Source organism: Polyodon spathula, chromosome 49 (genome assembly GCF_017654505.1).
Source record: "Polyodon spathula isolate WHYD16114869_AA chromosome 49, ASM1765450v1, whole genome shotgun sequence".
In the NCBI taxonomy this organism is placed as follows: Eukaryota; Metazoa; Chordata; class Actinopteri; order Acipenseriformes; family Polyodontidae; genus Polyodon; species Polyodon spathula.
In genome coordinates this window covers 935,712-1,059,018 of record NC_054582.1, presented here as the reverse complement: position 1 = coordinate 1,059,018, position 123,307 = coordinate 935,712, and the positions used below count along the sequence as shown (strand labels likewise).

At 39.5% G+C, this 123,307-nt stretch overlaps 1 protein-coding gene and 1 long non-coding RNA gene across 3 annotated transcripts; both read right to left on the bottom strand.

Annotated features, from left to right (window-relative positions):
- Window positions 1–23,084: 23,084 nt before the first annotated feature.
- On the bottom strand, window positions 23,085–64,931 carry mvb12bb (multivesicular body subunit 12Bb). 2 transcript variants are annotated; one of them, XM_041238630.1, is made up of 10 exons: window positions 64,369–64,931; window positions 60,522–60,644; window positions 56,151–56,258; window positions 53,775–53,871; window positions 52,605–52,734; window positions 52,355–52,483; window positions 46,073–46,170; window positions 33,068–33,123; window positions 32,072–32,131; window positions 23,085–26,028 (listed from the first exon to the last, which is right to left on the bottom strand). In XM_041238630.1, exons 1-10 carry the CDS (start codon window positions 64,417–64,419, stop codon window positions 25,942–25,944), a joined length of 939 nt encoding a protein of 312 aa, XP_041094564.1. In that variant the 5' UTR covers window positions 64,420–64,931; the 3' UTR covers window positions 23,085–25,941. The 2 variants fall into 2 exon arrangements, with proteins under 2 accessions (XP_041094564.1, XP_041094565.1); XM_041238631.1 differs by having other exon boundaries at window positions 64,587–64,621.
- Window positions 64,932–72,969: 8,038 nt separating this feature from the next.
- LOC121306661 lies at window positions 72,970–100,015 on the bottom strand. Its single transcript, XR_005948236.1, has 3 exons — window positions 99,849–100,015; window positions 73,943–74,118; window positions 72,970–73,331 (listed from the first exon to the last, which is right to left on the bottom strand). It is a non-coding gene; the product is annotated as an uncharacterized LOC121306661 (long non-coding RNA).
- Window positions 100,016–123,307: the final 23,292 nt, after the last annotated feature.

Genomic DNA, 123,307 nt, shown 5'->3' with positions numbered 1-123,307 from the left:
GTGCAACTTCCACGGTTTCTAGCAAGGGATAAGTGTATTACTCTCTCTCTCTCTCTCTCTCTCTCTCTCTCTCTCTCTCTCTCTCTCTCTCTCTTCTTGGAGTGAAGTGGATCATTACTGTAAGGTTAATGCCGCTTTAGAAGTGGGACTGGTCAGGCATAAAATCAGAGATAACAACATACTGGAATAAATGGCCTGTGTTGGAGTTAATTACTCAAATGGATCGCCTATTATTTATCGCTCTTTATATGTAGGTCTTCATATAGGGTATACGGTGCCGTGTACTTAAATCTATAGCCAGTCAGGCGATTCGTGTTTTAATAGGCACAATAGGTAAAAACGTATTTTTAAACTGAAAAATTACCACATCCACGCACCCTATCTCATGTTGTAAACTCGCTTTCCAATCACCCTGTAGCTTATCCGCTCAGATGCGCAATTCTCAGGACACGGGTCCCCTTTTTGTTTTTCACACGGGTATTTAATGGTACATAGGTACATAGTAAAACACATTCTAAGTTTTCAGATCTAATACATTTACGTCTGTTTCAGTATTTTACCTTTGAACAATAACTCACACTGCGGTGTTGCTGAAACAAAACAACACATTGAAATAAAGTTGTGTATTTTCATTTTGACAGTGGGGCGATAAGGTTCAAGTGTGCATATCAAAGTCCATCAGCATGGCTAGTGGGAATCGTGAAACGCGCCCCTCATCACGGTTTTATCCGATGGTTTTGTTTTTTTTTCTTTTCTTTGACATGTTTTCGCATTAAGAAAGCTTCCCAGTCAGACTGAGCAATTTAAGAAAAATTGAATGAAAGTAACTTTGAGGTTAGCATGACCGATTTTAATCAAACAATTAGGACCAGTTACTGTTTGAATAATAATAATAATAATAATAATAATAATAATAATAATAATAATAATAATAATAATAATAATAATAATAATAATTGCTATTTTTTTGTCGTTACACAAAACGCCGCTATTGAAATGTTTAATGAGACAAACATTTGTAAATAGCTAATTTTGAGATTACAATTCTTATAGGAATCATAATTACAAAGAAATGCACAGTTGTTTTTTTTAAGTAAAAGGTGCATTCAGACAACCACAGTGTGTAAGTTATCTCTGTAATGCGTCGTGCGAGTCGTTCTTTAAGATTTGAACAAATCAAGAATTGAGAACATATTTGCGATTAATGTTGAAACAGTCAGCCGGATTAAAATGCAATGTTACTATTTCCTATCATTAAATATCAGTCTGAATTTCACACAGGCCTATATTTAAAAGATAAGTAAACGGAGACCATACTTAAATAATATTAACTAACATGCATATTTTCTATAATGCCAAAAACATCTATACCAAACGCATATAATAATAAAGAAAATAGCAATACAAAAAGAAAATTCATTTTTTACTTTTCCGTTTCGTTTTAAACAATAGGCTGTCATAAATAATAACAGTTTTACATGCCATAGCCCACACCGGCAAAAAGCTTTTTTGGTTTTGTTTCTAAATTCTTGTTATAATTACATGGGAACTGAGGAGGCATACAAGAACTGTCCTTTCGTGTACACGTTTTTTAAAACATTCGGGTTAATTAAAGGAAGCGTATTTGTGAGAAAGGAGAGAGAGTGGGAGAGAATATTGGTAAACAGTCGAGAGATTAATTTCGCATTATCGTATCCGTCAGTTTCCAGCATTTTCTTTGTACTGTGGTCGCCTGCCGAGGCGATGCCTCTTGGTTTTGTGTAGACCGCCCTCTGCTGGACATAAATTGAATTAAACTCGGCTGTTTAATACAGCAACTCGCGTTACACACACACTGCTGCACAAAACATGCTAAATGGTATGATATTTTAAAAGCTGGCGCAGTTATTTTAAACTAGGATTAAAAAGGGGAACATATTTAAAAAAATATTCTATTGCTTGTGTTTTTTAATGATACATCAAATTACTTAAACCTTTTTTTTTTAAATTTCGTTAGATCTTCTTACAAATAAATACATTGTTTAATTGCATTTGCAACATTTGATTGTGTTCACACTGTGCACCTGAAGTTTTCTATTGAATTGATATTCAATACCATCAATTCAGTTAGCGTATACCTCGCACATTCCATTGATCATAAAGTTAACGATGCGGTCTGATACAGTTCCAGCTGCACGTTTCATGTACAGCCCTGAAAGAACAATACCGCGTAGCGTGCCCCTGGCGTGCCTTAATTTAAATTAACCACGTGGTAAATTACAGCACAGGAAAGCAATCTGTAAAAAGCATGCCCACGAAGCCCTGAATATTACCAACGAGACCATACAAAATGTATTGTTGTACAGGTTAACAAAAAAAAAACTGTTAATGGAAAGGTTGCATTGTTATCTTGAGCATCTAATAATCCCATAGGACCTGCAGAACCATGGCAAGGTCTTCAAGCACCTGTGTTCAAATGCTTCAGGTTTATTAGCAGGGGGCTGGAATGACAAATCAATCAATTTCTGCACTGTGGTGCAAGACAGACACCAGGGAAACATTTAATCAATGTAATATTAGCAGCACCAAGGGCGTGTTCTGCTGTATATAACCTGCTTCTATTGTAGCTCGTGTCTCAATCTGCGGGGCTTGATTATAGAGAGGAAAGGACGAGTGCACGTATTTCCAGATAGATTTTTAACAAGGTCGCAACACAACACTTTGGGAATCGCTTGTTCTGCGCATGGCACGTTAAGGGTTGTGATATTGCTGAGCTTGAAGTCCAAGGATGCGTTTGTTTCCCGTGGCAGTTCCGTTTCTAACCCCCCTGGAGCACAGTGGAGGTGTACTGTACACGTGAATGGTTTCTTAGCAGGCGTAACTCAGTCTTCAACCCTCTCGCCTCCGCGCTCACAAGGGTTTCCGAGAAGGTGTTTAATAAAAGAGCAGGGACCTTGTTAAAGAACCCTTCGGAATAACGGCACGCATCACCTGTTATTAATTGGAAAGCAGAATAAACCATCCTTTGCATTGACAGGAATGGGAGGGGCGCTCTCTTGCAAGTACAGGTGGAGGGGTAATTGGTCCCCAAACCGACTGTGGCGCTGCTTCATTTTGAAAGTTTTAAGCAGGCAAGTTTCAGAGAATTCGGGGTTAACTATCGAGGGTGCTTTATGCATTTTTTGCTTTTAGAAAAGGCAGACTTTGTACGTTTTGCAAAAAACAATGTATGTGTTTGCATGACATTATTCTATATTTATATGTTTTGGTTCCATACATTGTAATGCAACTTTGGAGAATACTGAATCATTTTTTAATTAAAAAAAAACAAGTTTAATTCCAGTTGCATATAGAGTTTTGGATTGGGGATTGTATTCATACCATTCATATAAATATATTAAGGAAATAGAAATAGATATATTAAGGAAAAAAAGGAAATCTCTCTCTCTCTCTCTCTCTCTCTCTCTCTCTCTCTCTCTCTCTCTCTCTCTCTCTCTCTCTCTCTCTCTCTCTCTCTCTCTCTCTATATATATATATATATATATATATATATATATATATATATATATATTCCGATCTCGTCATTAAAATAATACTCCAGTGTTTGTTTCCAGCACACTTTTCCTTATAGCTGCTTTTGGAATTCTGATTTTAAGAATTGGGGCACCTGTAAAAACACACAGGTGTGGAACATCTGTACAATCGACCCAATTGGGGGTCGTTATAAAAATCCGCTGGCACCCCATTACCCCGATTTAGATAAGGAGAGCAGGACCACTGAACAGCAGATCTTAATGACGGTGGTTTGTGTGAGCAGGGTCGCGGGAACATATACTCGAGGCTTTAACCTATTAGCCTGAACAAATACACCAACCGGAGCCTTCTGCACAGTCTGTGGTAAGAACATCCATTGTACTGGGCGCTTCAATAATTAAGGCATTGCAGTTTTAACTGCATCTTTAGTGTTACGAAATGACATGGTTACATTTGAGCAACTAAAACTGATATGCACCATTTTCATTCTTTTGTTAAAATTCTTAATAAGAAACACGATTTTCAATATGCACAACAAATTAATATGGTCTGAAAAAACTAGGATATAGATATATATATATATATAATATATATATATGCTCTAATAACACACAATCATACAGGGTTACACACCCATATATATATCATACCTTGGGTAGTATATATCGATATTATATATATATATATAATAAGATACTTTATATATATTATATATATATATATATATATATATATATATCAATATATTAAACCAAATTAATTTTGTAAGTTATAAGTTTGGTTAAGGAAATAAACTTTTCTACAATGCATTCGAATACCATTCTAAATTAATTGCTGGCCATGTATTATTTTCGTTAAGAATAGGTTAAACACTATGAAACTAGATCGTGTAGATTTATGTCCCATTGAATTGCCCTCTCATAATGTTTAACATTTGGAGTACTTTGCAGGCAGTTTGTCGGTCTGCATACGTTCATCGTAGATTATTGTTATTATCTACAGGACAGCGTTCCTAGTTTATTTATCGTCCCCATGCATTTATTAAAGTTTTACAGAACGGAACACGTTTCGTGAATTAGAAAGAGGCGGTTTTATTCAGCCAAGTGTCCAAAGAAATAGAGAAAAAAGCCAGTAACGTGGTTTATAAATTGTTTATTTGCTGAACTTATACAACTAATCTCTTGAAACCCAATTGATACATTTGAGAGTGCCGACTCGATTAATAATAGTTAGCAGCGGACTATTCCACTGTGAACAGTTTTCAAATATTATTTTCAAAAAGCTATAATATTGTTTTTGAGAAAAAAAAATGTTTTCACCAAAAAAAAAAAAAAAAAAAAAAAAAAAAAAAGCCTATGACACATATATAAAATGTAAACGTTTCTCTCATGCAGTCACCTTTAGTAACTAAACCCATCACTCCCAGGTGTGCGTGTTTCCAGCTGTCCATACAGGTGAAGGTGTTTTTGTTATGGTTTTTTCTGTCTTATTAAAAAAAAAGTTACTAGTCATATTTAAACGACTTCACATCGCAAGCTTTCAGATCTGCAACTAGTGTTAATAGCCTATACAAAAAAAAAAAAAAAAAACTTTGTGTGTGTGTGTGTGTGTGTGTGTGTGTGTGTGTGTGTGTGTGTGTGTGTGTGTGTGTGTGTGTGTGTGTGTGTGTGTGTGTGTGTGTGTGTGTGTGTGTGTGTGTGTGTGTGTGTGTGTGTGTGTGTGTGTGTGTGTGTGTGTGTGTGTGTGTGTGTGTGTGTGTGTGTGTGTGTGTGTGTGTGTGTGTGTGTGTGTGTGTGTGTGTGTGTGTGTGTGTGTGTGTGTGTGTGTGTGTGTGTGTGTGTGTGTGTGTGTGTGTGTGTGTGTGTGTGTGTGTGTGTGTGTGTGTGTGTTTTGCCTTTTGTTCTATAACAAGGATACCAAAACAATGAACTCGTTTATTCTTCAGACGAAAGACGAAAGTGAATTCGGTGCACCAGCGGCCCAACTGGTAATGTGTTTGATTAAGTTTTTTTGTGTTTGATTAAGTATAATATTTTCAAAGAGACGCTGAATTATTCTAGAACGGTTAAAAATACACGCGCGGGGTGTTTAGAGTTTGAGTGATTTTGTTCAGTTTGATTGATTGCTGTCAGTTTTAGTATTTTTTTTTTTTTTTTTTTTTTTTTTTTTACTTTTTAGAAGCAGGTGGCATAATTAAAATGTGATCCTAGCGCGAGTACATACTGGCATAATACATTGCAGCAAGAGATTGCCTTCTATTTCGAATTACACTCGCGATTACTTTTATAGCTTGTAGTGCTGTAACACGAGCTCGTTTTGTTTATATTACTAGTTCAAAAATAATCATAATAAAATCCAATAAAAATTAAAACAAAAAAACTCACCTATCATCGGTCCAATGAGGTTAGGAGCAGGTGATAAGCGTGGGGTTTCGGGTGTGAAATTCATACAGACTGAGCGGGGTGAGCAGGGTTGGACTAGACTGTGGGTGAGAAGAAACAAAACAAAACCAAAAAACACTTTGAATCGGTCCAAAAACTAAAAGATCAGCGGTTTTATCAGGGCCCGCGGTAGCATTCCTGAAGGGAAATGCCTTTCAGTGCAGAAAGCGTGGGTATAGACCTGTACGGAGCTGCATTACCTGATAAACCACGGGCTTTGGATGGCGCTGTACAGTGATGTAAAACAGGGCATGATTAGCATCCAATCACCACAGCAATTCCAGTACAAGGCTGTGATGGTATAAGATTTGCTTTCATTTAACTCTGATTTAATTCCACGTGTAACCCTATTTATAATACAATGGGTTTTTAAAACACTGCCTCCGCCCTGACAAATAGATGCATCATTTGCAAAACAACCCAGATCTACCTTATAACCATTCACTGTAGCAACTTTCTGATCAAATAGCATGCTACTGTTTGTGGGCTATAGCGGCGCTGTAATTTTGATTCGATTTAGGTCAAACCGGGATGACGTGGTATATATTTATCGCGCTATCACGCTGTGGCACATTAATATGACATTATTTTAGGATCCCAGGAACACATACGATACAGTGACCCGGGTGTTCATCTATAGCTTTAAAACACGAAGAAGTCGGATAACTTCACTCTGCCAGGCACGGTTCAGCTCATGCTTTGTTCTTGCAGTGAAACCCTGAATACGATCCCTGTGGTTCGCTGACAGATGAATCAAGAGCCTTCACCCTCACTGAAGTCTAGACGGCTCTAGAAAACAGAGCGCTGTGGCTTTCACTGTCTCGCTCCCCTTCCTGCGCTGTCCTTCAGTGTGAATACGTCCTGTTATCAGACCCCTTGTGGGGGAAAAGGAGGCGAGGCCAGCGACCTTCTCCTGGCAGGACAGGCTGTAATTAGATAGGGCTGAGATACGCGATAGCTGACACCCTGGCGTGTATTTAGATGCGTTGTAAAGGTGTTGCCAGATTCTTTTAATTCAATTGTCAATGCTGTTGTACTAAAGGTTTGTAGGCATACAGAATGAAATATGATATTGCTCTGCTATTAAATTATTTTTTGGTTGTGTATTTTTTTTAACGCTGTGTGTGTGTGGGGGAGGGGGTACATGACAGTTATTAAACATTATTATTATTATTATTTATTATTATTATTATTATTATTATTAATATTAATTATAATTAATAATAATAATAATAATAATAATAATAATTTGCTCTTTTGAGCAAAACTGATATTAGAGAATAAATATATATATATATATTGCGATATACTAAAAAAATAGTGTGATCTAAAATACGGCTTCATATTTTATAATATATTTACAGAGTAGGAAATAATCTATTGTATTTGTCAGTGTATAGCAAAAATATTAAAATATTAAAATATATTGATACATTCTGCTCCCATATATTTCACATGGGGATTATTTGTATAGTGTCAATTATAGTTCACTATAGATGTCTATCGATCTATCTATCGATCTATTTAGTTTAGTCATCGGACACACAGCTAGTGATGTCCACGAGTTAGTATTTGTTTTGAAACATAAACTTTTTAAAACAATTATGTGACATATTTCAGAGTTTACTAATATTGTGTGTGTGTGTGTGTGTGCTCTTCTAACAGCGAGATGGTCATTTTCAACATCAATAGGACGCTTGTTTGACGTTCTGTGTTAAAGTATTTAAATGCATGTCTATTCACGTTTCTATTAACACAGACCTCTCTCCCTTAATGAAAGGTGTAGGCGCACAGTTAGTTCGACTTGCTGTAATTATGCTGACTCTCTTGACAGCTAAACTCTTTGACTCGGGGTGAAAAATGTTTTTTTTTTCGCATTACACGCTGCTGCTTCAAAGCAGACACGCAGTCTAGAGGGCATCTGAGGAAACCGAGTCCTTTAAAAAATCTTAAAGGTCAAATATTTATTTTCTCTAATTAAAATCAATACAATGTATAGAATTGTTTATTAATGTGACGCATTATGACAACAATAACAATAACTTATTTAGATTTGAATTTAGAATAGGCCTTTATTTAGTTATTACCTACTGCACAACCCAACCTTATAATTAAACTTATAATTAAATTAGTTTTGTTTCAAAGTGTTCCAAAAGTACCTATTAAACCTCACACCGTCAATTTAATATTACGCTCCCGGCTTTCAGCTTGTGTTCTGAAGTCTATCAGACAGGAGTACAGGGCTCCACCTGCTGGTCAATACAGGTACTACATTAACAGTTAATGAACAGACAGCAAACTGAACCCTGCTTGAGCACCAGGCCTGCTGTAAGAGAATACAGCACAGGATATCTTCATATGATAAATAACGCATTAGAAAACTGCTACTATTCGAGAATATGTCAGGTAAAGTGACTTTAACTACGATAAACTGCAGCAAACCACCCATTGTGTGTGTGTGTGTGTCTGTGGGCGGTGTCTCTGCTGTCCAGAAGAGTAGTAACGTTGTATGTGCTATCAGCTATCCTCATAAAGGTTTACCACGCTACATTTGCAAGGTAATTTTACGGTGTTCACATGAATTTATATATATAACACATTGAAGAGGGATACGTTTCACAAGACGTGGGCTGTGCGATTTAATTGAGTGCAGGCCATCATCTGTTGCAAAGACTATGATTTAGCATTTACAGAACAGGTATGCACTGAATCTACAATACTTTCATAAAAATAAAAATAAAACATTTATACTGGTGTCCTTTTATAGGCCTAGACACTTGTTATTGGCATTTATAATAGGAGACCCCCCCCCCGCGACATTTATACTATAAACACGAGCTCTTAATGTCGTGGTCGTTGTTGATGTGTGAACACTATGAACTATATTCTGAACCCCTTTCGTTTGTAATCAATGCCGTTTATTCAATTTTCTTAATGTGTAATAGACAAATTGAAGATATTAGTCTCTAACAGTTTTTAACAAGGGTGCTAACCACGGGTTTCAGTGTGGGAGTTTTTTTTATTTTTTTTTATTTACAATTTATACGAGCAAAAACATGTGGATTCGAACTCGCTTCCCCAGTGAAAAGACTGCTTCATTTTCTAAAATAACACCACCTTCTTCACAGTATGCAGGTCCAAAAACTGTCTGCACATTGCCTATAGGCTCCAGGTAAGCGGAATGTTAACCTCCCCCTATCTCCACTGTGAAGTGCACAATATGCGAGTTGCCCAATGCTGAGTTGAAGACACCGAGAAATACTTTGAGGTGAGATGTTTGACAATGACGCTTGTCATTAATCGCTAATGGAAAGTGAAAGTTGCAAATTCATTTCCACGCATGATACAAGAAGAAAGCCTATCAACTCACCCGGAAAGAGATTTTGAGTAATTAAGGAGATGCAAACTAGAATGCATAATTAATATGCGATGTGTGTTATATACCTAATAGGCATTTCAATCGAGAGGCCCCGAGGTAATTAACGGGTCTAATTAGGCAACTGCGCCCTCCGCTTGCTTAATTTTATAAGATTTATTAGGCATCTAAACAAACTGCACCTTTTTACACGAAGTCAAGCACACAAGTCCCGTGGTCTGCAGCAAATTAAAAAGGTGTTCATTATCAGCATCTTTTTACCTTAATTGGGAAGAAGGGGCCGACTGCTGACAGGAACGCACACACAGATTAATCACGCCGTCGCTCTTCTAACACAGAACAGACACAGTGTTCGTCTTCGTGTCAATTGCTACGGGGATAAGAGGAAAGGTCTTTCATAAAGATGCGACAGGGCGAAGAGAATGCTCTCGCCCTGGCAGATGAACCTGCTGCTGGCGCTATAGGACAGCTGTGATCAAGAGCTGAAAAGAAATCACAGCAGAAACACATAGTAAAACAAAGTGGATTTTCTAGGGCTACGGCGCCTACTGCAGACAAACAAGGAATACAGCGCAAATATTGAAAGCAACAGCCGTATCCCTCCTTACATTATCGAGGGACTACCAGCTGAATTCCAGCCGGTGTGGCCAACACCACCCAAGCGATATCTACTTGCTTCAGAGCAAGTCTCTGTGAGCCGCAAGCTTGTGTGTGCTGTTGCTTGCTGATGATAATTATTTTCTTAGCGTGGCACCGCAATCTTGGGAGTTTTCCGAATTTCTTTCTGCACCTTCAATTTAAACGATCACACGAGTCGTTTTTTTTTATTTTTAGTCGTTATCATAATTGTACTGCGTACCAATACATTGCATCAGCAGCAAACGAGACCAAGCAAATGCTACAGTTAACTGACCACCTATAGGAAAGAGTGAGATTCAAGAGTTTGGAGATGGCTTGACTCTCCCAAGAGACCTATATCGCCTATAACAGCGGCACCTGTTCCTATCAGATTTCAGTAAGCAGGCTAGATTGGGGCTGATCAGGACAGTGTATGGATCTGATCTCGAGCTGTTGCTGATGGAAATGAAAGAGCCTCGTTTCAAAGCGCTTTTAAGAGAGTCCCTCTCCTGGCAGATGGAAACATAGGCGGCTGTCGGGCCCTGACCATTAATATTGTAATCGGACGGTTACATGGGGCATAGTCGAGCCAGAACCGGAATAGGCCAGCTAAGTCACATGACTCACATCTCCAGGACAGCTGTCCGATTCAGTCAATAGTGGCCCTCTTGATGTAACCAAGTACTTCTTTAAGAAGGCTAAAACATGCTGCCGAAGACGACTGTGAAATGAGATGAATGCACCACCCGTTATATGTGTTACTAGAAGTCCAGTATACAAATAAACAGTGAAATTCATGGTACAATACTTCTTGTTTAAGAAAGTCAATATTTTAGTGTCGTTCCGGTACCTTCCGGGCTTGTTTAAGAATGTGGTCATGTGCTCTATAGGGCTGATTACATCTGGACACAGTGGCGCTTTGGAAAGAATCTCAACCCACAGCAAGAGAAAAATAACCTCCCGAGTCTGTAATCCACCAGCTAGACTACTTGGCATATGAGATTACATGTTTGGGTCCTATGATCCCTTTTGCTTTGAACTTCAGGTCATTTCCAAAAGTCTTAAAAAGCTTGGCACGCAAATCAAAGATCTGTATAAAAGGGGAAAAAACGTGTTGTTTTTTTGTGGGTTTTTTTTTTTTTTTTTTTTTTTTTTTTTTTTTTTTTTTTAGTTTCGTCAAAGCTGCTTTACAACTGTAGTGAAAGCAACCCGGCATTTGAATCTGACACGATTTATGGCTCTTTTCGCTGTTCATTTCATTTGTCTCCAAACTGGACCAACTCCGCTGCCAAGCCAGAGAAAATACATCTGTAAGAAAATACATCTGTATTTCTGGATGTACTCTGATTCTAGGACATGTGCCATCCATAACAGACATGTGCTGTTTCTACAATGTGGGGAGAGTACAAAATCTATGTGTTTTTTAAATTACATGTATGCGTTCTGTGGTTCGACCCTAAAGACATTCGAAATACTTTCAGAAACTTTTAAGAGTATCATAATGTTATGCAGCTTTTCAAAACACTGTGCAATTATGTACAGATCGCGGTGGAGAATCAATTATCAAAACGCATCGTTTTGCATATCCAAAACTCCAGCGCTGTAGCAAGTCACTCTTGTCAACACAGAAGTGCCTGTTGCACTCTGTAAAGCACAAACAAATGAAATTCCTTCACGAACGGAGTGTCACCTTCAAGCTTCTGCGATGCCCAGAGGCGACAGTGATATTCTAAACACGCACGCATTCACAAGACATCCGCTAGCTCTCCACTCATTTACTGTATCATATACGGTTTCAATCGGTTGTCAAAGGCATTCTTCTTCAGTGTTAAAGCGCGTATATTTTTTTTGAACTCCTCGCTGATTTATCAGACAGTTGCCTCCTTGACAGCGCTCCCATTTTTTGGAGTGATTTGAAATGACCCACAGCCACCGCAGCTCGCGTGAGTCGCAGCCTCCGGCGCCAAGGATATGACTTGGGTGCCTTGGGTTCTCGTCTCTTTGAATATTTGGAAAGAGAGACGTTGTTTTGTTAACCCAGGAGTTACCTTCGCATGTAAATGGGAAGCCTGTTGGATTCCAAAGGCTTTAACTAACAAAACAATTTGACCCGGCTTACAAAAGCCTCACAATTCCGCGGCAGTGTTCCACATTGATAGACTTAAAATAAATAAGAGATTGTGTGTGCAATTGCAAAACTCCCTTGTCTGCGATGGATACAAAGTCGTGTGATCCACTTGACATAAATATGCCATGAGTGTTCCGTGCAACTATTCAGCAACAATCACGACATGACTTCACAGTGATAGAGGGTGTTTGGCGCAACTGGCTTATCCCTCGACGCAGTGAGACACATTTATTTATTCATCTTGTATTTTTATCCACTTTCAGTGACCGCATTTGTTAAAAAAAAAAAAAAAACAACAACAAAAAAACCCCACTAAAGTTATCTAATATGTTTCTGTGTTTGTACCTGTGATTATTGCTGTTATTAAGAACAAACATGTTAATGTGGGTAGTTGTTTATGTGACTTTTTTTTTAGTATAGTTCTAATTATATTTGTAATTACAGTACCGCAGCATAATTGTAACTTTTATTTCTTGGAGATTGGTACCATATCCATTTAAAATGGTATTTTAGGAAAAGCAGGAGCTGCCTTTTAAGTTTGGCCTCCTTTCCTTCTGTGCTGGAATGAAGTTTAAATATTGTTTTATGATAAGATAGCATTGTTCTTCTTGCAGAAGAAGACTGTCTCGGTGATGAAGTGTCAGGCAGTCATTCTGTGAATCTCTTATGAAAACAAGCAGAGAAGATTTCATGAGGTTTCTGTTAAAACTTGGTGCCCAAGTCGAGCACTATGGAGAGGAATATGACAAATATTTAGCCTCAAGAAGTGTTGGGCCATACTTCAGAAACCTGTCCTGGATCCTGCATCTGTTTCAAATGGACTCTGTATTTCATCTGTGTGCAGACAAGAGTAATACTCAGAAAAGCACGACATCCTCTTTTCTGGGGACAGTCAAGGGCTAAAGACAGTTCAATACATATTATAGGGCCGTATTATTATGGTGAGGTATTTAATTAGTTTGCTCTTACAAGTGTGAATCCAAAACAATTTCCACTTTGATTCAGGGGAACTCTTATCCCGTAACGGGACCAAAAGTTCCCTACTCACTTCCTGTGTTACAACTAACTTGTGCCTACTGTCTTGTCCATCCTGCCTGAAACTGACTTGCAGCAGGGAGATGCAGCCTTTATATACTGTACTGTATTACAAATGAAGCAGCGAGGGACAGCAATTTTTTTATTTTTGTATTTTTTTTAGCATCTGCACAATACATTAGGAGTCCCAGTTCAGAGTTCTCTGACAGGAGCAAGGCCCCTATCAGAGCTGCAGCCTGTACTAATTGCTATAAGGAGATTTCCCAGTCTGAAACCCCAGATGTTCCTCAGATGGGTGTAACTGGGAATGATCTACGGGGAGTGTGTCGACAGCTACCTTTACCGAGCTGCGATGAACACTGTCCAGAACACGGCCCCAATACCTAATGCGACAGAGATTACTACATCTGCTAGCCCGAGGTCTCAACAAGCACAGAAAGCTTTTTCACTTTGGATCTTGCATATGGGTGGGAACCGCCTCTGCAGTATGTACTTTTTCTTGGTTTATGCTTTCTTAAAAAAAAAAAAAAAAAAATCTTATTGCAACGCTCTTGAAAACGCTGTTGTTGAGCGTGATCCAGTTAACGTCAAACGTGAGTTTAGGGGGGCTTCTGTATTATATCACCGCTAAACAGGAACACCTGTTGTGCGAGGGAGAATGCATCTTTCCTGAAGTGACAGACGGGCGCTTGTGTTAAACAACACGCAAAGCGCTGTATGTGGCGCATCACAAGAGAAGAGAATTCGCAACGCAGAAAAAAAAAAACTAAGTACTTTTTTTTTTTTTTTTTTTGACTCCTCTGGAATTTATGTAATATGACCTGAAGATTGTGAAACGTTTGTCTACTTTCTCAGAATATATTTGCACACTATACTCTGTTTGCAGTGTTTTACCAAGGAGCACACCATGCAAATATCTGAAATGTAAGTGTTGCGTTTCTATGGAAGGACACCCAGGTCTAAAACGTGTTGTTTAGCACAAGTTTAAAATATTGAGTACCCGTTTTAATTTGACTTCAGTACGTGTTGTAATTCTAATTATTACGCCTCCTAATTTGCCCAATCAGATCACTGAAAATTAAATGAGAATCAATGAATTTATAGAAAATAGCACGTGTAATAAACGATCCAATTAAAAGTCGCCTTGCATCTGCATTCCCTCCCAGTTTGTGGCGGTGCATGGGTTTGGCATATGGCTCTAGTGAAAGATGGATAGATCAGGAACCAACGAGACGAGCATCAGCCGGCGGCTTCAAAGCCTTAGCGATCGCTTTAATTCAATGGTAACCCCACTGTAACTAGTACATAATTTTAAACAAGTGTTGAAAGACCTTTGTCTGTCTCAAGAAGTCGGCAGCCCTCAGCAAGTCAGTATTTGCACCATGGAAGAAAATCTCTCGCCGCCATGTTTTGCAATTTTCCATATTCTTGATTTTATTTTTAAATGTCTGAAATTTAAGATGTTATCCTGAAGGTGATTGGTTGACTCTTGCAATTACACTGCATGGCTGTAAATGCCAGTCCCTGTGTAGTTACTATTGTAAAATGATAATTAAAAAAAGGGGCATTTGAAGACTACGTGGCGAACTAATTCGAGCATTCAAAATTCTAAAAGGTATTATTATTTTTTTAAATGTCTGAAATTTAAGATGTTATCCTGAAGGTGATTGGTTGACTCTTGCAATTACACTGCATGGCTGTAAATGCCAGTCCCTGTGTAGTTACTATTGTAAAATGACCAGACCCTATTAAGTAAATGCTTAGTACATGTATTTTAATGTATTCTGATTGGTCCAAATCAATACGTGTACTAAATATTTGAACACATGCTAAATAAGGTGTTTTTGACCCGGGTGACCTTCCAAAGTTTCCTGCTTATCAGAATGAAGTCGTCAGTGGAACTGGTCCGCTTCACACTGAGTGGAGAGCCGCTCAGACTGGCCGGGCCGCTCCTCTGCAAGTGCATTCAGATCCCATCAGCAAGACAATTATCTTCAAACAAACTCCAAGTAAATAATATGCTGGCTGCAGGGGTGTTGGTTCTGTAAAAGGCCTTATTTTCCAATTGAGTCTGACAGCTTTAAAAGGGGAAATAATGTAAATTTGACGTCTACCGCCATTTAAAAAGCCATTTGAAAGCCAAATGTTTGCAAAAGATCAGTTTCCATCAGCAACCCTCGATTGTAAACAGCCGTTGGGACGTATCTGATCTCGTGAGATATTGCTACAGTGAGCAGCAGCGTTTTACAACGCATGCTCTGTGCTTGTGGACCCCACTAAATTATCCAAATGTTTATTTAACTTATTGAAAACCCTGCATCGAGAGGACCAGCGCTGAAACGGTTTGATGGGTAATTTGATAGTTTGATACGATCAGCATGCCTCCCATTAAAAGAAGGACGATACCATTTTACAGTGCATGAAATAAATTAAAAAAAACGATGACAAACATAATAGCTACTAATAAAGTGGCCACTCACTAAAAAAACAACCTTTCATTAGCCTCTGCGGCCGTCATCTTCCCCCTGTAAATTACCCAGCCCGATCAGCAGTTGATTGGTTTTCTAGTTGCAGTCTGAGACACAGATTATCCAAATGTACAGCACTCTCTACCTGTGTCGCAAGCACAAATCTAGCCCTATATATCCAATACATTGTACTCAATACTATATTATAGTTTAATGGGATGCAGGACTCGTTTTAACGGTACCCTTTCTGTACAGTTTCCAATAGTGCACAGACAGTGTAAAGCAATGCAATCTAATTACAGTTTGTAAAACTAATGGAAACTATTAAAGTGATGTAAGATATTATAAGCACTGCATTGTTAGAAGACAGAACCGGCGTTTAAGTTGAGATTCATGGCTTCATGTTTTGGGGGAGAATTTCTTCATCCAGCAAGCTCAGTGTTTTTTGATGTATGAGTGCCGTTTCTGGAGATTTATGTGTTGCTCAGGCACTCCCTCCCCTAGTCTTAAGTCAGTGAGTTTTTACAACCACCAAAGGAGCTCTCTAATGAACTGTAAGATGTGTGTTATCAAGCCAGCATGTCAGCATGCATCCTGCAGAGATAAAGCGCTCAATTTATAGGGCTGCTGGCCCAAGACTTTTTTTATGGTGCTTCTAGCTCTGTTCAGACTAGGGTAGGAGACTCAGATGTTGACGTACAGAAAGCCAGACTCCACTTATCTCACATTAATCTGAAACGTGTCATCTGTCTGCACCATATCTGGGAATACCTACATACAGTATTGGCACAAATACACTTGGAGGGGGGGCAATAAACAGCAATGTATTTTTCACAAGTCACTGAAATTTGCTAGCTGGAACATCAGATCGGTTCTGCATCCCTTCATAAGGTTAGACATAAATTCAGTTCTTGAAAAAAAAACTTTAAATTTGCACCTGTGATGTCTTTTCCTGTTTTGAGACCCCCGAGAGCTCACTCAGCCTGCCCTAAGCATGCTTTACTAAGTGTCCTTTTTGCACGGGGGAGGGGGGGGGGTTAATCACTGGTACAGCACAGTGCTCCATTGAGAACGTGGTTCAGAATAGTACCTATGATTGCAAAAGAACCTATCCTGAAAGAGAGATCCCCATCGCAGCCCCTGTGTCTCAGACTTGCGAGCACTTGGTGGGGGCGCTGCCAGAACACTCCTGACTCAGTGATGCTCCTCTCTGGAGGACTGGGAGAGAGGCATGGGCAGCTGTGGCACACTAACGAAGGGGCTGCTTGGGTCTGGCAAATATCAAAGAGAGAAAGACAGGCGCAAGCAGGGCCATAAACTCTAATGATTGCATTAATGGAGGCTTTGTGAAGCTCAAAGGGAAGAAACTCATTTCAAATGAAGCTGTTAGTCCACCTGCGCTTGACATTGGCTTTGAACGAGCTCCAAGGGCACTTCCCCAATTGTTTTGCATCCAGTAGATTAAGCTCAGTAACGGTTAAATCCCATATCATATATAATACAAAGTAAGCACATTGGCAGTCTTTTCTATCAAAGGCGTGTTAACTTGAGGTTTTAAACTGGTTTTCAGTTTAAATAAGTTTGGGACAGTCTGAAGCATCTGTTCTTTTTCAGTGCTCTCAATGTCCAGTAAAGACCCAAATGCTGTAAAACAGGACATTTCTACGACAACTTTGGGCCTGGATGGAGAACAGATATTTGTGTATAACAAGCATACACAAACTCTGTATAAAATCAGTGTAGTAATTACGCTCATTTTGGGGTTCGTGTGTACTTTGAGAATGAGTGAAAATGTCCTGCTCTGAATTGATCTAAGACTTGGTAAAACCTGCTCTTGAAATGACAGAAGATTCAATAATTAAACGATAATTGGTTATGTCTCCAATTCTCTCGAAGTAGAATCCATTTCTTGTTGACTAATTTGCATATTGCTTAGCACGAGTCAATTGATTTATTATTTGATTTTTATTTTTAACCAGGAAATCTATGAGTTAATCTGACAGGTTACCAGATTACCACTGTACCAGTCTAATTCAAAATCGTTTGTGCCAATCGAGAATGATAAGAAAGGCTTTCTTTTTTTAATTTTATTGCTCTACAACTTGTTAATGCATTCCCATCGGACCACTTTATCTGTAATAAACATCTTAACAAAGTACGCATCCCTCGGGAGGAGCTCTTAATTTCCTTCGAAAGCCCTCACACATATAACGCTTTTTTTATTGCATGCAGGTGTTCTGTTAAAAAGCGTTGGCTTGCAATAAATGTCCACTAAAGGGCTGGTAGCACCTAGGAGGGTATCCCAGGTCAGTGCACCTGTCTTCAGCTGAATCCTCCCCTTCATCCCCCGAGGAGTTAGCTTGCCGGGCTGTCCTCGTTCTGTATGAAACACCTCCGCGGCAGATGTGAGACTCTCTCTCTCTCTCTGCCTTTCTGTGAACTGCAGTCCACTCCACACTCTTCAAAGAGAATCCTGACAAAGTTCCATGAAGCATGAGTTCTCTCGCCCTAAGACGAAGCAGACCTACAGCGTTATTTAAATGATCTAAACAGGGGCCCATCCAAATACTGCCACCCTTTATAGCAAGGGTAGTAAGGTACCAAAAAGACACTTCGCTTGTAAAAGTTTACTATGGTAAAAGCATAGAGTAGTGAAAGTGTGTTAAAGAATCAAGAATAATGAGGTAAGGTAACGCTGCAAACACGCTGTGTAAAAAACACATTGCTAAATGTAATAAGGGTCATGTTGAATGCAGACAAATGTTAGACTTCTAGTTGAAGCATTTGTCATAAATGTGTTCTTGCAATAAAACAAGCTTTCTGGTATCTGCTAAAGTGGCTACATTATATTTGCCAAAACCAAAGCCCCACTGAATCCTGCATTACGGTTTGTAAAATACATTAAAACAATTCCTCAGTTCTACCAATACTCTTTTGGGGCGCTGCAGGAATGCGCCTGTATGTCCGATTCATCCCCACGGTACATTTCTGTTACATTGTTTGAATTATCCCTTTAAAATAATAATAAAACATATCCCTGTCTGTTGATAACTAATACTTTTACAAATCCATGGCACATGTTACAAGCTGAGCTTCTCTCTCCCAGACACACAAATAACGACCTGTTGGATCATTAGGAAACAGGTTCTATAAAACGTCTTGAAAGGAGCTTGAGACCTTTGATCTTGCTAGAAAGGAGTGCTTAACTACTCAGCCCAGCTATTTAAAGAGTCTAGTACACCTCCCGTAGATTGAGGAAGAGGTCGGTATCTTTCCTTTAAAAAAAAAAAAAAAAAAAAGTTAAACTCAAGTAACGCCTCGCCCCATCGTTCCCTAATGATCCAAATCAGTTTCACGTGCCTGGGGACATTTTCGTAGTCAGGATGGCCTGTTAAGAGGCTGACCGAACACTCTGCTAGAACTCACTCTGCAATTTGCCAGGCAAGATGTTTTTAATGTTCCCTCCTCCAGAGTGTATTCATGGCTCGTTAAAAAGAAAAGTGAGCGGAAGACCACTCGTTCAAACCCGAGCTCACTTCATACAGAGCATATTGCAAGCTTAGGCAAATTACTTCTAATATAATGCAGAAACCCTGCAAGGGAAATCAACCAATTACCGTCAAAATTCCACTACATCATATCCTGTGTACAGAAGTCACATGGCCTGTAAGTGAATGAAATAGCTTACAGGTTCTGTAGCCTGATTCCTGAATGACTTTACACAGCTCCTGTACAAACTGATTGCTATGAAATAATAATCATAATAATAATAATGCTAATAACAATACTTACATAGCACCTTTCAGCAGGTCCCTACACATCCATGTAAAGGATAAAAACAGGCTTTAAAAATGTAGTGATTATTATTTCTCCATTGTGACAGTGAGCTGTATAATTCAGCCATTTCCACTAATAGCTCGTTTTGCTTACTTGCTGATAACAGTGAACTAAAACACATCAAATAGAGAGAGAGAGATGCCAGATGGTTTTATTCACAACCAGTAGAATGAATGGCCCTCTGAACCCTTTGTAAATATTGGAAGCAGATGAGTTTATCACTGGCTCCCTCTAATAAAGAAACCTCGTCTGTGTCTGACGAGCTGTTGACCTCTTTCTCTTGCTAATTTCCAAATCACATAATTGGGCACAAATTTAAATCGAAAAGTAAACATCAAATATATTTCTCATCATAAAGTAAACACGCATATATAGCTTGATTTCCAATTCGCTTTTCTTCTTTTTACAATAAAATGGAATAAAACAAAACAAAAAGACTTTGAATTGGTTATAATGTGGCGTCTGTGAATTTTTACATCTTGCAACAAAGCATGTGGAAAAGTGAAACCACGTGAAGTGGCTTTGAAAAGAAAAGCAGGGGCATGGCTGGGATACTATCTGCGGTTGTTCTACTTGCAACAACTCTGCCCATCTGGAACCCCCCCCCCCCCCCCCCCCCCCCCCCCCCCCTCTCTCAGGTCTGCCTTTTATCCCCAGGACCCCCGGTTCGAAGAGAAGAAGCCTTCGTTCTGCACCCTGGTCCCGGCTTCAAGCCACTTCTACCTCGTTTCCATGAGCAAGGCTTGATCCGGGTTCTCCCGCATTCCTCTAGGACCCTCATTGATAGTCTACCCGAGTGGAGTGAAAAGACTCCATGCAATGTAAGTTTGACAAGGATGTTGTCGGTTCTATCCCAGCAAGCATGGCGGCTAAGGTCGCGTTCATTTGTTTAAAAAAACTAAAAAAAAAACACGAAAGGATGGATGCTGTTGCTGTGCCTTTTGATTTCTCATAACAAAAAACATACAAGAATAGTAAAGCACGGAGAAACCAGCTCACCCCAGATGTGGATTGAATGTTTAGGCCCACTCATCACTTGATGGGTCAGTGTTGTGATGTACTTCCACTCATCCTGCTTTGGGAAAGGGTCAGAAAGAGATCTGGGGCAGCACGGTTTTATTTAGCCAATGCGGGTTGGCTAAATTACCATTGGAAAAGCAGTTTTCAACCTGGGTTGAGTGGTGCATGCAGTGCGGTGGGGTATCTGTATGCGAAAATTAGTCTAAGGGTCTTGATTTCATATCAAACAGTATTGTTTTTGTTTTTATTATTATTATTATTATTATTGTAAAGCCAAGTCAAACATCTGTCAGTTACAGATCCACATGTGTATAAAACATTCAGCATTTCCATAGCTTTCTCTGCATATACTGTACTTTACACAGAGTAGTTTGGCCAGAGATGAAGGCGCTTTGACAAAGACCAGCTGAGTCTCTAGTTTTGTCATCTGTACAAGAGGAGGCTGTGGGAGAGACGTCTCCCAAGTTCAAGTGCTGATCGTTCCAGTCTAAGTTGGCCTTTACTTGTGTCACGACCTTTCATGTCTCATCTATTTGAAGAGTTATGGAGCTTTGACAGCGAGTGGTTGTTTGCGTCCGCTCCACACACTCACACAAGGCCTACGCTTCTGTTACTGTAAAACTATAAAACAATCAGGCTTTCTGATGTCATGTCCAGAACTCGATAAGAAAAATAAATGTTTCAAACTGATCTGTGCAACTCCCAGATAATTTATCAACAGTTTGCAAAGATCTTCTTGTGCTTTAAAACAAAGCCTCTTTTGGGTGCAGTTCTGTTTAAACCAGGCTTCCCATGAATATAGCCGTGACGGATGACTCCTAAACAAACACAGCCACACTCCGGTCGGATTTGCTTTTCAACAAGGAAATTCAACCCATTGGGATTCTCTGAGAAGACGCAATCTGACACACAGTAAAAGTCTTGAACACGTTGCTGAAGAAACGAGAAGCGACCAGATGGTTATGGTTGAAGAGACAGCCGCCCCTCCCCCCCTTCCTCCGGGTCAGCAGGCAGCCCTGCAGATTGAGAGATTCTACAGTATGTCAGAAAGGGAACACAGTGACAGGCAGTGTAGCAAAGGTGGTCCAGGGGCAGGCGAGTGAGTATGTATTGGACAGTTCAGTCCTGTCCAGGCACCAGGACACCAGAGTCCTGGGGCGCTGTGGAAATGAAAGATGTGCCGAATTGTTCCTGGCACAGAAGGCTGCAGGATTTGGGCACTGGAAGAATATGGTTGTGTGTGGGACAGATAGATGCTAGACACAATTTCACTAGGATCTGGATTTCAATGGCCTGCACTCATAATAGGAAACATTGTGGTGCAGAGGCTCTAGCTAATTGACACAGCTCTTGTGTTAGTCCTCTTCTTCACAGCTTACTTTACACCTCGGGAAGCAAACCATCCAGCCAGCATGTGAATTCACAAGCCTTCAGTAAAACAGACGCACGCCTTGGACTGCCATGTACGTCCCTGCATCTTCTGTACCTTCCTGCCATGGTCTCAACCTCGTAGAGTACAACTACAGCATGAAGTTATACATGCAGTGGTGTGCAGATTTATTACAACACCTCAAGATGTGCCGTTTAAATCCTTTATATACCTACCTGCAAGAAAACCTCTGGGGGTGAGAATTGCAATTTTCAGTCAGTGGTCGGTGCTACAGAAACAACAGGCACTCGTGTGTTAAAATGTTAGACCGCTTTGTGTTTTTAAATTAGGCATCGTAAGTAACAAATACAAACTCTCATGTATGTTGTGATTTGTGCCTGTGTGTTCCTTTTCTCTTAGTATTTTCAATTAATTGAACGTGTAGACTATTAAAATCATCAATTAGAGTATCACTAATTTGTCTGTTTTGACAATTTTCCAGGATTTTCAGTTGCAGTGGTTTGATATTATAGACCAATCTAAACAGAATCAATGAGGTGTAGTAATAAATCTGCAATCCTCAGACCTGTTATAGTTCAGAAAGAAAAACACGTTTGTGTACAGATCAAGACACAGAGAAACAAACAGTTAACGAACATTTTATTCAAATTATATTAATACAGGCTAAGAATCACACATTGAAATGTCCCTTTGTAAAATAAGGAAAAAAAATAATTCTAAAATAAATACAAAAAAAAAGTTACAATACCTACAGGTTTTATTCACAGAAAAAAAAAAAATAAGAATTTTGTTGAATTGCAAAAATCATTCAACCAAAATATTGAAATGAGTAGATTTATATACAGTTAGTTAATTAGCTGTTTTAAGAGAAATATGCAAACTGACTGATATTCTCATTCGTTCAGCTCAGAATGGTTAGTAGCACACTACGGATTGAAACTGTTTGCACGAGTCCTGAAGAAGAAAAGAAACAAAAAACAAGTCTCCCGGTGAGGCCTGGACTCATCCAGCCTGTGCTTTTTGATTATGGGATGTACACACTGAATTGCAGCAACTAGATTAGGCAGAGTTATTCATAGTTCCAACACAGGCAGTGGCTTAATAATGCATCTGTAAAGAAAAAACAAAAAGTACAGCAGCCTTAATTTTAATTACTTCTCTGACAGTTCATTTATTTTAATACTGGTGTTGGTGCAAAACTGACATATATATTATATATATATATATATATATATATATATATATATATATATATATATATATATATATTTTGCTACTATAAATGCTTACTGAAGAACACACATATCCAGTGTGTGTGTGTGTGTGTGTGTATATACACACACACGCTCATATCAGTCAATTATGGTTGACTTGCTATTAACCAAGTCTGATTACAACAGCAGCCGTATCGTTATTTTGTAAGAATCGCCAGTACTGGAGCTTGACGTGGATGCCTTGCCACCAAACTAAGAATATAAAAAGTTCTTGCCAGATTGGCAAACAATGGATTACAGGGTGCAAAAAAAAATAATAAGTACAGCGGCCCGCACAATAGAGGAGCAGCTGGCACAGTATTACAATGCATGCACTTCTAAACACAGACACCACCTACCAACGGACAGACAATACTTAGCATGAGTCAAGTCTTTCACAGTTCTACAGAAAACAGGGAAGGAAATGGGATTATCTACACACTAGACGTGGCGAAGTTTTACTTTTACTGTCTGCCTCGGCTGGCTCATATATTCCTGGGTTGTTACAGAGACAAATAAAATAAACCTACATAAAAAATAAAAAAAGAGAAGTTAAAAACGCAGGAGTGATCTGCGGTCAGTGAGAATCCAGCTAAGAATCACTAGCACATTTGCTGTTTCAAAACTGCAGTTGCAGCTGCTACCAGCTAAGACCTGAATTAAATCAAATGAATTACAGCAACAGCACCACTACAGAGCTACTCAATACCACTGCAGCTCCTTCCGAGGCACTATCATTTAGAATGAATCCAGAACTCAGCAGCACACGATGCCCTGCGTTCCACGAAGACAGATGTTTGGAGAACCTGTATGTGTGTTAGCTAGCACCAACATGCTTCTCTGGTAACCTATGAGGAAGAATATCTAATAATCAAGATTTAATATGCAGCATATTCAAACTGGCTGAGGTAACTCGGGTAAAACAATGGCAGTGTTTGTGTTAAATCAGGATCCAAATGGCTAAAGTGTCTAGTATTCTTTTTTTTTTTTTTTTTTTTTTCTGGAGCCAGAGCACAACAAGGTGAATCTAAACTTTAAAAACTTTTCACAGGTGTGCAAAACTAACTATATATTTCTCACTCTTTATTACTGTTAAAAAAAGGAGCCACCTGTACCAAATATTTCTCTATGTGGCAATGACTAAGATACAGAGGGGCTAATAAAATGCATACAGTACAAAATCCATGAAGTTAAAATAATAGAGAACTGCCTGCCCCACTCCACCGCCATCCCTCAACAAACAAACCAAACACACTTGAGCAGTGCAAAGCAATTCAGTGCAGTTACAACCTAACCGAATTTAAACAAGGTTATGACATCAACGTACAGGATTACAGCAATTACATTATAGGACTATGAAAAACACTACTAGCTATTTAATAAGTCTTCCTTTTAACACTGGGACAGATAAAAAAGAAATGTTTTCTGATTGCGTATATTCAGAATCAGAAGTAACACTGTTTTCACACAAACCGGGACTTCGAGCAGGAGACCCTCCCATTTTGAAGGAAGCTTGTGTCAGTTTGATACCTTTGTAGCCCTGTTCCTTACTTAAACATTGCACACAAATAAACAAAGTTTTGAGATTTGGAAGTGCTTAACCTTGTTAGCCAGTGTTGCTGTAAATCATTCACAGAATTGCATAGCATTTTGAGGCATTTAAAGTTTTCATATGAAGTCCAGACCATGTAGCTAATAAATCACACACTGACTATACTACCTCCGGGGTCAGTTTCCCAAACGTCCCAACATTGATCACGATCGATGAAAATAGAGGTGTAGCACCGTACCAATCCTAGATCAAATCTCCATTCTTCATTACTGAAAAAGGTTGTTCTTTTTACATAAGCAACAAAAGAATGGAACTTTGATCTATTGGTAAAGTATTCACAAGAACCTTATTTGACAGGTAACAAGATTAAGCTCATCCAACCCCACAACAAAACTGGTCATGGACATCTATGCAACAAGAGTATTTTTTTCTCATAAAAAATCACTGGATAAAAACCTGGAGCAATACTACCCTGCATAGAACCCAAATTAAATGATTTAGCTAAAAAAAATAATTGCAGTTGGAATTATTGTGTTCCACTTTTTCCAGTGGTCTGATTAACAAGCACGGGTCTGATGGCTGGCGCTGGGCTGTGTGATGTCATAGACACAGACAGGAGTTCTGGAACAGAGTGCAATGCATTCTTCGATCTTGCACGCTGTGGAGTGTGGGTAAGCTGTGTGCCAAGGCCACAATGGAAGCCCAGTGAGGATCTAATGTCTAAAGAGGGCGACCCAGGCTTCTCTGTAGCGGAGCAGCTCACTGAAGGCAGAGGGATGTGAGAGAGGAGAAGAGTTCATTACTTCCAGTTTGTGCCACGGACGCCTCATCTGCTGGTTGTCTCCTGGGATTGGGGTGGCTCAGCAGCACATGCTGGAATCTTCTCAAGACCACTCACAGCCAACTGGCAAGAGTTTTCTTTTGTCAGTTACATGGGCATGTCATCCGTGAAAACGTTCTACTAATGTACTGGCAGACCAGCCGGTACATTAGCAGATTAGCGATGCAGAAATTTAAAAAAAGTTCAAGTGATAAACAAACGGTTAACATACATGGAGGGTGGGGGCTCTTATTTACACAGACAGACGAGTAAGTGAACTTGTGGTCAATTTTACATGAGGGTTTGGTTATAAAGACTCAAGACGACTCCTGCTTTTCAGTGGTGTATTGGTTAGTAGAGAAGTGTGAGATAGAGAGAGAGAGAGAGGGAGGGAAAGTATATCACTCCAGTAGCACTGCTCCTGCAAGCCTGTTTTCAGTAGTATGGACCCTGCTCTCTTCAGAGTCGTGCTTCCTTCTCTTTCCTCTCCTCAGGATTCTGGAGTCAGTTGTCCTCTACAGGGGCTCGGGGGAAGGCGCGCAGCAGCACTCTGTTCTGTTCGGAAGCTGTACTCGTACTGTGGGGAAAAAGAACAAACATCCATCAGGCTACTGCAGCAGAGAACAAAAAATCTCAAGACCCAGTGAGGTCACACTGTTACGTGTTTTTTTTTTTTTTGTTACTTTTATTTTTGGTTTTGTTTTTTCACTTTTATTGAATTGTGTGTGAATAGAGACGAGATTAAAGTAATTTTTTAAAGATCTGTCATCACAAAGACATTGCTTTTGGAAATGAATGTGAACCTGTATACAGTGAAGCCTTTCTTTACAGAAATCTGCAGTCTGTAGGTATCAGTACCTGCAGTCTGATAGCAATTCTAAAGATCTGCTATTGTAAAACAGTTGTGTAGACAATAATAAAGGTCCTAGCTTATATAAATGCCCCATATATTTCCTCTTGGTTCATGCAAATGACTTGTCGCTATACCCATCTGATGGGACAAGTCATTTTATATTGCAATCACAGTTAAAACTCATCACATACTGGGCTTTCCAAATGGGATACAGTTAAGACCATTTCTTTGAGAACTCTGCTCCTTAGTGGTCAATTTCGGCATTGCTTTACCATTATACACACACACACACACACACACACAAAGCCAAACCTTAAGAAACACAAGAAAGCGATCTGGTATTTGATGCATTAAAACCCCAATTTAGTGCAAGAACAAGCTGTTCTAGTAAAATACGAAAACAGGAGACCTTTATTTTATGGATCAAATACAAAAAGGCACAAGTCTGCTTATTTCCTTTTGGGAGGCCAGCTTTTAAAGTTTCAGGTTCAACTGGTTCGAGCACATAACTTTTTTTTTTTTTTTTTAATCATGTAGAAATGATCCGAAAACATTTGGATTTTTTTTTTTTTTTTTTTTTTTTTTTTTAGCTTTATTTTACAAAAATGAAACTGGGGCACTCTGGGGTGGAATAATCACTGCTGTAACGAGTCTGAACAGCAAAACATCAAATGAATTGTTTCACGCAGCAAGTAAAACCCCATTGCATGTGTCTGTCTGCTCAACATAGAGAGACAGGGTGTGAGCAGCAAGCTCACCTACATGTGCTCTTTCAATTGTTCCTGAGTCGCACTCCTGCCCAACCCCAAAGCCTGTCAGACTGTGCTTTAACCCCTGTGTGTGCACATCATGCTAACTGGAAAATACCTTGCATCGTACAGCATGCACAATCAAAGTGATGGAATTCAACACCAGGGATTGGTTAGAGATTTTACCTATAAGTTTTCCCTTATGCCTTACTCACTAGTGAACAACGATCAAAATGATTAATCACGGATGAGATCCGGTGTGTAAAAGTCATTAAAAGTTTGTCTGTCCGTTTCACAGACCTCAACCTGCACTAACGTGCTACCTCACCAACGATATAACAGTACATAAGAACATGAGAAAATGTGCGAACGAGAGGAGGCCAGCCAGCCCATTAAGCGCGCCCAGTTGATCTCAGAACCTGCTGAAGTTGTGTCTTAAAAGGAACCCAGCGAACACTTTAGTTCAGTGATCCGTTAGGAGTGATTATAATTATATAATGGCAAAGTGTATAATAACTGTGTTGCAATAGCAAAGCAGCCCCATACAATTGGTGAGACAGACATATAAAAATACAGACACAGAGAGACAGGCACAGAAAGACAAAAGACAGGGATGTTATAAGTGATTATAAACATTAGCAAAATAAAAAATAAAAAAAACAATGGCAAAATTGTATAATATTCTTATTATTTCTAATCATATTCTATAATTGTTAATAGCGTAACTAATAACACGTTTATAACAGACCCCTACACTAAAGTGTTACCAGCGATTCTGCCACATGACTAGCCAGCCCATTCCAGCCCCTCACCACTCTGTGTGTGAATAAGTGTCTCCTTCCCTCTGTCTATGTGAAGGGTGTGTCTTATCAGAAATAGCAGTTAGAGCACCTCAGCTTTGAAGCACGGCACTCTCACCTAAACTGCACCTGTAACCTACACACAACCTATTAACTAACAATACAAGTGTCCGATCGTTCATACACCTGCAGTACACAACCCCAGCACTAGGTGATGCTGCAGGACCACACATTAGGGTCCCATCCCTCCAATCTGTGGCAGCTTTAAAATAGGCAAGTGCCATCAAAACCCTTGCAGATCTTTCACGTACAGAAACTACCTCTGGGGACATCTGCAGCTGTACAAACACGTGCCAGAATGTGACACTTACTGTAGTTATTTCAAGAGGTGCAGCAGAAATACCTCGGAAAAGTGAAACTCACATGATAAATTGCAGTAAAACGGGGTCTTATCAGGAAGGCCATGCATCACTGTCTGCCGGTTTGCAAGGCAATGACAGGACACCGAGATGTAAAGCGGCAGTATTAGAAGAATCAGAACTCCTTCATTTCCTGGCCCTGTTCTCAATCCTGACACGTACGTCTTCATTAATTGCCCCTCCAGCATCCTGCCGTCACAGGCAGGCAGCTACTATCAGCAAGCAACAAGCCTCATTTTTCAACATACAAATACATAAAGATGTCAGTTCAAATCGTTTACTAATTAACGCTTAAAAAGACACACATTAGATATGCGTGGCTAGGAGCAATTAAAATCAGACGAGTTTCTCAATTCATTTGGGAATTGGGTGGAAAAAATAAAAATAAATAAAACAGCTAATTGCTGGAACTGACATTTAAAAAAAAAAATTATACTAATAATAATAATAATAATAATAATAATAATAATAATATTATAAAAACTGAAATCAAGCCAGTTAGCAAATATTGAAGTAAGATTTCATAAGACTGACTTGAGCATTCCAACAAACATTTAATTAAATTTTTAATTTTTTTTTTAATTTTCTAATTTTGAATATTTTGTGTAAATATTTGTTTGTTTTTAAAAACGCTCAATGAAATCGTAATCTATTACACACCGTATGTGGCACAGTTCCCTCTCCAATGAAGGCAATTAATTTATTGAAAAATAGCAACCCCTACTGGAGAGAGAAGGTCATGCATGTATTCCCTACACTTCGTCTCACTCCTTGTACACAGGTCTGCAGTGCTGGAAATGCGTAAAGCCTAGGAAAGGTGATGGCACTCAAGACTGCAGACCACCAGTGCAGTAAAGCAGACAAACACCATTCAAAACACCAGACCAGTCATTCAATCACAACTCATTCTCGAATCAGTGTGGAACTCCACAGGCACACTAAACATGAAGCCTGGTTTTGAATTTATAATGCATTCTTTTTGCAGCATTTGTCATTTCTGGGTTAAATTTCAGAACCTTCATTATTTATAATTATACAATCAGGAGAATTCACTTAGAGAAATGATGCAAAATATTTGGTGAAATCTAGGTGTGTAACATATTTAAAAGCATAAATCCTCAGGTCACGTTACACTTGCTAAAATTTCTAAGAGATGCATGTCAGCCCATGCATGTAACAATGGTTGATCAATACCTAAATGAAATCATTTTCAGCAGTGGTTGTAAAATTGTTAAGCACTTTAGCATAACAAAGAAGAAATCAGAGCTATCACTGGACTTGCAGGTAGCCAACCTCAAGCACCAAGTAATTATCAAATGAAACTGCAGGACTTCATCCCAGTCTGCATTCTGAGTTCATTAATCTACTCTGTCCGCCACTTCACTAAATCCAGCATATTACTGCACCTCACATTTACTTAATCATGTACAGCACATATATAATTAATGACACACTGGGAGCTTTCCTCGTCCTCTTTATGTCCTGCTGCTAATCAGAGTCGGGGAAAATAAAGATGCAATGTTTAGGTAAGGCTGCCTGGGGAGTCAATAGCATGGTGCTGCCTTACAGTAGTTGAACTGGGGGGCTTTTAGCCCTTACCATACCCTGCTGCCCCTCCCAGAGTGTGGGAAATCTCACATTTTATAGGACAATATGATCCGCCAATGTGTGAAGATAATTCATTATATCAAATCCATTGCATCGTTGGGTTTTTAACTTCCATCCATTTCATCGGTGTGGGATGATGAAACAAATTCCCTTCTGGCTCCCAGTCGGGAGCACAGCATCCCGGCAAGCGCCCGGAGAATCTGACCTTTGAGGATTTGCAAAAGGAGTTGTCAACACCACTGCAGATGGCTGGGATTCTGCACTGTTGTGTGGGTTTACAGTCTTTTACTGGGAGTCTCAGCAACAAGCAACGGGTACATGATCGTGTATGGAAGTGAAACTCCTTAACAAATATGTTTGATGTTTAAAACATTTTTTAGTTTTATATTTACAGTTCCATCCAATTTTTGCAACACATTCACTTTTGATTAGGCGGACTAGCTGTGCTATACAGTGCAAACTGTGTTGCAACTTGTTTGGGAAATGTGTTTGCTATTCTGGCTCTGGCAATCTTTCAGCAAAAGGGACAGTGCGCTCTTAAAACGTGAAAACGCAAACCTGAAGGGAATACGGAGCACTGGAACGATTTTTCCAATTTAAGGTTTGGAGACAAATGTCCCTCTCATAGGAATGCTGTCGGAAAACACGTGAGACACATATTCAGTGCATAAAAACAAGCTTAAAAAGAGCAGCCTTCCTGCTGTAAGGAAAAGCAAAAGAAAGAAAAAACCCTGCAATAACCCCAAGGGACGTGCTGATGTACTGGAAAGACAAAAAAGGGCTACAAAACCTAAAGCAAGCACTACAGTAACCCATCAATCCCTAACAGCAAGTTCAGGCTGAAAGCTAAAATCAACACCAGTTTTTTTTTTTTTTTTTTTTTGTATGGTTTTCAAGTTGCACCTTCTCAATATGCATGCTCACAATCTCGTACCCTTTGTACTTTAACATACACTGTCTGCCGTGAGCAAATATAAACATTCAACTCGCACTTTAAGAAGGTTCTTTCTCTTAACGCTGTCACTGCACAATACTTGTGCAAACTATACTCAAGAAAGGAGGAAGTATTCACCGCGAAAACACAATTAAAGGCTACCCTGTAAATATGGTTTGTAGACTTTTATATTGTAATAAGCTGTTGCATGCACAAACTGTATGCAGGATAGGCAGGTGCTCCTCCAGATGGAAATTGATTAAGAAACGTGCTCTGGATCTTCCACTTGCAGCAGGTATATTATGGTGGGTTACAGGCACTTATCAAACACCCGTTTGGTTTCCTGCAGCAAAAGGAAATGTTACACAAGGGAACTTGGGGTAAAATGTAATTGGGTGTTAGGAATGAAACATGCAGAACATGTGAAGACAGACTTCTGCAATCAGCTTGAACTGTCAAAAGCCATCGACTATTATAATGTTGCCTCCCCTCCTCCCTCTGGTATAACCGTTCCTCTCTGCAATTTCATAATGACCATCAACAGCTCTCAAAGGAAAGGAAGCATCTCCTTCTTAGGGAATATTTCATTATTATATTAACATAGCAAAAGAAATCTTTCTGCCATGTATCAAGCTAAGAATTATACCACCTCAAGTGGTTCTGGGAAACAATATCTGACACTAATCTCTGTAAGTCACCTTGGATAAAGGCGTCTGGTAAATAAACTAATATTAATAACCCTACTACTACTAAATATTAATAATAACCTGCAGCAATCAGCTGACTAGCAAGTGGACAGACAAGCAGAGCAGACTTTTTGTTTCCTGATTGCTTATAAGAGAATGGATCTTCTTGTGGACGACACTGTTCGCTCAGAGGCGTTCTGGGGGCTGGAAGCCCCCCCCCCCCCCCACCTCTCTCATGCAGCTGCTGTCTGTGCCTCTTCACTTCACCCACTAGGAGCTCTGCAGTGTAATTGTTTGTTCACTAATTAATGCCTGAACTTCCAGGCTGCATTAAGAGGGGATCTCGAGTCTGAATAAGCAGATCCAGCCAGAGCAACAATTATTATCCTGGTAATCTGGGGGCTAAACTCCTAATTGAGGGGCTCGTTTTTATTCCAATTCTAATTCAATGGAGACTCGGTCAAGCACAGGCACTTCTCAACAAGACTGCTAGAAATGCAATTCCACAAATCCCTGCTTTGCATCCGAGCACAATGGCTTCAGCGCCACAGAGCGTTACAGTGTTACTCACTTCTTCCTCTATTTCTGCCAGGGATTTGATCGTAATGCCCATTAAATCAACTTGCTGCATCTGAAATCAAAAGCAAAAAGCACAGGAGTTAGACGCATGGCTAAGAAAGCATGCCGGAAATGTTTCATCCTGTTGCTGTGTCAATATACAGAGGTTACCGCGATGGCTGCAGACACTCAAATGGACTGCATCATCAACTCAACCGCAGCCAGCACGCTAATGCTTATTATTACAGAAAATCGGCAGAATCACGTGGGGGCAATATTCAGCAAGAGACGAGACGAGACACAGGCTCCGATTCTCTAACACACAGCCGCGGAGAAAAGGAGTAGAACATTTTAATCAACGCTTCTTTCTAGGCCAATTATGCGTGGAAGGGTTTGACAAAAGGGGTTGCTTGCAGATGTTTGACATTTAGGTACATGAATGCAATCTGAAACAAAAACAGGCAATGATTTACAAGGTTACACATGAATTAATAATGCATTTTTGTCTAAATTACAAAATCAACAATTTTTTATTTTTTTATTTTTTTAGGGGAGGGATTTCATTAATGCTTAATGCTATACAATAATTTGATTTTATTTGCTTCTCGGGTTCTATGGCTCGGATTTTACTGCCTCTTCTCTCAAAGCTTTCCAGCCTGGGATCTGGAAACAGAGAGCCAGAGACAGGCTGTAGAAAAGCCAGCGATTCAGAGAACAGGGCTGCAAAACCAGGTCAGATCAGCACAGAAAATAAAACCCAGTGGCCCTCATAATAAAAAGATGCAGGAGGCTGTGTCAGTGCAAAACTGGCCAATGGAAATGAAGAACGATAAGTTAAAACTGTCACATCATCAGTTTTATAAATACTGTGTGTGCACGCATATATATATATATAAACTGCAAGTTTGAATCTAAGTTTGTTCTTTCAGCCTAGAATGTGAACTTATAACAGAACGTGTCATTTTAATTTAATTTTGCATCACCAAAAACAAAAAACTGGATAACTTACGTCGTTGGATGCACAAGCAAATTTCTCAGAAATCATGAAAGGCACACCATCCATTGCTGAAAGACAGAAATAAAATAAACAGGAACACTTACACAAATGCAGAAGATTAACTCTCACACTGTAATAGATGTATAGAATATAACCGGGCACGTTTCATGTAGACTACACGTGTAATCCAAACAGTAACTTGTATTTTACCGTATATCAGATCTTTACTAGTCAGTAAAGTAATTCAATGAATAATACATTTCGCTAGATAAAAATGTTATTTTGCATAAAATAAGTCAAGTCTACAGAGGCAAGGAGATGATAGCGGATAGAGGATGTGCCAAGAGCTCTGTAGTATAATTAGCATTCTCCCAAACAAACGAGCTTCAACAGAGCTGTAATTAAGCTGGCCTGTAATTAAGTATATGCCCTTTATCATAATGATCATGGTTAAAAATGGTGTGATGTGGGGAAGTGAGTTATTAATGCAGTAACCCCACACTGACGCGTCGAGACTGTCAGGCCTGAACACGGCTCTTTGTTTATTAAAAACATTAAAAATTAAAAAGTGGGGATTGCTGATGGGAAAACAATGAGCTCACTGATGTCCTCTTGATCACTGGGCTCCACTCATGAGGTGGGGCTTTGAAACAAACTGAACCACCAAACTGTCTGACCACAGCGGGACTACAAAGCTCAGGATTCAAGGGTGGACTAGGATCTAGTTACAGAACTACAAGGAGCTATCCTCCTAAAGTGTATACCATCATGGACATTCCTATAAAAAATAAAAATAAATTAAAAAAAGTAATCATAATGGATTTTTTCCTAACTAAAGCCTAAATTCTGAAACATTAGGCTTGTTTTATGTAACTGCAATTTGCTGCAAGCCTTTCCCCTGGGACGCCTTTGTAAACAAGCTGTTTGGCTTTTCCGGTGAGTAAATTTGTATAAAATAAAATACATAAATAAAACACACACATTGTACTGATTACGGAGAGCACTGCAAGTCTCTCCTGACCCCTAGCCAGGGTGACTGAGACTCTGACTTGATGATGCATTTTTCCCCATGGCTAACCCCCCCCACACCAAGAGACAGCATGACCTTGTAACTGGAGCACAGACAGTATGATCACAACCTAACACAAATGTAATAGTCGTAAATAGTGATGTACTGTATCACACAAACAAGGATGAGAAGTTCACTCACTCCGCTGGCTCTCTATTAAAAGACTTGAATTCTGGGGTCCGCAGTCCCAGGGTTAAAATCACTGAAGGAAAACCAATGTGGCTGCAGTTTTTTACAGTATGCAAGTTTTGCTACAAAACTATACAAGTGTATTTTATCACCACTACAACACCCTCATCCTTAAAAAAAAAAAAAAAAAAAAAAAAAAAAAAAAAAAAAGGACAGTAGGACCTTACACCGGGACAGAGTTTGCGAAAATAGCAGCGAAACCAATTTCCGGCTGGTCCCAGTGCTAAGTCAGATCAAGCTCTTGCTCGAGGTAAAGATGAAACAGAAGCCTGTCAACAGAAAGCCAATGCGTCCTGTACGGAGATTCAGTTTTTCAGACCAAACGAGGAGCAGGGGAATTGTGGAGATAATTAATAATCCACATAGCCAAGTAGCTGTTTGTCACGGCACGTTAATGACTTGATAGAAACCTATGAACTAAAAAGAAAGACAGGAGCTAAGTTTTTTTTTTTCTTTTTTAAATCGTCACTTAATTTCAAAAATGATCCTGTGCGAAATGATCTAGTCGTGAGTGATGGAAGTATAAAGAACAGAGTCAGCAAAGCCCCTTTTGGATCATTGCTTTATTAATGGTAACGTCAGGAAAATGAAAAATGCTAACATTGTCATATTTAGCTCCTGGGTATAGATGAATGGCTGTTTCAGGACTCCGAGGGCTTTGCTTCCACACTGCAGTGAGCACTAATCCCTCACACCTCTCTTGTTGGATGCTCTGCAGTGTAGGAGTTTACATACCTACAGGTCCCTGGGAAATGCGCTGGCTTTCATGATCTAGTTTGCACCAGTCTAAGAAAATCAAGGGATTGAGCTCCCTTCCCTTCCCCTCACACATTATTTCATGTGTTCGCATACAATAGAAAATAAACCTTTGATGCTTAAAAAAAAAAAAAAAAACAACAACTAACATCCATTAACCCTTTACCAACCTTACACTGCGCACTAGGTTAAGAATTCATTTAGTTACAGCATTGACAAAATTAGCAGCCAGCACACACCACTCTGTCTTTTGGTTTAGGGTTATATAACACATTTCTTTATTCATTTATTTTTTTGCTTCTAGGATTTTAAAACATAGAAATACTAAAATTAAAAAAAAAACTTAAATTCAACTAACAAAGAATTTACGAAACAAAGACGAAACGTTTCCACTTTTAGCTGCTGAATTTATTACATTTGCTTTAGCATTTCTACATTCACTAATAGAGTGTTTTATACAGTAGTGACGGATGAACTATTGAAATGTGCTTAACGTGTACTTTATAGAAAGAAACAACCAAATTAAAAACACATGAGAACATCCTGCCATTTCCGATTTAACAAACTCACAAGTTGCATTCTGGCAATTGCAGCATCTTCTGTGAGAATGATTTAGTTTATATTTGGTGTTAACACATGGCTTACAACAATAAAATGAGCTTCAGCATCACGCCCCTGGGAAGACTACGCTCATTAGAGCACGTGGGGTCGAGACAAGAGACAAATGACAAGCACCCTATTAATGGAAGTTAACGTGACCCAGAAACACACTGTGTTTATTATTACCCACGACAGAAACAAAAAGGCTTTGCACCTCAGGTATTGGATTTAAACACATACTGTATCTTTAGCAAGCAGGGTTTTGCAAAAAAAAAAAAAAAAATAATAATAATTGCATTAGTGTTTGGCACCATCTAAATGCAAGCAGGACTGCTGCAGTAAATGCTTCCCAAGCCAGACTTTTGCCCATGCTGTTCTACAGATCCATGCAATAACTGATCTGTGTCTGAAAGGGAATGTGTGTTGTGGTGCTTTTTAAAAGCATTATTGACAAGCTTGATGCTAGTTAGTTTTATCTACAGGGGCAAACTAAAAAGAACACAGTATTGCTAAGGAATGCTGATACTGTAGAGGCTACTCTGTAGGTTTGTATACAAAAGACAGCGTTGTGTGAAGTTCCTGCACATGGTCACCCTGGACACAGTAACTTTCCCATTCCAGAATAAAAGGCAAGCAAAGGCAGAGTAATGTCTACAGTAGAGTCGTTTCAGGCAATCAAAAGCTATGCAGTAGTAGTAAAAAGAAATGAGATAAAAGGATGAAAAGCTCTGTACAAAATGGGAAGAACCGACAGCTAAAAATGAAATTGTCGTTTCACCTTCAAAGGAACTACAACAGGACATATTTAGAGAAATGAAGTTGTCTATTGTCACCGTTCTTATCCTCCTCCCTCGCCCCTCCCGCTCAGCTGAATCAAATCCTGTCTCAAGTTCATTTCCGGGGAAAAAAAGCAAAGTGAATTTCTGCGGAATATACCCTATGGTACTGTAGTTTTATTAAATGGAGACGAGAAGAGGGGGGGGGGGGGGGGGGCACATAAAGAATGGGTGCACAGGGGGGGGGTCTGCCTCTAAGATATGATAATGGGGTGGGGGGTTGGGGGTCTGCCTCTACTCCCGAACCCAATAGGCTGCTGTGACATGACAAATAGGCTCCGGTCTGACAGCGTCTCCAAGACATATTGTAGTTTATTTTGTCGTTGGGGTTTGCCATCTGTGCCATTGCAATAGAGGCTGTCTTTGCAGGCTGCTCTGAGAGTGGTAGGGGAAGGCGATGGGTCCCTGAATAGTTGCTCAGCCACAGCTAGTCATTAGTCAAATTGCCTAATGAGAGAGAATGCCCCCCCCCCCCCCCCCCCCCCCAAACCTTGACAGGAAGGATTTTGGAGGTGTTGCAGCTTGTGACCTGTGCTATGAGAACAGATGATCACAGACTGCTATTTTCAGATTATTCTATTGACTCCCGCGCCCAGAGCAGTAATGATATGGTGCCATTGACATGAAGGTTTTTTTTTCATGAGGTAATAAGGCACAAGCAGTCAGCTCTATAGCATGTAATCTTGTTCCAAAGCACAAAAGAATAATATAATTACAGCACTCTCTCCCGTCTCTTATTTTTTTATTCATGGTATCATCAAATGTGGCCTTTTTTTTTTTTTTTTGACGAAAGGGTAATTTAAGAAAGAAAGACCATGTCGACATAAATCAATTTTAATCGGCATCATTTACATAAATGACTATCAAATAATTCAATTCCGGAGATACATATATAGATTTTTCCCCTCATCATCTCCAGCTAAAAAGATACATATTTCAAGACTTCCAAGAGGCATGGTTAATGAGCATTTACATGTCATTTTAAAATGTGGAAAGTTTGTTTTGTTTTTGTACTAGAACACAACAGCCTATGCAAATAACGCAGAGTAGAATGCCAAATAAAATCTACAAGCTATTTTTTTAATACAATTTGTTAATAAAAAGCAAGACGTTACAACACAGTTAAATAAAATACATTTTTTTAAATTATGGAATACTAATCACATATAAACTTCAAATGAAAAAGGTCCTATCTCTAATCAGTGAATAGTAACTAAGACATTAACTAAGTTTTTTCATCCATCACTTAAAAGACAAGATATATACTGTAGCAGTACTACTAAAACAGAACCTTGGCAATACATTTAAAGAAAAGTTTTGACATAAAGCTTTTATGTTTTTTCGCAACGGCTTTTTGGTGAAAGCAGTGAATTCAAAGCAGTGAGATTCCAGAAACTCAATGTCAGACATGGAAACTGGAAATAAATCTAAGGGAAAGGACAACTAAACAACCACAAATATATATTATATATATATATATATATATATATATATATATATATATATATATATATATATATATATATATAAAAACAACAACAATATACATCTGGCTTTGAAAGAGTCCCAGAAAAGATTCTAAATAAAGCAGCAGGCGTTTTTCAGTTTGCTGGTGTTATTAAGTTTTCTGTGTTCACGGTACCAGTGAATGTAAGCTGGCACCTCACATGGTGACTAATGAGGTCTGCCAAAGCAGGAACAGAAGGGCTGACAGCCAGTGAGGCCTCCTTGGCAGTCTCCAACCTCGGCTTTTAACTCATTCATCATCCGCTAAACCAATCCACCAATTCCGCACCGCCATTTGTCATTAATTATGCTAATCAGCATACCATTACTCTCCGACGACACCGTTATAAGTTATTAGCTAGTTATGGCTTTTCAAATGCGCGCCGTACTGAGTGTTCAAGCGCTGCGCAGGCCCTCGGACTTCAGGGACAGGACTTCCAATTATCAGAAGTCCACTGTTTATCGCCTCTCTGACAAACCAATTTGGCAATTATATAAGACAAATAAAAATAAATAAATAAATAAATTAATAAATAAATAAATAAATAAAATCAGCCTCCCCCCACAAACTCTTGGTGACTAAAAACAAAGCTTATAAGCGTTATGAAGTCAACTGAGAAAGAAAAAAAATTCTGTTAATTGCATACTCATAACAAAAAGCTCATTAACCATGCAGCCCATGCAAGGAGGGGGGTCCCATTCTCCCGTGTCTCAATCCATTTGTATAAATCATTCTCAACTCTTCTCTCTTCCTCGTTTCGGTTGTGCTTTGATGCTTTGCATTGATTAGCGTGTCGTTTGTCTCTCGCGCTGTATTGTTCCGCTGCTGTATTTTGTTGAAGATGCATGAGCCCAGTCGAGAGGTGTCAGAACTAGCGGGAGTGAGAATGCACTCGTGAAACAGAGTGGCACGGCACACAGGGACTTCGTGCAATAGGCAGGCAGAGCTAGGTCTGTTTGGAAATCCACAATGTCTATTACCCTATGGGGTGAGCTCATATACTGGCTCCAGAAGTAAAAGCCCAGAAGTGATTTTTCAGTAGATTAAAAGATTCTGTGACAAATGAATGGATTTTAATTTCCAGTATTCCACCACCTAGTCATGAAATCTTTATTACTCCACTGGCACAGAACATTCTTACCAAGAGGTTCTATGCATTCATTAAATACTTTGCATTCTCCTACTAAAACACCACTGTGCTATCTTATACTACGGGAACGGTACTGTATTCATTTTCTAGTACTAAAAATGATAGTATTTTATTGCTGTAAACCTTTTATTACTGTGAATCCCAGACAATGGGACTGACAATATAGCTACAGGTATTCATAGAACATATTGCAAATTACACTTAATTGAAAGTTAATTATATTGACTAAACCATACATTGATGAGCAATTGTTAAAATGCAATCCCATTATTTAAATCTGCAACAGCAGGACAGACAGGTTTCATATCAATTGGACAATTGGTCTTTGTTCCAACCCTGTTCTAAACAGTTTAACGGAACCAATTAAACCCTCCAGACCCTGGAGGAGGTGAATGATCTCATTTTACCCGTTAGAAGTGGAGAGGAACGGCCCGCCAGGACAGTGTCTGGACATCCCTACTCTAAAGTGTGACGAGAGTGCGGCTGTACTGCAGTTGGGATGTTTCCCTCCAGCGAGGGATAATGCTCTCATTGCATAGCGGTTTGAGTCACTCCAGGCTTTCCTATAAGCTGAAAACACTGCCTCGGCTAACATTGACAAGCACCACCTATTAAGCTCACAGTGAAACAAAAGCAGGCGTTCATGATTACACTGCTAGGCATGTTGCCCCCAAAAGCCCTCTTACAAAATGACTTCCATTTAGAGCTTCTTGTCATTGTATTTATTAGGAGCTCATTAATAGCAAACTTAACAAGTGAATGGACCCATTAAAACGATCTTTAAGGAATATTTGAGCATAAATCTCTTTAAACTATATTTAACGACTTCTGAAACACACACAATTCCAATTAGATATTAAGATGATGATTTTTTTATTTCCCTCTCCCTCTCTCTCTCTCTCTTGGATAAAATGATAAAATTCTGTCAGGGATCATCTACAGAGTGAGTCCTGTCTTGTTGCTGATAAAAAATGAAGCAAGAAAATTATCCCTAAGTAATTGGCCAATTAAATACAGTATTAAGAAATCTGTTATTCGCCAGCGCACAAAACTGCACATTTTAACCACACAAGGGCTCCTGTTATTTATTTATTTAGATGTTATCTATACATATAGCTTACTGAATACCTCATGCAAATACATTTAAAATGCTTGTTAGACTGTTACACTAGTGCAACATTAATTAAAACATGGCAAACTAACCAAACTACTTACTAACATGAGTATTATTCCAGAACCCCCCCCCCCACAATAATTAATTTTTACTTAAATCATAACGTCTTGAATAAAGAGAGAGAACATCACTCCAAATAGCTGTTCAATGAATGGGATGTTTCTCTTTATAAAATAAAAACACAGTTTGGAGTAATGAAGGGTGCTCTAGAGTAACTATAACACCCCTTAGAACAACTGTGCATTTAAAAAAAAAAAAAGTTGGCTTCTTAAAACAAACCTCTCTCTTTGTATTGCTGTGCAACAGGACACCACACATTGGGGGAATGAATAAATACATAAATAAATAAAGCAGCATTAGGACACACTTTCTAATACAGCAAAAATGTGCACGACACAGTGGTCGGACAATGACACTGGAAACCCTTGGGATACGTGTAGCATACATCGCTCCTGACGTGTTCTAGAATCGATCAAAACTGCTGTAAAATAATTCCATGTTAGTCAATCACAATATGGTGTGTGGAGGAGGAAAAAAAAAAAAAAAAAAAAAAAAGTAATTTTGCATAATCACTGCACACCATCTGGAACAATTAACCGAATTCTACAGAACTACGCGGATCAGTCATATCGGCTTATTAAGAGACCCGGAATTATACAAGCAATAAATCCTTGAAAAAACCAAGCATACCCTTGCCTGTCATCACTATTTTAACTTCAAAATACTGAAGAACACCCGATAAGCTTGAAAAGAGGAGATTAATATATGCAAATTACAATCGAGCATTTAAAAGCCCCCAACAACTGTCTCCATCTTTCTGTCCCTTATTGCTGACTTTATGTTTTATTCATACACCAACTCACCTGTCAGTTCATAAGCTCTAATATTATGGGGGTATTATTAAACAGCATAAAGCCGTGCTTTAATTGGAAAGCTTCATTGCATTTTCCAATTATTTGGAGTTTTAATAAGGACTCCAATATCGGTTCTGGGGAATCAAAAATCATTGTCATCTAAACTGCCATGAAATTTTACAAAAATGAAGTTCATTTCGAGGTGTGTTTTTTTTTTTTTTTTTTTTAAACTGCTTGCCTCTTCTGTTAATCGCTCCCCCTTTATTTTTGGAATTCAACTGAATATTAGGTTGAATGAGAATGTCAGTCTTCACTTTGGAGATGCAAAAGACAATATCTTACAAAACATTAACTCATTACTGCCATTTTTTTTATTGCGTTGTTTTTTGGTGTGTGTGTGTGTGTGTGTGTGTGTGTGTGTGTGTATGTTCATGTTTTACACAGTTAAACTATATACTTTACTTAACAGGTGCACGCATTGCAATACATCAAAGAATTGAAATGTTCCAGTTCCACATAAAGTTGTCACCTCAATCTGAAAGAATGCTCTGGTTATAAATCACAGAGGCTACACGGTACCTCTGACCTGTGTTACCGATTCCCCCAACCCAATTAGCAAGATGAAATGCAAATACTCTACACTGGAACGCTATGGAAGGGAGAGGAAACTCATGCAACAGACTCTGTCCAACGTGATTTTTTTTCTACTACTGGGATTAACTATTTAGTAGGGATCACTCCAAGAACTACAATTAAGTTATTTCCCGGGGTGGAAAAGCATGTCAGGGCGTGATCAAGTTAATTCAACACAACGGGCGAATACTAAGCAGCATTTATTTTTATTGAAGGCACAGCACAGAAAAATGTATTCCTCGAGTCAAAATAAATATTGTTCTTAACACCCTCCTCCTCCCTTAAAAAAAAGAGCCCTGGCATCCCTTTTCATAAGAGCCGTGTGTCTTTTCATCTGTATTTTGTACTATGCATATTAAACGAAGAAGCTGTCAGATATATCTTGGTTCCTGTTTGGTTTCTTTGGTATCTTGGTTTCCATCCAGGTCTCCCAGTTCCACACATCAGCGCGAATGTCAAGCATGACTTTGAAGACTGATCTAGCTGTGCCCGTTTCAAACTTCAATCTACCCACCACGAAACACGGCCCCCAGTGGCTACTCTGATTCTCATTCAATATCTGCATGTAAATACTGTACTGCCAGATACGTTTTTAGATGCCCGTTCTTAACCTGACTTGTATAATTGCAACGAAATGATGAGCCAAGAAAACTGATTTTTATTTATTTTTTTTAAAGCAACAGGTATTTTCAGCTTGTGCAATTTCACTTGCTTTACTTATCTCTCAAAAAACAAACAAACACAAGGATTGCTTCACATCAAAAGCAGCTGTTGAAGCGGGATTCGTAGTTGTATGCCACACACAAAAACGCTGCCTGCCTGGTACTCTTTTTTTTTTTTTTTTTTGGGGGGGGGGGGGGGGGGGGGGGTTATTTTATTCCGGCAATGCTAACTCTCCTCCCAAATGCACAGCTGATCACATGTCTCGGCTCATCTTCCCTAGAGAACTCCTACAAGGTGACAGCTTGTGAAATTCCTGTCTTTGACAACACAGGTAATTGGTGCGACAGTTTAAATGTAATTATAAAACACACAGTTATTGCTATTTTTTTTAGATTGCTTAAACGATATAAAGTTTTAAGTGCTGCACATTTAGAAACTACACAATCTTCTTAGATGCGCGAGGTCACATTTTTCAGGGAGTTAATTGCTGCCGCTGTACACCTTGCCAATAAACTATTGATAGAAAACCTATTTAATAAATAATTTCGTCCATTAAGTGCTACCATGTGACAAGTACAAAAGAGCTATTAAAAATCAAAAAAGCAAAACAATAAAACCTTAATTTCTGTGATGTTCCAATAAAGGAATATGCGGTGTGTGGGGAGTTTGTCGTTCTGACAGAAATCGCAGTACGAGCTCATTCCAAACTGCACGGTTTATGAAGGGTGAAGTACTTAAAGTGTAATCCGTCAAACAAAAACATCACATCCAGTGAGACTTCGTACTGGGCCACGTTTTCAAAGCCTGAACTCCAGTCTTTAATTAACTCCTACTTTTGGAAACATCTGTTAATTTAACAAAACTAGAATAGCGAACAACAACTAAGTTATATATTTTAAGGCCACTTTGGCGGTCTGTTTAGGATAACTATGACGACGACCTAGCTGCAAAATATGGCTAATCTGTGGAAGACTGAATTCTGCGGGAGAATGCAGATTTTCCGAGGGATTCCACTATCCACAGATTTGGGCTGTCTCTACTGATAACACTAGTGTTTCAGTATACAACATTACACTGGAGCTACCAAGAAACTCTCAGCATCAGAGTCAGGCTGTTGACAGCTGTGCAGCCTAGCTCTGGAGATCCATCAATACACCTGGGGGAGTGAAACTCCTTTCCTATTTACTTGGGTGCTCACCAGACCACCAACTTTTAAAACCTGGAAGTCTCCTTCTGTTAGCGTGCAACAGACTGGATTTTCATTTACTGACAGCACCGCAAATGACAAGGTATCTATCTGATCGCCAGACCAGTCTGGTGATGCGTTTTGTTAACTGTCTGCCACAGCCCAGCTCACTCGTGCACAATCCTTTAAAAAACAAACAAATAAATAAACAAATAAATCCATCAGAAATAAGGCTTTAAACGTCACTTCTGAACAATCGATAAACATCCGCTTATCAGGGTTCCCTGTGTTGTGCTTAATGATGGCAATTTGCATATTTTCATCTCCTTCAATTATTCTGGCCCTGATAAGGCATCTCAGAAGCGTTGTCTGTGTACCGAGCAGAGCGGAGGCATATTAATAAGTTTCAAAAAGCTGAAAACATTTCTATATATCGCTTCATCGCTTGTGAAAAGGACAAGTCAGTGCTGCTGGTGCTGAAAGAGTACGGTTCAGAACGCACACTCTCTCCAGAGGCACTGCCAAATCAATAACAGCAACAGTTTTTTTTTTTTTTTAATATTTCGGTAATAAATGTCACACAGCCCGTGTTCAACATCTGCAGATGCCATAGGTAAAGCACACAAGATGATTTTATTTTTGACATGTTCTTTTCTGCCCTCCTTACGCAGGCTTTTTTGTTTTGTAAGCGACGGAAGGTTTAAATAGAGAAAGCAGGCAATTCATCAATCAGGAAAGGGCTGCCTGCACAGTCCTGACAACACACACATGGTTTTATATAGCGGAAGCCTGGCCACCTGTCAACAACACCTTTACACTGGTACAGGATACACAGAACACCTTACAATTAACACACACCTCACCATCTGCTTCAACCGTTTGTTTTATTTTTTTTTTTTTTTTTTTTTTTGGTACTTTTTAGGGAGGGGTTTACCATCATTATACTACAATAAAGACAAACATGGTCTTGATTCTGAACAGACACCTGTCAAGAATGGCTGGAGGGTAGCAAGGTGATCCTTTATAACAACTCGCAATGTACCTGGTCTGAAACTTGAAGCTGGCTTTCAGGATTTGAGGAGGCAAAAGCCCAGAGCCTTACAGATAAAGACCCCTCAGAAGCTGAGCCAATCGAAAGAGAGATAGCAGGTATTCACTCTGACAGGGGTGGTCAGTACCCCAAAACTGAGCAACAGCAACGTTGCTTTCAGCGAGAGCATCGTGACTGGTGGCACAACACAGAGCTGAGCAGCTTTCAAGACACCCCCCTTCACTTGAATATACATCTTGAATATAAACCGACTGTGCATACAATAGATGAAAATGGAAATGGTAAGCCATATTAAAAGCTTGTATATTTTTTCAATAGATAACCTTGGTTGGTGCAGAATTACTGTATGTTTACAATCTTGCTGCTAGATTTGAGCTTTTCTTCAATCTAGTTCCGGATCGAATAGCATGTGAAACAGAGCAAGGTGTGCAGAGAGTTCAGTATTCAGGTTCAGTGCTTTTCTTTCATCTTTTTGAGAGGAAAAGAGGAGAAAAAAAAAAAAAAAAAAAAAAAACGTGGCTCCAATCACCACAGGGTGTCTCTGTGCACCCAAATAAGAAGGTCCTGCTGCAGCAAGATTCAAACAGCACAGGGCAATCTGAAACAGTTTCTATATACGTCTTTGTCCAATACTCAACTTAATGCGATACTAACAACTAAAAAACAGAAAGGGAAAATGGGTTTGGGAACGTTTTAAAATGCTCAATGATGTTTGTTATTTCCTGTCCCATGTTTTTTTTTTATTTAAAGTTTTACCTAGAGTATTCGAAGGACAGTAGCATCAGCTGCACGCTACATAGCTCTGACTGGCAAAACCAGCACAACCAGTCCAACACACAGAGATTACTGAACAGCTGATTTGTTCAGCCCTTGAGTGTCTCACTGACACGGAAGAGGATATGAGATCTTCCTGCAGATCCAAGTTAATTATGCACGGCATCCACTGTTCTTGAAACTGTAACGGACATGTAGCACTAGATCGACTGGTTGGGTTCCTATCCAGCTTGAGTATACATTTCTCACACTTGCTGAGACTTGCTGGCTCATGTTTTGCGCAACGCAAGGTCATTATTTCACTACCAGTAATTACAGAGTTATCCTGGTTATGAAATGGATGTAACTTTGGAGCTCAAGATCAGAGGTCTGATATCTGCGACACGCCAGTTAAATTGGATTGAGAGTGTTTGTCAGGTCAGTGAAAAGAAACTATGTAAAGCACACCATGATCTGTGTTTAAGAAGGGCAGTGAAAAGGTAATATATGGTACTGTACTACAACTGCATGAGCGTTAATCTTCAAAATTGAATTCAGCTCTTGGCATTTAAGCTTATTCTTTCTTAAGCACTTACCAGATATGGCATACAGGTTTGAGCTTTGGTGTTCGCAGTCAGGTCTGGAGTTGTTTCTATTACCACGGAAACTGGCAGGGAGGGTCATGGATATGTGCCTGCAAGAAAGAAAAAAAAAAAAAACAAGAAATCTAACGATTAAAAGATTTAAAGCAGTGGCGTCCCTGTTTAGAACTCGTGACGAGGTTGCGGGATAAGGGAATTGACCCCTCCGAGCAATAATAAAAACCCTAACCATAACTCCAAAAAGCATGTTGACAGAAGACTGTGTAAAGGAAGGCTTATCCATTCCCCAGCTGCGATTACAACAGTAGAACCCAGGTGGCAAATACCATTCCAGTGCATTTACAACACGATGCTATCCAAATCCAACTGAATGTAAAGAAAAAAACACACACACACACACACGGAAAAAGGATAAGCAATTTCAGTCATAATATTTAGATTTCTTTTTGTCGCTCATCCATAATTCTTGTAGATTGTAGAAGCAGCAGAGGATAAATGCAAATCTGGAACTAGAAGGAGTTGCTTTAGTTAATAAACAAACAATAAATAAATAAAAAAAAAAAATTAATTGAATACTTTAGCACAGAAAATAAGACAAACAGAAAACAACTGCTAACAGAAAGGTGTTGTTTTTTTTTTTTCGTTTTGATGCTAAGCGGTATCATTGTAAATCTTTTAATGGTTTTATACAACACACACACACACACCAGAGACAGGATAGGGCATCCTGGAAGTGATGGTTGAAACCCAGATTTATTTTCTTTGATGGGGCTGACTTATTCCTGTTCATTTACATCTACATTCAGAGGTGTTAAATCCAGGCAAGTTGTGCATTTTTAAAAGGTTGGCATCAATCTCCTGGAACCGTTTGCCACATTTAATGAAGACTTCCCTTCTATCGCAAAGGTTGATTCCAACATAAAAACACAGAACACTGCTTTGAAAGAGAGACAGGCATTTCACAAACGATACAAACAAAAAGGGGACACTGCCAATGTGCTCTTTCAGCAAAACAGGTAAAAGAAAAAAAATTCTGCATTCTTAGCAATACTGTCGCAAAGATAAATCTAAGATACGTTCTAAATATTTATAGTATTCTGTAAAAAAAAAAAAACAATTGCGTTTTATGTCATCCACTTTCCAACAATGCATTGTTACCCCAAGTTTCAGCATTTCAGCAAATTCTGCCATTTAACCAGCAAGCCGTATGCATTACGCTGCTTTTTCCAAGATCTAAGGATCTTGTGTTTTATACAGTAAAGGCTATTCTTTTTCACTGCTATAGATAGCTTACTGAAGCTCTGAAACACAACTCGCAAGAACTAAAAGCAGGAGTCTGTCTTCCTGTAGTAAAGAAGTACAGAATTAAAGAGTTATCTGCAGATAATTTGATAGGGTAACTAATATTGATTGAAATGGGGGTCTAAAAGCATGTTAAATATGCTGCTAAGGCAGTGTGATCTGATGGGGATCACCTCGGAGGGCAGTAGATCCGATTCACATGCATGGAAAAACCCAAATGAAAATCAGGTCCAGACCAGATCTGTTCCAAACTGAAAACCTGCAAAACCGAGCAAGACCCAAACAAACAGTCCGCACACAAGCACAGCAGGTTGTTTGGGCCTTTTCACAGACGGCCGTCATATCAGTGAAGAGGAAAAGAAAAAAAAAAAAAAACTGCCAGAACGTGAAATTAAAAAGCCACGCTTCCCACCCCCAACAAATTTACTGGGACCAAATCCCGAGGTTCCTAAACACATATCTTTTAAGTGAGCACACCAGGGCAGCATATGGCAAATCAATTACAGGTCTAATTCTTAAAACAAAAACATGGCAAGTGTATTGCTGCATAATCAACAGCACCGCTTTTTATTCAGATTATGTCGGCCACTAGAGTTCTGAATACAATTAATCATCATTCCAAGCAACGAGAAGCCATATTGACACTTATTTCTAATTTGAATATTTAATTACAGTGTAGTTCCTCATTAAATTACCACGAAACTGGGAGCGCAGCCTGGAAGATTTAAACAATTACAGGTTTTAACCCGTTAAGCGGCGGCAGTCCTCTGGGAGTTTAGATTACATACCGGGGGAGGCTGATATCAGATGGATTAGCTGCTGTGCATCACTGCGGTATAATGAGCAGCCTCTTCAGCAAAACAAAATAAAACATCTCGCCACGCCACCTGCTCAAATGTTTCAGAAAACACCAAATCCTGAATTAAAAAACTGAGTATTCCATAAGCAGACGTGCTACTCCAAAGCGCAGCCGTACTCAGATATTATCCGACACTCTGAAGTACAGGGAGCGCCACTCTGAGTATAGATCCGTTTTATTCCACGGCAAAGCACTACACAGACACGGATACTGTGGAATCAAGTGAGCTTACTTTAAATTGCAGTTTTGCAACTCTGAAAGCTAGGACGAATGCCAAATTTACTTCCAGACAAAACAGAAAAGTTTTCATTATATTCTTATTTGGTTCAGATCTACAATATGGGCCACCTGCATACAAAGTCACAGCATAGTGCTTTTAATAACAACAACAAAAAAATAATGAAGTGGCACTAAAGGAAATCTAAAACCTGCTGTATATTTAATACGTCTATCATGCTCTATGTAGAGTGAGAACTGCCAAGTGTGATCAGGGTCTTCTGAAGCACAGCACCCTCTGGCAAACACAAGACGTCTTTAAATTACTGTAATGCTAAAGACGGGCAGCTTAGTCCCTCAATGTCTCTCTATCGTTAAATGAAGTCTGTGACTCAAATTATTAGTCACCTTTTAAATTTTAGTGAGACAGATTCATACTTTCACAGCACTGGAAACAATTAAGTGTATACTGTGAAGACTTGGAAAGATCTATGCAACTGGCTGATACAATACTGGAAAGCATGGCTCATCATGCACAACACACAGACATGCCTTTACCAGGCAAGCCACTCGGAAACCTGGACTTCCTTTTCAATATGTTTTATCAAACAAACAATCTAACACTGTGTTTATGAAGTTTAGGAAATCTGCTCTACTTGTAGGTGGAATAAAAGTTCTAGAATAAAACTACACTTTTATTCAAGGAAACACATTCGATTTGGGAAACCTTGTATCCGTATTGCTTAAAGGACTTACAAGCAGTTGCTTAACCACAAGGAAAAAGAAAAAAAAATGGTTTAGGAGGACACATCTTTAAATAAAGAACAATTACAATGTCATTAAAAAGTACAAACCTCCTGCAGACAAAAGTACGAACCGAAGCAATGTTTTGACACACTTCCCCAAATCTTGCCGTGCTTTGTAACACGATGACTTGCAGCACAAAGACAGGACAGAATCAGGCGCCTAATGGGAGCTTATTTGCATTCCTCACGCAAGCAGAGGTGCTGCTGAGCTAAGTATTGTATCAGACATTACAGTTCGACAAGAACTCTCAGCAGGGCGATATAGTAATTATTAGTGCACCCCCGCACACACCCCAAAAAAATCTGTCTTTGTAAGAAAACAAAGGCACCAGTGGTGAATCTCCATCAGATACTGTACATGTGCCAACTGCATAACTGCACTGGCCATCAAAAGAACAGAATTGCAACATCATTGCACAATTGAGACTTATTTTTAGGACCATACCCTCAAAAGCTGAGCTGCTAATTGCATCGACAGAGGCTCAGAGGGGCTGATCTGCACCAGTGAATGCCCTTCACTCCCAGCTAAATGCAGAATATCCTAAATACCTAAGCAATTACAGGGATGAAGTCTCAGTGCCTCAGTGCCTCGTGTTACATAGCAGTTTAAGCCACTCCACGTTTTGCTCAGCACTGCAAGCTTAATTAATCCCGCTCATACCCGCTTCAGCAGTCACAAGTTCAAGTGTATTGAATTAAGCTGACAGAAAAGCCTGGAACAGCAAATGCAGCTCTGAAGCAGGGGTCAGATTAACGGCACTTTAGTACTAGAGTATTAGCTTATTCTTTTACGCCAATGATTAAATACTCAGTAACTGCTAAATATAAAAAAATAGCCCAGCTGTAACTGTACACTGTACCTCAAAATGGTCTTTCCCTACACTCCCAGTGAACTTGTGCTGCAGTCTACAGCAATGGTTTTTAGCGCTAACTCTCTAGTGTACCCCAGTACTTGAACTGTTTAAAGTATGGTTTAAAGTCTCAGAGGCTGCCATGTGTGCACTAGAAACCAGTGCATGACAGAGAGAGGTAATGCTTGGTTGACAAAAAAAAACTGGACTCTTGGGTTTACCTGAATCACTGACTTACAGAAAAGGGGACTTCTGGCTCTCCGATTCAAGTTAATTTACTGTAGAATTACCTGAAGAGAGACACGTGCAAACCTCCCAGCGATGCTGAAATAAAACCAGTTTTTATTTGGTTTCATTTGGTTTCATTGTTGCGATGCAAGTTAAAAAAAAAAAAAGTAGCCTTGTGCAAACAGCAGAGAGCTTGTTCCACTTTACTGCAGTATGAAACAAGAGCAATTATTAATCTGCTTGCCCCACCACCACCACCACCCCCCCCCACCAACCCCCAACTTTGTGTGCTGTGAATAGGACCCTTTATGATGTTTTGTCCTGTTTTTTTGCAGGATAACAGGACTTGGAATCCCAACAAAAGTGATTTGCAGAGATTTCACATACAACTCAAGTTAAATGTAAAATAAAAAGTGTGCATGTATTGTACATCTAGATGTAACATCACCCCTTAGTGCAAGTCATGCATTTGAAGTCCTGTGATCTCAGCAGGCTTCACAGGGAAAGCACAGCTCGGGGGGACACTTTGTTTCTCCAGTTCCTTGCTAACTTGAAAGCTGGCATCAAAGCTGTACAGGAGGGGTGCGGGAGGGGTGTAGGGGGGATACTGTTCACGTGGTTTCTTTGCATCTCCCTTTTAAAACCAAACCGCGCTGTGTGTTTATCCAGCTTCACAAGCTGAAACACTGCACCACCTCCGCACAAAACACGACTGCATGCTGCTATCCTAAACTGTACCGAGCTCTGCTGTATCACAGCTCTCCAAATGGGTTCCTTAACCCTGCAATTACACAGGAGTAGATCTCTGGAACCGCTAATTATGGCCAAACTGCTTTTACCAGAGATTGAAGCACATGGCAAACACAGCCCTGATAAAATGGGCATTCTTTTATCATACTGATGAGAACTCAATACTCTTCAAACATAACCTTTTACCACAAAGAGCTGCGTTCAAACTTTCACTTATTTTATGCAAAACTACATTTTGTTGTGCCGATTGCAAAATCTTGTGACATGAAATAGCATTCAGGAATTAAGTCAAACTAGCTGCATGGCTTTTTATTATTGATTAAGTGAAAGATACAATAAACATTACTAATGCAAACTTTGTTATCTCATGGCTTGGCTGCAATTATTGGTGTTTGGAAAGTCTGAATGCTATGAAAAAAAAAATAGCAACCACTTATAAACCATTATTATCAGATCTGTGCTTAATTCAGCCTGTAATTTATTTCAGAAGGGAACCGTTTTTATTCTTAACATTGACACCATGCCCAGTTTTTTTTTTTTTTCCTTAAAAAGGAATCCAATTGTTTATGTAGAATTTGCACAGCACTTTCTTTTAATGCATTATGTATTTGTTTAATTTGGCTGGAGTACAAAGCGATCTCCTCTCCCCCTGCAGCCTGTGTAAACTGTACAGTAAGTGGCTATAAACTATAATCTATCCAAACGCTTCCTTTTTTGTCCCGCTGCAATTCACCATGCTGCTTGAAGGCTTGGGCTGCTAACGCAGGTTCACCTTTTCACTCAGTCAACGGCCTGACTGCCACTCTCAGGGAGTGCCGCCAACAGCAGGAATATAGCCTTTATGAACATTTGTTCCAAACAGTGATTCTAAAGACCAGTCACAGGTTGCGCTACACTTCAATACACTGAACTCCTATGGGTTTTCACCATTTCCCTCTTATCGTATTATTATTACCCTGCTAAGGGAGTTGCTGTTAATGCTGCTTTCCCTGAAGTGTCCTTTAGGTATCTTAGTATACAATTATATAAGTTACTGATAACTAAAATATGTTAGCTATCGTAGTGTACAAACACCTTTACATTAGTATTTATTATTTCAGACAGGACAGAGAAGAGAAACAGATGACATAAGTATGTAATCGCAGTATTTTTTCTTTGTTTGGTTTTGAACATTTGCATAGCTTTGCATTCAGGTCAGAAGGCCTGCATTTGTTGATCTAGATATGTATAGGCGCAAAAAGCAATTCAATTCAAAAATGCTAACCTGGGCAGGTTAGGTGCTGGAGCCGGTGCTGAAGTTGGTATCTGAGAAGTCGGGGTTTGAAACTCAAGGGGTTCCTGCGTCCTGGGTACCCGTCCCATTCGATACCATATAGCCATGCTGTTCAACTCGCTACGAAACAGAAAATACAATAAAACAAAAAAAGGTGTTATGTATATCAAAATCGCTTTTTCTTTTAGGAGAGAGGGAGGTGGAAACCAAAAGCACATTCAATACAGTGCTAGACATTTACCCTATAAAGGTGTACTGTGGGGGAGCTTGTTTGGATCTCCCAAGGATTCGGATATCGCAGATAGCTGCTTCAGTGGAGTCCCGAGGAATGAACTTTATACAGAGCCTCCTCTTCCTGAATGCTGGTTCCTCTAGAGAAGAGGAGGAGGAGAAAACGAAACCGTTTACACACAGACCCAAGAGCTGCAGGGGGGGGCGGGGGGTTTGCTAGGTTAATGTTAACGCTGGTACACCTTCCAGTCTAGATTTTGAGAACTCTATTGAGACCATAGGGGTGCTTAAACTCTACCAGGACCAAGCTGAGACTACTAAAAAAGAAAATGACAAAAGCGGAGAGAAAAAATCCAGGAATGCCTTAGTTAAGATAACTCTGAAATGCCATATCCCTTTCGGTCATCACCGTGTGCACAATTGTACCATGTTAGGTTTCCTATCTATGTATCTGTTGTACAATGCATATATGTTTGTTTGTTTTTTTTTATTGTTTTTTTTAATTTTTTTTCAAAGTTATGGCAAGGCAGCTTCTCGAACTCCACAGAGATCACACAAACCGTTTTTTTTTTTAAATTTCAAGAAATTTTATTAAAATTGTGACCGAAAGGGATATGCATACCAAGAATACTCCTAGCTGCGGATCAATAAAAAAAATGTTCAGGCAGCAAACAGAAAATCAATAGCAACCCATGAGGATTAACCAACATATCTGCATTTACATGGAAGTGAACCTTATCTTAAGAGATATCTACAGGCAAAGGCCCTATGTATTTTACACCTTATGTACATGTATTAAACTTTAAGATAGACAGATACCTATAAAATGCACGGTAAAATACATACTTTTACTACCAGTACTAAAGCATTTGTGGATCTGTCTCATCAATATTAGATTACCAACAAAATAAATCACAACATCCCCATACAAAATTCATCCTTCATGCTCATATAAGCAACGACTCACAGCTCCCTTACAACGCTCTTGGGATGAGCTGTTTATTTGCTCCCCAAAGATTCTCATAAATTACGAGGGGCTTCACCATAAAATATTCAGAAACTCAAGTTAAGACATCTTCTGGGAGTAAGCAGCAAGCAAGCAAGCAATCCCTGCAGGTAATCATCAACATGAAAAGCATTAAAAAGTAAACGTCAGTTTGCAGGAAAAATGTTTGCTTACGCGTATCCACGGTCTCCTGCATAGGAATGAAGCCCACTGGCAAGGTGTCCTTTATGTCAATCAGCTTCATGTCGACAAGCACATTACCTAAATGGCTCTTTATGAAAGGAAAGAAAAACAACAAATACATTACAATATTCAAATCTGCAATGCAATTTACGACTTTCTTCCACTACAATTCCCATTAGACTTTTTTTTTTATTTTTATTTTTTTTAAACTCCTGTACTGTGCGTTTTCACTATGGGGTAGCAGAAAATGGCATGCATTGCATGAAAAAATGGCCAGCATTCAAAACAGTATATTAAACCTTTTTTTTTTTTTTTTTTTTTTTTTTACCTCCTATAAGCTTTATTTACATTCTCACTGCCCAACAAATATTGCGCTGAGAATATTTAGTTTTTGTCATTAATTCAGGATACACAAAAATGTTAAATAACACGCAGAGGTCTTCGAAATTCCAAATTCATGTGCAAGCTCAAAAGATCTTCAATTGAAGAAAAGGCAGTGAAAGCATGGCTTTAACAAGAGGTAACAAAATATAGATATTTACAGTAAATACTTGTTTAGCATTACTTATTAGGAAATCCATTAAAAAAAATTATCATTTTGGGTGTTCAAGGATTTAACCTGGGTGATGTAAAAGTTGATGTCCCAGGCAATCTTCTGTAACTTAACTCCTATAAAAATTATAAAAAACGGCAGAGATACATTTATTAGTATATTATATCAGTGTGCTGGCCTGCTGCTTTGGGTGGGGTTATCTTCCAAAGCCTCCACACAGTTTAATATTTGAAAACCTACAGTACACTTAATCCATGCGTACATGTTTTACAGAACATGTGTGATGTTATATTCAGCACCTAAACCAAAAACACTGTAGTATTTCCATGCCATCTTGCAAACCGTGGACTCATTAATGTGCATGCTGAGGCAATGCGATTACCATTTTAAACATTTGTATGCATAGTTTTTAGGCAGGCACAATACAGATGAAGAGTATTACCATGCATGGAAACAAGAAAGATTTCCCTCCCCCCTATCAAACACCTGACAAATGCCCATCTACATCCAACCTACAGCATGACAAATCACAAACTGTTTTTCTTCCAACTACATAATTCAATGGCTAATTCTACAGAATCTGTTTTTGTCATAGATCATTACAGCCGTAGAAATATTGACTGGCAGACAAATAGATTTTGTTGATGGTACTGTCATGTTTTATTTCTATCAAACTCCTTAAACTAGTATGGACACTCATTTTCGAATGATACATGGACACTGGAGAACAGTAATTGCCTGACACATATTAAAACCCTACTGCAAAGAAGCAGCTCTTTCAACACGCACACTTTTTAAAAACGCAGAAGACCTAAACCACTGCATTCTGCTTAAAAATAGTTTATTAAACTGAATTACTGCACATGCTGCATATTTTACAACACGCCTCCAATATGTGTAATACTGTGCATGTCATTTCATCGCTAGGATGGCTGATGACAGATCATTTGCAGCAATGAAGTTAAATAAATTCAACAATACCACTTGACTGCCTTAACCATTTTTAAATGTATTTTTATCAAAGTTATTTATTTATTTATTTTTTTTAATTTTTTGCAGCACAGGGTTATTTGAATTGCAAATAAGCCAATTCAGTACTGATCCTATATACCTGCTTAGCTTAAAAACAAACTATGACAAAGGGCTTGTGCTGATCAAATAGGGGTGGCTTGAATTCACATTTATCTACTCCCGAACTAGACCCAACATAGTGACTGCTATAAAGTACAAATACAGAGATAAGCTCCAAATCAAAGACAAAACCGTCCCTGGAATGCAGTGGGGTAAGCATACTCCTGACGAACTTAATTCGAACCCACTGTGTGTGTGTGTGTGTGTGTGTGTGTGTGTGTGTGTGTGTGAAGTTATACCAAGCCTCAGTTTCACAAACCACTTCCAGATGACAGTCTGCTAAACCCTGTTTAATTCTACAGAAGAAAATAATCTTAAAATAGAAAAAGTTGTAAAACGTTTACACTAGCCGAGCTAATTTATGAAAAACAAACACCGTTCTCTCCTGAAGTTCTGTCAAACAGGTAGAAAGATGACATCGAAGATATTTGTTTAGTCAGTTAGCAGTCTGAAGAGAAGTGCTTTGTGAAACTGGGTCTTTTTTCGTTACTTCCAGTGGTTTAAAGCTGAACAAAAAAGGCCAGGTACAGCAGCAAGACATGAACCACCATGAGTTTAACTGAGAGTTGAAACTTGAATCTTCAAGCTCCCTAGTTTGTGCCTCAGTCAGGACGAGTGTCTTTTACAGGTTTACAGTTTGTGACGACACACTGAAATGGTACAGTAACAGGCAGGTAACTTACATTTTCTTTGGAGAATGCTCTTGTGAAACACAGATACCGCGTGACCTTGGATTTGAACAGGCCATCCTTCCAGAGGTCGGCATCTAAACCATCTGTTGTTTGTGAAACCTGTGAAAACAAGATAAAAAGTTAATGTTTGTACGCCACGCTTCACTTGCAGGCCTTCCTTAATTAACGCTTGCCCGTACTCTCACGGCATCTCATTAGTTCACTGCACCAGACACAGTGGAACTGAAACGCCAAAAATCCTACTAAAAATAACCTCTCCCGGGAACAGGGTGATTAAAGACAGCCTGATAGAAATCTGCTCCAACCAGGAAAACTAAACTTTTGCAATTGCTTTTTTTTTTTTAAAAGGGAGGATGATAGGGGTGCTGTTGGGGAAAAAAGTCAGCAAATTAAGTCATTTATTATCACTTGCTCATCAAGGATTACACTGGCTGGGCCAGCTCCGACGATGTGTGAAATTTAACATGCAATGCGTGCATATCTGAGGATATGCATCAAAAACTGACACGGCGCTGAGCTACCCTCGCGAGTTTGACGAAGTTGTTAATGCAGCATATGCCCTGCAATCCTGCAAAAGCAGCCCTTTTTACTGTTCTGACTCTGCAAGCACTAAAAAAAGAAGCAAGACTATTACAACACACGGTATTCAATGATGCACAGTGCGTATGTGTAAATAAATAAATAGACAGTGAGAATTATTTCATTAATCTCTCTTTTGTAGAGATAGCCAGATTTGCCAGCTTAATGTGCACTACTGTACATGAATATAGTAAATGGCTACTTCTTGTTTACAGTAAACAAGTAGCTGCAAAACACTGAACTCTATCAGGATTTGTTGCTAGGACATGCATGGGCATGACTTGTCTATTGTTCATGCCAGTTAATACATAACTGGCACGAACAATAGACAGATTATGGAAACGCAGGAGCCACACAAGTCAAAACAAAGTTTGTGTCTATGCAGCCAAGTTGCAGCTTGTAATGGCGGTAGATTGCTAATTCAGAGTGCAACCTGTCTGGGCATCGTGATGGGTTCAGTTCAAATGCTGTTCAAATATGTAACGCATCAGATCAAATCTTTTCTCTTTGCATGTGCAATACAGCCAATATTTTCGGTTTTACCAGGAAATCAAGCATCCCTGAGATCTTCAAAGTGATTCTAAGGGTGTCCTAGTAATAATCAAAGGGGGGCACTGTAGATAAAGCATCTTCACATTCAGTGCCATACTATTACCTGATCGCAAGAGATTAATTTATTTATTTTAACTGCTTTGTTATTATTTTTTAAAGTGATGAGAAATCTCGATCTCATTAATTCTAGCTCAAAATCCCGCAAACATGTGATTAAGAAGGGAAGAGACATTTTAATTAGGCCTTCGCTGACTTGTGGAAAGAGACACAGCCTTTGACGCCTACATATATTACTTTGTTGACAATTATGATGAATGACCCTGAAGGGTCACGTTGTCCCCTGAGTGGTTAAAGGGAGCGCATTAGAATAGGATGCAAACCGCAATGAGAAAGGAGACAAGGCTGCTCAAACAGTGGGCACGGTCCCTGGAGGTGCCATACATCAAAACCCTGCGCAAGACAAACAGTCTCAGACGCTTTTTCCAGGTCAGTACACACCACATCCTGTCAAAGTAAACAAAGAGGTTGTACTCTGGAAACCAAAGTCAAGCAGGGATTAAAAAGGGCAGCTGAGTGAGCAGGAGCATCTCGCCCTCACTCACAGCATCTCATGCATCTCGGCAGCAGGACTGCGCTTGCTGGGAGGGCCATGCCGCACGAATGGAACACACTACACTGAAACAGATCTCGCTACAGACCGTGGTTTAAAACTAGACTCTCCTCCGCTCTCCACTGTCCTCAAGAGACCAGTGCCGACATGCAACTCCAGTCCTGAAGTTTAAGAAGCAAAATAATTAACCTAATGCACGCTTTAATGGAGTCAAATCCATACAGTACAAGACCAGCTACTGTAAGGGCCAACTCATGCACAGTGCTCTCAATTTAGTAAGCAATACATAATTTCCTGAAAAATACACCTGCCTCAATAACAGAGCAAACAGCTAAATTATATTTAGTGTCACATATAAACCCGTCTCCCAGAGTTCTATTTCTTTTAAGCAGCAATCCCGATTATGGGTGTCCCGGTTAGGCTGCACTTACAGAACTTCACTCTTTAGTTGTCCAGTTGCAATGAAACCTGCTGAGGACCTTCTTTAGCACAGCTTTGAGTGTATCATAATCAGGGGGATATATTGTGGAGTCTTGCTGTGTCTGCAGTTTATTTTCCTTTGATCATACCATGATCACATTGAAGGATTTTTGTTCAGCGTTTCCAGATGCAGAACTACAGCACTTGCTGTTGAGTGAACACATACAGCAGTGCACGGCTTCAACATCCTTTGCCAGTAATTATTCCTGCATCTCATCTTTAGCACTACGAGCAAGACCTGGTGATGAATACTGTGCTGCAACACTGGAAACAGAAAGGACACGGCACTCTTCAACTGCTAGTTGCACTGACGATCTGAATGACAGTCAGCAACATTTTTGGCTGTGAACAAACCCCAAAAGCATCGGAAAACATGGATTAAAACCCAACCGCATTGTTCATCATTTCTGGGAGTCCTAGGAAAGGAAACACTTTTTTTTTTTTTTATGGTGGTGATTTATTCAACTACTGACAAAATTAAATCTCTTATATACAACCCTCTTCCCAGTCAAGCAAAGCTGTAAAATGATCAAAGAGATGCAGTAAATGAAGACGCAGGAAATTAAAAATGCAACATGACCACAGAAAGGGAACCAGCTCTGTGAAACACTTGTGACCCAGGACAGGATGCAGTTAAACAGAGCAAAAAAAAAAAAAACACACGACAACATATGACATTTTAACAGTTTGCTGAAGAAAAGAAAGGAGGATAGACAACTTAATAAAAAGTAATTAAATTGTCATTTATTTTTCACGATAAGCCCACAAGTCTGTTTTTCATAAAAACAGCTTTTCCTTAAACCTTTATTTGTTTTCCCCATCACTGCTCTTTTACAACAGGATCTACAGCAGACGACCCACCCAGACAACGGGCCGTTTCTACAGACTCCTCTACAGCCACATCCCAGCCAGCATCACGTAACCAACACGCTCACTTGCTCACCCTGAATGATTGACGGCACTTGCTCTGAACTTGCTGGGGGTCCTCCCTAACTCTGCAGAGACACGCAGACTTGGTTTGCGTTTATTCAAATATATTTCCTGAGTTTCCATTTTTGCATTGCCAGTTTCCGATAATCTGGCACTCAAGGAAGCACTGTGGCCAAGTCTGATTTTGAATTTAAAAAAGCAGGAGCATGATGTTTTTGTCTATCCACAAGCACAGCAATTAGCCCCAGCAAAATAAACCAGAGGTAACTATACCTGCCACGCAGGACAGAGATCTTTTGCACAGACCTTTGCCATGGATATGTATAAACCACCACGTATTGATTGTTATTTCAATGCATATTCGTATACATGTTTGAATAGTTCTTTTAATAGACACGCACATTGGGACACACACAATGAAAGTTCCCATCAGACAGACCACCCACAGTTCAGGCTCGTGCTTTTGTTTTAAACTGTTCTGTTTACAGTTTCGGAGTTAAAGTTTAAAGAGCATGGAGAGGAATAAAGCTGATTTAATACAGAAGCCAATGATGTGGTTGACTTCTCAGCTGTATGGTATATCAAAAACACTGAATCATATCAACTCAGATGTTAAACTCAGTAAAGCTTCAAAAAGGTTTTGGATACATTACAACATTATTACACAGACGGAGGCATTAACATTGCTCATAACAATACAACTATACTTGTAAAGAGTGGGATTTTTTTTTTTTTTACTGTACTTTTGTTTTTGCTGCAGGCTTTCTCATTGTAAAGAAATGCTTTCATTTAAGGACTCCAAGCAAACAGCCTCTTGTTCTGGCTTTTTCTTTCCCCAGCAGCATAACAGAGAGATTACAGACCAGTTTGTTAAGCACATCATGGTCCAAGGCTAAGTGGGGAAGAGCCTATTACTGTGTATCAAATAGGCCATATAAAAGCTGACGATGAAACTTGCTGAAGACCTTCTTTAGCAGAACTTAAGAGTGTGTCATAATCTGAGGGTTATATTGTGGAGTCTTACTTTACATTTCGTTTTTCCTATGAACATACAGAGGAGGTAGGTCACAGTGTAAACACATTTTTAAAGTTACTGATGGCTCTACTTTAGGGGTTTGTCAGGGGAATGAATGTCACGCACATGCTTGTATTAACAGCTATGGCTGGTGATGACTCTCATGGACATGCATGCTTTTATTAAGAGTACTCACTACTTCATAGCCAGCCGGTGCTCGGTTCCGCGAGACCACAACACCGACTCCGGTGATCGGGTCCATCGGCGGTTCTGGCAAAGCCTCGGACAGGTCTCGGATTTCGGGCATCATTGGTTGGTTCTGCAACACAAGAGAAAGAGGATGAAGTTCCAGGAGCTTAATGAGCATGCTGGTATCTTAAATGATGAAACCTAGGAACGTGAAATGTGCTGGGCTGAATATGGGTATTCCATGGGGTTTATTCATCTTAGGTGTCTCGATACTGTATTCATTTGCTATCGTTGTACAATCTGGTATACTCATCTTAAACATGCAAACTGTTGTCCTACGAATACATTTAGAGCAACGTTTGTTTGAATATGCGTCTCAGCACTTCTCATTGTTATTTCCTCAGCTGACAGCAGGAAGAGTGCAATACAAAGCAATAGGTGTCAATAAAATGTGTTTATTGACTAAAGTGGTTACACTTGTGTTTTCTGAGTATAAATACTTTGTGATGGGATTGACAGTACGTCAAGAAAGGAAAACAAAATTATTGATCTGTTGCATCTGCTCACTTTCAGTAAAGTAATTGCATGTCACTATCCAAGCTTAAGATACCATACTGCCATCGAACCAAGATGTTTTAAATTCTAAACATTTGTTTAACAGGTTTACCACCTACACAATGCACACAGTATGCAATCAACTGCATTAAAAATGTACCAAACGGTGCAAGAGAAAAATGAAATTAACCCAGTTTAAGCCTTTTTTTAAAATCTAATTACGTTCTTGATATCTCTGATCCCAAAGGGCTTCAAACACATGATAAAAAACTGAACAAAACCTCAGTTTAATTGTTTAAAATGTGTTGCAGTTATTAATTTCCCCTTATTATGGATCTACAAAAGGAGGCTTTGATCATTTGTGAGCGGCACTCATTTTAAACACCATCTTCCCAAAGGCAATGGGGTGATAACACTTGCCATCTTCACAAAAAGGACAGGGCTTGCTGAACACAATCTCTAATCACGGGCCGCACAGTATAGCACATATACAAATGCTCATTGCAGCAAGCAAAGCAATTCAAACATCCGCAATTCCAATACAAATACCTCTGCCTTTTTAATCTCACAATTGTTGCATAAACTCGTTAACAAGCAAGTCCCGTTCAACAGACTTCTAAGATTGAGCGATCTGTATCGAAATACCTCGGCGTCCACTTCTCACCTGAAGAGGAGACTTGCAGTTGAAAGCTAGTGCATTTGACATACGTATTCATTTCTATCAAAAGGTGTTCTTATTAACGCTGCCTTGATATACAGTTGGTCTCACTAAGGGCACTGTACGGTTCTTTGCTCAGGAACTCAAACCTGTCTCCAGTTTTAGGATATGCATGGCTTCTTCACATCACACCCTGCAGGATGTTAACAGCAAAGCTGTGGGAGCACACGCATCCTGGCTGGTAAGGCATTGCCATGCCAAGAACAGCAAGCCTTAAACGGAAGGGCTAAAATGGCCAGCATGCCATTCAACACATGGCAAAGAAACACCTATAAACTGAGAGGCCTCTTGTGGAAACCCTTAACTACTTAAAGAATTATCTGGAGTAGAAACTATAAAACAGTAAATGCTGTTTCACCTCGTTAGGTATGTGCGTCATCTTTTGACACAGGCTCCTTATATTACTAGAAGGAATTACAGAAGTGTTGTTATTAAAGTAAGCTTATTTGCCATTACACACAATAGCAGTTCTTTTCATTTCAAAAGGACCGCCCAACTAAGGAATCAACTGAAATAACCAGCAAATTCGCCAATCAAAAGGTCTGCAGATCAGTATCGTAGTACATGCAAGATGACATCACTCAAAACAGCGTGCCTGCAAAAGGGTTATACATCTCCTGAAATGAGTTAAGTTATTTTACTGTTCTTTCTGTAGTGTTACTGCAGGAGCACAAAGTCTTGGGAACGGTGAGGAGAGTAAAATCCTCTAACTGTAAAGTTAGATTATAAATCAAAAACTTGCATGCCCTAAACTTTCCCCCTTCTCGGTGGCAGTATGCTGGCTAGTTACAGAACCACTGCCAGCTACTAAAAATTGCCATGCAACAGCTGTACTTCAAATCCTGTAAACAGGCTGCAAAGAATGAAGCGACAGAGAGTTTGACATGGTCAGGCATTCAGAATCCTTCCGCTTTGATCACCCACTAAGAACACGTTTTCTGTACTCTTTCTAAACTTCAGTATGTCCACCAACTCTATTACAGACTGAAGCTTCTTAACGACTTTACTGGTGAGGAAATGTGTGTCAGGACAGTGGTTTACTTGATGTACTTATTATTAAGTTACGGTTCAAGTGATTCGCAGAGTTATTGCGTTCAACGTCTTAGTGGATTTATTGTAATTTGGTTTATTGAATTTACCGTCATTTAGGCCGACCGTACGGCAGAATTCTTTGTATTTACAAAAGTTAGTTGGAGAGAATTATTGAGAGATCAGCCAGGGCTTGAAAATTAACTTAGAAGTGAATGATAATACAGTCCGATTTCCCTGACAGGATTACTCAGGTTTCAGTTTAAGCCCTGATCCTTACTGACAAGCAGGAATTAGGTACAGGACGCAGAGTTCCACAGCCATGTTCAATTTTACACACAATCATGAAGAGGAATTTATTGATAATTCAGTCTGTTTACACACTAAACCTGCTTGCCACTCTGCAACTCGGCAGCAAAACAGAAATTACAAAAAATAGGGATTGGCCTAACTTTGTGCAGATTCATTTTAAACAAAACAGGTTATCCTAACAATACAGATGACAAAGTTTTAGCCAATCTGTAACTGCATTACAAGCCTCGGGATATCCATCAACTGGGTTACCTTGGTAGGTTACCAACACCATCCAACAGTCATTTGTGTGTTAGTCTACAAGACTTAGGTTAGAAATCACAAAAGCACCTCACAAACCCAGTATGTGTACTATATGTTGCTCTGTTCTGTTGAAAGAGCTCTTGCACATTATATACATATATATATTTAATTTTTTTTTAGTCAACCAAAGCTAATGGTAGTGTAGCACTACAAGACAAAACAAAGGAAAAACAGATACAAATAAATACATAAACAATCACAGAATTGTAAGGCGCTGTTTGTAAATAACATAACTGGCCACATTTGTGTTGGGTTTAATCCTGATGTAGACATGGCTTTAAATATTGGAAGCCCTACAATTGACCACTTAAGTAACATACAGTACTGACTGCTACTGCAGTTAATGCCAGTGTGGCCTGCCCTGCTGTATACTCTCTGAACGTGATTAAACAGCAGGATATAACTCTGTGAATCTTACAAACTGGAGGACACCCTTTACAGCTAGCATAACCTTAACTGTGACTGCGATTTTTTATTTTTTTTTCCTCATTTATATTCAATACAACGTACAACAGAACCAAATCAGCACTCTTTAAATACAAGTACAATTCTAATGAATCGATTTAACCCGATGATAAACACAAACAATAACAAATAATAATGAGAATTACCCGATACAAACGAATAATTTAAATAATAAATGCGGTACACAGGGGGTTTGACAATGTCGATGTGTCATAACAAATGATAAAAGCAGCATTCGTGAAACGCAACCACAATGAAATAACACAAATAACACACTGTAAACACAACATGAGCACAATACAATAAGCACCGCCAGATACCTGGGAGGCAGGGCATAAACAAAACAGTAGCTACCTCGGATAGAAAAGGCCACTCCGAACGGCCTACGAAAACAAACAGGTTTTATGTGTAGAAATGTAACAACAATTCATATTTAAAACACGTTGTGTTTTTTAAACTAATAGGACTTAACTGTTATTCGCGGCACCTCGTCCCTCCTTCTGAGACAAAAGCAGCTTTTCATTATCAAGAGTATAGCAGACAGACAGAAGAAGCCTCGGACTCGCTTAGAGGCTCCAGCGAGGAGAAGCGACAGGGAAGGGAAGCTTAAGGGGGCAGCCAACCCCCGCTAGAGGAGGAGAGGAGCAGGAAAGCAGGAGGGAAAGCAGTAACTCATCATCTGTTTCTTACCCAGTGAAGCCAACAATTTATTTTCACAAGAACAAGGTCTGATCTTTTTTTGTTTGTTTGTTTTTCTCAAGTCACAGCGGCGGCGGTTTTTTTTTTTTTTTTTTTTTTTTTCGGGATTAGTAATCCCTATTTTTGTTTCTTTTTGGAAATCATTAACAGTTAAAGAGACCGCTATTGAAAGGAAATAGCTGACATTGACGAGTTGCTTACAGAGACCCCTGTGTTGGAGAAGTGGAATTGCTGCTTCGCCACCGCACACCATAGCTCCTACGAGACTGATTGCGTGTCAGTCTCACCTCGCAGCCCCCCTGTGTGTGCCCTGGCTTGGAAATGTAAACGAGGAGGGGGTGCGGAAAGACATGGAACAAAACTGGAACCCCTGCATGGGAGCCATGCAAACCCAGAACCCCTGAAATGAGGTGCAAATGAATTAAATACGATTATGAGAACAAGCATGTTCTATATGGTTTTTATTATTATTATTATTATTATTATTATTTATTATTATTATTACATTTTACATGAAATTAACATGTCTGGTTATAGTGCGTATCTTCTACATATCGACACATTTTGTTGATTTGAAAGTTATACATTTGTGTAGGCCAAGTGTGCTTTTGCTTCAGTTCTATATATATATATATATATATATATATATATATATATATATATATATATATATATATATATATATAATTTCCAGAATGAAACAAAAGCATACTTGTCTATACTTAGACTATATTTCAATAATTAATGGTGTGCCTTTCATGATTTCTGAGAAATATGTATCTAACCAAGTAAGTTACCGTTTGTTTTTGTTGCGTTAAAATTGGCCAACAAAACAGTTATTAAGAATTCGAGAAACTGCCCTGCAATACATATAAAACAGTATATTGATATACTGTAACTATAGCAATCCAGGTACAGTAGCTTATTGCTATATCTGTAACAAAGGGTGACACTGTAGAACAATGTAAAGTAATTTTTTGTTTTTTTTCATATGTGCACACTGTCCCATTATTCGCGACCCCGGAGCTGCCCCGTTGACTTTATTTCCATTTGGCTCCTGCAGCAAGTTTACAAGCATGCACTTTCTCTTGTCTTTTGCCAGAATTGCATGTCATTTCCAAGTCCTGGGTTTGCCGCTGACAGGTAACCTCTCCATACTCAAAATGTACATGCTGGGTGAATGAACAAGTTGATGAACCATGGGGTGACTCCAAAATCAGACCTTCGTTTAAAATACATATACATGTGTGTTTCTGTCTATTTGCTTTTTCAACAGTGTTGACGTTGACCGTAACTGGTCTGTTTCCACACACCCTACCCCTTCTTGGGAGAAGATCTAAAAGGGGCTTTACTTTGTAACATGGAGACAAAAAACCCGCCTAATAGCATTGCAAAACTAGAGATAAACACATGTCATTTATTTCTTACTAAATCTGTCAACTTTTTATGGGATTTTTTTTTAAAAAAAAATGTTTCTTATGCTTTAAAAGTGCTTTGCAAAATGAGAAAACCCTTCTCTAAAACAGTTTAAGAAAGGGGGGTTATTGCACGGCAGACTTCATTTAATGGATTGAAATGGGATTTCAAAAGCTAGCTCCTAGCTTTAACTTTTTTTTTTGAATTATTACCCTTTGACTGGATGTATAATCTTTACCAGGAGAAGGGAGCTCTCTGAGAATGTGTTGCTGTTATTGTAATAGAGAAGCAGTGTGGCTCACTGGCGTTATTCATTTTGTGATGATCTCGGCGAGACTCGGGTGATCTGGGAATATAATAAACATCCCGACACTGGAAATCCGGATACAGCAGGAGATAAAGTCACGTTTCTACTTAATCCCGACTGGGACACATATCATCCTGTTGCAGTATCTCCTACTGCCTCAAGCACATAATAAACCTTTCAGCAGATTTAGCACAATGGCCCAGGTTTTATGAATACAGCTGTTTTGTTAAAATGCACCATCCTTCCTCCAAATCGTATCCAAAAAATACATTGTAGTGAAGGATTTTTTTTAAAGATTTAATTTAAAATGCCCTCATTGCACAGTCCATATAAAAGATAGTTCAATTGATACCATGTAAGACTTCAGCCCATCTGCACTGTCCTGTAAAGTGAAGTTACTTTTAACATGTGTGTTTTTTTTTTTTTTTTTACAGAACTGTCGCAGTGATTGCATGCACCACAACCTTTCTATAAGGGTTGAGAATAATCTGCCTACAGGAAAACACATGCTTTCTTCCTCAGTCAACCTTGTTAAACGTTCCCATTGTTCAAGCACTTAACAGGAGGATCAATAAAACCAAATAACCATTTTCTAGATCAACGAATTAGCCAGTGCAGTTATTTGAAGGGATCAATGGCCTTTGTTGCAGCTCTGTTCTCCGCACCCCAGTCTCTCCCATTGTTACCCTCATAGACTGCATAGCCTGGTGCTTGTGATGTGCTTGTGGTTCACCCATCTGTCTGTGGTCTCTGCGGTGCCCTGGAGCAGCTCAAATCATGTCAGCTCCTCCTACTTTTCCATCACACTGTAGGTTGATAATTGCAGAAGCAGTAATTGCAGGCAGGGTCAATGCCCTTTTTTTTTCTCCAATTCTAATGCCATTTCCAATTCGGTTTTTAAAATCAATTCCAGCACATCATTGGTCATAACTGCAATTAGCAGTATTCTGTTCAAATGAGCTTCTCACAGTGGCAACACAACACTTAAAATGAAATCACTGTTCGTCAGTTAAATTGGCTTCAGATGAAAGCAGAGGAACGATCACAACAATTACTATGTCGCTACAAGATCAATTCCAGTTCCGTCAAAGGAATTGGTATTGGGAATTGATTTTTAGAAAGAAATTGGAAATGGTATAGGAATATAAAAATAAAAAAAAAACAGAGATTGACCGCAACCCAGCCGGCAGCTCCTCTCGAATGTAATAACCACGATACTCCCTTACATAACTCTTGCAGGGATGCAACAACTGCGGTTCAGGATACCATGACCCATTAGTTCTTGAATGATGAAGAACTTGTTTGTTAGGCTGAGATCAATGCATGCTCCCTCAGTCTCATTTGACATCTGCATTTTAACTAATGATCATTGTATCTTATTGCATTATAGAAACATAGCATTATGATACATGGTGCCCTTAATGTGTCATTCCCAAAACTGCCTGCACCTTGTATAACTGAGACATCCGGAACGAGCACCTTTTAATTTAAGCCTGGATGCTTCACAGTAAGACATGAAGCCATGGTCGATGTGCCTACTGTAATTGCAGTCTACCCTTTGCAAATGACAAGAAGTATCAGTACTGTGCTAAATGCGAAATAATTGCAGCCGGATTCATAAGCACGTTTGTGTTGTTTACTCTGTGTTTGCATGTTAACATTTAATGATTTCCTGCTCAAGCAACAGTCCCCAGCGGATTCTGTCATGTCGCTCTACAGACCAGCCTGCAGATTTCATTTTGTTTGCATAGTCATTGATCCCCTAAACATGCCCAGAGGCTCAGGGGTTTCGCTTCGCTCGGGTTCTTGAAACTTACCCTAGATAGAAAAAAAAAGATAAAGCCTCCCAAAAGAGCTCGACTTGATAATAACAATTATGTTGTAGACAATCGGACAAAATATTCCTTTATAAATAGCATCCCCAGACCCACGTAATAACATTACTACATGCAGTACAGGAATAAGGTTTCAATTCGATACAGGAATAAAGGTTTCAATTCATAGTGTTTATTTCACTAAAGTAAACCGTGCCTATGTTGAATATCATAATGGAACGTGAGTCCTGTGTCTATAATTGAAAATCCCGGTTGAATACAGTTGAAGAGAGCTGGCTGGGAGAGCTCATGTGTAATATCACCTGGTAGAACATTTCCACGTGGTAAAAATAAGAAAGACGAGCTGCACGACGTTGAGAAGGTTTCATCTGGTAAAACGAGGCTGCCTGAGCCCAATGAACAGACGGGAGATGTGCAGATCCTATTTAGCTGCAATGGGATTAGAGTAATCTACCCTACTTCTTATCCAAGTTACTTTCCTTGATGGGGGGAGGGGTGGTAGCTGGGAGCTTCACTCAACAGGGCTGTGCGCATTTAACCCTGTGTTGCCTCGCAGCCACTACCCATTTGTAAAGAAACTAACTCAATGTCTGCAAATGAGTGCGTCACTAAGCTTCTACTTATTGATTCCAATATTCCAAAGTTACACACATATAGATCTACAGTTATGAACAGAAAGCAGATAGTGATCAATGACCTGGTTTTTCTGGGGGAAAGCTCAGGTACTGCGATGGTCTGACATCAGGAGAGGATTCAGGTAGCTTTGCTCACATGCATTAATGAGCGTCTGTATTATAGATCTTGCCAAACTGTGTGTGTGTGAAGCTGAACTGCGTTTGCACTCCTTCTTCCTAATAATAAATGTATTATTAATTTAGCTGTTAATTGTCTTTGTAGTTTTAAAGGGTCTTAAACACTGTAGGTCGCCTGTCAGTGGACAGGTGTTACCAAGGCTTCTAAAATAGAATGTCAGGCATAGCAATAAATAAATAAGTAAATAAATACATTTGACAGAATAAAAAAGGTAGGCAGGTAGCAGACCTGTTAAAGTAATCATGTAATTATTGAGAAGGTGGTGAGCTGCTGGTGTCATCCTCACACTGCAACTGTAAAACACATTTACAGATTCAGAACATCAGCCCAAAGGTATGTTTAATGTCAGTCTACACCAGGTGCAAACATACCCCTTAATGATGAAATGTACACTTGCACCTTCCTGCACAGTGTTTCCCCTTGTATTTAGTGTGACAACCTCGTGACGCTCTCATTAACTGCAATGTGTGAATGCTGTTTTTTTTTTTTAGACATTAACCTTTCATATGTGTGAGCAATCTAGCAAAACAGAAATATGAAAAGACGTGTGCAGATTTGTATGATTCCTTTTCTGGTGTAGTTGTTGTTTATTTCCGAATGGGCGTGTCTGTAAGTATCTTTTTTTCCCCCCTCTGTTCCAGTAGCTTATTGAACTGATATAGCTGCTGTTTGACGGCGTGATCATGTTGAGTAAAGTCCTGGAGGGCCAATCCACTCCTTATCTAACAGGTAAGATAAGATCAATAGCTACAGTTACCCAGGTTCAATCTCAAGTCTCCTGGCCACTGTCTCTCTCTCTCTCAGTGTTGAAGTGGAGCGAGGTCGTCTCCTGGCCACTGTCTCTCTCTCTCTCTCTCTCTCTCTCTCTCTCTTCTCTTCTTCCTGAAGTGAGCGAGCGGTCGTCTCCTGGCCACTGTCTCTCTCCTCTCTCCTCTCTCTCCCTCTCTCTCTCTCTCTGTTGAGAGAGAGCGAGAGTCTCTCTCCTGTGTTGTAAGTGGAGCGAGGTCGTCTCCTGGCCACCTGTCTCTCTCTCTCTCTCTTCTCTCTCTCTCTCTCTCTCTCTCTCTCTCTCTCTCTCTCTCAGTGTTGAAGTCGAGGTCGTCTCCTCTCTGTCTCTCTCTCTCTCTCTCTCTCTCTCTCTCTCTCTCTCTCTGTGTTGAAGTGGAGCGAGGTCGTCTCCTGGCCACTGTCTCTCTCTCTCTCTCTCTCTCTCTCTCTCTCTCTCTCTCTCTCTCTCTCTCTCTCTCTCTCTCTCTCTCTTGAAGTGGAGTGAGGTCTCTCCTGGCCTCTCTCTCTCTCTCTCTCTCTCTCTCTCTCTCTCTCTCTCTGTGTGTTGAAGTGGAGCGAGGTCGTCTCCTGGCCACTGTCTCTCTCTCTCTCTCTGTGTTGAAGTGGAGCGAGGTTGTCTCCTGGCCTTTCTGTTTCGGGTGTGGAAGCTGTGCAGCTCCAGCTGCTTTCGCCTCACTGCCCTTGTGCAGTTGTGTGCCAGTTGTGCCTGAATGCCACCATCTGGTGTGCCACGTGGACATCATAATCTCTTCTTAATTACATTAGCAGCGCAATCAGTTACTGCATTACAAGGCCGGCGAAGAGCTTTTAAATCTTGGAGGAAATCATAAATAATTGCACTAAGTACCCAGCGCCAGATGTGAGTGCCAACTTGGCTTGCATGAGATAAATAGTAACCTTACTCCAGTGTTTGATATCAGTGCAGCAAATGTTTTTTGGATAGATTGATTCGTTTCTCTCTCTCTCTCTCTCTCTCTCTCTCTCTCTCTCTCTCTCTCTCTCTCTCTCTCTCTCTTTGACTGTTATTACTTCTTTGGGAAACAACCCCTTTTTAATAAAGCCCCACACCTATGCAAGTCCCTTTTAAATGAAGAGGCTTAATGAAAGTGCCATCGACTGCTTCATGCAAAAAAAAAGACATTGATAAAGACCTCTAGTCAAACTTGTTTGTCAAACAGTTTGTTACTAAAGAGTTTACCGTTGAGTTACTTGTGTTTAAAATACCGTCATGGTAGAGGCACAAATGAAATTAAAAAGACAGTTTTTAGTCCTAATGTTCTGTTCCCTACAACATCAGCAGCCTGTCCTTGGGGCCCCTTTGCAGCTGCACATTCAAAGGCCCGCCCTGTTATCATTTCCTGCTGTGTCTGCCCAGATGAAGCCCGCTGGTAAGTGTTGTTATTCAGATGCAGAGCTGCTTAGTATTGTACAAATTGAAAAGGCATTTTCGCAGATGCCCGTCATACCTTACCCGTGGCACGCTCCTGGTTTGAAGCAGTAATAGCCACCCAGTTTGAGAAGTCGGAGATGCATATCAAATGAGGATTCTTGTTTTCTTCCCTGTCTTAACAGCGAACTAGGAAGAGGCATGGGAGTGGCATCCACGTTTGCTATTAAATTAACACCCAATGTATGCTTTAGCAATACTGTCGAGATCAGCTGCAGTGAGTTCTCTTTAAAAAGAAATTCGGACTGCTGCAGCCTATCCCAGTGGGGTGTATCAGTTGATCAAATCTTCCCCTAAAAACATTAACAAATGTGTTTGTTAATGGTTAATAAATAGTAGCCTATTTTTAAACTAACCCTATCTATACATTTTCTAAAGTGAGAAATGTGCTGTAAGTCAACTGTATATACAGTATCATACTGCTGTGGTTAATTAAGCTTGTTGTAACATTTTGAATGGTTGTTAATTCACATCCCTGAGATCTTCAAATCGTTCGTTATTGTCCATTTTCTCGCACACCGGTTTCTCCAAGCCTTTGTTCTGCTTCAGGGACCATCCAGTTATTCAAAATGAACTCCACTGACAATATAAATGCAGTACATTGCCAAAAAAGACTTGATTTCTCAAAAGCAACTCCTCTGGGTCAAATATAATGGATTGTAATGGAATGCTCACTATTATTTACCCAGTCGCTGGGCAAAATGGAAAAAGACAGGTCCATATAAAAAAAGATTCCTCAGTTTCAGATTATACCAATGAATGGTTACAAAATAACTTTCCAGTTTCTAAATAAACGAGTCTTTGTTTAAAGCAAAGGTTAATGCACTTTATTGTTCAATGGCGGGCAGACTGCCGCTGCAAAATGTTGATTAATTGCAGCGAAATTCATGGATCCACAATTATTTGGTTTGTTGCGAACAAATAAATGAGTGGGATATTCATCATATTGAAACGAGGCAGTGAATCAAATGACGGCGTGCCGTTTATGAATCCAGATCTTCTTTCGCAGTCTGAAAAATACACTTTAAAAAATAAATTATAAATGAGATACAAGGCTTGCAGAAGGCAGGCTGGTGATCTGTCTTTGTGTAGCGATCGTAATATTGACCCTTCACATGCCCATTTTTATTAAGATCACAGTACGGGCTTTCATTACCCTCTTCATGAAAACGAAGCGCTAATTTGTAATAAAGGCTTGTGCTCGCAATGCTACTATTTTTTTCACAGATATAAAATAATAATAATAATAATAATAATAATAATAATAATAATAATAATAATAATACAGGTACAGACTAAATATATCTGAACATTCATCATCAATTCCCTTTCCACTTTGTCGCAGCTTAGCTATTTAAGGAGGCTAGATGTTACAAGACGGTGGCTTCCTTTTGCAGGCTCTTTCTGCTCCGGTAAGTGTGTCTGATGCACAATTATTTTGTCTCTCTGTTATTTTCCAGTAAGCGTTTGTCACAGTGGCGTGCGGCTCTGGGATGTGTCGGTTGGTTTTCCTGTCCGTTTCATGTCATCCTTTTAACTCATGAGCAGGGGGCGCTGGAGCACCCCCTTGGCTTTGCATGGCTTCCCTCATATACAGCGGTTACAGGTTTGTTCAATGGCTTTCAGCCCCCCCCCCCCCCCCCCCCCACTATAAAAACTGTTCCAGAGCCTCTGCTCATGAGTTTAAAGAATTATTTTAAAAGTCTCTTTTGATTAATAAAACTAAAAGACATTAGGAATCCTAGGGATTAGAATGTGTGTGTAATGTTAAATCAGTTTGCTGAAAGTAGAACTTGGGTTTAAAATGAGTGGAGAGATAAGGCATGTGCAGAAATGTATGGAGTAAAATATGGTAAACAATTAACCACGTTACACAAATTAATATAGGCTTTTTTCATGTTTGCTTTTGTGCACAATTACAGTACAGTGCAGAGAATGTGTGCCTTCAATATGTTGTAAAACGATTCCCCTGTCAAAGCAAGTGTGAAAAGTGCTGGCTTAGATGCCTGGGTCACACACACCTGGAAAGGAGCGCTCCTGAAATCGCTGATTGCCACACAATCCCAGCACTGCCCTTACTGGCCATCTGTTCTGTGACAAGAAAGGTGTTCTGGCTGCGCTTCCCCATCCTGGAGAAATCCATGTGGAAAAAAACAAGCCAGAGATCAAATACAGACTAAGATCAAATACATACATCCAAAAAAATATTGCGTTTAGTGTATCCCCAGCTGTGTGCAAGAGACAAATCTGTGGTTTTCTGTTTTCTACCCAGGCCAGTTAGTAGTGGAAGTGTAACATCTAGTTTAATGCTGTGGCAAGCAAGTTGAGAGGGGAGAGTGAGTTTGTGTCCCACCAGCAGTTTTAGCAACACAAACAAACTGGAATATAAAGAAAATTGAAAACCAGTGGAAGAATTTAGCAAACAGACACCAACTAATCCTATTCTAGTATTACAGATGATGGCAGGATATAGAGCTAGATTTTGTATGTGCTGATTGTGTTTGTGTTTGCTGCTCCACACTAGACTGGTAGTAAAAGCTGCCTGCTGCTTTCCCAGACTTGAAAACCTGGTCTCCTCTGTACAGCAAGAAGACGATTACATACATTCTCGTAGCATGTGACGAAGGGCTATATATATATACACACACACACACACACACACACACACACACACACACACACACACACACACACACACACACACACACACACACACACAGCATCATTATGGTGCTTGTACCTCGCAGGGGGGGGAGAGGCGCCCAGAGTTTCAATCACTTTTACTTTGGTTCATTTTTCCAGCTCTCCGAGTCAGACCTCCCAAAGGGAGACCCTAGTCAATTAGAATGATCATTCATTACAGAGTCCGGGCCAGGGAACGTCATGATACCCAACCAGGAGCCTGGTTTCAGTGCTCTGTGTGGAAGAGAAAGGAGAGAATGTAGGCTGAATTATTAGATTAATAAGACGAGTATAATAATAATAATAATAATAATAATAATAATAATAATAATAATAATAATAATAACGATAGTCTCAGCCATGTATTATTTCTTTGTGGTTTCTGATTGACAGATACTGAAGTGGATAGTTGCTGGTGTATATATTATGGTTTTGATTTAACATGATCACTTTATCAAGGCTGGCTGGCTGCACTGGGGAAGTCTTAGTGTTATAAGGTTATAAATAATCAATGACTTGGCAACTTTAGATTGCCACTAAAGTTGTTTGCTTAAATTCCCCGAAGAATTAGAGGCTTTAAAAAAAGGAGCTGGAATGCACAAAGCTGGGGCTTTCCATTTTTAATATTCTATTTTTTATACATTTTTTATAAGCTCCAAGCGAGTCTCGTATTATCATATCCTGACTTCCCAAGCATCCAGCGTGGAACCTAACGCATCAGTGCTGGAGGGCAGAACTGCATCGCCTTAGAAGCAAGAATATCCACTCGCACTTTACATGGAGTGTCTCTCATTACTGTGTATTTCCACAGCAGTTACTTAGTAAATGCATGTCTGCTTACGCATCATTACAATGTTATTATGCATAGCACTTGATGTGGCAAGGTTTCTGCACAATACATGTCAGTACACAATTGAGCTGTTGTGCAGATTTCCATTAACACTATTAATATCTGCCTGTTTAAACTACAAGAGACAATTCCTTATTGATTACTGTCTCCCCGGTGCGACGGCTTCCCGGCTGATCACACCTTGCGCTGTGGATAACTCATGCATTTCTGATAATAAGAAGTCAGGGCTGTGGAGTTGAAATGAATTGCAAGCACAGTCAGTCACTGTCCAAGTGAATCATGTGGACTAGCCTGTGATTATCAGCTTGCCACGTACAGAACAGAAGTAGAGAGCAATCTACAAGGGCTCTCCTCAGACCCTGGATCTGCTAGCAAAATGTGGAAAGCATATATATACACACACACACACACACACACACACACACACACACACACACACACACACACACACAGTATATAGTTGCTTTCTGCGAACATTACAGCTTACTTCTAAGTGACTGCCCACTCCTTCATTTTCAAGCCGTATTTATTTCTATCATGCACTGCTAGATTTACAATCCCATGCCTTTTAGTAATCTGGATGGATTTTCTTTTTTAAAAAATGCATTTATATCAGGATTTAAAAAAAAAAAAAAAGTTTAGCAACTCCAAGCTGGAAGTGTCCTGATTTCTGCTCCATGTGCCTATAATAATAATACTAATAATAATAGGAATTCCCAGCAGGGAGCTTTGCCTTTCCTGAGTGCTAAACCAGTGAAATCGATAGCCCTGGCAGCCCTGACTGAAGAGAAATCAATTTCCTGGGTAAAACAGATTGGTCACATCGCTTCTCTTTAACCCTGTCAAAGTCATGTTAGCCTGACACGAGCACGGCTGTGGGGATTACTCTACATAGCTGAAGTGCACTTGGTGCGTTACAGAAGCGTAACTCTGCACAGAATCATGGAGTGGTGGATTTCACAAGGATGATACTGTGCGGCAATGTGACGTTTCTGCAGGGCACGGCTGCTGTTTATAATGTTGTAAAATATAATAAACTTCTAGCGGAAAACAAATGCAGAACAATTTAATGAACTTCAGTTTTTTTTCTTAATAACAGAATTTGACAAAACAAAACAAATAAAAAACCCTCCTAAGTTCAAGTTGCATGAACGGGCCTCATTGTAGATTCTGTAGCTGGTTACAAATGCTGAATTCCTGTTTTATTTTCACCCACATTCTAATGAAATCTAATGGAAATCATTGAAGCTATCGAATTGTGTTTTTCACTGAAGCAACTACGACAAGGGTAACTAACTGGTACGTCAGTGTGAAACAGTCTCTCTGTTTCATTGAGGGTGTTTTAACGACTTTTTAAACACGGATATGACTTCACTGTTTTATCTGTATTGAATTCTATAGTCCTGATGGTCAGACAGGCAAGCAAGAACCACCAAAACAGTAGACAAGTTTCAGCATTCTGCCTGTCAAACAACATACACTGATAGTGAGCAGCTCCGAGTACATGGTACTGTTAGAAGACATTAAGAGAGTGCAGTATATATATGTGTGTATCAAAGCTTACTACAGCTTGTCAGTAGAAGAGCAGACGTCTCCCCAGCGCTCTGCAAACGTACATTATCATGAATCTGCGTCTCCATGTTGAATCACACTCTGATGCCTTGGCTATTTTCCTGTGATAGAGACAGACTTTGGATCGGCGAGGCAGAAGGAACGTTCTGCCTATTGTTAGAACAATCAGGCAATGCTGTGGCAACATTTTACCAGAGTAACCTTATTGCATTAGCAGACGATTGTTGGGTGTCAACGGAATCAAGGCAAGAACTGGATGAGAGCGACGTGTCAAATTGCTCTCGGCCCACGAATAGTCTGTTCAGAAGCTGTTTCAATGTATTGTATCCTGCTTCACTGATGGGTTTTATGAATGCGTGCATAGCTTAAAGCTCAAATTCATTGCAATGTACAGTAAGGCAAGCTTGCCAATTGTGCAAGGCCATATTTGCATTGTTGGAATAAAAGCGTTTTAAAAGCGTTGACGAAAATGCGCGTTTAAAAGGTTCTCTGGCGTACACTTTGATGGATTAGAATTATGGTTTATACCTCGTTAGCAGCAATGGATTCATATGTTTTCAAAGGTCTTTGAAGTTTACTGCTTTATATGCTACTGCCAATTTATTACAAACTGTTTTATTGAAATCCTGCGATGAAGGGAATTCGTAAACTGCAGATACAATGAAATGCATCACATGTCAGGTGTCTGCCAGGCACAACTGGTATAGGATTACAATGCACAGACAATGCCAAGTAACCCCATTGCAGATTGCATTTGTTTCGCTATTCAACTCTAATTAGCTATATAAAACCAAAGCTCTGGCAAGCACACTTAAACATGTTATTTTAAAATGTTAGATCTGTTTTTTTGTAAAAAGGTTTTCCATTAAAACCAACAACAAATCAATTCAAATCCATTTCTTTACTCCCTGCCTGCTAACAGTACAGTATATAACAGCATGCTGTATAGGTAGAATAGTTCACTAAGAGACCCCAGTGCTAATACCCTGTGTTTGTCTTTGCCTTGCTGTGATCGCAGCATTGTTGCTATAGCAACTGTGTCTCACATTAACAAAGGTGCAATCCCTGGAGGACTGGGTCTGCTGCCCCCTGCTGGCTTCTGGATTAAACTGCTACAGCACGGCTAAGGCACAGTCTATCACCCCTCTTGTAAAAAAACAGAGAGGTTAACAAAAGGCTAGTCCTGCACACTTAACAGGAGAAAGATTTTTGTTGCAGTCCTCCAGGTCCGGTCCTATTGACCCAGCATTCTCGCAGAGGCTGAAAGCTCGCAGTCCACTGCAATGCTTCTCAGTGGGATTCTGTGCAGAAGACACTTTATTAAAAAAAAAAAACCTCACGCGTTCCCAAGGTTTCAAGTTCTTGAGGGCAGAGCATTGCATTCCAACACCGCATTGTTTTGTGGGTTTCTTTATCTCCAGGTGTGCCACCAAACGTGCGTTTCATTTATTGCCAGCCTGTTTCACAGCAGCGGAATATGGAGTCGTATTACCAACAGGATTTCACACTTTTAAAGCCTGAGAACAAACAATGCAGCTCAGCTCCAGTTATGGCATTGGCATAGTCCCATTAAATACCTTTGATAAAAAGACTGCTAGAAATGTGTAGGAGTCGAAAACCTAAGACAAAATGTGCCAATATAGTATTAGTTACTAAACATTCTAAAAGTGTATATTTTATTCTGTTATATACTGCATAGAGCCTCCTATAAAATGCTGCTTCTTCCAATAGCGCATTGGGCTAGATTCTCAAAGCTTTTTATTCTGAGGGAGTAGGAGGCTGTGGGGTCTGGTGGCTAAAGAAAGGGGCTTGTAACGAGGCGGTCCCGGGTTCAAATCCCAGCTCACTCACTGTGTGTGACCCTGAGCAGGTCGCTTAGCCTCCTTGTGCTCCATCTTTCAGGTGAGACGTTGTTGTAAGTGACTCTGCAGCTGATGCATGGTCCACACCCCCTAGTCTCTGTAAGTTGCATTGGATAAAGGCGTCTGCTAATAAACGCATAATAAGAATTGTCATTGGCAAAGTAAAAAACGCAACCCAATAGCGCTGGCTGATCAGGACTACACAACTGAGGCATGTCATTGAGTGGCTAGCCCTGTCCATCAAAATGGAACGCGATCCATTCAGGTAGCATGTAAAACAGTGATGTATCCGCAACTCACGCTTGTTAGCAAGTTATTCATGCACTATTGGGGGGACTCTCTGGGGGGCGTTGACAAGTGTTGTTTCAACAAAGCCCTTGTCTAGAATTTTTGTGAGCAACGTCAAGCTTTGCCATGTATCCAGCTGAGCTTGGAATCCAAATCTAGTTTTTTGGGGTCTTTTTTTTGCTGCAGAAGATTCTTTAGAGTGCTGGCTTTCATTACAAACTTCTCTGGCGATAAAGGTGTTTTTTTCAAGAGTCCTTATTACCACTTCCTAGTTCGATGCATGCGTCTGTCTTTTTAGGAATTTGAAACCAGAGAGCAGGTTAATGTCATTTCTGAGAAGGAGCTTAAAGGCATGGAACAAACGATGCTGAAATGTATGACTACACAGCGTGCATGAGCCCCACTTGAATAAACAAAGACTAATGTGCTGCAGACATGGTAAAAGTTAGTCTGGGTTACTGAGGCTGGATATGGAGGGTATGTGACTGATGGAATTGACAGAGCTAGTGGTGTTCAAATGTTACTAACATTTGTCTGGTATGTTCACAAATATATATATAGGCTCGGATGAGATTGTATCACTTATCCTGTTGGCTATATTTCTTTTTCCTTTTATGAGACTAAAAGCACAGGTTTTAAACACACACACACACACACACACACACACACACACACACACACACACACACACACACACACATGCACTCATGCACAATACACACACTCGCACGCACACACACACACACGCATGCTCGCTCGCACGCACACACACACACACACACGCATGCACGCACACACACACACACACACACATAAATATAATTTCATTGAGGCTGAACAGAAAATTCTTTGATTCAGAACTTCAGTGCTCTGAATTTTTTTATTTCATTTTTTCCCTGGTGTGCTGTGCTATTCCTCACCATTGCACTACCTCAAAACAAGTGCAGTCCTCCACTATACGATCCAGACAGTTTAATAATTGATATCACTTCAGCAAGCACACTTGTGTCTTTCCCTTCTCCCACAGAAAGAGAGAGAGAGAGGGACCTCTTTAAAGAGAGCTGTGCTGTGTTTCGTGCTGATGAATTTGTGATGTTTGTGCGTTACACTGTACGTGGTTGCACAGAGGACACCCCCGGGGACCTTTTGGCAACACAAAGCCATTTCTTCCTATGTGTACGTACAGAAAGAAACAGTTAGTTAGACAGCATGCTATTTTTAATCTCGCTTTGAGCTTTGTTTAAAACTCTCTTTTCTAAAGCTTGAAGGAATGCTAGACTGCTCCGGCTGAAACTCCCACAGGAAAATGAAAAGAACACAAAGGGACCAGCAGGGATATTTTTCATTGGAAAGTTACCTGCAATAAATCTAAATATGGCTCTTGACTACATGTGTACACGTGCAACCAGAACCCAGAGTGCTTTGAACAACTACTATATAAAAATAAAAGGAGAATGACAGCTAGAATGTATAGGTGCTTCTCCACTTCCTACATACATTCTCTATCACCCATATTTCTACATGCTGGTTCTCAAAAGTGCAAATACAAACATCAAAATATATTATTAATGAATAGGGTTTGATTACTACAACTACAACTACTAATACTAATACTAATACTAATACTAATAATAATAATAATAATAATAATAATAATAATAATAATAATAATAATAATAATAATAATAATAATAATAATAATAATAATAATTTAGTACACTTTTGCACACAGTGTTGCAGTACTGTGCATCACATTGTATTATATATTTTTTGCTGTATTTTCATTCTGGTGTATATGATGCATACTAGTAGAGTTTTGTATGGGTTTCTGTTTTCAGTGTGAAACTAAAACATCATTTTGTTACTGACGATGTATTAATATATCATGACATTTGATTGCATGTATAATTTCCATAGTAGAGTAGGTACATGCCTTCCCTATATTGAGGCATGCTACTGTGCACGAATCAAGCTGTCTGACTCCTGAGCACACAGCACCCACTTAATGAAATGCTTTAGGCTGGCTGGTATGCTTGAAGTAAAGTCAATGGGAAGTGTCAATGCTGGAGTGCCGAGAAGGTCAAGCTTATGATTACTACATCAAAACCAAGAGGGTGCCCTCGCATTGCACCAGATAACACAGCAGTTATAAAGGAGCTTCCCATAGAACCACATTGTAGTAGTTCTGCAATGAAATCTCAGATACTGACGCTCTTTCATGATGGTTTATATTAGGCAATCAATTGTCATCTCCACCACTGGGCTTTCACTCGTTACCTTATGGTAGATTCCTTGTGTGTTCATACACACAAAAAAAAAATTAAAAATTCATCATAGCAATAATACTTCCAACAACAGCAATATCTTGATAAGTGTTATTGAAGTTAAAAAAGTTGGCACAAAAAAAGCATAATAGAAGTTTATAGTTTTGTTGTCTTTGTTTTTTTGTTGTTTTTTGCTATACCCCAATACATGCTTTAACAAATGTGTGAAGCTAAACAAACAAACAAACAAACACACAAACAAACAAACAAACAAGAGCCAGCACGTTCTTATATATATTTTTTTTATCTGCAGAGGTCTTCTACACAAAGAGTAAATGTGCATTACTGTATGATTTAGGGTTAGGGTCAATGTGCATTACTGTATGATTTAGGGTTAGGGTCAGTGTGCATTACTGTATGATTTAGGGTTAGGGTCAATGTGCATTACTGTATGATTTAGGATTAGGGTCAATGTGCATTACTGTATGATTTAGGATTAGGGTCAGTGTGCATTACTGTATGGTTTAGGGTTAGGGTCAATGTGCACTACTGTATGATTTAGGGTTAGGGTCAGTGTGCATTACTGTATGGTTTAGGATTAGGGTCAATGTGCATTACTGTATGATTTAGGGTTAGGGTCAATGTGCATTACTGTATGATTTAGGATTAGGGTCAATGTGCACTACTGTATGATTTAGGGTTAGGGTCAATGTGCATTACTGTATGATTTAGGATTAGGGTCAATGTGCACTACTGTATGATTTAGGATTAGGGTCAATGTGCACTACTGTATGATTTAGGATTAGGGTCAATGTGCATTACTGTATGGTTTAGGGTTAGGGTCAATGTGCATTACTGTATGGTTTAGGGTTAGGGTCAATGTGCATTACTGTATGATTTAGGATTAGGGTCAATGTGCATTACTGTATGATTTAGGATTAGGGTCAATGTGCATTACTGTATGGTTTAGGGTTAGGGTCAATGTGCATTACTGTATGGTTTAGGGTTAGGGTCAATGTGCATTACTGTATGATTTAGGATTAGGGTCAATGTGCATTACTGTATGGTTTAGGGTTAGGGTCAATGTGCATTACTGTATGGTTTAGGGTTAGGGTCAATGTGCATTACTGTATGATTTAGGATTAGGGTCAGTGTGCATTACTGTATGATTTAGAATTAGGGTCAATGTGCATTACTGTATGGTTTAGGGTTAGGGTCAATGTGCATTACTGTATGGTTTAGGATTAGGGTCAATGTGCACTACTGTATGATTTAGGATTAGGGTCAGTGTGCATTACTGTATGATTTAGGATTAGGGTCAATGTGCACTACTGTATGATTTAGGATTAGGGTCAATGTGCATTATGATTTAGGTTTTAATCTATCACGAGCGAAATCCAAGATAATGTATTTATAACTGAAAATTGCATTGTTCTGCACTTTTGAAAAAATGCCTTTTCAATCAAAACTGGCAATAAAACGAGAGGCCTTTGGCAAACCCAGTTCAGAAGAACATATTTTTTTTTGACAGTTACAGAAAAGTCATATTTGATATTTTTTTAAATTTCATTAAAAGGCATCCTTTTCTTAATTGAATCAGGCAATATTCCAAAAGCAGAGCAAAGCGAGATCTTGAAACAGGATCTGACTTTGTTCTTGTTTCCTGATTTCCTATCAAAGAGGGATCTTGATCAGTGTCAGTAACAGCATGTGTGGTTGATACGCACACACACACACACACACACACACAGTATCTGCTACAGTATCAAATGTCAGAATAAAATGAGTCTGGACACAAATACCTCTTTGAAAAAGCATGTGTATGACAAAGACTGCAACTGTTATAAACCATATTTCCCATGCATTTGATTTCATGAGAGTTTAATACTGTGAAAGATATATTTATTTTACTGTAGGTGCAGAACACATTTTAAAAGAAATTAATCCTGGTTATTAAATATGCATTTCCACGTGGGTTGCACAGCAATCCTGAAACTAAACATGAATTTCAAACTGCAATTATTTGAAAAGTTAGGCCTTTTTATTTAGCCAGAAATATATACAGTATCTTGAACATACAGTTTAATAAATAAATAAATAATGACATGAATGATTATTATAATAATAAAGAAACCTTTTACTAGCTGTTTAGGTAGCAATGTTATTTAATTGAGCCTGTGCCGTAGAAACAGAGCAATGTTTTTTTTGGTTGTTTTTTTCTGAAGCAGCACAGATTCAGTTGTTCTGGTCACAAGGGGGTAGCATTGACACAGTTCTGTAAAGCTGTCAGCTAATGTTACAGCTGGGGGACAGAATGCCTTTGATATAATTGAGGTCTCAGACCTTTTTCAAGAGCATATATTGGTTTGAATGGTAAAATGGTCAAGCTACAACGCATTTCCATAAGTGGATGTAAAATTGCATTTAGGACAACCCCTGCATTTTAACTGCTCTTCAAACAGTAACCCAAAGCAAGGCTTTAGGATGTGACTTGTAATTTCCTATTGTTTATCCAGAGAAATGCAATGAAATAAAGTACTCAGGCACAGGCTGCTTCATTCAGAAGCCATTAAAAGAAAGAGATGTGTTTCTTTGAAGTCTGAAACCATTTAAAAGAATCGCAGTGCTTTCCATGTCCTGGCTCGGGGTTTGATTGAATTCAGGGAAGATTTGTTTGAACGTCACAGGAAAATCTTGTTTGTTAGTTCATGCTTTGAAAGATTCAAAGACATCAGGTCAATGATAAAGGACTTCAACAAAACACACATGCATACATACATACATACACACATAAGCACATACATACATACATACTGTACACATGTACATGTTTAAAAGGGACCTATTTATAAACTTTAACATATTGTAAAGATAAAACAATCAATCAAAAATCAAGTCTGATTGTTGAATGAAATGACATTTGATATTTTCGAGACCTGTTCTATAAACTATCGTTTTTTTGTATTTTTTTCTTTCTTTAACAACAGTTAAAGTTTAAAGGATACATGACTTTCTTTAATGAGAATTATTATGATTTGTTTATTTATTTATTTAGTTAGTAGCTCAGGTGGCCCAGAAATCTATTTGGATTTCAAAGTATGTGTGTGTGTGTATATATATTGTATATATATATATATAATATATATATATATATATATATATATATATATCTCTATCCTATACTATTTCAGAAGATCCTTTGTGATGCTCATCACCATGTATCTGTGCCTAACCTAGTGGTGTTGCTCACTGGAGTAAATTAAATGGTTGCTTTATTTATAATATCATAATTATTTGTAATACTGTATATTTAATAATGGTTATAATCGTACATTTTGATTTAGATTAAGTTTTGGCATTGATATTTTTGTGGTCTGTGTTGATGTGACCGTTGTGTACGGAAACTCAATTACAAATCTAACTCTTCTGTGATATGCAGCATTAACTTTTCGCATGTATTAAATAATACGAACACATTTCTAGATTTGTTCATTTAGATTTATTCATGGGTTTATTCATTTGCATGGATGTCCTGTCGTCAGTCGGAAGCCATTTATTTGTTTAACAGAACGAAAATACACATAACACGAACATTTAATGGAACAGGGTGAGTTATGTTTTCTAGGAAACAAAACCGTCATTTTCAGGGGGAAACAAAAAAACAAAACTCCCGACTGTTTCAAAATACGGTTGAGTTGTCGAGGTTTTAAATAACTAATAATTAAGTGTAACATTACACAAACCAGACTGGGCACTGTGGAAGAATGATACTTCAGAAAGAGGAAAGGAAGTGACACGTCCAAGAAGGGAGGTCTGATAATATCTTCCTGTCTGGGAAAAACAAGCACATGAGAGACTATTAATTACGATTTTGTTTTCTAGAAAACGTAATTCACCGTGTTTGATTAAATGTTCATGTTCATGTGTCAAAGAGATAGTTTTCAGTGTTTTTGACGTTATGACGTTTTGACGTTTCAAGTTATTTGACGCTCACAAGCAAGGTCGGGGTCAATTTTTCAATTCCAATTCCTTTTAAAAATCAATTCCCAATTTCAATTTCCATGCCCTTTTAATCAATTCCAGCACATCGTTGATCAAAAGGGCATTTAGCAGTATTCTGTTAAAATGAACGTCTCACATGGAAACACAAACTGGAGCAGCTGAACAATCACAACAATTATTATGTCTCTAAAATATCAATTTTAATTCCTTCGAAGGAATTGGAATTGGGAATTGATTTTAAAAAGGAATTGAAAATGGAATTGGAATTGAAAAAAAAGGACTGACCCCCCCTCCAGAACCCCAACTCACAAGTTATAAGAATCACAATCTTTCATACAAACAAACATCCAAGCTTGCCTGCTTGCACACCTCTACACTGCCAAGACTACAAACAAGCACACCAGCAAATCACCTCGAATAAGTATATTTTTGCGTTGTTGTTTTTTGTGCTCTTTAATATATGAATGTCTACACGGCAGCGTGCTGAATATTCTGGTTAACCTGAACCGTACCCTCTACAAATGTATTTCAGGAAGAAAATTACCTGGGTTTTGCGAAGGGGAACTAATCTCTCCAAGCATGACACAGGACAGGAGAGGCCTCTTACTGTTATTATCATCTGTCTGCTGGTGTTAGCTGGAGCGGGCTTGACGCACGATCCTGGAGAGCGAGTGGGACCTCCAAAGTGACAAGAGGAAGAATGCCACCTTGGGACGCCCCGCTGCGCTGATTCAGTGATGGACAGAGAGGGACAGGTTCTCACAGTTTCACCAGAAGACAGCAAAGCAGAACTGATTGTGTTTTTTTTTTTTAAGCGGAACTATCTTTGTATGTATGTGTCTATGTATTTATTTATTTGTTATTTTTGCTAATTAGCACTTTACACTAAGTGTCTGTAATTACTGTGTATTTACATAGTAGTTACTTAGCAAATACATGTGTACTTACACATAATTACAATGTTACGATGTACTTAATGTGTAATTTGTTTGGCACGATATAACCCTAACCCTAACTATTAACCCTAACCATTTTCTGATACAGTTGTGTACTTACATATATTGTGCACAAATATTTACACATTAAGTACATTGCAGCATACTATCATTATGTGTAAGTGCACATGTATTTACTATGTAACTACGATAGAAATACACAGTGAATAGAGAAACGCAATGCAAATTGCTATAAGCTTGCACAAAATGAAATGCTACACTGATGAGTGCACATCTTTTCAGTGTACTGCATGTGAAACAAAACACTCAGGTTCACGTTGTGACCCCCAAACCACTTGCAAAAGCATGAAGCCGAGCCCTGATAGAAATCACTGCGGGCAGTGGATCCTGTTGCCCCTTCACCATGCTCTTCTGAGATGCAGTATTGCAGCCTTGTTAATGTTTGTGTTTTGTTTTGTAGAGGTGCTGTGCAGGTGACACGTGTTGGGAGCCGGGAGTATGATCTGAGAGGTATGGCACTGGGGAGCTGGGGGAGAGAGGGATGCGCTTGCATGTTGTCACAAGGCGTTTGCTGACCTTTTCATAAATGTTTGTTGGAAAAGGCTAAACGCCCGGGTCAGTGCCGAGTAGGTTCAGCTCTGATGAGTGTTTTGCTCCGGGCTGGGGATGTACTTCCTCATGACAAGTAGCAAAAGAACTGACTAACTTCAGGCGTATAGAATCACAGTGGATCAGGGGGAGGAACACAGAGAAGCAGAATGCATATTCTAATATCAATGGTTTCTTTGTAAGAGAAGGTTGTCTAGCTCCAGGCTTGTGCCAGTACAGTATCACATTTCTGTAAGCATGCTATACTTATTAGGCTAGAGAGGTTAGTTACAGTGCTGTGAGTAAACCGCTCATCTATTTTTTTAGTTTGAATTAAGAGCCCCAGGTTAACTCTTTGTGCTCTGAAACCTGACTGACTCTCTGCTGTAATATAAACGCAAAGGGCATTAGAATTAATGATTGCATCTTCAGCGATGTCAGTAGCAGGGATGTGTTGAGGAGCCAATGTTTGAAACCCTGAGTGCGGTTCATGTATCGAGATAGGGTGACTGTGAACAGGAGGCATGTTTAAACAGGTCTTGCTCATTACGCTGTCTGACTGAATGAGAATTCATGAAACGAGCCCGTTACTGAAGAGGGTGGCTGGATATGATGTAACTGCTAGCACTCACAGTGCTGCCGCGGATTCTGATTCAATGTGCCATTGATCTGTCCAGTCCAGTCGCCACCCTGTCCTCCTAGATCCTCTCTCTCTGCTAAAGGGATCACAATACTGATATGTAGACACTTCCTCTAGTGCACAATCACGCATCTGAATATACATTTAGGTCCAGCCCTAGGCTGTACTGCTTTTTGTAACAGCAGGCACCTGTACGAAGGGCATTACAAGTGTTGGGTGTACTGTAGAGTTCTGTCTTAGACAATCATTGAATTGGGACAATATAACGCTTGAATCCAAAATATTGCATGATACATTGTTAATAATATTTCCAAGTGTTCTACATGAGTTCCACAACACAATGGTCTTTTAAGTGGCTGATGGCTTCTGATGAATGGGACACACTCATCGCAGATGGTCCAGCAGAACTAAATGACTCCAGAATTGTTATTGATGGCAAGTATTGTTCCTGCTCGTCTTTCAGGCTTTACTCAAGGCTTACAGCTTCCTTAAATTTTTTACAGGACTCCCGAGGTGGAAAATCATAAGCCCCCTTTATGTATTTCTCGTTAGTTTATTGATTTATATTTTACTGTCTGCTGAATTCTATTGTGAACCGCTGTGGAGCAGGCTCAATGTGGCTTTGATTTATATCCCTACAAGTTTCCACTGCAGAGTCCAAAACTCTGGGGTATCCCACCACACTGCAAGCAGCTGGGGTGTGCGCGTTTGTCACCTCCTGATACATACTGCATATTTAAAAGAGTTCATTATGGGACATGCGTCATTTCCCTAGTACGGTACAATGCATTTAGAAAGGACTCGCTTTTTAAATTTAAAAAAAAAAAAAAAAAAAAAAATGTAAGTCTGTGTTGAAATATCTCATAGATGAAAAATCCAAGAGGGGAGGTCTCTGGTCTTGACTCTTTGGGTGCTTGGCCACTAGGGGTCGCTGATGCACGTTGAGCACCCCCCCCACCCACCCTTCGCCCCTGGCTGATTAGCATTGGTACCCCCCTGCTTGAGTGTGAAGGCGATTCAAACCTCGTGACTCACCTTGCACCCCGAGCTTCTGGGGATCACTGTGAATAAAGCTGGTTTTGGGAAAAGATCTTTCGCTGGATGCAGTTACCGAGAAAGCAAAATATTGTGGCCATAGGACTTAACCCATAGCTGGCCTGGAAATTGAATTTTATGTCAATTGATAGTTGACGTTATGCTCCTTTGTAGAAAACAATCATCCGAAGGTTGCTTGCAGTAGTATTGTTGTAGAAATTTGAGGGGGGGTGAAGCCACACAGGCTAAATCTATGCTGAGATCTGAGGATATGGGAACAGCACAGATGATAACAGGGAACATGCTGATACATGTTCATTTATGTATTTTATTTTAGAGGGAGAAAAATAACATTTTAAATAACACCGTGGAGCTGTAATATTTAATTCCAGAGTCTTGTAACGTTCTATATACATTTTAGGCAGATAAAAAAAGAGACAGATGAAAGATCCGCTCAATGAAATAGCGCATCAGTCCTGATTGGAATATTAGTTTGCTTGAGGTTTGAAATGCTGAGATGTAATCCATCATTCATTGCGGCTATGTATTTTAAACCACTTGCTATACACTTTCACAGGTCTGCTTCTGTTAGAGCGTGCCGCCTTCTGCAAAAGATCGATTCCGATAGTTATTCATACCTCATTTATGGTAAAACATTTTGCTGAAAGAAAATGTTTATATTTTGAATACGTTGCAAGTACATTCTGAAATATTTCCCTGCATATACCGTGCATTCGCATTCAGTGATCATCAGGTAGCTGGTAGTTTTTTGGGGGTTTTTTACAGCGTGAGATCCCCCTGTGAATGAGATGAGACAAAAAAAGGTAATTTGGCAACAACCGCATTGTTTTGAGCTGCTAAATAAAATCATTTGCAATCCCTGGATGTTAAAGAATGGAAACTCTGTGTAAACTGAACAAAATGGAATTGTTGGACCTACATTAGCTGTCCCTTTGCCTTTGTGTGATGTTTGCAATCACTCTGATAGGTTTGCGTTCAGATGCTATGACTATTAGTCTGTTGATAGGGCTGAGTTCAGATGCTATGACTAGAAGACTGTTGATAGGGCTGTGTTCAGATGCTATGAGTTCAGATCCTCTGTTACAGATATATGTAACTTAAGCTATCTAGTGATCTGCCAATTTGAACTGCTGGAAGTTTCCTTTCATTTCGCTGGCAGTACACTGCTGTACACTAGATGGCGCTGGCTGGACTAATGTGGCAGGCAACTACAACAGAAGAGCAGCCCTCAAACTCCTCATCAAAGCAACTTCAAACACAAAACAATCAAAAACCAAACAAGAACATCATGTCTGAATACGTTTTAAAAACAGTTTAGCACCAGTTTTTGAAATGATTTGCACCCCTGTGTTACACACCTCAGCTCAGTATATAGACAGATACGGTGCACATCAATGATCAATACATCTGAAAGCATCGTTTTCCTGTTATTGCCCATATTTATTGAACAGTCCGTGCCATGAGTCAGTGCCAGCATTAGAAACCATGTTAAATACAATCAAAAGTCAGCTGCACTTGTTGAACTGAATCAGACTTTATAAAATGGGTTGATAGTCACCTACCACTGTGACATTTCACTGCTGAGTGATATCATAACCCCCCCCCCCACACACACACACCCCCACCACATCAATTATGATTGATGATCCCATTACATCTTGTGCATACCGGCTTCACCAAGTTCCTTTGCAGCAGTTATGAATCACACAATTCAGACACGCACCTGAAATTTTATGGTTTCGAGAGTGTCTGGTTACAGCACAGAGGCTTCCAACAAGACATTTCCAACCCACATCCACTACATTAAAGTTTCATTTTGTGTCGTAAAGCTAACGTTTATATTTATTCGTCTACCTGTGGAATTGCTTGCTGAAATACTTCATGCAGAGACACCCTGTCCTATCAAACATTTAATTACAGCTGCAAATCACGCAGGTCCTACAAATTTGCACGGCTTGCTTTTTTCGGCTTTAAAAATTAACCATATCTTTATCTATAAGCAACGGGTCTCTCCCATTACTGTTGTTTTTTTAATCTGTGATGATAAGGTGGCTGTTAATATATCAGCCCTGGTGGTAAACGCCAGACGAGAGCTTACCAAGGTTTTAAAATCCATTTGCTTTCTTCTTGTTAGCCAAGTGCAACTGTCTCTTCCTGGTACCTGATCACTTCCTAGCAATTCCTGACTGCAGCTAGACATTGTATTAAAACAGCACAGGAAGTGATTGTGAACCAGGAAGCAACTTTTACTTCTACAGCAATGCCTTGAAATATCTACAAAGAACCAAAAGTTAAACTGAAGACAACGATAGTACTGCCAGCGCCGAACATGCTTTGAAAGCGAGTGAATCAGTCCTAGGCTGTCCTGACTTTCCAGTGGAGCTGACAGACAGGTAAAGACAGAATAATGACTAGTAACTCAGTATTGGATCAACAGAACCCAGAGCCACTCAGAGTAACTGCAAACATCATAAAAAGCCACAGGGAAGCTACTTGCCCTGCAAGCAATCGCTGCTTTAACTGGAGGGCGTCTGAAATATTTCACAAGGTGCTTATCTGCAGTGCTGCAGCACTCTCGAGGACAGGCTTGTTATGTGCTGTTGTGCATGCTCAAGGGGGCTAGTTATCCACTACAAGACTCTTCAAATATCTTCAAATATTAATGCCAGTCGTGGCTCCTGATCAGCGGGACGTCATCATATTGCTAGTTAAAATATGCAATGTGTACAGCGAGCGCCGCTGCCCCCTCCCTCCGTTATCCACCCCTGTCCCAAGAGAGAGAGCCGAGGAGCTCCTAGCCAAAGCTAATAGTTATCCTGCCTGCCCTGGTAAAGATATGCACCCTCGACGCAGCAGGGTGCCCATATTAATCCCCACCCAGTGGACCTGGCAGGACTAAATTTCCATGCCTCTACACCTATCTCTAGGAAGAAAAACCCTTTGCTAATTATTTATACTAAAATCATGCACAGAGACTCTTACACCAGTCTTAGTGCTTAGTTCAAAAAGAGTTCCTCTGCATATTTAATAGAATTAATGCTTGCTATCACTATCAGCATTTGATAAATTACCAGCGCATCCCAGACAACAAGGCACACAGCCATTAGTGGATATCACATATGAGGGGTTTTTTTTTTGTACAAAAATATATAGTTGAGCAGAATCTGTTCCCCCCGTCATCAGGGATATCTTTTTCTGCCTTTTTTATTGTATTGCAGTGACGTGATCTTTTAGTTACCCTTTGTCTTGGAAGAAAAATGAATTCTCATTTGCATTAACTCGTCTAAATGTCACCCACCGATATTTTGCTAGACATTAGCAAAGCTGGCAGCGAGCGGCGCTGGGTAATTGCGTTCTGGCTAGCGGAGGGATTTACATAATTTCAGACAGCAATTAAAGAATCCTAGGGAATGCTTTTTTTTCTTCTTCTAGTTTCTCCCTCTCTCGCTCTCACTCTACAAAGAAAGCTCTCGTTTACACTTAGCTCGCCGCTCCTCGCTGTTCATTTGCATAAAATTAAAGGTTTTCATGATCTCGAACAGCAGGATAACATTTAAAATTCTGTTTTAAAACGCTCACCTTAGAATAATAAAATGCTAATATCTTTTCCCAGGCTATGCGAGGTTGCTGGCTGCCTTCAACTTGCAAACTTTAGACACTAAAATCTTTTTTTATTTTTTAAATGGGTTTCATTTTTTTTTCTTCTTTTTTTGATTGCCCTGATGATAGTAAAATGTGCACATCAAGGATATATATTTTTATAGTTCAGTCATGTTCAGACTGATAACTTTGTCTCTCAAAGCAAACAGACCATCTCAGCAGCATACTGGGCCCCATTTTCAAGCTGTTACAGTGTTTGTCTTCAACTTTAGAAAACTACTTTAACTTACTAACATTTTCAGGAGCAAAATGTACAGTCAATGCAAACTCTTTGAATACAGTTCCCAAATACTGACCCAAGAAGAAATTCAATGTGGAAACCTAAGCTGAAAAACTACACAAACAGGTAGAAACAGGTGTGCCTTGCCTAGTGTTGGGCGTTTCTGTGATTCGGGCTGCTGTAGCATGCCTGTTTCTTTACAAAATGCAGGAATCTGCCCCCTCGATAAACCAAGACCTGCCTGGTCGTTTTCTACAAACGTTGCCATTCGAGGAACCCCCAGGAGATGTCTTGAGTGGCAAGCTGGTCAAGCAGCCACTGGGTTCATGGAGGAGCTGGTCAGTTGCACCCACAACCATGTGTGCAGCCACAGAGATCCATCGGGTTTTGTCACGGCTGTAGCTGAATAGTTGCACACTGCTTACATAGTTCATGTCACAGGACCATATACCATGCAGACTAAAGGAGATCCTATTTTTAATCGCATTCTGTAGTCTAGCAGTGGAGTTTACCATCTAAAATATATCTGTCTTTATTGCTTTATCTACTGCAGCTTCTTTTTCTGCACTTTCATGCCAAGGGCCCCTGGAAAGGCTCTCCTTCTTGACATCAGCTCTTCACTTTCAGTTAGTCTTTTCCAATCTGATTACCTTTCCTCCACACCCTCTCATGAAAAGTCATGTGTGTGTGTGTGTGTGTGTGGATAGATAGATCGAAGATTGGTTGAGGTATGCTCATATATCTAGCAAAAGCTATAATGTTTGTCAGCCTTGGGTCAAACGAGAACACCCCCGCACTACTGCGCACACACACACACACACACACACACACACGCACACTCATAAACTTAATTAACAAACGAGGAGGGGAATGTAGCTCCAGAGGTTGATATTTCCCCATCAAGACTTATCAGAGTTAATGAGTTCCTGATATGTACAGTAACAGTGTGAGGCAACATAAAGACAGCTGCCAGCCCTGTGTGTAAATGTGTAGCAGCATCTTATCGGTTTTAGAGCCAGCCGCGTTGTGAAAAGGTTTACCAGTGTAGTGAGACAGTCACAAATTGGAGTGTGTTGTTAATAAATGCTGCTAACTTTATGGTCTGTATTACAGAACACACTGGTATGCTGCAGTTTCTATATGCATCCCTTAGAGGACAAGTGTCAATTCTGAATGTAATCTAGCACTGGATATATTTTATGCTCTCAGGATTCTGCTAATTTGGCTGTTTCAAGGGTTCATACCCGTACGAGAGAATTCTCTTTTCCAGAAAAACTCCCAAAGACGTGGAACTCTTTCCATCATAGCATGACGATGGAATCTAATAATCTCTCCTTCTCTGGCTTTATAGATCATAGGAGGGAATTGCTTAGAGTGACACATTGTGAGCAGAACAGGATTCCTGGGAATCCCCCCCCCCCCCCCCCCCCCCCCCCACACACACACACACACACACACACACACACACACACACGCACACACGCACGCTGACAGTGGTGTTTAATTCCCTCTCATGTATGGCTGACATTTGCGCTGCCACAAAATATTAGACAACTATGCCAGTCTCATCTGCATCTTGTAATGAGTGTGGGGAGGAAGTATCAGACTGGTCAAGCCAAACAGGAGACTAAAACGATGTAAAGCACCCATACTGGTGATCTATTGGTGTTTTTAACGATCTATGAACAGTGGCAATAGCACTGTAGTCATGAATAAGTACCCATAGATTTACTAAGTGACCACTATGTAAATGCACAGTAAACAGAGACACGTCATGCAAGAGAGGCCACGAAACAGGAAGGGAAGAGTAAAGAAAGGAATTCAAATGCCATTTGTAACTGCCTGCTCTTCAATGAATGCATTGAAACAAACGTGAGAGATGCAGAGTTAAGATGGTTAATGGGTATTGCTGTATTGCCCCTGCCTGGCATCATAGCAGGTTATTAGACAGTCAAATAGTCCAGCACTGTAAGCATCAGCCAGAACAGGTGCAGTGTGATCTCTTGGCTTCAGCACTGCTAGTGCAATCAAGGGGCCAGCTGTATAGTACTGTATATTCTGGCTTTCTTTTGAGCTCTAGTAAATGTGTGGAGATACGCTGCACAACCCTCTACAACCCATGCTGCCCCTCATTTGGTACCTCCGTCTGTTTCATTGCTGTGCAGCAAAGGGTTTTTCCACCTCAGCAGTGGAAATTGATCAAGTGACATCTAGCTTCAAACTCAGCTATTTCATTTCTCTGCGTTACAGAAAGCCTAATATCCATTTACATCCCTCTGTAATGTTTTTTTTTCCTTTTTTTTTTTTTCTTTTCTGAAAGATATTGAGCACCGGCCTCCTAAGCGAAGGGTTTTAATACATTATTGATCTGTGGTTGAACTGAAGGGCCACTGCATTAGGATAGGTTGCCTCAGCCTATCGTTATATGACATTTGGGTACTTGTGAAAAATTAAACCAATTATGAAATAAGCCATTGACTGCCTCAAAGTGCAATCAGTTGTCACATTGGAAAGCACTTGCTTCTGAATGCTGTTAGATCAGCTTTGTGGTTAGAAAGAGAGAGGGGAGATGTGATTCCCAGGTTGCAGTGGCAGTCTGGGACACAGATGATCCAACTATGTTATGACGTCCCCCTTCAGCTACTGCAGTAGGACTCAGAACTGTAAAACCATGTGCAACCCCAATGGGACCTTTATAGTGTGCTGTCTAAAGCTTGGAGCTTGGTTTCAAGAGACTGCATAGCACACCAGGGGAGAGTTTGATACAGCAAAGTTGCCTTAAACTAGGTCTCCTTGAACCTGGTTTCAAGCCACTGTTCCTGAAAAAAGTGGCTTTGTGTTCCCTCAGCTTTAAGAACTGCACAGGCAGTTTCAAAGTGCATCATTGGTTTTAGGGTTTTTTTGTCCTAAAATGTAATCTGTAGAGGCTACGGGGTGCAGCCACAGTTTAACAATTTGACTAGAAATCAGTTCTCAGTCTCAGAGCTATCTGCACTGCTGTACTCCAAAAAATGAATATATATATATATATATATATATATATATATATATATATATATATATATATATATATATATATATATATATATATATGCGCTCTAAAGAGCAGCGGATCCAAATGCTGCCAGCACAGAAGTATTACAGAAAGGGTTAAGCCTTACTTTTAAAGACAACAAAAATACACTGAAGAGACACACTGTTAGAAATGCTGGTTCTCACAAAGCCCTCTACTGTTCAGCTCTATTGAGCAGACCCCAGCTCCATTGCTGTGACTGTGAAGTGGCTTCCTCAGCATGTCAAGATATTACGGGTTAGTTGTATCTGTTTGAGATATGCAAGGTGACATGTTTCACAGTAAACTTTAAAGAGCTTAACCAAGCTTTGAAGAGGAATTTGAGAATGAGATGTTCAGCAGAAAGGGAGTGGTGGTGGTGGGGGTCCCAATTATAATTTTTTTTACCTGCAGTATGTACAACAGAAGCCTTCCCTGGTGTTCAGACAGCATGTCATTTGCACAGATTTGGTCATTTACATTTTTCAAGTGCTTCTCAAGGGGAGAGATGACAGTGTGGGGGGGGGGGGGTGAAGCAGCTTTTGCAATCTGGTGATCCAAGGCATTGAGTGTTCCGTGGGTCAAGTATAAGGCATGTCCGTGACGATGGCAAACTATAGGCATGACCATCCCTACACACAAAATCATGGAGTCCACTTATGTGGAAAGTGCCCAGCTAATACCTTCTCCAGGGGCAGGGAGGAGTCATGCGTTCATGTGTACTGCTGGACCTGTTAATATAGAGTAATTCGCACTGGGATCGAAACAGCCTAACACTGTAGCAGAGCTAAAAAAAATAAATAAATAAAAAAGCACATTGCCAAAATCAGTGGTTTTCCTTGTTATCCTGAAGGGTTATTGGAGGCCAGGTGTTTATGGTAAAAGCTGGGAGATGGTTGGTGGCAGTGGTGGTGCGCACCATGTAGAATATTTTCGTTTCTTTAACCATGGTGCACAGTATCGGTAGCACTTTACAATAAGCATCTCTAACCGCACTGTGTTACATTGTAATAGCACAGTAATTACATCTGTGGCCGTATAGTTATAATGCAACACCATTCATTTAAGCTGCTAACATCTTCTGTAATGATACTGTATTTGCACATTAAAGTGTGTATTTGCAATGCAATTACTTAGTTACCCCATGTGTAATTATTGTGCAATTACAATGTAGTTAGAGATACTTAAGGTAAAGTGGTTCTGTGGTTTTATTTAGACAGGCTGGATACATTATAGTATAATTATACAATACAGTGTATGTGATTTCCTGTATATTTTTTATATGGCTTACAATACATGCTATGACTTCCACGCAGTCTAACATTAGTGTATATAGTGTATGTGTGTGTTTTAAAAGGGTATCCTGTGTCTTTAAACTGAAAACATAAAAAAAACAAAAAAAAAAAAACAAACAAAAGCATCTTTGGTAAGCCGAAGCTGCAGAAGTGGTTGAAATGGGTGTGAAATAAATGAAGTGGAGCCGGTAATACAGTGTGTTATAGCAGAGACTGACAAGCCTGTCCCTCCCATGAAGCAGATGAGCTGGCATTATACAGACAAGACATCCGCGCGGCAGTTATCAGCACAGGAATAATGAGGGACCAAGCCAGTGGAGCAGGGAGAGTCGTCCGAGCCAGCCAAGTGGAGAATTTAATTTCACCGCAGCCAAGCCATGCCCGTCAGAGGGCCTTTGGTGCACTCTGACGCCTCGGGAATCAGACGGCCAGCTCCCCATCCCACTGCTGGTGTCAGGACAAAGGGGGAGAAGTGGAGAGAGGAGTGACAGCAAGAAAGCAAGAAAAAAAGAAAGAAAAAGAAAGAAAGAACTCATGTTTCTCATTTTCCAGAGCGCAGAGTTATGATTAAATAAAAGGCAATGAGATTGGTACTGAGCTGAGGGAAGGAAATAATATTGTCTTTGGTTCATGTTTTTGACTCCTTTCTTCTCCACACTAAGATCAGCACTGGTGCTGTGCATGCTGTAGCTCTCTGTCTGCAAACACAGTATACAGCGTGTATAACAAGAGCCCTGAGTGTGTTTGTTATGTATGCCCCTTGTTTTGCAGTGCTCATTGTTAATAACTGGGGGTTGGCTTTGTAGGGTCAAACACATTAAAAAACCTCTATTTTAAATTATTCCACAGGAGCTCTCGTTCCAGCTTTGTCCTACTATGCTTCCAATCTTGAATAAGTCCTAGTCTAATCTACCCACAACTGTAACTGTGAAGGGGAAGCAAGGCTACGACGAAGACCCGATGATTTTAGGGCACTCCTCTCTTCTATTTATACCCCAGCACTGCCAAAGAGCTCCGTCTTCAGGATACACTTTCCATGCAAGTTGCAAAGTTTAACTCTAAAATAGTAATTCTTTAAAACACAGCACGCTCTGCCTCATAATGCCTAGATCCTTAAATCATTTTGCAATTTGAAGTAGATTTAACAACCTATAAATCTTAAATTTGTGCAATTTCTGAAGCGTAGATTTAACAACCTAATACAGTTATTACAAATTCAAATACTAACGATCAATACCTTTTTTTCTCTTGCATTGAAAATATTTATACATCTTTTTACTGACCGAAATTTTCATTTTATACAAATCCATCTTTTATAACGTTTGACAATCTTATTTAATAAAAGCAAGTTTGCACCTGGAAGGGTCAAGGGAACCTATTATACGTATAATATGCATGCTAGCTAGATAACAAGAACAGGCTCCTATATATATATATATATAATAATATATATATATATATATATATATCTATATATATATATATATAATATATATAGCAGTGTTGCTTGCAAACCTTTTCTTCTTTAACTCGGGTAACAAAACTACCGTATAACAGTTTGCGTTCTGCTCAAGTGGTCATTTCAGACACAGTGACACTGCAGCCAATTATCCCTGTAGCCATGCTTATTAAATACAAGATGTCCTAGCAGTGCATGGCTGTAAGGGGTGACTACTCACCCAGGCGTGGTAATCCCTGCACGCTCTCACCTTCCCTCACCTTGCATTGTGAAGACTCGCTGGCTGACCTTGACTGCTCGGCTAAGTGAGGTGGCCCATGAAACTGCACTGGCTCACCCAATGAGGGACCTGCCACCTGGCACTGATGCGCAGGCACTGGGGGAAGCTGTATTAGACACGGCATACTGCAGAGTGGAGCTCAGGTATAGTATCTACAAATCAACTAGTTCAAGAGTATTAAAGGAGAGCTAACCAATGCTATGAGATCCATTTGCTTACCTCTTATAAAGCTTTCTTAAGATTTATGGTGCTGCCTTTGAAATAGTATGTATATTTCTGCACTGTGTTTATATATAAAGATACACATTTTAAAACCCTTTTTTAATTTGTTTTCATTGCCAGCTAGATTCCCATTGAAAGATATCGGGTACCTAGACGAAGCCAGGCTCAAAACATCAAACCACACTGAAAATATAGCTATTTGAGATTTGATCAGATTCATGTCAGTGGATGCACATCTGGCAATCAGAAGAAAAAAGTAAGAGGGAAACGGGAGGTTAAACCAATTCTGCACATTGGATCCCATGCACACCCATTATGTTGACAGCATATGTAATATATTGCTGTAATATAATATGCCTGTCTGCAATCTAGAACAGAGCCAATGTGATGGGCAGATGATATTATGGGGTTATGGAAGGGGAAAGTGGATAACAGGCTAAATGGTCAATCAAAGGTTGCCAGTTTGAAGACCTGCTGAGCCTGCGTGTCCTTAAATGGACGTGATTGCAGAGGTGCATGCTCCATTAAAAAGCAGCTATTTAATACAATAATCATTCAATTAAAAAGCCCTTGTAGCAACTGCCATGGCCCATTTGTATCAACTGAATATTTTATTTGTAAGAGGGGCTGCGGAACGTATCACCTGCTGTCAACACCAGGGAAAATGTATCTGCTGGAGAGAAGGGATGCAATATTAAATAGCCTGCATTCTTCTTTTAATCTACAGAAGTTCAAACCACATTCCTAGAGCAGCTAAATATATCAGCACAGAGCTTGGCGGACTCCCTGTAGCTTCTCTCTGCTGGAAAAGGATGATCAGCGACTGAGGTGAACTCAAACCTCTTTAGCACAAAACCACTGATGACATCCTTTATTTCCTCTACTCTTCCTGTAGCTAAAAGTAGAAGATGCTGGTCAAGCAGACAAACGGTTCGGCAAGTGCATTCCTCAATGCACTGTACACAGAAGCAGAAGACACCAACCGAAATAATTGTCTACCTGACATAGTTTCTTCTAGTTTTAGCTTAGAAGAGTACAGATATCATCAGTAGTTTTGAGGAAAACCCCTTTTTGCACTGTACCTGTGACTGGGAGAGTCTGTCTCTGATTGCCTTGTTAAGAGCTTCGTATTCAGGCTCTCTTCTTCCAGGACTCCCTGCCTTACACTTCCAAAGTGTTCCAATCAGAGGTCTAGCGAGTGGTGCTGAAACTCCTCAAGTTTGTGTTCCTTGCTAGCCGGGCGCTGAACTAGCTGCATGACTTGGACTGGTTCCCACGCAATCTCCCGGGAGGTTAGCTGAATAGGTGACCCTCAGAGCGCAGATGCCATGTTTGCTGTGGGCATTTTTATAATGTGTATCAAGGCTTTGAACACCTGATGTTGCAGAGCACCTGCTGAGTGGAGGACATTCCAAAGCATTCTTATTGAGTATAGATTTGAGCAGTTGATACAGTTTATTAGATTAACTATGATATACCAACCCCAGCTTTCAAGTCTCTTCAAGTCTCTTGCAATATTCCATATTGGTATTAAACAGTGAATATTGGATATGCAAATGTTAACAGTAACACTAGATTCTTTCAGATCTTGACAGTCATAGTTAATCTAACAAACAGTATCAGCTCTTCAAATCTACCACCGCTATTACCTTGATTAACACACCATGGGCAATCTGATAAACAACCATCTTTCCTCACCTTATTTGGAGCGTGCAGCAAAGGTTCAAGTTGAGTTCCCATCTGTTTAGATTCAGCTTTCAAGAGAGGCAACATTTTCAAGTGTGAGTGCAAACAATCCTTTTACGTTTGTTTGCTTGCAATACAAAATATAGGTCAGAGCACACAGAGCACAGCACACAGCTCGCTGCAGAAATTCCCTTCTGAACAATCTGTATATTCTTTATTTAATGGAGAAAAGCAATCCCCTGGTGGCTCCAAACAGGTTTTCTCGGTTAAACTGTGCTTAACTGTTAAACCATTCAAGATCCATTGTTTTGCTACTTAAGTTTTGACATTTAAATGCACTTTTCATCTACAGCGAGATGAATGGAATGTCACAGGGGACCGTGAAAGAACTCTTTGCACGTCACGGCAGACAGACGGGTTTTTGTGTTTTAAAATCAGGGCAGGGGGAAAAAAAATGTAATCTTTTATCTGGGAATAGAGAGCTTCGGATGAGTGCAATTGATTAATCTTCCCGCAAAGCCATTTCACTCATTAGCAGTTAACAGCAAACGTAACCTGACCACCATTATAGAGTATTTACACAACTAGGGGGCCAGGCTGAATATGAACACTGTGGTTTTGTTTCATTTCATTTTCCCCTTCAGTGCAAATAAAACAGCTTTCCTCACTGAGGGCAGCAGTGCACTAATGTACTCAGTATAAGTCCATAAACAAAACTCACTGGATGTTTTGGGCCATATCTGTCCATTACAAAATGACATTTAGTGTTGTGCTTTGAAATACGTCTGCACTTCTGCATGACCAAGAGGACTTTGGGGGACCAGAGAGCTAAATGAGATTTCAGTGTCAAATCCAAACCTGACCTTTCTCTATACAGGAACCGCCTGGATTGAGAAAACATTGCTTCAACAAAAAAAGTCAAAATGTGGATTCAAAGTAAATTATAATATCTACACATCAGTGACTTGAAACCGTTCAGAGCACTGGCTTTGCTCCAACAGATTGAGAAAAAACTTCCTCTAGTGCGTTGGCATTTATTCACTGAAGCTGTAGCTCCAAAGCTCACTATGGAATAAACAAATAACAACTCAAAGTGAACTCTCATGATCACACAAATATAACTGTCAGGAACATAAATAGAAACGGTTCTTTTTTGTGTATGTGTGTGTTTGGTTTTTTTTTAGAATCAAAAATAGCTCTTACGGGAGAATCCTATTGGAGCTTGAATAAATTAAAGTCTTTAGTTTAACCAACATTATTAAGAAACCTGAGAACTCTTGAAAAGCAATTTCTGGGCGTGCTTAGGTGTGCATTGAGTTCAGAATTTGGTTCAGCGGAATACTGTATATCGATATGGTTCAGTGCTACGGGTTTGGCTTTGTGCACACCCTAACAAATGTCATAGCAATTGACAATGATACTCAAAGACGATGCTGTATCAGTTTCGTTTAAAAACAATTTTGTGCCTATTGATCTGAATTTCTTCCTGATCAGTAAAGGAGTCGCAATAAGGTGACAGAAAAAAAACTGTGGTAAAAAGATTTTTAAAAATGCATCAAAAAGAAAACCATAATATAAGAATTCGCATTCACATGCATAAAGTATATTCCAAATGCATTATGTTAATTAATACCGTCATTTTGTGAAACTTTTTTGCTCTGGTTACCTATTGATTCACTGCCAGCCTCAAGAAGGTATTTTTTTTTTGCGACATAAAATATATATGTATATATAAGAACGATATCAAATTAACATCAATTATCAGTGCAGAGTGCTGAAATCACACTGTATTTGCCAGTGTTATCATTGACAGCAAATTAATCACCTGAGCTCTAAATGAAGTAGTAGAATCCCTATTAAAGTAGTAAGGCTGACACTTACTGTGCACTTAAGAGGCTAATTGCAAAGGCTTATCTCGTTACTCCATTATTAATAAGATCTTTGTTTGGCAGCCATCTTCGCATTGTTAATGAAACGCTGTTTTCTTGGTGTCGTCTACAATCTGCAGAGTCTCTTGGAAAATGAAATAGAAGTTCCCATTGACTGATACGTCTAGACTGCATGTACGTCATCATTTTACAGTACGGCTTGTAATGTCTGCTCCTAAATTAAAGTTTCCTTTAGTAAAAGTAGGGCGGTTATTACAATGTAACAACCTTTCTAGCAGTATTTAGTATATTATTCACAGCCCTGTATAGCATGCACATAAATTGAATTTCTCTTTCATGCAAAGTGCAATGCTCAAGAAGCAAAATGAAGGAAGATCACAGAACAGACCGAGGAATATTGCAGTGTGACTGCAGGTCACTGCCGCTGTAAGAGTTGCACCAGCTTGAACTGAGGTAATTACAGAAGCACATTTAAGAAAATACAGCCTCATTTTGTTCTGGTTCTGTCCTTTGAGCAATGGGAGATTACTTCTATTGTTTGCACTATTATGTTCAGCAAATTAATAAACGGGAACAGCGGTTATATAAAAAAAAAAGGAAATGGATATGAAAAGTTGAGCTTTGCATTTATTAAAAAGCAGCTCTCTAAAGGTTACAAGCCACTACTGTAGCTGCGCAATCTGTGAAATGTAATTAAAGATGGTGTAAGTGAGAGGAGCACAGATAAAACAGCCTCTGCCGTTACACATTCCCTCTTGTAATATTTCGCTCTCCCCTGAAACGTATTCTCTCTGAACTCATTTTGCATGACATATTGCGTTTCTGCCTCAGCTATCATGAGGCTACCTGAGAATTAAACAGAGTCTGAAATACAGCAAAGCCGCACAATGCCTTTCAGACACCGTGTGTGATTTATTCATTCCAGCAAAGCAAAGCTCACAATATCACTTACAATTGCATAGCCCTGAATGCCAGGCTGCATGTTGGCAAAGACTGCCCATTGTAAACGGATATTGGAGTCATTTTATATCGCTTATATATAGATAGCTTCTATAGAGAGTTTCAAAGTTACATCTTATTAACAGAGAGGATTCCATTGTGGCTCAGGTGTATTATAAAGAATATCTATAGCGGTAAATGCACGTGTACTTAGTTACAATGTTATTATGCATAGTTACAATGTACTTATTGTACAGATGTTTTTGCACTATACGTGTAAGTACACAGTTGTATCAGAAAAGGGGTAGGGTTATATCATGCAAAAGGATGTGCACATGAAGAGCATTGTAACCATGCAGATACACAAAGCTCATTTTCATCTGTAACTCAAGGAGGGCAGCAGGGAATGGTTTGGAGATGGTTTTTTATGCCACACGAGATGAATTCAAATGCAGCTGTGGTGCAATTGAAAATGAAGCGACTGCTTTATCCAGCTATGGCACAGGCAGGCCCCCTGCTTGAACGATTTACATTGCAGCCACATCGTTTCTGCAGTGACACACCGGGTATTATTAATTGTCAGTCTCCTCCAAGGAAAAGGCTTTCCAACACGTATCGTATTCACCGGTGCACCGCTGAGCAGCCTGTCGAAACCTACAATCCAAAGTGAAAAATGCCCAGATTTTCAATGGCTGTGCTTCACCACTCCGCTTGTTATATTGGGGGACCTCTGAATCCTCCCGGTACAGCTGCTCTGCAAAAGCTTAAAGTAACGGCAGATAACAAAATAGTGCCATTCACTTTCTCCGCCATGCACATCCATACAGGGCTCAGATGTACAGTGAAATGATTTAGGAACTGCAAGACAGTCTAGAAAAAAATGGTGTTGTTTCTTATTAGAAAAAATAATCATTTGAATTAAATAGATTTTAATTTAGTAACTTTTTTTTTTTTTTGGTTTTGTTTAGAAGGAATATCGTTCCTGATGTTAAATATAAGGGATTGTTCGTGACCATGTTATTTACACTTACTTAACTTTTTATTTCAAAATTCAGCCCTGGCTAAAAACCCAAGAAAGGTCAAAACAGTGTGGGCATGATTTAACAATGAACAGATTTAACTGTTGTCTGACTCTAGGCTTCCACAATCATCTCCATGGAAACCATGTCTATTTCCTTTAACTCAACATACACTGCAGCGTTAAAATAAAAAATACAAACAGTCTCACACTGCCACTTTAGAAATACAAATAAGCATGTTTCTTTCTGTAAGTATGTGATTGTCCTGTGTGGCTTGACAAAGTGGCATTACTGCTCTCGATGTTTTTCAGTGGACCCACAATAGCGATGCAGTGGATGGTTCTGCGCTAAGGGCTAAGTGCAGCTACAATGAGATTGACAAGCACAATTAACACAATGATTCATACATGGACACTTATGGGATATTTCGGATGGGCCAACACAGTAATTAAGAATGGAATGATCAGGTGTTTCCCCCTGTATTCTGAAGCATATCTCAAATTGTACAGTAAACAGACCTGTAAGGTCTCGAGATCTTATTATCTGAACTAGTGCAGCACACCTCTTAACTTTAATGGAAAGCTACAGGCTTGGCACAGAAGACGTTCCAGCATGCAGTCTCGCTCTGTCCCAGCTGTGGGGGGCCAGTGTGTTTTACAAAATACCAACAGCAACACTGAAGCCTTTAAGAAACATCAGAGCAGAGGGTATCATTGGTTAATAACAGTACTCTAGTACAGTTTGCACTATAGAAGTTCCAAATAACCTAGAACTAGGTGCCAGGAACCCAAGCTCTCAACAGCACAACAGACCTGATGAATTTTTCATCCTTCACGAACTTCAGTCTTTCAATGACTCTTCTTCATTATAATAAAGAAAGGGGGGGGCACCAAAAGTTGAGCAAAGGGATTAAAGAATCTTGTAGAATCCTGCATGTGAAAAGAGCTAGGGCACATTATGAGGGCTGATCCTTTTTAAATGACACCACGCTTTCCAGAACACGCCGCCAAACCCCGAGCCGGGAGTGACAAGCGCTGAGTGAAACTGCAAAGCTGTTAATAACATGAAAATTAGAAGGGGCTCATGCAAAGAAGGGAGATTAATTTAGCTGGAGTCCGCCTCGTGCAAATTGCGAAGTTGTGAATATGTTCTCAGATAATGAGCCTTCGCAGGTGTCAGCTCACTTGTCATTTTCTGTAATTAATGTTAAGGAAGACTCCTTCCTGATGGTTCGTATTACTCATGTACCAAGAAAATTTCTGCGGAGAAATAATTTACATTTATTATCATCAGTGTGTTTGTGTGCTTTATTTCGTGGCTGAGTAATTTATTGCAGCTCCGTCTCCCCTCGCCTTGATTAGTCTCTCGTCAGCCTGAAATACAATTTGTTTCTTCTGATGTCAGGCTGCTGGAAAATTGAAAGTGTTGTTGCATGTTCGTCCGATGGTGAGTGTGTGTGTGTGTGTGTGTGTGTTTGTATGTGTTCATTTGTTGTTTTAATTATTATTTCAGACTCATGTCTGAGAACGTGGCTAGCTCAACAGGACGCCTCTTTCCGTACTCAGGAGGCTGCCCAGTCCCTCTCGATAATGTCCAGATAAAGATCATTTACACCCAGTCACAATGGAGCAATTGCACCGAACATACACATTACACAACTATATAATAATTGTACGTGCAAATAATTATAATATCTATTACAGAGAAAGTTTGCATTAAAATATACTAGGCTGCAGTGTTTGCTAAAGATAATAAATCGACAATGTCGTGCTTCCTCGTTTGCTCGTGATATGAGATGTGTTTTTTGGCAGTATTACTGCGGTAGTATGCTATCTTGTCTTTCGTAATGTGGATAAAGTGCCACACCCGTATTCAAATAGCAAAATGAAATCAAAGACAAGCTACAAGGTTTCATACATCCACACTTTAATACTGCCAAGAGACAGTTCTCCTAAAATAATCCTCCCTTTTCATTGGCAGTCTATTAAAAGAGAAGCTAGCTCTGTTTTAGGGACAACAGCACAGTATGCCTCAAGTTTCCAATTGAGAAAAGAAACCAAAAAATAAATAAATAAATAAATCTGTCTGGCAGTTAAGTGATGCTCACGATTATGTTTCCTTGCATCTGTCATAGGATAAAAAAAAAAGAAAAAAAAGAACAACAGATTATCAATTTTAAAACAGTTCGCATTATGAATAGTTATGAATATACTTTGTGCATTCTACCATGTGTAAACACCTTGCATGGAAACTGTAAACTACACACTAATAGTATAATATAGCTGTTTTTAATAATGAAGAAATAGGCATTAAAAGATAGAACAGTCTCAGGGAGCACTAATATAATGTAGCATGAATAGGATCACAATAGCATCACAGTAGCAACATTACAGTAAATAACCAAACAGGTATTGAATTTTAATTAACAACTGAGTCACAAATATTGCTGTATAACAAGTAGATAGGTATGTGTGGGTGTATATCTTGAGTCAAATACAGTGTATAGTAAAATACAATCCGGATTTGAAATCTGCCTACCCCTGCTAGCTTCTTTTACATTATCACTGCTCCCCTCAGCTTTGTGTAGGTGAACTTTTCATTTAAAGCGCTGCTTTCTGTACTGGACAGGACGAGTTAGTTAACAGACGCTGTGTTACTCATCCTTATTGAAACTGGGGAATGCCGTATCTGAACAAGAGTTTAATATTTCCTCTCAAAGAATCTGGAGACCAGTGTCCTATTTGTAGTGCCTACATAAAAAAAAAAAATTGCAGTACTGAAAACATCCCAAGAATTCAATTAAAACCTCTAAAACAATAAAGTTTGCATATCAGTTTTGGTCTACCATTAAAGAATTAAACAAAAATACTGGCCATCGTTTTAGCAATTATTTTTTGTAGGGCAGCTTGGTTTGTATTTTTCTTTGCATTGCAAATTGCAGCTTTTTTTTAATATGTTTAGTTTGGCTCATGGAACAGTAGCAGCTATTGTATTATATTAATCTGTTTAACAGGAATATTTAATTATATGCAGCTCGCACAGCAAATACAGGCACGTATTACCAGTGCAGTACACCCTACAGATCTCTTTGCATTTCTTCACAGGGTATACATTTGCACTGTAGTATTTATCATACATTCCTTTTAAAGTAAAATATAATTACTGTGCTTTTATTACCTTTTTTTTTTGGTCTTTTTTTTGTTTCACCCGGATTACTGACATTAAGTTCCGAGCTATTTGTTAAATGGAACAGATGAAGTTTGTCCCCTTCGTGTGTTATTTCAGACAGAGGTGTAAAAATGAACAGTGGTCTCCCACTGAGCCAAAACCATAACTCAAGTAATAGTCATCAGAGGCATATATTTAAATCATTGCTCGCTTTGCTTTGCTTTTGTGTTCTGAAATTTATTAGCCTACTACTTTAAATGTATTATTCATTAGGCTGAGTAAATAATGCATGGCTGCTTCCATAGCATCTTAACCCTTTAACTAGCAGTAGGACAGCACTCATTGTTGGGCATGGCAATTATGGCATTTCATTAATGCTGTAATTAATACTGTAATTAAGTTAAATAATGTGCTACTGGGTGCCGCTGCCAAGCTATCTTAATTAAAGAGATTCTTTTCATGGTTTGTATATGTTTATAGACAAGCATGAGAAAAATGTGTAAAAAATATATATATATATATATATATATATATATATATATATATATATATATATATATATATATATATATATATATATATCTGTTTAATTCTGCTTAGGCACGTTGATTAGATAGATATCTGCTGTATGCACATGCTGATTATCTTATAAGAATATATCATTGAAGATTGAATTTTTAGACTCTTTCCCCAAACATTCTGAGGCAATATGATGCAGTAACATTATTTATATGAGACAGGAAATACGCAATGCGATACATCATTTTGATGCTATTACCAACCATAGGTGTTCCACCAGCTTGAAAATGTACCTTGTGTTTGATGTTTCTAAGCAAATAAACAGACAAGCAAAAAACAATTACCCACCCTATCCTCCTTTATACAGCATGGATCCATTTAGATGAGCTTCTGCACAGGCGTATTGTTGCTTTATTTCGAGCACCTTTCAGCCTGATTCAGTGAAATAAATAACACTAGTGTTGCTGTTGTGTCATCTTACTATACAAAGTCTACTGACTGTTTATCCTCTCAGACTAAAGTCACAGTAAAGAGGAATAAAACACAGGTAAGCATTGTAAAGGACACAAAGGGATGGTAAAGTATATTAAAAAAAAACAAAAAAAACAAGTAAACTATGGCATAGCATGGGGAAACCAAGGGAAAACTGCTAAATGACTGTGCGGGTTTGCTATGGTAAACATTTCTAAGGGAGCGTCTAGCCTCTGGTGGCTCCTTTATACTCAACCACTGTGAACAGATGCTGGCTGTCAGTAAACCTCAACAGTTCTATGAGTTTCAAAGAGGGAGGCTGTACTTTACGGACAGACATCACAGGAGACGGCATGGTGATAAACTGCAACACTACTGTTCAAATTGACCATGGTGATGTTGTACTGCATCCCAGTGTGATATTCCACGGCTGTGCTTATTGTGCAGCAGTTTTTTTTTTTTTTTTTTTTACTCTTAGTGATACCTGACATTGATAGAAAGTGTTTTCCCCCAAACCAGGAAAATTGTTGAGAGGAGAGACAATAGCAGAGTGGGCAATGCAGGGAGGTCAAACCCATTATACAGCTGCATCTGTGGATTTACAACTAGCTTTTCCACTTGACAAAGCCATTGCATCCCCAGGTTTGAGCTTACTGAGACTAACAGTAACCAAAAACAGCACGCTATAATAGCAAAGCAGCATGGTTTACGCTGCACTGATTTTAATCCGAAATGCTCTCCGGAGTGCCGGATAGCAAACCCTTAAACAGGACCCACGTGTTGACTAAACCTGCAGTATAAGACTAAACGAGCACCAAACTCATGTGCTGTGTCCCAAATCCAGGCCTTCCCAAGCAGTCTTCCACCTGACTCTTCGGTCGACAGTGCATTGTTCTTTCCAGTTGTTTGTTGGCAGAGTGGCAGGATGAAAGCCGGGCAGTGTTATCTCAGCCTCCTGACACACTGCACAGCTCAACATGAAAGGGTTAACAGCGCTTTATATTTGGTTCCCAGTGATTTTATCAATGTCGTTAGAACATTCATTGAACTAAGTGAGGAATCCATCAAGAGATGACAGCGAGCTGAAGACTAATGGCTGTTAGACGATAATCATTTTTAATATGATTTTTATTTCACTTAATTTCATCTCCACTTGACAGAGGTCCCATGTCACGGGAGAGCTACCCGGAGCTGGGAATTTGTTTATGTGAAAGTCTATTACACTTACCGCCTTTTTAAACCTTGCAGTTAAACGTGGTCTTTGGTACTGCGTCGCTGTGATGATCAACTGCCTACGATAACACTGAATCAGAATTCATCTCACTTGGCTTGCGCTACATTAAATCAAGTGGGTTCTGGCAAAACTCCATGTATGGTGTGGCTCTAGCCATGAATGTGCTTTACCACAGTGTATGCCGGCTTCATTCCTCTATTGCTATAGCCGTGCAAGCAAAGAGGAACATCTTAGCAACGGCACTACCAGCCTTTACCAACAGGTGTCTCTGTAGAGGCTGGTGTTAGTAGCGCCTCTTGGAGGAACATTTAGAAATTAAATACAGAACAGGTTTTTTTAGCCTGCATGGCAGGATATGAATCAATTCCTAGACAAACAATATGGAACCAATAAACATTAAAAAGCCATTTAATATAGAGTTTCTCAGTTTATCCATGTTGCTTGTGCACAGTGCCTTTATAGATATGCGCTAATAGATAAAACTGGATCAAAAAGGGTTTCATCATTGCATACGCACGGAAGTTGCAGTAGCTATTACCAGACTGTGCCAATACCGGCGTGCATTTAATATTATATTGCTGTTGTACAGTTTTTTGGGAATGAGTCTGAAATAGCTATCTCTATCCATTCAGATACATGCTGCTGGCTGACAGCCTCTGTGTGCTGGCGAGATCCTCCCTGGAAAAGGTCAGCCATCCCCAGTAGGTAAATAGACCTGCTTGAGGAAGAGGTGGAGGAGGACTGGGCTGCACCGTGTTTATCTGCTGAGAAGCATGCCTCTCCTCTGGGTATGAGTCAGTCCCAGGTCGAGGGAGCCCGCGGACATTCCTACCAGAGAGCTCCACAGGAGCGATGTCTATAATATACTCTGTCGATTTTCTAGTGATGATGAGGAGTCCACGTCTAAACCAAACTATGCATGGAGCTGGTCCTTCAGCAACAGGCTGAACACAGTGTCTTCAATGTTCAGAGACCTTGGGAATGATGTTCAGTTTATAGATACATTTAGCACTACTGTTTTATACAGCAGTTATTAATGCTTCAAGCATTATTTTAGGCACATCAAGCATATTTTAGGCACTTCCAATATCAAACTCATTTTTCCTATATACAATTTTCAATCAGTTTATTTTTTTTTCTTTCCAAACTCCAAGCAAAAAAAAAGAGAATTTCACAATTACTTAAAAAACCCTCAACAATATAGAATTTTCATTTTTCAGAAATGAGGCTAGGAGCCTCTGAGAGTGTACCACCCATGCATTTTAACCTCTGGTTTCAATTGTCTTGACCTAGAAGATATTAATGGACCCACTAATGGCTTGCAGAAATACTTTAATTTATGCCAGGATAAATTAGGAGGAAAAAAATTAAAGGATTTTGCTTTTGAACGAGCACAGAGCAGGCATTTCCATTGAACTTATCTGAGAAATCAAATTATCACATTATCTCAGCGAATGAGTCTTATACAGCCTTACTTCACATCATTTTATGAGAATGGGCTTGACATTCGTGACATGATTCCCCCTTTATTGTGGTTTGATGTTATATGTTGTGACAAAAGAGGATAATAATTTTCTAAACATTCCAGTGAAAGACTGGGAATTAATAACTGAGATCAAACAGCTACAGTGAAACACACGAGACTGGTGTGAGGAGACAAACTCACCTTTGTCTTGAAACCTACCTGCCCTCTTGCAAGATTATTGAAATGCAATTAAAATGCACATGAATACCAAGCTGCAGGTCTGTTGACCAGTGAGTTTGTATGAAGTTACTAAGAGGCTAACACACTTTACACTAAGTGTCTCTAATTACAATGCATTTACATAGCAGTTGCTTAGTAAATACAGGTGTACTTACACATAATTACAATGTTATTATGCATAGCTACAATGTACTTAATGTGTATGTAATTTTGTGTGATGTATGTAAGTACAGAATTGTATCAGAAAATGGTTACACTTAGGGTTAGGGGTAGGTTTAGAGTTAGGGTTAAGTACATTGTAACTATGCATAATAATATTGTAATTATGTGTCAGTTCACATGTATTTACTAAGTAACTACTATGTAAATACACAGTAATTAGCACTTCATGTAAAGTGTTACTGTATTTAGTCATAATTGGGTCATGGGGTATTTTCAGTTGTAGGGATACAATTCTGACAGCCAAAAAACTATGCCCCTGTCTATACCAGGAGAACAAGGTTATAAATCTGCTAGTTCAGGAGGCAAAACAGAAAAAAAAGGAAAAATTGGAAATAAATGGATCTGCAAGTGTTTTCATGAAGTCTTGTAAAGCACGGCATCACAACAGCTTGTGGGCAATACTCTGAGAAATGAGAATATTAGCAATAAGAAATCATTCATTTCGATTAAAACTCGCCTATTCATTTTCTGAACAGGTAAGCAGGAAAACACAGCCGGGATGACAACATAATGAGAAATATGATAATTCTATGCCACATTAATTTCATGTCCAGTGAGTTTTTCTCACTTATTATATTTGCAACAAAATTAAATCAGCATTTTATCCAAGACTTTCCTTTGTATTAACAAACGTCCCTAGAAAAATGCAGTCTATCCATCGGGTCTTCTAGGCTCCCTTTCCATCATATTTTAGCATGGAAAATATGTACTGTAATAGCCTACCCAAAACCAAATCCAAGATGACAACAACACGTAGCATTAGATTTAGTATCTGAAGTATTCATATATATTTAAACAGCATAAGCATAACAGCTATGAACTCTCTTTTATTACTACAGTCTGTGTTACACAGTGTGGCACTGTTTAGGGGAGCAATATCACACACTGCCGCGTGTAATACACACCCCGGCTTGGCACATTGCTAATATAAGTGAACTTGAGGCCCCCTGTCAAATATCAGTGTACTGCTGGCAGTTATTTCAGGTTTGTTTGTAATCTTTGCAGACGCTTTGTCACAGAGGCACAGTGATATTAGTACGAGTGCACAAAAGCCCCCGAGTGGTGTCACGCACAATTAATGTCCCCAGGTAGCAACTCCATTAGTCTTATGAAGTGAAGTCACAGAGGGGAATACTAATGGGGGAAGTGCCGAGGGGCATTAGCAGAGTGTGTTACGAGGTCCTGCTTTGCCCTTGCACTTGACCAGCTTACCCCTGCAAGCTTTTAAAGATACAGCACCCTCCCGCACTCTTTTGTTCTGTCTTTTTCTTTTTTTTTTTTTTTTTTTTTTTTTTTTTTTTACAGCACACGCGACAATCAAGAAAAACATTCGGACTTTTGACTTTCCCAAAATATTTCTTTATAATAATCAGTTTCGCCACCTTGGAAGTGTAGATAAATAAGAAGCTTATTGCATGCGTGTGCGTGTGTGTGGTTGCCAGATCGCATCTGGTCTCCGCTCGTGCAGCAATAAGCAAATTCAGATCCATTTCAGTTTCGTCAACATCTATGTCAACATTGAAGGAAAATAAATATTTAGACGCCATCAATTTTAGCGCACAAAATAAATCTGAAGAAGGATGGGGGGTGGGCCCAGCAGCATCCTGCCTTTTTTATGAGGCCCATTAGTTACTGCAAACGTGCATTAAGGAGTTCACCTTTGAACCGAGTGCAGAACTTTGATAAAGGACTTTTTTCTATTGTTAAACCCGTGAAATTAACAAACAAATATAATTTTATCATACACTATGATTCATGTTTATCATGAAGTAGAGCACTATATGACATGGTGGTTTTTTTTCTTACATTTCCTGTGTTTAAAGGAAGTTGGGGGGCAGGACTAAGATAGCTGGTTTTTATAAAGAGGGCTGCTGCCTCAGGAAGGAGATAAAACATGTCTTTGTGACATTTATGCATGTCACTGTTCCCGTTTATGAAATACTGTTTAAGAAAAGGATTGTCTATAGCTTCATAGCATATGGAAATATTTACTTTAAGCAAGGCGGGACTCATTCATATGAATTTTCCTATGCTTGTTTAATTGCATGTTCATGAATGCAATCTGTAAGAATATATGAAATGGAGTTTTGTGAGAAGGAAAGGCTACCCGTTCTTTTAAACAGGTCACCTCCAGAGTGTCTCTATGAACCTGGACATGACTTGTGGCACAGCTCAATAAAGTAGACTACGGACACATTTGTCAATTACATGCCTCGATGCGTATGGAAGTCTTGTGGTGAAGGTTGTCAGGGAGAACCACAAGTGTGATCGGAACAGACTTAGAAACTGAGCCCGCGTGGTGCCCCAGGGCCACACAGTGACGTTATTAATCTGCTTTAAGTGTGAACTAGCTGGGAAACTACACATGCTCTCTGCATCCCCACAGCGGTGGCTCAAAGTTTTCACCTACAATTTTAGGACTGAGACATCTTTTTTTTTTTTATATATATATGAACATAATTTAGATCTTTTATTTAACATCGTATAATCAAAGAAACTACAAAATGATATTGAAAGCAAGTCTACCGGAAGCCATAGTAGCAGAACAGTATTTGATGTTAGATGTTGAAATGTCACATGGCTGGTAGTTTTTCGTTAAGTATATGGAAAACTACAAAGCTCTGTGCAATTCAATATGTTAACATAACAGTATTCAGCGTGTTTCGTTCGACTGTATGAAGCAAAATGTGTTAATTCTACAAAGGGATGCAAAACGTGTGGCCATAGCAGTAAACTTGAAACACAAAGCCTTGACTGCAGTCTCCAATAAGCATTCACACCCAGGACATTATTGGAAGGAGAATGATGCCATTTAGACCACATTGGCTGGTCCCACACACATCATGCTTCTCTGGATGAATAAGAAAGAAAGAAAGAAAGAAAGAAAGAAAGAAAGAAAGAAAGAAAGAAAGAAAGAAAGAAAGAAAGAAAGAAAACATAGTGGCTTTACAATAGTAGCTTTTGCACATTTTAAAATGAACACAGACTAGACACTTGCATATTATTTATCTTCCACTGCATTTGTAGAATGGTTGGTATTTTTGCTATAGAGGGCTTGTCCAAGGTATCTGTTACCTGATATACATTTGAGCAGCGACCACTGAAACACTGTGCTGTGCCTACGTGAAACACACTGAAGATAATCCACCACGTGCAATTCCAAAAAACAGAATGTAAGAACAAAATATTAAAAGCCATAAAAACACTGCGGTGGAAGAAGAAGAAGAAGAAGAAGAAGAAGAAGAAGAAGAAGAAGAAGAAGAAGAAGAAGAAGAAGAAGCTTCAGTCGCCTGTAACTGTATTCAGTGGCGGCACAGGCTTCATCAGCAGAGGATATAAACTGAAATGACTCCTGCGGAACTCACCAGAGAAGCAGGAACAGTTTGCTGGAGAATTATAGCTGTGGGTGAAATTAGATGTGCTCACAGCCTCAGGCTGAGGGAAATAAAAGAGCGTTTTAAATGGAGTGTAGAATTCATATCCCTCAGTCACTTCCAATAAATAAATCTTTGACAATTTGTTCTGTAAACATTGGTTACACTTTGTTTCCATTGTCTCTGTGTTATATGTTCGACCGTGGGCGATTCATCTTGCTGAACTAGCATTGTCCAGGCATGTCTCCATCTATTTAGTTATTATTTTAAATATTACATCACTGGATATTTTACGCTTCCCCTTAAGTTACACAGATGTGCCTGTAAATGTGTTGCTTTCACAAAAATTAAATATTTACAAACTGAAGAGCTTCCATTCTCATAACTAAACAGCATGCCTATAGCATAGAGCTTTTACAGGGTGGGATGAGGCTTTATGAACCTGTTCAAATAAGAATTATGTGAGGCTTCTCAATATCTTGCTTGGAATTATTGTTTGCCTTGTGTACAGTCTTTCTTTTGTCAATATACTGTGTCTGACTGAAGCTAGCTGTAAAATCTAAGCATGATGCAATGATCAGTATCAAATAACTGCCAAGGCAGGCTATATATCCCACGTCTTCCACCAACTGTAAGGGTCTTTCACTGCAATCTTGCTCAGGAGAACTACCAGATGAGCTAAAATATTGAGAACTTTATCCAAGCCAGTAGGAAATTTATATTAGCTTGGTTCTAGTACCCTACTCTCAGATAAATAATAATCTGCTATATCCTCTGTTGTCATCCAGCCCTGCTGCTAGCCCCACATTCCTAATGCAGACAGGTCCGTTTTAGACCAGTCTTCAGCTGGCAAACGCTAGCAAGTGAAGCTGGTTAAAAAATGATCTCGGGAACTCATACATGCAATTGGAAAAAGTTTGTTTTTTCTTTCCCGAAAGAACATCGCTAAAAAAAAAGAAGGAAAAAACAGTTTTCTGGCAGGCAGGTTATGCAGTCATTTACCTCTCATGAGTGCCAGGAGTATCAGTTTTTAACTATTACATTAAGCACCTGCTGTCTCCATCTATGGATCAGATAGTATTTTACTCCTGAGATGTTTGATTTTATTACCTTCTCTGCATTGAACCCAAACAAGTGTTCCTATTGATTTGCACATTAAATATATCACTAATAAAACAACATCTCTCTGCAAACCAATTGTAAAATCAATAGCAATTGGTACCAGAATATCACAAGTGCTTGTGTTGCAGTAAAAATGGGATTGGTATTGTGTCTTTCTGAACTGAAGCCTCAAAAGGACCTCCACTTATATTTTCCAGCACCGTCTGATAGAGCCATTTAAAGGACTGCTAGTTATTATTTCAGAGCACAGGGCTGAACCCAATAGAGGGGAGTGCAAACGATGAAACACTGCATTGCACTAAAGGAGCCTCTTAATAAGTAAGTGCTGACCAACATGAAATACAAGGTAACATAAACTAAGACAAGCAGGCAATGTTTCAGCTAGTGCCAGAAAAGTTTGTTACAGTTTTACCGTAGATTTCTGATTGAGTGTTGAGTTTTGGAGACGCATTTGTTACAGTACAGTCCAACACACGACTATAAATTCCCATGAACCTAAACAGTTCTGACTGAAAACTGTATAGTACAGTATGCAAGCACCCCCGATCAGGGAGAGAGAGAGAGAGAGAGAGAGAGAGAGAGAGAGAGAGAGAGAGAGAGAGAGAGAGAGAGAGAGAGAGAGAGAGAGAGAGAGAGAGAGAGAGAGACGAAAGCACAGGGAAGACAAGGCAAAATAAAAAGGGGAAGGAAAAGACAAATGTTTGTTTTGTTTTTCTATTGGTTTGAGTGTCTGACTGCAGCAGAGCAGATAATTGAAAATTTACCAGGTTCCAAATCGTTTTGATTGGGCTGCTGAAGATGATTGCAGAGATATTGGCTGCTTTTCCCATCTGTTCCTCTCCAGAGCTTTTTAGTGTTGATCGTGATTGGGCTCAACTGGGCTCCATGTGGCCACTCTAAAGTCGGAGGCACACACTGCAGCATGCCTTGGCGTTTTCACTGTGTCAGCAATGCTTTTACAGCTCAGCCTTGAAGATGAGCCAGGGTCTTCTTTGTTAACTGCTTTATAAATTTCCAGGCTGCCACTAAACATAATGCAGACAGTGCAATCGCCAGGACGAAGGTTGTCATTCTACTTGACACAGTGCAGTGTTTTAATTCCTGTTTCAGAGATGTGCAAAAAAAAAAAAAAAAAAAGAAAAAAAAAATGGTGTGGCTAAAATGACCTCACCTTTAAGGTTTTTTTTTTTATGTTTTTAGATATTTTAGTGTATTATTGTTACTCTTTAAGGGAAAAACTTTTTTTTTTTATTTTAACATTTCTATTGTCAGAATATTATAACGCTCATAAATAAAAAACATGAGTGCAAATATAGATATGCTCCCGTGAAAATGAGGTCCATTAATGAATTAAGTAATATGGACTACATCATAATGACAGCAGTGCCATGGCCATAAAAAACTTAGCTATGGCTGCGCCATGAATTTTGATTTAATTCCGCCATAGTCAGAGCATGAACCTGTATTACAATCACAGCCCATCAGAAACTAATACATTTGTCTCTGTTTCACAAAAGTAGGACTTATGAAGTATTTTCTCACAGAGCTTCAATTACAATGTAATAGATTCTGTACTTTTTTTGGGCCAAAAAGATTGCTTTGAAATCAGCCATCACAAACTTACTTACAGACTCTTAGTTGATGTATTGAAATGTCTTAAAAAGACTCCCTTGGCTACCAGTCCTAGGCCAGTGCGCAGCATCTGTTAACAATGGTTTCCTCTCTAGAGGTGGGGGTGACAGAGTGCGCGGCAGGGAGGGAGGGAGAGGAGAGCCCCTGTAGTCTATTCTCTACAGGCTATGTCCTCCGGTCACAAAGAGATCAGGCTGCCACGGCTACGGCGCTAGATGCTTTGTAACTCCAGCAAAGCGAGAGCTGGCTTGAGACAGGCTGGTCATTAACGTGTGGCCAGTACTCAAGGTGAACCTGGCGAGACACAGCTCTGCTGTCCTAATAGACATCTCGCTTACACCAGAGGTGCGCGACCTCCGCGCATGAAAAATGACTTTTGCACACGCAAGGAAAAGAAAAAAAAAAAGAGTTTGCAGTTGCAGCTGAGTCTGCTGCCTTTAAAATAACCCAGTTAACAATGTAGAGGAACTGACAGGGATTTTGGGCTCATAAACTATAAAGAGGACGGTGGCAGCTTTGAGCCATCTTTGTCTTGCCTTCTTTATCCCCCATCCAATAGGACTGACCATGCAGGGCTTATAGTACAGCTGTCCTGAACGCACGCGTATGTATATTTTAAAACCCAAGAGACACTCTGAATATCACTTCAGCAACCTGACAAATAATACGAAATGCAGAAAGTGTTGAAACAACTAATTTGACTGTTTCTCTGTGCAACTCGAAATATACCCCTAAGACGGTAATGTTTTCAGTATACAGTCTACTGTACATTTACAACACATTTGTAACCATTAAAAACGTACACACTGCAGTGGGGAGGTTCTGTTTGGGGATCCCCCCCTTACCTCTTTAGAAGTAAAGCATGGAAATGTTTGTGTCTCTCAGGCCGTCCTGAGAGAATAGGAAGACTTGTTTTAATTATATGGAAGCAGCGTGGGTTCCCGGCAGCTGTTTGCTCTGATTGTTTTGAAAAGCGAACCTCTCGTCATCACTGTTGCTTTTTCAAAGCAGTCCCTTTGCCTGCGGTGCCCGGCACAGTCTTATTGTGCCTCTCTCTGCTTGATTCATGGTGCTGAATGAAGAGAAAGATGAGACTTGGGTAGATGATGTTCAGTGTGCTAGTCTTGTTTACTGTCCCCTTACCTGTTAGTCTGTTAAAGGTGTTCTTCTCAAACTTGTCAACTTTTATCATTTCCATTGTATAATGCAAACCTGAATGCCTCCTGTATTCTCGTCTGGCTGTTACCCCGGCAGTCTTTTTGATTAGATAACCAGTATGATCTTTAGCTAACACATCAACTGTGTTTTACCGTACTTTGTTCTCAAGAAGTGTGTGTGCCTGTGTGTGTGTGTGTGTGTGTGTGTGTGTGTGTGTGTGTGTGACCACCATCTGTTTCGTTCCCCAAAGATCACTAGAAATAAAAACATGGTCTGCTATTTGCTTTTTGCACAGTGTTCATAAAACCAGATAAATCCTTAATTGCACAGGGTTGAATTTTGATGAATGTTGGCTGGAGGAGTCCTGCACGGAGAACAGAGTCGAATGCGTGCGGCCTGACATTTACTCACAGTACCCTAACAGCCCTGCGCTGACGCAGTGTAAATAGCAAAACTGTTTGTTCTACTGATCCTCTGCTTATGAGAGAGCGACTGCCTCTTCTCATTGCCCTAGAGCTTGGCAGAGTGTCTGTCTGTTAGCATGGGTTATTCACTCGTCAGAACAGAAAAGCCATCAACGAAAACACGATCCTTTTTTTTTTCAAACTAACAAAGGCTTTGCCTTAAACAATATTAAACAATCTATCTATGACCACAGATTCATAACTGCAGTGGAAACCACAGGAATAGCAACCATTCCACTGGCATTCAAATGCCTTTTTCTTTTAAATGATATATTATGTAAGTATTCTTGCAAACAATCTGTGAATCTAAATGTTATTGTATTTCTTTTTTTAATTTGGCATTTGTTCTTTTGGTATTCTTTTGTCAGAATGTCATTGTCTTCTACCTTGCACCTGCTACTGCTGCTGTACCGTTGAGACAGGGTAGATTGCTCCAGTAAAAATGCAACTTTATAAATGGGTAATAGTATGTAAAAATAATGTGATATCTTGTCATAATAAATAAATAATTGCTGCTATGCTATGCACGAAGCCGAAACCTGATGCCTGATCATGCTGAATTTGAACTGACAGGGAACAGAATCCGCAACGGCATTCCATCACTGCCCATTACACCTTTCCATCGTTTAACCTTAAGCAAGCATCTTAACCACAATGCAAAAGAGGGCTTGTCTGCATTTGTGGTTTTAGGGCGCTTAACCTCCTCTCATATCCAGTTGCCTCCCCTCCTTGTGGTGTCAGGCATGTGATGGAATGAACCTGCATGTTGCACAATATGAGGATGACACCCGTCTACTTCTCAGAATAAAAAAAATAAAAAAAAACACTATGCAGGATATCTCTTTATTTGTTTGGGTATGCTGTTCACTTCCCCCGCTGTCTCTCTGGCAGGAGTGGGCTGTCATTCTGCAGTCAATTGTCGGGGATTGATTTGCGGATGTCAGCGGTCAGATTCTGCAAACGAAATTGACATTTAGCTAGAGAACAGCAAAATGGTGCATCCCTGTGTCTCTCTCACTCACTCTCATTATCTCTCTCTCTCTCTCTCTCTCTCTCTCTCTCTCTCTCTCCTCTCTCTCTCTCTCAGTCAACTCGTATCGGACACTTACACCAAATGGAATCACACTCTGACACAGACAGCGTTTTTTTTTTTAAGGAAGGATGAGAAATGAAAAAGGACAGGGCTGGATAGAATGAGTTGATGGATTGCGAGGCCATCAATTTGTGAAGGCCTAGTGTTCGGCGGCAGCAGAGTCAGTGAAATTTACATTATTAATCTCTACTAATAATCTATGACTGGAGCTAGGCAGGAAAAATAGAAGCAGCAGCTATAAGCAGAGTCACACAGAGCTGTGGTTTGACCAGGCTACATAAATAACGACTCCTGGCTCAATGTAATTGCACTCCAGCGAAAAAAGGCTTTAGTTTCATTAGGTCTCGAGAAGAGTCGTGTAAAAAAAAATCATTGAGGACGACAACAATGAAAAATTCATTTTTTTTTTTTTTTTTGTTCTGTGAAATATTTAAATGTTAATAACCATTCATTCCTGACACGTTATCTCCCCAGCACTGAGTAGAACAGGAAATCTATTTAATCTCAAGAATCTCATTAAACGATCACGACAGGGGCAAAAAGGCTTGAAGGTACTCGATAGTGGTGAGAAGGGAAAAAAGAAAAGAAAAAGGGACTTTGGAAGATTATTTAATTTAATTAAATTTATCGTCATGCATGAAGCAACAGAAAAGAGGCATACAGAACTTGCGCTTGTGTGCCTCCATTTGAGTGGATAATGATTAAATGTTTTCCATTGTGCTACAGCTGGTAAGTTTTATCGTTTCAGGAGAGGGGGGAGAACAACACAAGCCCTCCATGCTTTTGACTCCTTTCCAAATATGAACTCATTTTAAAGGCCATTAAAAGATTATCACTGATTTAACCAAATGTCTGTTTGGAGCATTAGCAACAGTCTGTTCTCCGAGTCCCCTGAATGCCATTCTCCCTTTCGCTTTCCTATTATCACTTCCACCCAGCAGTATTTAATTTCATTTCCATGAATATGCAATGAATTTAATTTTGAAACACTATTTTCATCTGCTCCTGTAATCACAAAAAAAAAAGGCTGGTGTAATTAGTTTCTAATTGCTCGCTTTAATTGTTGTAGTAATCATTTTAATTACCCAAATGCACAGACATCGCATGTTAAAGGGAAAATAATCCACTTGTACCCTCTACCTTGTCTCTCGTTCTTAATATTTGATATCTAGATTCTGACACGGGTAACCTTACTCTCAAAGCCAGTGGTAAAAAGGGGGGGGGGGAGTGTTTGTAACAGTCTTGGATTGCATTGCAGCTTCACTGCAGCTTCATTGCAACTTCATTGCAATCTGCTTGGAGAAAATTTGCATGCCACGAAAAGCCATTAAGTTAAAATATACAGTTATTGTACCTTTCTGGGACCGGCGCCATGCAAATGCTTATTGCATGTGCTTCTAGCTCAGTCTAGCAGATGGTAAATCATGAAATTTTATGAAATTATTACGCCAGCGAGGTGTTTTGAAAAGGAGCAGCTGTGAGGGAGATGGGACATTATAAACACACACACAGGTGTTCTCTCTCTCCCCACTGCCAGCCACAACATAAAAAATTAAATTATAAACAAACCGGCAAATGCTGTAATCTCCTTCACAGACAACGCTACATAACACGTACGGGGGGGGGGGGGGGGGGATTGCTTAAACAAAGCAAAGGATTAAATTTGAATTTGCATTAAATATTTATGGAGGCTGAAGAAATTGTGGAGCGGGTCCTCTCTCCTGCCAGGTTTGAAATTGCAGAGATGTTCGGCACTGCTGCTGTGCAGCTACACTGAGGAGGCTCCATTAGCGGTAAGCTCTAATGCACGCTTTACAGAAGCACACATGGGCAAGTACAAGCAATAAGAGGGAGCCAGCCAGTGCCAGCTTCCACAGCAAGCTTCTGTTTCTCATTACATTGCTTTTGTATTCCTACCTCATGACTATTTGATTGGCCATCTAAACACCAAGATGAGGAAACCAGAGGGCAATTCAATCAAAAATGTCAGCACCCGCCTTATCACCCTGCTTTATGATGGCACTTTCTAAAGGCACTGTGTATATGCGTTTTAAATAGTTTTATTATCCCCCTTTTTTTTTTACATTATCCATAGGATGTTTAAGTTGCAGAGAAGGTTTTATTTATTTATTTATTTTTTTAATCTGCTTGCCACTGCTTCACTCTGCAGGGTAAATGTCCTTGCAATAGTATAACAGGTTATAGGGGCATCCCTTTCAACCCTTGCACTGGGGATGAAAAATGTTCAAGCTCCTTTATCCCTCTGAAAAAAAAAATGCAAGCAAAGGTCGTGTTTTTTGTTATTCCACACCTTTAAATCAATTAATCCATCTTGAAATATCTGGGTCCCAAATTCGGGAAGAAATACAATTATTTTCATCGACATCCATGCCAGTCCTAACCTTATTCTGGGGGCCAACCTCAAACCTTATCAGCAGAATATCGACAAAGACCAGCATCTGGACTATGATGACTATAATAAATTCTATTAAGTCCTTTCCCATTTTCAGACACATATTATGATCTTATTGATACAGTGCGCTCACGAGATGCATTGCATTGCAGTTTTACATTTCAAGTGTTTGCGAGCCATGAGTGCAGGGGTGTGCTGTCCTTAAGAGGCATATCTGCAAGGAGGTGATAACATTTATATGAGAACAGCACTCCACCCTCAATTTGATTGAGCACCTCTTTTACAAGGCCGGCTCCCACACACAGCTGCAGTGCTTGTGTTGAGACCCAGTGCGTCTGTCTGTTAAACAGTATGTATCTCAGCACAGTATTAGGCAGGGGGGGCTGTGAAACCGAAAACGCATTTTAAAAAAAATAAACATCTAAACAAGAGCAGATTCATCAAAGTTTTTTTTTTTTACATTGAAATGCATTTTTAACAAATAAAAGAAAACATTTTTTTTGTTTGTTTTATTAAAAATGTCATATTAACAGTCCCTTTTCCCCCTGAAATGGTGCAAGGATTGATCTGGATCCTTATTCTAGTCTTCCAAACTGCGAAGTTTTTCCTTTATCTAATGTGTAAATCAAACATTTAATACCTTTTCTTCACTACCTATAAGTCTGTCTTTACGGGACAGTGGAAAATCAGGACCACTGTCCCATATGCACCGAATGTATTCTTTATTAATTCTCTGTGACAAGGTCTTCTGAAAAATAATTTAAATTAGATGCACTAATTAGATGCATTAAGTAACTGTGCATACTTAAAAAATTAGAAAAAGCACAAACGCAAGACTTCTAGCCTCTAGCGATCTTACGAGATTCATGCATATTCAATATTCCTGCTGGTCACACTGGCCCCACATATCAAATGTACAGTACCACGGGACGAGGCTTTTTTATGGCACCTCTTGATAATACTGGTTGCTTCGCCTTGCAGGCTTGTCTTTCAGACTTGCTTGAGGGTGTAATGAACACATTCCCATTAAAATCACACACAATAAAACC

Excerpts from the sequence above, each read along its gene's own strand:
- mvb12bb (XM_041238630.1), bottom strand. The coding sequence starts at position 64,419 with ATGAAAAGCTGCTTTTGTCTCAGAAGGAGGGACGAGGTGCCGCGAATA. Across the intron at positions 60,645-64,368 it reads ACGAGGTGCCGCGAATAACA|AACCAACCAATGATGCCCGA; the intron begins GTTAAGTCCTAT and ends CTTGTGTTGCAG. Across the intron at positions 33,124-46,072 it reads AAACCTGTATGCCATATCTG|CAATGGATGGTGTGCCTTTC; the intron begins GTAAGTGCTTAA and ends TCTGTCTTTCAG.